Below are 116,702 nucleotides of genomic sequence, written 5' to 3' on the forward strand. Positions count from 1 at the left end.
GACGGGAACAACATTGCGCCATCGCCAAGTGGAAAATGGACATAAAATTTATTGCTGGAAAAGTGCACAAAATATTTAGAAATTATCGAAGCACAAATAAACACATATGCCATAAGTGTCGCTATAGACGAATTAATATTCTAACACGAAAACGCTGTTAGTTTCACACAGCGAAGGTAGTGAATACTTTTTTAAAAAACATTCAAGTTTTCGATTGGCAAACAACATCTCCCGATCTCAACATTATTAAAAATAGTTGGAGGAATCTTGTCAGTATACAAAAATAGCAGACAATTTGAAACCGTTGAATGATTTTGAGACAAGAGAAATCTTTGTGTTCAAGAGACATTGGAAAAATCGTCTCAGAAAAGTATTAAAAAATTATATAAATCCCACAACAAAATATTAATTACATAATTCGCAAATTTCTAAATATTTTAATTGTTTATGCTCGTGTGCTGCCATTTTGTGTGGCTAGATTTTGGCAAAAATATTATAACCGTGAAATCAGACTAAACCGGTGGTAAAAAAACCAATTTGATTTTATTAACAATATCTGAAACGGTGTGTTTCCACACACTCTCAATTTCTTTCTAGAAATTTCTTATTTAACCCTTTGCACTCGAAGCTGTTTTAACACCAAAACGAAACATTTCTTCCGACCTAGAATATTTCCCTTCTATATATATTTTTTCAAGTTATACGTACTAAAATGGCGCAACTTACTCGTAACAATACTGAAGTAAATATTTGTAAAAAATATTTCTAATAATGATACAGCAACTTTTAGTGGCGCCTTACGGTCTACATAGAGTGCTAAGGGTTAAAATAAAATCACGTAAATCTAAATCAGTGCTATTTTTTTTTGTCTCGGAGTGTGAATCATTTTGGACTGCGCGCAGCAACGCGTTTCCCTAGACTCTGGGGTCTAGAATTTAGAATTCCGAGGAATGGCGGGGGCGGCAACGCGACTCCTGAATCGTCCTGTAGGGAACGTTCCCCCGTGCGCTGCGTCAGCTGGTGTCTGCGCAGAAGACAACTATCGAGTAGTATAACGTGGACTCGTAAGCACGATCAGGCCGGCTTTTACGAGCGGCTCGATATAGCCACACGGCGTTGTGTTTCGCGTGAAACGAAACGAAACGAAACGAAACGAAACGGGACGAGGAAGGCCGCGGCGGCGCGACGATCCGAGACAGCACGCGTTGGTAAACGTTCTATTCTGCTGCGGCTTCGAATTCGGCCGCGAGCGGAATAATTGATAAATAACTGGAGAGGAAGACGGTGGGGTCTCGGTGTGCTCGGAGCTGCAAGGAAACAGATCGAACACAGAGAAGAAGAACGTTCCTCCGTGCCGGCAGACGACATGGGGCTCAAGGACTTCCGGATAATCTTTGACAATCCTTGGAACACCTACTACCCGGGACAGACGGTCAGCGGAAATATCGTCGTCGTTCTAGATAGCACGAAGAAGGTCCGCGGTACGTTGAATTGGAATCATTGTGGTTAAACTGTGCGCATAATGGAATGAATCGGCTAAACCGTGGACAAGTTATTTTCACCTATTCGTAATGCTCCGTGGCTGTGAGTGCGCACGCTGCTTGCTGATGTGCAACGTGACAGGTGGGCCTGGTTGGATTTTTCTTAATAATTCAGCTATTGTCCCATCGGGGATCCACCAATCGTGCTAATAATACATCGGAGACACGTCGAACACTGTCTTGTTCAGCGCAATTGTCAAAACGACACTTTGCTATGAAGTCGAAATTAAAGATTGGTAATTATGGATCTTCGTAACACCGATAATTAACCTGTCGATTACACAGGAAATTCCACGCTGCCATTGTAAGTGCAATTTTACAAAAGCCGAATTTATAATAAGTTATTTTCATTTTTGGAAGAAGGTAGTAAATATGGACCTTTTCATAGTGGTAATTAGTTAGTCGTATAATTGTGAAATTCCTAACAGTCGAATCAAATTTTTGTTCATTTTTGCAAGATGATTCATGTTGTAATGAATTATCAATTGATCAGTGTAACAAGAATTTTTGAATTATGTTAACAATACAAATATTGAAAATCACTATTTTTAGTGTATTTATCAAAATAAGAGTTAAAATTATTCTGAAATCACAATTGATCTTGTTTTTAAAAATGGTAACTATGGATCTTTCTATTATCAATTAATTAGGTACTGTGGATATTGAAGGTCGCCATTCCTCAGTTATGACAGCTGAATTTATAGTAAACTCAAATTATTTTCATTCTTACAGAAAAATAATTGCCATAAACATTTTTGTTCGGTGAGGAATTTTAAATTGTATTCGCATTGAAGGCTGCTATTTTTAGTACAATTGTAAACTTTATGTGAACTATTTTTGCAATGAAGTCAAGATTGTTTTCATCTTTAAAGGATGGTAATAAACTTTTTTAACTAACTATTAACTAACCAGTTCCACAGGCGTCTTAAAATCGTGTTCATAATAGAGAGTTATCATTCTTTAGTACTATTCTAAAATTTACAATAAAATAAATACAATAAATACCGTCGATTTTTGAGGTGAATTCTACTGATTGATTAAATAATAATTAATTTATAATTCCTACAGAAACTTATTAATCATATACAGGAGGTATACAGGAATTATATTAATTAGCATTTAATAGTGCAATTTTTAAACGCGATTGTAAAATTTAAAATAAAATCAAAATTATTTGAAGTTTTAGCAGGGGATGATAACTACGTATTTTTCTTCTTTTTTTTTAAATTTTTATTTGAATCTATGTATCGTGTAAACGTATTTCGTAACTTGTTAATTGACACTAGTAAATAAAGAATGTTAGTGGAAAATCTTATAACGAAATTAAGAAGGCAAGCACAGTGATTAATCACGTTTGTTTTTTCATTTGAAGATGGAATGCACGGATTGACGAGCGGCGGGATTTGTGAATGTTCTATTTTGAGTTTCGTTCTAATTTGTAAGTGACACATGATGCATATCTTGAAACTGTTGTCACCGCAATACCGCGGAGATTTTTTTTCCCGCAAGGTATAGTTTAATTATAGCACGACCATGCACGCCCGCATAGTGGAAATGGACAGTGATGATCAGCCGTGGAATATTTGTTTGTGTCACGCCACATTATTTTTACAATGCGTTGTCTATTTCTACATTGTTATTGTCTCTTTTGTTGTATCCGCCATTATACTTTTGTAATGGAATTCTGTCTATGCCAAAATGTTGTACTCGTATTGTGCTACAACTACTGTTTTTGAAAACATGTTTTTGTTTTCGTTGAATGATGCACAACTTTAGCAGCAATTTTGTTAAGTTTTGAAAAATATTTTGCACACGTTAAGCTATGATGTAATACTCATAGCAATTCTACTTTTTACGCTGTTGTTATTCGATTTTTTGCAAATACTTATCTACTATCACATTTGTTTGTTAAATAACATCATATTTCTAATAATCAAAAAATAATAATAAAATGATGTCGGGTTTGCAAATTACAAGGCTTTATATTTACAAGTTACTTGAAAATTTTTTGAAAATGGTGCATTAAGATTTGTCAATTTTGAAAGTGTGTTCTTATTTTTTGTCAATAATAAACTGTGCCATGTTATTGTATAACATTGAATATATCTGAATTATATCTAAAATACTGTTCCGCTAGGTTTGTATTATAAAATGCCCTATTTATTTTGATAATGTGTTTTTGTTTTCCTTTATAACATGTAACTTAAGTAATACTTCTGTCAAATGTTAAGAATATTTAAAGTAAACGTTATGCTATAAAACTGTGTAAAACCAAATCTTTATTAGTATGTACTATTTTTAATAATAAATATTTTCAGCAGCAATCTCGTTCACTTTTAAAAAATTGAACATGCAAACTATGCCATAAAATTTGTTCTAGAAAATGTTGTATTATGGTTGAGAACGCATTTTTGCTTTGCATGGAGCAACGAAATTTGTTGTTGCACATACTTCAACAATTATAGGTCAATTCCTTTCTTTTAAAATATTTTACTATTCCTACTATATGCTTTTTCTGTTAATATTGATATTATTAAATGCGAATTATGAACCGAACAAAACTGATGTTTACTTAATTTAATTGCACGCTTTGATTTACAGATATATTTGTATTCATCTTATATTGTTAGCGTTAATATTGTCAATGTAATGTGATCTCAACCCTCTTTCTGGTTTCCCAATGGAATGCTTCTAATATTTTTACTAATAATTCTAACACACGTACATCAGCTGCATTATTTGAGGCATCTACTTCACGTTGGTATGCAGCATGTAGTGCGTGCGATACTAACAATAAGAACGAAGTGTAAAACACTATAATTAGAAGTACTTAGGTTAAGTCTGAGAATATGTTCTCTGTATAACATTGAAGCAGAATTAAGTACATACATGTACGTAATTAATATTAATGAAAAACGTTCAAGGTATCACAATTGTATATTTAATTTGTAATTGTTATGATTTTGAAAGATAAGATTACTTATCCAGGAATTTAACGAGATCATAATATAGATAAAAATAAAAATAGTTATGAAATAAACATTTCATAACTATTATTATCACTATCATTATATTTGGAAAATATTGAATGTTTGAGTAAATTCTTAATGTTACAAAGTTTTTAAATATTACTTTTTAATCTTTTACTTTAGTAATATTTTAGTAAAACCGCTTTGTTGTGTCATATAGGATTGTTTCTACTAACTAGTAAGTTCTATCAAGATTTGTGTTGTGAATGAATATTATTGCTGCTAATAAAGAAGCAGTCTTGTCGTAAATGTATTAATTCTTCTTCGTAAATGAATTAATTAAAAGTTTCTGTTCACTAACTAATTATCTACGTCTAAAATTAATTGCTTCACGTTTAACGTTAGCAACACTTTCACTTTTATTTTCACACGATACTGTTCAGAATTGTTTGACCATGCGTCTGACGCCACAAAAATTGATTTTTGTTTATTAAAAGAATGTACACTGCCGGACAAAAGTGCAATGGTATCATGTGATGTATGTATTTCTCCTTGAATATAAATTGGTATATAATTAGAAACAATTATTGAAATTCTTAACATTTACTTTCCGAGATAGATACAAGTATTTACATAACTAATTTCATTTTTTTAAATCGCGTTTCATACACTTGGCACTTGATCGCATCAATTTACAATAACAACTTTATTCGTTTTTTAATAGCGATTTTATGGAATATGATTGCACATATTGTTGTTCTATTGCTGCCTAACAATAAGAATTTTATTATAATTAGCTGAAACTGCCAAAGGAATTACTAAAGTTAAATGAAATTGATCACTAAATTGTGTAAACAAGATCGGATTAAATAAATAAAATTCAATTGAATCAATGTGCAACTAGAAAGAGTATGACAATTTGTAGATACGAATCTATTAACTGTACTCAACATTCTTTGTAGTGTAAGTACTGCAGTAATTAATACTTCAAACCTGTGATGTTCATTTGTTGTATTGAATGTTCGTTCATACGATCATCTCAGAATGTTGCGTTACGTGTAACCTTTTGGTTGATTCAATCGTCCCATCCAATCTTTAAGATTCCCATTGTTTACAATCTCCTACCTTTATAATCGTCATCGCATCTAATTGTTCACATGTTGTATCAGTGATCGTCTTACTAACAATTCTTCCGACAATAAAACAATTACAGCAAGAAATTCGGATGTACCTTTATTTTCAACTCTACTATTATACTTTTAGTGTCTTTCCTCAATCAGACTACCCTTCGTATAACACTATTATAATTCTATATTATTTTTTGCTTATTGCCAGTCATATTCTCACTTTTAAAAGATGGCTGTACATTTGAGAGAACTACAAAAATGTTGCTAAACTACATAATAAAATATGCAGGCGTTTCTTAATACTTAACAGTATTTTTAAATTCTATAAATGTTTTAAGGACAAGCATAAAAATCTGCAGGCTAATTATATCATTAAAAATTGTATTCCATACTTGTGACTCAAAATTTTCTTTTCTGTATCATCAATTTTCTAACAATTAAACATTTATAGAATTTAAAAATACTGTTCCTATATCTTCAACTCATTAAAACTGTTCAGAAAAAAAAATCTAGCTCATGTACCTTGCAATTAATGCAGAGAACCTTCATTTTGCATGAAGCTCTACAGATAGGTTGGGGGACCCAATTACTGTGCCACTAAAAATGAGATATACAGTATATATATTAACTAATTTTAGTGAAAAGATTTAATATCTCTTTTTTAATATTCATTATGCTTTAAAAATAAGTATAATTAATATAAGCACAGTGATTGGTACCCCCCATAGTAATTGGGTCCCTTACCCTATAATGTTTCTACCATTTCTGCAGATGTATGATACTGAGGATCATTGTTCCTATAAAAATTTCGTCCGCTGTATACAAATTATGAAGGTCACTTTTGTTTCTCGAAAATAATGGAAATACAAAAAACTTAGTGATGACGTAGTATTCATTATGAAAAACAGTACCACCTTTTTCCTCTTTTACTGCCTCTGTGTTCGATGAATTTTTGAAGTTAAGTTTCCCAAAAATGAGATATGCATACTTAATGTGTATGATTTATACAAATATTTTATTTTTTAATTTTAATATTTTTTTTAATATCTCGTGTATGTAACCATTCATTCAGGTACACGTACTCAAGTGTACAACCATTTTGGAAAAAATCAGAACGTGACCAACAATAAGAAATATAACACAATCATAATGGTATTAAAGAAAGACATTGGACGAAAAAGATCCCTCGAGCTAAATGCTGTTGAAAATAAGTTGAATTTGATGTAAAAATAGGATTAATTCCTACTTTATACTTCGTAGATACTTTATGCTACGTACTTCATCGTCACGATCGCACTTCGTTCGTTTATTCTAGGTGTATTATTCGCCATTTAATGAACAATATTTTTACAGGCATCAGTGTGAAGGTAAAGGGTTTCGCGGACACCTGTTGGACAACGGACAAGCAGGAAATGGACGAAAGAGGACAGTACAGAGAGGGAACACAGACGGTAACAGCCCACGAGCAGTATTTTGAAACAAAGTATTATCTGGTCGGATCAGCGTCGGGTGAGATTCTTCTCAAATTTCCTTTCATATTTTAGGAATATCAAATATAAAAACATAACCACAATTATGTGGTTATAGTTCAACCAAATACAGGGTGATTCACTTAAGTGTCTCACCTAAATTACAAAACCTGTAATGGTATGCGAAAAAATGGTTGAAACGAAAGTTTGTTCCTGCATTAACCGATTTCAATGAAAAAATTTTTCAATATATGCAACTGATACGAATCTACAACAAGTTGTAAGCAACCTTTAATATTTTCCTCGGGATTCCGACTAATTACGCTTTTTTAAACATTACTTTTACGTTGTGACTATGTTTTTGTATTTTACCTTTCAAAAATAGAAAAAGGTAATGAAAATTATATTATAAGAGTAGGCAAATTATTTTCTCTTAACGATCGATATGTTCTTCGTTTAGGCAGTGAGATCGAGGTGCAAAGCGGAGAACACAAGTTCCCGTTTCAGTGCGTTTTACCGACAAACATACCGAGCAGCTTTGAATCCGATTTTGGATACGTTCGATACATCGCGAAAGCAACTTTGGATCGTCCATGGAAGTTCGACCAAGAAGTGAAGAGCCCTTTCACAGTGGTGCAACCGTTCGACCTTAATCAAGAACAGAGGGCTTCGGTACGTATCTTTCAGTCTATTTTGTTATAAAATATTGGGTATTAAAGTGTTTTTACTTGAAAGAGGTGATTCCTGAGATCACTTAAAATAACTTTTTCCTTTGCGAAAATGTCCTCCGCGGCTTCGTTATGGAGTTATTAACGAAAAACGCGGACCAATCAGAGCGCCGCTACACCGGACGAATTCCGGCTCGGTTGACGGTGTCACCAGATCCAGACTTGTCTCCCCACTCTAACTTCCCCTTCTACAGCGCTATTCCCCACCCCTCCGCCGCGTTCCGGTCACGTGACGCGTTTCTTCCCCTCGATTCGTGCTCCCTCCCCTCATCTGACGACACTGAGTTCGGCCAATGCCAGCGCTAATGTTCTGCGTCAACGTGGACTATTTTGTGACTGACTGTACCGACTGTAATGTAACATGACGTAACATACGTTTGTTGGCCGTTGCACGTTCGCTAAAAACGCAAAGATCAAAAGTTGAAATTGTAATAAGTTTTAGTTGGAGAATGTTTTTGTGGTCGACTGTATTTAATATGCTAATTTATATTTCGAAGTGACGATGAAAAGTTTACGACACAGGTTTCACTGACACTGTTTCGTCTGAAAGGAGTTCATCGTAATCAGGTTTGGCCGACGCCGATAGTAAGCGACAACAATATTGATCAACACTAACTTTGAAAGCCGTACAGTGCGGTGCGAAAGTATTCGTTTAGCGACTGTTCATTAGCGACTGAACATGCATCATTGTTTTAAAAAAGAAAAGCTAAAAGAATAATATAAATAATTTAAATAATATGAACAGATGGAACGGAAACGCAGTTCTGAACTTCTGGCCAAATAAACGCAGACACATCACGATCCGATCTATCGATCATTCTACCTTTCAACTCGACTCCGAGTCATTAGTTTGACGTCAGCGAAGGCTCGAGCCTTACAAAATGTATTGTTTCTATTACGTTTCAAAGAAGATAATGTACACTAAAAGTTACATATTTTTTTAAACATTACGATAATGAATTTTGGGGAAACAAAACTACTATGAATGCGTAAGTCTGCAGTCGTATTAGTATAACACTGAATTAATAAACGTATGATCAATCGTTATCTAAGCGAATGTGAATACTTTTGCGTAGCACTGTACACTGTACGTATGACTGTATACAGTACCGCTTATAATTATTTCAACGATCGAGATTTCACACTTTATTCCGCTTTTAGCAAGTAAATATAAATATTCCAGCTACTGTTAGCATAAATGACTCTACAGGGTAGTTCACATAAGGTGCGGATCAAAAAATTAAATAAATATACTTCCGCTTGTAAATATTAGAACTTCACTTCACAAAACCAAATATTAAAGCGTGCTCTTTTCTACACAGTTCTTTTAAAAAGCGTGACCTACATATATAAAGTTATACAGGGCGTTCCATAATATGTAGCCCTCACTTGAGAAAAGTTTATACCCACTTCCTAAAGGCCGAAAAATATTAAAAAATCAGTAATCTGAATTCAAAATGTCAATATTTTGTAAGTAGTTAAAATTTTTTATTTACTTTGGAAATTTTTTATTCATTGAAAATTTATCGTGTTCAGGAAAGGATTCAAGAAGAGATGAGCAAAACGTTCTGCTGTCTATGTTGCGCGAGTGCGCCCTTAACCGTTAATTATTCTTTACCGGTTAGGGGCTACGTACCGGGACAATCGATGCCGGTAAAGATCAATGTTGAAAACGCATCAGGAGTAACAGTGGACACCGTGAAACTCATTCTCTGTAAGGTATGCACCACAGTGCTTTTATAGTTATCTTTTCAAAAGAAGAGACCTGAAGTGCCCTCTATGCAACCGTGTAAATAATATTTAATTAGTAATATAAACTGTTTAAAATGATATTGCTATTTTGATTAATATACAATAGTGCAAAGATAGCCAATAAAAGCAATCAAAGTATATAGATTCACAAATTAGGTATTTCTAAGATAATCTTCATGGTATTTTCTAACCCTCCGTTAGAGCTCCGTTGGCTTAATAAGCGTCAACAATAATAATACAGTCTTGATCTAAGCCCAATCCTCGGGTCCGTGCTGTGACATAGATCGTGTAGGGCTACTATTTTCTTGTGACTGCGTCGACCGCGCCGAACGTAGAAAAGGACAACGCGTGCAAACACGGAAGTATAGTTCAAATTATATCACGTTTAGTGTCATTTAAATAAAAAAAAAAGTGCTACAAAATAAGTTGGTGAAGGCCTCATAAAAAAATAATGAAAAATACAGAAGTTTTGTAATTGGATTAGTAGCGATCGAGGTAGCTCGAGCTTCTTGGTCCCCCGCGAGGTATACCCCCCCCCCCAGTGGAGGGAATAGGCAAACTGACTAAGATCGTGTAGCTCCGTTCGGCTTAGATCAAGACTTTACTGTACTATTTTTGTTTACACTAGAGTCAAGCCGACTAGCGAAAGAAATAGACGTGGGTACATTCAGAAGTGGCTAATTTTGAAAGGGCTAATTTCGCATATTAGTGTACCTCAGGGCTCTTCGTTCGAAAAACAAACCATGACTACAGATATTTTGCGCAAAGTGTTTGACGATAACGACGAATCGTGAAGTCTAGATCGTAACTTTCCGTGCAACCACGCCGAGCACTGATACGAGAACGGAAGAGATCGTAGTAGCGGAAGTTGGCAAGGGCCCTGTCGAAGGAGGAGGAACAGCTGAATATGAACAGAATCTTGATATTCCACCGCTGCCGCCATCGAACCTCGCGAATTGCGGCATCATCGACTTGGAATACAATCTTAAGGTCGTTGCATGTGTGTCAGGATGGTTCGTATAACTATACTACTCATTTCTTCTTAGACCTTTTGATTTTTGTCAGAAATGCAGAAAATCTGCAGTCTAGTAATAACAAATTTCGATTGTGTTAACATATTCATGCTGTTCTCTATTTAACTATATTTTCTTATAAACGTGAATGAACACATCGTAATTCTCTTCAAAAATTGTCCACTTCGAACTACTAATAAAAGAATTAATGACTTTCAAACATTTAAAATCACTTGCGTTTTTGATTGTAATATTAAAAAATTCCACATGAACTTTCGTAACTGACTGTGATGGATTCATACAGAAATAATTAAAAACAAAGAAGTTTTGTCAGGCCCCAATATTTTAACATATATCGAGGCAATACTGTACTAGTTTTCTGGGCCAGCTAACATTATCAATATTCCATCGAAACAACCGATAACTCTACATATAATTGACACTATTTAAAACGGATCCTTCGGTTTCAGGTATCACAGGAATTTATCAAACAACTCTCTCGTGTTCGTGGGTACCATACCATTAGTGAACTATCAGACTCCTAGCGCACCGCTACCGGATCCAGCAAAACCAGAAATTGGCTGGGTAGCTCCAGAAGGACTTCCAACATCAAATTTATATCCAAACTTACGTAAGCATATAAACACAAGGTGTCAAGAAACATGTCTAATGATCATAAACATGAATGAAGTCGCAGCTTATAGTGTCAAATGCAGACAAAATTGACTTCGTTGGGGAAAGAACCTCAAAAATGTGCTCGTCCCAGCTCCTTTCTAGAAATTGACTGTACCAAGTTACAATCCTGGCAAGTTTCATTGACGAAAAATCAAAAAGAAGGAATTTCGATTTTTGAATTTAAAATGCTGAGCTGGCACGAACCCTTTGATGTTTGCCGAACGCCTAAACCTCAATCCCTTTCTTTTGCAATGGCTGTTCTTCCCTACGTTCGCCACACTACAAAGTACGCAGATACGACAGTTACGAAGAGAATACTGTAACCCGTCGCGACTAATTAGATATTTAACTAAGTTACTGTCATTTTTTTATAAGCTATTAACGATTAAAGCCGAGCAACAGTGGTTAGTGCATGTGGAATCACTTTTTCAATTTTTGGCATATACTGTTTAGCATTCAGTAGTACCTATATAATGCATATAATGTTTCGGATGTGTACAATGTATTAGAAATAATAATTATTAATAGTATATTAGGATTCATTTTTAATTTAATTGTTTAGCTCCGCCGATGTACGAGGAGTCGGCAAATGGCGCTAGGAGTCTCTGGGAACGTGGTGAATCCGAACACGTCTTCGGAATTTCGAATCGTTTCGCTCCGAGATATCCGGTCTACAATTTTGCACCAGTTCAATGAACAACGAAATGATTTGCAGAGCCTACCAGAAGAAAGATCGCATATTTCACAACGCGCTGTCTAGAATGCACATTCTCTAAGCTTTACAATGAAGTTATAAATTTGTGGTTGTCATGAGCATTTTGAAGCTGACTGTCCTAATTTTTGTAATTATTAGTACGAAGAATTTTGAAACATTGCGAATTTAAGTGAATTATAACAATTATGCAGGTAATTTACAGTATATTTAAAATACACTTCGAAGTACTTACAGTGAATCACGCATTTGTTCATAACGCCATGTTTTTATTTGTTTAAATTATGTATTTCTCAAATTTTACACCGAAATAAACGATAATACGTCGCAAAAGAATTTTACAAGAAAAAATGATTGATGTAAGAAAATAAGACAGGTGACACAATTTTTGCTTCACTTTAATTTGGAAAATATGTGAACTAATGTGTGAGACACAGTAACTTTTAAGCATACAGAAATATTAAAATATTTTATATTTACGTATATTTGAAAGTTAAATCTTTTGAAGTACATGTATTTAAATATATGTAAATTCGTGCAGAACGTATAGGTATGAAAACAAAACTTTGTTTAATTTACATTTTATTCAGTTTTCAGTTTCCTAAACTGCGGCTTGAAAGAGCTAATTTAGATTTAAAAAAAAAACAAATTTATTTTCGTACGAACTGATAATGTTTCAAGCAAATCTGTTATCTATAGTCGTGTTAAATTGCTCATGACGCGAGCGTGATATTACTACAAATATGATATTCAAAATTGCTAAGCTTCACAGAACGAATCCAGGGATTAGTAGACAAACGATGTGATGTGAATTTCGCGTGCCTCGAATGATGCAATTATCTTGTTATTTAAAAATACTCAGAATGGAAACGATCAAAGTTTACAATTTAGGGTTTTGTAATTTTACAACGACACGAAGTATATTTTTCTACGAGAGTACTCGTAGCTGATTATTAGATTCGAAGCAATATTAACTATACTGGCGTTGTTGAACGGCCGCTCTTATGAGAATTATGTTTGATCTACGTTTTTATACGTATATATAATTATACATTATTGTTTATGTATGTATACAATATTTGAAGAAAAAAAAATCAAACACGATTTTAAAATCCGCCTTTATATCTGTCATGTTGTGAATAAAATGTACGTTTTTGGTACGTCCGGTATTTTTCAATTTTCTCCCATGTCCGTAATGTATTATAATTACTAATTAATGTAGCAATAAACGTATAAAGAATTTTTTAAAAAGACTGCACACTCACTACTACAAAAGATACAGGCACACAGTCTCCTTTAAATAATTTTTTGATCGCGTTGCACAGGATACGCAGTTACCAATTAATTGATACTAAGCATGCAATTACCGAATTAGCGAAGTCTACAAGGTCACTTTCGATTCGAAATGGAAATTTGGCTCGATCCTATTAAAGTACAACCAGCTCGAAATCGTCTTCAGCATATCGTAATCATATTAAAGTAATTTTCATTCATGATCATTTGATACAAGATACTCGATTTTAGCTAATATTCCGGATTCATGAGATATGTTGTGTGTGCTGTGATCTAGTTTACCGGTTGATCGTTCTATTTGGGAGATACCTTATGAGACTTGGTGTCTATAGGAATCTGTAGTACCGTCACCTTAAAACGCCAGTGATTTTAGCGTCCTCTACGCTTTGAGAACGGTGAATTCGAGAACTAGATCCAGTGCGACGCGGGTTCGACTGGTCAAACTTCTACAGCGTTGTCAAGCTTAAAGTACGCAACGTTGTCAGATTATGAATTTTCAATACACCCGAAAATCATCGGAGAGCGCGATCACGAAGAGGATCTCTTCTGCCTGTTCGTCGTAAAGACAGGGTATTAGAAAGAAATCTCCTTACGTTAACTACCTTAGACTAGTTTACATTGAACTTTATCTCTTTCCATTTAACATTGTAAAATATTTTCCAAAAGTTATTAAAAACACTAGAATCATATCGTCAACTCGAACAATATTGACTCGAAAAATTATATTTAAAAAAAAATGATATAAAATAGAACCATAAGGTTTAAAAGAAGAAGTTCGATATTTATGTTTTAGTTATCACAGCCATTAGCTCGATGTGATCGTCGATTTAATAAAAAATATTCTAAATCGATAATCACACCGATTGTCCGGGTCTCACCACGTGGAGGTTGCTGCGATGGAGACCCACCCACCCACTTAATATTTCTTTATCGTCCCACCCGACGGAAAGATACAAAATTACAAAATAAAAAAAAAATCCGCATTTTTGTATATACTCTTCCGAATACACATTTGACAGTGCTCTAATTTCGACCACTGTACAAACGAATAACAAGAAGAGCTAATTGCAAGCCTACCCGTCCGAATTTTTACCTGCCTAGTATAAACACTAATTTTTTCCCCTACATGCATGTTTTATGATTGTGTTTTTTTCTTATGTAATCCTCATGTATTTTCTGCCTATCAAGTATTTTATATTTTGGCCATGTGAGCCTAAGTGCGTGTGTGTTAAGTGTGTAGGGGGTGGCTAGCTCAAATTTGCTGAAATGAAAATACAGTGAATTAAATAGAACATGCAACACATGCGATAGACGTCTCAACATGCAACACATGCGATAGACGTCACAACATGCAACACATGCGATAGACGTCTCAACATGCAACACATGCGATAGACGTCACAACATGCAACACATGCGATAGACGTCTCAACATGCAACACATGCGATAGTCGTCACAACATGCAACACATGCGATAGACTTCAAAACATGCAACACATACGACAGACTACACAACATGCAACACATATAACAGATTAAGCAACATGCAACACATACGACAAACGTCACAACATGCAACCATACATAGATCAAGCACGCAACTCTTCTATAGGGAATTCATCATGTACCGCCATTTTATTTGGATACCCATTTCACTGACATGGGATGAAATATCTGAAACAGACTAAATCTTGGGTTAACACACGAAAAAATAAAAAAGAACATACATATGCAACATGGTTGTCCACTCGATGTTACTTCAAACAAACGCGCGAGTGGACCGTTTTTGCGCAACGCTACTCTACCAAAATGTACATTGAACATCTTAAAACAACGCGAGCAGTGCATTATGTACCGTGACGCTAATTTATTTCTTTCAAAACGCAAAATTCCCGTGCACTTTCATTTTTATTTGCGCAACTCTAAATGGAACCGCGATGGCAGCCGTTTGAACTTATGGGGAGGGAACCAAGCCGAATCTTTCTTTCGCAACGCTAGTTAACAAATAATAAATAATAAATATGTCGAAACAAACGCGAGCAGTGCATTATTTGTCGAGACACTAATTTATTAAATTCGATATGGAAAACTCCCGTGCACTTTAATTTCTTTATACGTAACTCTAAAGAGGAAACAATGGCTGCGGGTGCTCAGGGGTGGTCGTGTCAGGGTGCAGTGCGGCATGTCATTTATCGCTACGCTAAATCAACCCGTGTGATACTCCCGCAACTCTAATGGAAACCGCGAATGCCTGCACCACACCGGGCAGCCGTTTCGACTGCGGGGACCCCACTTTCCAGTGGTTCGTTGCAGCTCGAGCATGGGCGCCTGAAATGTCGAAAGACTCGAACGCAAACGCGATCTTTTTGCTGCGCAACGCTAATTCAAGGAACAGAGAATCCAAAAGACTACTTTACATTTTCTGCAGAAAAACTATACGAAAACTTAAAATTCTTACAAAATATCTTAAATATTGCTCCAAGCAGCAATCAAAATCAAATGGAATGGAAATCGCGCTATTCAATTCGCAAAGCTACACTCTAAACAATCTATATCGCGAGTATCTCCGCAAAGCTAACTTTGATCCCTGTTCCAAATAGACTAATGCAATACGCGTGGTTTTTTTTTACGCAACGCTACTTCAAATCGCGGATGTGCCCATCTCGGCTGATCGTTGGGGCGGCGAGGCCTGCCCATGTGTACAACTACTTCTACAACTATTATTACTACAGACGAGTACAGTGACAAGGTAGTAACGAAATAATGACATGCAGTTGTTGCCCTCTTGAGTGACAGTTTGTCGGGCCTCTTCTTTTTCTTCGGCGGTCCGCCAAATAGCTGAAACCCTAAACGTGCTCGCAGGGAAAACGATCGACGACTTCCGAAACGAATCACAAGTCTCGAGAGAAGCCGATCGTTTCTCTGGTGCAATCGAGCAGGTGCGCAACGTTTCGAGGCCCTAATCCGCGCGCGTTTACGTTCGCGTCCGCGTCCGCGAAAAACTAAGCGGGCAAGAAGAATCGGGCTCGAAGCATCCATCAAACGTCATGCCTCGTTCGATTTAGATTCGAGGCGAAACTTCGAGCTCTTCCAGGAACTGACTACCGGGCGAATCGCGGCCTACCCGAAAGAGAAAGCGGTAGCCAGCCCCGGCCCCTACCTACTTAAAATTAACAGTCACACCAAGAAGGTAAGCTACCTAACCTGCCTAGCCCTATATTTAAAAAATGGCGAAAGACACAGGCTCTCCAACACATTCGTTACACGGTTCCCACACAGACGCCAGGGTGCAATAAGCCTAACACCTAGAGAGGTCGTCCCGGGACGCCTCCGACACCCTAACGTTGAAATCTCACACAAACACACTATAAGGTACGTACCAATTTTCCTGAAATCGACTGACAATGATAGTGATCTTTGCGAGATAAATCGAAAAATCGAAATAACACCTATTTTGGACATTGAATTAAGCTACGCGTAATTCTGAATATTGCAGATTTTGTTTCTGTGAATTGAGAAAGCTGGGCGCGTATACATTCCACGAAGATCCATGTAGCATGTCACAGATCGACAGGAATATGCGCTACTGAATCTAGATAGAAAAGAGCCGACGCAATTCCACTGCCTAACCACACACACGCACAAGTGGAAAATACGTCGTGCACGATACACTCACCATTGTCAGTCGCCACACATATGTATATTATTAAAACAATATTCCATGTGCCCGTTGCTCTCACCCTCCCGAGTAGCGCCTGAGCACGCGGGAAGATTCGAGCAACGAACAGGGAACCTTAATATCCTGAAAATCCTAACTAAAAGAATTCGTTAGATTGTGTACGGGCTAATGTTTATGCATTCTTGCAAAAAAAGACTCTACTTGAAATTCAAAATATAATCTCAAATTATGAATAAAATATTTAATTATTGAAAAAACTAATAGAAAATTTTAATTGTCAAACAAAGGGACTGAGAAAGATTTTAATTTATTTCATTTATTTATTTGCAATCTTTATTGAAATATTAAAAAACCCTCGAACGATCCTTTCAACAAAGCAAAGTTTCGAAACTATGGAAAGAGTACTCTACTATATGTAAAGTACTCGTGAAAGCAATGCAGGTTAAATTAATGTGCGTGTTTGCTTTGTTTCGAGGATCTATCCGTCGCGAATCGTTTTTTTGTACGTGGGATCTAGCGCTTCCGAGCAATTCAAACTAATTTAAAAACACGAACGATTATCTTTACGATAAAGAGTGACTCTAGTAATTATATACCAATTTACGGAAGATTTTTATCTTCTCGAAAATTGGTGATTTCATTACCGAAATTGTTTCATTAAAAAGAAAAAAACAACGCGACGTACAAAAAAACCCTACCTAGCTGGGAAACAGATTACTACCCGTGGGAACGCCTGGCGCTTTCCACGGTCACTGTACTCGTCAAATTCAACTACTGCTAATCAAATATAGTAATAAAAAAGACAGTTGTTTGTTCACTCACTACTTGTTGGGGAGATGAGAAAGCTGCGTTAGAGTCCTGGAAGAAGAAAAAACAAACAAGAAGATATTAAAAAATCAATTCGTACAACTCCATCGGTGTATAAAAAGAGTTTATTTAAATGATTTTCGAAATACAAATTGCAAATCGGTGGAAAGGAATCGTTGCCTCGAATTTTTATTTTGCATCTCTGTCATTTGAAAAATTTATTTAGCTTGTCTAGGCTGTACAATTTATCATTAATAATTTGAAAAGAAAATAATCGATGAGATAGTTTAATTAGAAAGATGTCTTGGTACTTACATTCTCTCCCCCTTGAAGGAAGCACTACACGTTGGTTCTGGATCTGATCTATAGATGCGTAGAATTACGCTAGTCTTACTACCCTTGTTTCCAATGTATTCAAAGCGGATCCATTATCAACAATTTATATTTAATTTAGTAGTGGCGAAACGAGACAGCTAGCGACTGGGTTTCCAACCCCATAGAATCCACCCCGGATTCAGACGCCATGACACCATCCACCTGCCTGGTCGTCGTAACGCCAGGACAGATGCGCCCCTTCGCTCAAAACGTTTGTTCAACTCGCGAGTATACACTCCACGAGCTGGCCGTTTTGAGTATAGACCGAAGCCTAGTAACGCTGGCTATACTGCCAGAGATGACGCCACGCGGCCATATGCTGTGAGGTCCCCTACTTGAAGAGTAGGTGGCGGACCTCCACTATCTCGATCGGACTTCTCTACTTATACGATAGAAAGATATTCCAATCTTTGAGATAATATTATATAACTTTGAAGATATTGGAACCAAGGTAGCTAACGTAAAAATGAAAGTGGTGAGTCCTCCACGATTTAAGGTAACCTTTAAAATATAAATTCGGGATATATAGAATAGAATTCAATTAGAAACATTACCACAAATATATACAATGCAATCAACAATGGATTCATACAATGGATTCATAAAAAAATATAAAAAAAGGTCGAAAATGTTATTTGAATTAAATAATCGAAAAGTTTCACAGTCAGCTTCAAATTTTCTCGATAATAAATTAATGAAGAGTTATTATTAGTTTTCCATGAATAATATGAAAAGAAAATATTCAATAAAAAAGTTTAACTGTTATTGATTATTGTAAACTTTGTTTAGTTAACAAAGTTATTTGAAAATAAACCATTCAATTTCCAATCAATAAACGATACAACAAAGTTGATACTTACGAATAGTATGTCCGGCGATCGAAATTATCCCATGATGCATTCACTGCGAACGTAATTCACCCCGTCGTAGTCTGGAAGAGTGGATCTTTCCATGACGATGAAATACGATAGCCTTACTACTCTTGTTTCCAATGCGACTACGTTACCAGCAACGGTAATGTATCCAAACCGGATACATTACCAACAATGCAATAAACGAAAAGAATTTATATATAATGAAGCAGAGGCGAAACGAGACAGCTAGCGACTGGGTTTCCAAGCCCACAGGATCCACCCCGGATCCAGACGCTATGACACCATCCACCTGCCTGGACGTCGTAACGCCAGGACAGATGCGCCCCTTCGCTCAACACGTTATTCCAACTCGCGAGTATACACTCCACGAGCTGGCCGTTTTGAGTATAGACCGAAGCCTAGTAACGCTGGCTATACTGCCAGAGATGATGCCACGCGGTCACGTGCTGCGAGGTCCTCTACGTGAAGAGTAGGTGGCGGACCCCCCCACTATCTCGATCGGACTTCTCTACTTAGACTTAAATATCAGAGTATTGAATCTTAAATATCGCGGTAATCTAGGTGCTGGCATCCTAACTTAGCTAGCTGTATTTCTCATTTACATCGCCGAAAAGAAAAAAACGCAAAAAAGTCGAAGAAAGTTAAATATGTGCGATGCGAGTATACATAGTAAGTCGGAAGCGAGTGGTACGGACATTTGTGAAACATTTATCACATGTTGGACTCTACAGAGATGCACATCAAACCGGTCTGCGAGCTCAAAAAAAGGGGTTTCCACAGAATCCAATGGCCGGGCACGAAGAGGTCGGAGACCTACGGCTTACAATCGTACTTCTGAGCCCATGTTCAGGATGCCATCGGGGGACACCATGAAACAATATCTACTACAATTACGATTGTACGCAATAGGATACGGGCTGCCAGGACCACCACCTTCCACCGGGCCTCGCCCACTTGTTCGGCGCCACAGTGAGCCAAAGGAAACACAAGAAACAACCTCCGAGCTACTTACAGGTGATTGCTGGGTACCAACCGAAGCCAGCAATCGAAATCGAATGCACCCGAGAAGCGGGTACATGTACATCTAGTGTTGAGTAACATTACCACCGATGTCATATCAACATTATCACAAACGTCGACCAAAGGATTTAAACGAATTCTAATTAACGCATGACATTGGCCTCCAAATGTAGAACCTCGACAGTTGTAGGCGCTTTGGGGTATGACCGGCGTGATAGCCGCGGTCTGGTTTGTGCAGGTCTATCAGGCCGGTTCATGCCTATGGAATATTTAGCTGACCCTCCAAAATGAGCATAAGCTAGCGACTAGTGGTTTTCCAGGCCACTCGGATTACTAGATCCGTACACTGCGGCAGCATCCACCCACCTGGTCGTACGGAACGCCAAGTTGAGTGCGCCCCTTCGCCCAGAACGGTGTCCCGCCCTGAGTATAGACCGAAGCCTAGTAACGCTGGCTATTCCAGAGATGCTGCCACAGCGGTCATGAACTGCGAGGTCTCTAAACCTCCACTTAGCTCATTTTGGGTCGTCCATTTTAGACAGTAGGTATGAAACAGCTATAGCAAAGTCGAGTAGCCAAGTCTTTTATGCGATAATTATCTACATTGAAGCGTGGTTTACAATGGATCCAGCTATACAACAGGTAGATGTAAGATGTACCAACCAATGCACCCTTTCCGATACAACAACGCATGCATCGGAAGCGTGACTGGTTAATCCATCTTGCATCTGTAACATTTGAGTGACTCTACTCTAATACTCCAATACGAGGGAATTATTCCCTCGAACAAGAAAAAATGACTCTACTGCTGGATCGTTTTATTCGAAGTTAGATGGAGGATCGCTCTCTAAGAGATCGTTACAATCTTGCCGGCTGATAGTACCATAATAATTACGGCGCGGACCTGTCGGTAAAGCCTCTGAGTGTCGCAAGGGCCTCAACATTAAAGGCCCACGTTGCCTGAGCACGGCCAGATGGGGTACGCCTTGTTGAGGCCCAAGACCTCGCCCAATTCTCTAACAGGTCGAGCTGTACCATCGCCAGCTCTCCGACATCCCGACAAAGGGATACACGCAAAAACTATCCGTCAAACGACTTATAACGATCTACGACTTTCATTAAATTCAATAACAGACTCGATAAACTGATGCAACTGCTATTGCATCCAAGCAATCAAAGGTCGATCCATCTCCCTTCGCTTAACCCTTTGTCTACGAAACACGTATATATACGCCCTCACAAGTATTTCAATATATACAAAAGGCGAAAATATACGCTCTATATCCGAGAATAACATGGTGTACCTATTGATGAATTACTCCGACATCGCGGCGAAGTCAAAGGGTTAATCTACCTAGCACCTACCTACCAGCTTGGCGCAAATATAAAACTATGAACTCGCGACGCGGGGTCTCGCTGGATTTCCCCATAAATCGAGCGGTACCAAAAATTCGAATGCATACCCGAGAAGCGGGTGGAAATAAACGAACATAGCCAAGCAATCAAATATGACACACAACTCTAAATGGACCCTAACGATATTTCAACAAAATATGTATGCAAGACGAATAAATGCGAAAAATCGAAAAAGGTGAAATACGCACCGAGCAGTTATACATAGTAATTCGGAAAAGAGCGGTACGGACATTTGCGAAACGATTATCACATGTTGGACTCTACAGAGATGCACATCAAACCGGTCTGCGCGCTCAAAAAAAGGGGTTTCCACAGAATCCAATGGCCGGGCACGAAGAGGTCGGAGACCTACGGCTTACAATCGTACTTCTGAGCCCATGTTCAGGATGCCATCGGGGGACACCATGAAACAATATCTACTACAATTACGATTGTACGCAATAGGATACGGGCTGCCAGGACCACCACCTTCCACCGGGCCTCGCCCACTTGTTCGGCGCCACAGTGAGCCAAAGGAAACACAAGAAACAACCTCCGAGCTACTTACAGGTGATTGCAGGGTACCAACCGAAGCCAGCAATCGAAATCGAATGCACCCGAGAAGCGGGTACACGTACATCTAGTGTTGAGTAACATTACCACCGATGTCATATCAACATTATCACAAACGTCGACCAAAGGATTTAAACGAATTCTAATTAACGCATGACATTGGCCTCCAAATGTAGAACCTCGACAGTTGTAGGCGCTTTGGGGTATGACCGGCGTGATAGCCGCGGTCTGGTTTGTGCAGGTCTATCAGGCCGGTTCATGCCTATGGAATATTTAGCTGACCCTCCAAAATGAGCATAAGCTAGCGACTAGTGGTTTTCCAGGCCACTCGGATTACTAGATCCGTACACTGCGGCAGCATCCACCCACCTGGTCGTACGGAACGCCAAGTTGAGTGCGCCCCTTCGCCCAGAACGGTGTCCCGCCCTGAGTATAGACCGAAGCCTAGTAACGCTGGCTATTCCAGAGATGCTGCCACAGCGGTCATGAACTGCGAGGTCTCTAAACCTCCACTTAGCTCATTTTGGGTCGTCCATTTTAGACAGTAGGTATGAAACAGCTATAGCAAAGTCGAGTAGCCAAGTCTTTTATGCGATAATTATCTACATTGAAGCGTGGTTTACAATGGATCCAGCTATACAACAGGTAGATGTAAGATGTACCAACCAATGCACCCTTTCCGATACAACAACGCATGCATCGGAAGCGTGACTGGTTAATCCATCTTGCATCTGTAACATTTGAGTGACTCTACTCTAATACTCCAACACGAGGGAATTATTCCCTCGAACAAGAAAAAATGACTCTACTGCTGGATCGTTTTATTCGGAGTGAGATGGAGGATCGCTCTCTAAGAGATCGTTACAATCTTGTCGGCTGATAGTACCATAATAATTACGGCGCGGACCTGCCGGTAAAGCCTCTGAGTGTCGCAAGGGCCTCAACATTAAAGGCCCACGTTGCCTGAGCACGGCCAGATGGGGTACGCCTTGTTGAGGCCCAAGACCTCGCCCAATTCTCTAACAGGTCGAGCTGTACCATCGCCAGCTCTCCGACATCCCGACAAAGGGATACACGCAAAAACTATCTGTCAAACGACTTATAACGATCTACGACCTTCATTAAATTCAATAACAGACTCGATAAACTGATGCAACTGCTATTGCATCCATGCAATCAAAGATCGATCCATCTCCCTTCGCTTAACCCTTTGTCTACGAAAGACGTATATATACGCCCTCACAAGTATTTCAATATATACAAAAGGCGAAAATATACGCTCTATATCCGAGAATAACATGGTGTTCCTATTGATGAATTACTCCGACATCGCGGCGAAGTCAAAGGGTTAATCTACCTAGCACCTACCTACCAGCTTGGCGCAAATATAAAACTATGAACTCGCGACGCGGGGTCTCGCTGGATTTCCCCATAAATCGAGCGGTACCAAAAATTCGAATGCATACCCGAGAAGCGGGTGGAAATAAACGAACAAAGCCAAGCAATCAAATATCACATACAATTCTAAATAGACTCTAACGATATTTCAACAAAATATGTATGCAACACGAATAATTGCGAAAAATCGGAAAAGATGAAATACGCACCAAGCAGTTACACATAGTAATTCGGAAAAGAGTGGTACGGACATTTGCGAAACGATTATCACATGTTGGACTCTACAGAGATGCACATCAAACCGGTCTGCGAGCTCAAAAAAAGGGGTTTCCACAGAATCCAATGGCCGGGCACGAAGAGGTCGGAGACCTACGGCTTACAATCGTACTTCTGAGCCCATGTTCAGGATGCCATCGGGGGACACCATGAAACAATATCTACTACAATTACGATTGTACGCAATAGGATACGGGCTGCCAGGACCACCACCTTCCACCGGGCCTCGCCCACTTGTTCGGCGCCACAGTGAGCCAAAGGAAACACAAGAAACAACCTCCGAGCTACTTACAGGTGATTGCTGGGTACCAACCGAAGCCAGCAATCGAAATCGAATGCACCCGAGAAGCGGGTACATGTACATCTAGTGTCGAGTAACATTACCAACGATGCAATAAATTCAATAAATTCATACTTGATGAAGTAGATACGCAACGAGATAGCTAGCGACTGGGTTTCCAAGCCCATAGAATCCACCCCGGATTCAGACGCTATGACACCATCCACCTGCCTGGACGTCGTAACGCCAGGACAGATGCGCCCCTTCGCTCAACACGTTATTCCAACTCGCGAGTATACACTCCACGAGCTGGCCGCCTCGAGTATAGACCGAAGCCTAGTAACGCTGGCTATATTGCCAGAGATGATGCCACGCGGTCACGTGCTGCGAGGTCCTCCACTCGAAGAGTGGGTACTGGACCTCCACTAATCTCGTCTTAGGCGTTCTCTACTTCAACTTGAATTTTCACAAACGTCGACCGAAGGATTTAAACGAATTTTTAATTAACGCATGACAATGGCCTCCAAATGTGGAACCTCGACAGTTGTAGGAGCTTTGGGGTATGACCGGCGTGATAGCCGCGGTCTGGTTTGTGCAGGTCTATCAGGCCGGTTCATGCCTATGGAATATTTAGCTGACCCTCCAAAATGAGCATAAGCTAGCGACTAGTGGTTTTCCAGGCCACTCGGATTACTAGATCCGTACACTGCGGCAGCATCCACCCACCTGGTCGTACGGAACGCCAAGTTGAGTGCGCCCCTTCGCCCAGAACGGTGTCCCGCCCTGAGTATAGACCGAAGCCTAGTAACGCTGGCTATTCCAGAGATGCTGCCACAGCGGTCATGAACTGCGAGGTCTCTAAACCTCCACTTAGCTCATTTTGGGTCGTCCATTTTAGACAGTAGGTATGAAACAGCTATAGCAAAGTCGAGTAGCCAAGTCTTTTATGCGATAATTATCTACATTGAAGCGTGGTTTACAATGGATCCAGCTATACAACAGGTAGATGTAAGATGTACCAACCAATGCACCCTGTTCGATACAACAACGCATGCATCGGAAGCGTGACTGGTTAATCCATCTTGCATCTGTAACATTTGAGTGACTCTACTCCAACACGAGGGAATTATTCCCTCGAACAAGAAAAAATGACTCTACTGCTGGATCGTTTTATTCGAAGTTAGATGGAGGATCGCTCTCTAAGAGATCGTTACAATCTTGCCGGCTGATAGTACCATAATAATTACGGCGCGGACCTGTCGGTAAAGCCTCTGAGTGTCGCAAGGGCCTCAACATTAAAGGCCCACGTTGCCTGAGCACGGCCAGATGGGGTACGCCTTGTTGAGGCCCAAGACCTCGCCCAATTCTCTAACAGGTCGAGCTGTACCATCGCCAGCTCTCCGACATCCCGACAAAGGGATACACGCAAAAACTATCCGTCAAACGACTTATAACGATCTACGACTTTCATTAAATTCAATAACAGACTCGATAAACTGATGCAACTGCTATTGCATCCATTGCAATTAAAGATCGATCCATCTCCCTTCGCTTAACCCTTTGTCTACGAAAGACGTATATATACGCCCTCACAAGTATTTCAATATATACAAAAGGCGAAAATATACGCTCTATATCCGAGAATAACATGGCGTTCCTATTGATGAATTACTCCAAGATCGCGCAGCAGTCAAAGGGTTAATCTACCTGGCACCTACCTACAAGCTTGGCGCAAATATAAAACTATGAACTCGCGACGCGGGGTCTCGCTGGATTTCCCCATAAATCGAGCGGTACCAAAAATTCGAATGCGTACCCGAGAAGCGGGTGGAAATAAACGAACAAAGCCAAGCAATCAAATATCACACACAATTCTAAATGGACCCTAACGATATTTCAACAAAATATGTATGCAAGACGAATAAATGCGAAAAATCGAAAAAGGTGAAATACGCACCGAGCAGTTACACATAGTAATTCGGAAAAGAGTGGTACGGACATTTGCGAAACGATTATCACATGTTGGACTCTACAGAGATGCACATCAAACCGGTCTGCGCGCTCAAAAAAAGGGGTTTCCACAGAATCCAATGGCCGGGCACGAAGAGGTCGGAGACCTACGGCTTACAATCGTACTTCTGAGCCCATGTTCAGGATGCCATCGGGGGACACCATGAGACAATATCTACTACAATTACGATTGTACGCAATAGGATACGGGCTGCCAGGACCACCACCTTCCACCGGGCCTCGCCCACTTGTTCGGCGCCACAGTGAGCCAAAGGAAACACAAGAAACAACCTCCGAGCTACTTACAGGTGATTGCTGGGTACCAACCGAAGCCAGCAATCGAAATCGAATGCACCCGAGAAGCGGGTACACGTACATCTAGTGTTGAGTAACATTACCACCGATGTCATATCAACATTATCACAAACGTCGACCAAAGGATTTAAACGAATTCTAATTAACGCATGACATTGGCCTCCAAATGTAGAACCTCGACAGTTGTAGGCGCTTTGGGGTATGACCGGCGTGATAGCCGCGGTCTGGTTTGTGCAGGTCTATCAGGCCGGTTCATGCCTATGGAATATTTAGCTGACCCTCCAAAATGAGCATAAGCTAGCGACTAGTGGTTTTCCAGGCCACTCGGATTACTAGATCCGTACACTGCGGCAGCATCCACCCACCTGGTCGTACGGAACGCCAAGTTGAGTGCGCCCCTTCGCTCAGAACGGTGTCCCGCCCTGAGTATAGACCCAAGTCTAGTAACGCTGGCTATTCCAGAGATGCTGCCACAGCGGTCATGAACTGCGAGGTCTCTAAACCTCCACTTAGCTCATTTTGGGTCGTCTATTTTAGACAGTAGGTATGAAACAGCTATAGCAAAGTCGAGTAGCCAAGTCTTTTATGCGATAATTATCTACATTGAAGCGTGGTTTACAATGGATCCAGCTATACAACAGGTAGATGTAAGATGTACCAACCAATGCACCCTGTTCGATACAACAACGCATGCATCGGAAGCGTGACTGGTTAATCCATCTTGCATCTGTAACATTTGAGTGACTCTACTCCAACACGAGGGAATTATTCCCTCGAACAAGAAAAAATGACTCTACTGCTGGATCGTTTTATTCGAAGTGAGATGGAGGATCGCTTTCTAAGAGATCGTTACAATCTTGCCGGCTGATAGTACCATAATAATTACGGCGCGGACCTGTCGGTAAAGCCTCTGAGTGTCGCAAGGGCCTCAACATTAAAGGCCCACGTTGCCTGAGCACGGCCAGATGGGGTACGCCTTGTTGAGGCCCAAGACCTCGCCCAATTCTCTAACAGGTCGAGCTGTACCATCGCCAGCTCTCCGACATCCCGACAAAGGGATACACGCAAAAACTATCTGTCAAACGACTTATAACGATCTACGACCTTCATTAAATTCAATAACAGACTCGATAAACTGATGCAACTGCTATTGCATCCATGCAATCAAAGATCGATCCATCTCCCTTCGCTTAACCCTTTGTCTACGAAAGACGTATATATACGCCCTCACAAGTATTTCAATATATACAAAAGGCGAAAATATACGCTCTATATCCGAGAATAACATGGTGTTCCTATTGATGAATTACTCCGACATCGCGGCGAAGTCAAAGGGTTAATCTACCTAGCACCTACCTACCAGCTTGGCGCAAATATAAAACTATGAACTCGCGACGCGGGGTCTCGCTGGATTTCCCCATAAATCGAGCGGTACCAAAAATTCGAATGCATACCCGAGAAGCGGGTGGAAATAAACGAACAAAGCCAAGCAATCAAATATCACACACAATTCTAAATGGACTCTAACGATATTTCAACAAAATATATATGCAAGACGAATAAATGCGAAAAATCGAAAAAGGTGAAATACGCACCGAGCAGTTATACATAGTAATTCGGAAAAGAGCGGTACGGACATTTGCGAAACGATTATCACATGTTGGACTCTACAGAGATGCACATCAAACCGGTCTGCGCGCTCAAAAAAAGGGGTTTCCACAGAATCCAATGGCCGGGCACGAAGAGGTCGGAGACCTACGGCTTACAATCGTACTTCTGAGCCCATGTTCAGGATGCCATCGGGGGACACCATGAAACAATATCTACTACAATTACGATTGTACGCAATAGGATACGGGCTGCCAGGACCACCACCTTCCACCGGGCCTCGCCCACTTGTTCGGCGCCACAGTGAGCCAAAGGAAACACGAGAAACAACCTCCGAGCTACTTACAGGTGATTGCTGGGTACCAACCGAAGCCAGCAATCGAAATCGAATGCACCCGAGAAGCGGGTACATGTACATCTAGTGTCGAGTAACATTACCAACGATGCAATAAATTCAATAAATTCATACTTGATGAAGTAGATACGCAACGAGATAGCTAGCGACTGGGTTTCCAAGCCCATAGAATCCACCCCGGATTCAGACGCTATGACACCATCCACCTGCCTGGACGTCGTGACGCCAGGACAGATGCGCCCCTTCGCTCAACACGTTATTCCAACTCGCGAGTATACACTCCACGAGCTGGCCGCCTCGAGTATAGACCGAAGCCTAGTAACGCTGGCTATATTGCCAGAGATGATGCCACGCGGTCACGTGCTGCGAGGTCCTCCACTCGAAGAGTGGGTACTGGACCTCCACTAATCTCGTCTTAGGCGTTCTCTACTTCAACTTGAATTTTCACAAACGTCGACCGAAGGATTTAAACGAATTTTTAATTAACGCATGACAATGGCCTCCAAATGTGGAACCTCGACAGTTGTAGGCGCTTTGGGGTATGACCGGCGTGATAGCCGCGGTCTGGTTTGTGCAGGTCTATCAGGCCGGTTCATGCCTATGGAATATTTAGCTGACCCTCCAAAATGAGCATAAGCTAGCGACTAGTGGTTTTCCAGGCCACTCGGATTACTAGATCCGTACACTGCGGCAGCGTCCACCCACCTGGTCGTACGGAACGCCAAGTTGAGTGCGTCCCTTCGCTCAGAACGGTGTCCCGCCCTGAGTATAGACCGAAGCCTAGTAACGCTGGCTATTCCAGAGATGCTGCCACAGCGGTCATGAACTGCGAGGTCTCTAAACCTCCACTTAGCTCATTTTGAGTCGTCTATTTTAGACAGTAGGTATGAAACAGCTATAGCAAAGTCGAGTAGCCAAGTCTTTTATGCGATAATTATCTACACTGAAGCGTGGTTTACAATGGATCCAGCTAGACAACAGGTAGATGTAAGATGTACCAACCAATGCACCCTGTCCGATACAACAACGCATGCATCGGAAGCGTGAATGGTTAATCCATCTTGCATCTGGAACATTTGAGTGGCTCTACTCTAATACTCCAATACGAGGGAATTATTCCCTCGAACAAGTAAAAATGACTCTACTGCTGGATCGTTTTATTCGAAGTGAGATGGAGGATCGCTTTCTAAGAGATCGTTACAATCTTGCCGGCTGATAGTAATATAATAATTACGGCGCGGACCTGCCGGTAAAGCCTCTGAGTGTCGCAAGGGCCTCAACATTAAAGGCCCACGTTGCCTGAGCACGGCCAGATGGGGTACGCCTTGTTGAGGCCCAAGACCTCGCCCAATTCTCTAACAGGTCGAGCTGTACCATCGCCAGCTCTCCGACATCCCGACAAAGGGATACACGCAAAAACTATCTGTCAAACGACTTGTAACGATCTATGACTTTCATTAAATTCAATACTAGACTCGATAAACTGATGCAACTGCTATTGCATCCATGGAATCAAACATCGTTCCAGCTCACTTCGTCGCACCTACCTACATGCTTGGCAAATATAATATTATGAATTCGCGACGCGGGGTCTCGCTGGATTTCCCCATAAATCGAGCGGTACCAAAAATTCGAATGCATACCCGAGAAGCGGGTGGAAATAATCGATCAAAGCCAAGCAATCAAATATCATTTACAATTCAAAGTAAACTGTAATGATATTTTTTCAAGATACCTACGAAATGTTCCTGAACCCTAATGATAAGCTGAACTCTAAACGTATTCTAATCTCTAAGAAATTATAACTTGGAAGGTATTGGAAACAAGAGTGGATATCGTAAAAATGGAAGTGTAGAGTAATATCGATGACTAACGTGTAGACTATCGATGTCTTTTCTTTATTTATCGAGGATGGAAGCCTCAGGCATCCAGGTGGAATGAAGAACTGTTGAACACAAAGTACAAATTCAATTGATCTCAATCAATTGACAGCAGGGTTTGAAAACAGTTATGATATTGGTTCCGATTCTGGAAATAGTTACGGAGATCCGAAATTATGTAACTGTTATGAGAATATCGGTTCTGGCTTACATCGGTTACGGTTTCTGTGCTAGAGAACCGATATATACATATGCCAGAACCGATTTTCTCATAACAATTACATCATTTTGTTTCTTCATAACTGTTTCAATCAGAATCGATATATAACAGTTTCAAACAGTTATTTTCAGAACCGTTTCAGTCCCTGATTGACATTTATTCATATAAATTCTACGAGTAATCAGGTGCAGTGCGGCATTTCATTTATCGCAACTTTAAAAGGCGGGATTTTCTAACGTTTGCATATTGGAAAACTTTCGCATTAAACCGATTCGAATCTGCGAATTCTGTCCTTATCGCGCGAGTAGGGGACTACTTCGCTGCCCCTACTATTATTACAGACTCGGACATTGCAAAATCAGTTTTGCATGGTGCAATGGACACTAGATTCCATCGACAAAACTACTGCACTATCAACGTAAAGATACCACGTCTTTTACCTTACGGGCCGACGAGGCGTTCGATACGCTGTATATACACATCGGGTATGTCTACTAACGCCATCGAACCACTACGTTGGGTGGGGGGGGGGGGGTTAAAGAAATACATGCTTTGTGGAACGCAGTGGTACGTTCCCTGCATTTAGCGCTCACACACCATAAAATGGCCATGGCACACGTCGTTACGTTCAGGTGAAGCTACAGTGATTCCGCCATCGTAAGTCACGCCAACACCATGGCTCCCACCGCATTAGATGCTAATACAATGGTCACCATGACATTGTAGTGCGTACCGCCACAGGTGACGTAACTTAATACGTCTTTTTTTGCGTACGGTATTTTCGTACGGCAACGGACATACTTGTTCCATTGCTGGAACGGCAAACGGGTCGTGTGTTAGGGCACACCGCGCGGAATTGAACGTAGTAACGTGAACCGTGATTTTGCACTAATTGCCACCTCAGAACGTATCAATACGTTTCTTCTCGACGCGTAGCGGTCCGGTGGACGCATGCTCCACATTTTGACGGTACCAAAAACTCTAAACTTGATATATAGAACTCGAGGAATATAACTCGAAAATTTAAATAACAAAATCTCCAGAATTCAATGTTCATATGCTTGTGCGCTACTGATTCTGCAATGTTAATCATTTACTTTTATATACGCGGACGCGACTATTATCATTAAATCTCATATTTTAAATGCTTTTTCCAATATGCGCATAGACGCGATTAATCCCGCCTTTAGACAACGCGTTGGTATTTTTCGCAACGCTAAGACAATCGCGACAACAAATATTCGCAACGCTAATTTTTCACACAGAGATAGTGTTTCTATTAATTGATTCGCGGCATGCAGTAAGAATGACAAAGTCTACTGGTGGAGAGGTCCGGTTCCACCACTATCTCACTTTGTCATTGTCAAAAACGGTAGCTAAACATACTCTGTTTTTTCGCTACGCTAATTCAACCCGTTGTGATTCTCTCGCAACTCTAATCGAAACCGCGAATGCCTGCACCACACCGGGCAGCCGTTTCGACTGCGGGGACACCACTTTCCAGTGGTTCGTTGCAGCTCGAGCATGGGCGCCTGAAATGTCGAAAAAGACTCGAACGCAAACGCGATCTTTTTGCTGCGCAACGCTAATTCAAGGAACAGAGAATCCAAAAGACTACTTTACATTTTCTGCAGCAAAACTATACGAAAACTTCAAATTCTTACAAAATATCTTAAATATTGCTTCAAGCAGTAATCAAAATGAAATGGAATGGAAATCGCGACTATTCAATTCGCAACGCTACACTCTAAACAATCTATATCGCGAGTATCTCCGCAACGCTAACTTTGATCTCTGTTCGAAATAGACTAATGCAACACGCGTGGTTTTTTTACGCAACGCTACTGCAATCGCGGATGTGCCCATCTCGGCTGATCGTTGGGGCGGCGAGGCCTGCCCATGTGTACAACTAACTACTTCTACAACTACTATTACTACAGACGAGTACAGTGACAAGGTAGTAAAAAAATGACATAACGTTGTTGCCCTCTTGAGTGACAGTTTGTCGGGCCTCTTCTTTTTCTTCGGCGGTCCGCCAAATAGCTGAAACCCTAAACGTGCTCGCAGGGAAAACGATCGACGACTTCCGAAACGAATCACAAGTCTCGAGAGAAGCCGATCGTTTCTCTGGTGCAATCGAGCAGGTGCGCAACGTTTCGAGGCCCTAATCCGCGCGCGTTCACGTTCGCGTCCGCGTCCGCGAAAAACTAAGCGAGCAAGAAGAATCGGGCTCGAAGCATCCATCAAACGTCATGCCTCGTTCGATTTAGATTCGAGGCGAAACTTCGAGCTCTTCCAGGAACTGACTACCGGGCGAATCGCGGCCTACCCGAAAGAGAAAGCGGTAGCCAGCCCCGGCCCCTACCTACTTAAAATTAACAGTCATACCAAGAAGATAAGCTACCTAACCTGCCTAGCCCTATATTTAAAAAATGGCAAAAGACACAGGCTCTCCAACACATTCGTTACACGGTTCCCACACAGACGCCAGGGTGCAATAAGCCTAACACCTAGAGAGGACGTCCCGGGACGCCTCCGACACCCTAACGTTGAAATCTCACACAAACACACTATAAGGTACGTACCAATTTTCCTGAAATCGACTGACAATGATAGTGATCTTTGCGAGATAAATCGAAAAATCGAAATAACACCTATTTTGGACATTGAATTAAGCTACGCGTAATTCTGAATATTGCAGATTTTGTTTCTGTGAATTGAGAAAGCTGGGCGCGTATACATTCCACGAAGATCCATGTAGCATGTCACAGATCGACAGGAATATGCGCTACTGAATCTAGATAGAAAAGAGCCGACGCAATTCCACTGCCTAACCACACACACGCACAAGTGGAAAATACGTCGTGCACGATACACTAACCATTGTCAGTCGCCACACATATGTATATTATTAAAACAATATTCCATGTGCCCGTTGCTCTCACCCTCCCGAGTAGCGCCTGGGCACGCGGGAAGATTCGAGCAACGAACAGGGAACCTTAATATCCTGAAAATCCTAACTAAAAGAATTCGTTAGATTGTGTACGGGCTAATGTTTATGCATTCTTGCAAAAAAAGACTCTACTTGAAATTCAAAATATAATCTCAAATTATGAATAAAATATTTAATTATTGAAAAAACTAATAGAAAATTTTAATTGTCAAACAAAGAGACTGAGGAAGATTTTAATTTACTTCATTTATTTATTTGCAATCTTTATTGAAATATTAAAATACCCTCGGACGATCCTTTCAACAAAGCAAAGTTTCGAAACAATGGAAAGAGTACTCTACTAAATGTAAGGTACTCGTGAAAGCAATTCAGGTTAAATTAATATGCGCATTTTGTTTTGTTTCGAGGATCTATCCGTCGCGAATCGTCTTTTTGTACGCAAGATGTAGTGTTTCCGAGGAATTCAAACTAATTTTAAAATACGTTTTTCATTTAATTTTGTATAAATTTTAAAAATAAATAATTATCTTGGAGATAAAAAGCGACTATATTTCATTTGAAATAAATTTGGAAAATAATTAATTGTCTTGATAATAGAAAGTGACTTTATATCATTTTAAATAAATTTAAAAAATAAATAATTATCTTGATGATAAAAAGCGACTCTAGTAATCGTATACCAAATTACGGAAGAAACGAAAAAAAAAGAAAAAAATAAAATAAAAAAAAATAAAAAATTTCAAAATCGAATCGAATTCTTTTTCGAATCTTTCATAAAATTTTTATCTTCCCGAAAATTGGTGATACCATTATCGAAATTGTTGTATTAAAAAAAAAAGACGCGACGTACAAAAAGACCCTACCTAGCTAGAAAACATATTACTACCCGCGAGAACGCCTGGCGTTTCCACGGTCACTGTACTCGTCAAAATCAACTACGAATCAAATATAGCAAGTAGAAGGATAATTGTTTGTTCACTTACTACTTGTTGAGGGGACGAGAAGCTGCGTTAGAGTCCTGAAATCAAAAGAAAAAACAAAAAGATATTAAAATCAATTCGTATAATTGCACCGGGTTATAAAAAGAGTCAATTTAAATTATTTTCGAAATAAAAATAGCAAAGGGTAGAAACGAATCCTTGCTTCGAATTGTTAACTTGTATCTTTATCATATGAAAAATTTATTCAATTTGTTTAGGCTTTACAATTTTTCATTACTAATTTGAAAAGAAAATATTCAATAAAATAGTTAATTGGAAAGGTATGTCTTGTTACTTACATTCTCTCCCCCTTGAAGAAAGCACTACACGATGGCTCTCGATCTTAGCTATCGATATCATCATTGGTCATTGAGGTAGGAATCCTCAAGCATTCAGGTAGAAATCCCCGAAAAATTCTATAACACAAAGAACAAATTCATTTAATTTGAATCGATTGATAGTCGAAGAATAAATCTCAATTCATAGAAAATAAACCATTCACGTTGAATATAAAATCAAAATTAATTTGAACCGAAATCAAAATGTCCATTAAAACGAACCGGAAACTAGAATAATGAATTCAATCAATACATGATACAATAAAATGGATACTTACGAAAAGTATATTCATCGTTCGAACTTGTCCCACGATGCATTCATTGCGATCGTATCCTATCATTTTGCATTTTGAAACGGTGCTCAATATACCTGAATAACTGATAAAACACATAATTAGAATACTGAATTAATTTTTCAAAATAATAAATAAAATAAACACAAATAATTTATTATTGGCGAAATAAAATATACTCTTACTCGGATTATGTGGCTAACGCCTGCAGGAAGGTTCTCCTTCACTATCTCGGCTCGATCTCGGCTATCGATATATCGCCTCTCGATCGATTACTTCTTTTCCCTCGGGCTCTGTAACAGAAAGAACAAATTCATTTAATTTTAATCGACCAACCGTCAAAAAATAAATCCGAATTAATTGAAAACAAATAGTTCAAATTGAATATAAAATCAAAATTAATTTGAACCGAAATCAAAATGTCCATTAAAACGAACCAGAAACTAGAATAATGAATTCAATCAAAACATGATACAATAAAGTGGATACTTACGAAAATTATATTCAGCGTTCGAACTTGTCCCACGATGCATTCACTGCGATCGTATTCCATCATTTTGCATTTTGAAACGGTGCTCAATATACCTGAATAACTGATAAAACACATAATTAGAATACTGAATTCATTTTCCAAAATAATAAATAAAATAAACACAAACAATTTATTATTGGCGAAATAAAATATACTCTTACTCGAATTATGTGGCTAACGCCTGCAGGAAGGTTCTCCTTCACGATCTCGACTCGATCTCGGCTATCGATATATCGCCTCTCGATCGATTACTTCTTTTCCCTCAGGCTCTGTAACAGAAAGAACAAATTCATTTAATTTGAATCGATTGATAGTCGAAGAATAAATCCGAATTAATAGGAAATAAATAATTCAAGTTGAATACAAAATCAAAATGAATATTAACTCAAATAAAATAAACTTGATTTCTATCGCTCTACACGAATTTAAATACGATTAATCGTCACGGACCCAATAAGTAAAGTATCGCAAGAAGGCAACACGATTCGAAAATAAATCGGAATCAATGAAAAATAAATTGAGCACAGTATTAATTTTAATAAAAATTAAGATAAACAATTTTGACTCCTATCGAATGATAAATCACGAAAACGACACGTACCACGTAAGGGTCCTTGTATTGCGTCAGATATTTTCTTCTGCGTCTGGCTGAGAACCGACGCGGTTGACAAGGACAGAGGGATGCTCGGAGACAACGAAAAATACGTGTTTACGCTTTGACTTTCAAGGTTATAATGAAGTGGCGCTCGGATTATCGGGGCCGCGAGGGTCGGAGTTAGGGTGGGGGTCAGTAGGCCCGAATATGTAGTGGATGCTCATACATAGAACTTCGGGTGACGATTGTCTCCGACGATCGGCGATTGCCTCCGAATTGGAATTCGCGCGTAGGGGAGGCCCGGTGATTGGCACGTAACACCGCCCGCTAAATACATATGCCATGAGATCGAGAATTCTGGTTCGTACCTGTTTCACTGCGTCGTACCAAAAATCTCCTTTGACACAATACATGACGTCACGCTCCGAGAATTGTCCCACTAACGTACCAGTTTTCAGTCGTAAATAATTTGATTAAACGATCATCTGAATATTCGTTGATTGGTTCAATAATCTGTATAATTTTTAAAATTTTTCATGCAAATATAAAATTGTTCAAGGTTTTAACATTTCTAATTCGTAGATTTTTTAATACACGCATTTATATCTGATTATGTATATAGTAGAGAGTAAAGTACGATGTATAGTTATGTGTATATATATGTGGTGTTTAGTTATAAAAATTTTGTTTCGTACATACATATAATTAACAAATGATAACATATTAAATGTTTACTTATGTTCACAAATGTAGTTTAAAGAACAAAAGTATAGTTATAAAAATTTTGTGTCGTGCATACATATTGTTAACAAATGTTAGCGTATTAACATAATTAATTAGAATTTTAATATGAACGCTACTATTTTCCGACACAAAAATATTACGAAAGGTGTAAGCAATCAGGGTACGATAATTGTTGCACTGTACACATGTATGTGTACGCTTATATTTCTATACATACCTGTTAAAAAATTACGCAGATTTGAATGCGTCGTCGAAACCCACAAATAAAGTTCGTTGGTGAACTTGGAACGTTTCAAACATGAACTGTAACAAGCATGAATTGTAACACGCAGACGAATTGTATCAAACATTTAATTTTTCTCGAACGTTTGGAAATGGTCGAAGTTACATTTCGGGATTAAATTCGAATTTCACAGTTATCAGTTCTTCATGATCTACGCATCTTCATGCATCTCTCCAAAAAATATTGGATCAGAATTTGGATTAATTAGTTATTTATGATTTTCTGAAACGTTGTTGATTTCTGTATATTTGCGCGAATAATTCTTACCGCGTATGCCATAAGGGACAGTGTAAATTCCGGCACGATTCATTTGCTCTTGCTAAACCTCCGTATAGCGCCAATTCGTGCAGCGGCAAAATTCCTAAACTGTTAGCCAAGTTTTACCGACGATTGATACACATTGCGAAAAAATTAAATATCTCGAAAACTAGAAATTCAAAACGAATGATTTGGTTCTTACAATATTTATAATAAATCAACGCATTCAACTCATACTGCAAAACCCCGTAATTGGGACTAATTATAATTTTTGAAAATACTTGAAGATTAGCTTACTGACGGGGACTATAGCAATTATCGGTAATGTAAATTCATATTTTATCAATAGTAATCAAATTAGTGTGGGATAGGCCTGCATCACCGACGAGATACTGTTGTCTTGCTGAATAGCACACACTGGCAGCACAGACGCGATATAGGAGTAGACAACATGATCTTAGAATCATATTTAAATTCTTTCTCTTCGAGTATTGTGTAAATGATAAAATATGATTACACATATAAATTCTTTGATAAAATTGAGTTTTGATCACGTACCATAAATTCAACAAAATTCTCATTGAAGCATCCGTGCAACAACGCCAGTATAATGTTTCTAATGAATCTAATACTCAGCTACGAGAAATCTTATAACAATATATGCTTCGTTTCGTTGTAAAATTACAAAACCAAAAATTGTTTAGATAAATAATATTTTACACTTTTTTATACTTAAACGATGCCATGTTTCACTTACATATTTTCCAGATAAAAATGACGACCAAAAATACTCACATTATTTTTTTTCTCGTGTCGGTTATATTTTGTTCTGAACTTCTTTTGCGACATATTTTTCTTAATGACAGCGGAGAATTCGAAAATTATATAATTCGAACAAATAAATGTAAAAACTTTCCTGGTACCTATACAAACAAAATACGTGAGTCGTTGTAAGTATATTTTAAATATAGTGTAAATAGCTACACGATTTTCATAACTCAATTAAATTCACAATCTTCAAAAATTCTTCGCAGCAATAATTACAAGAATTGTGAGACAACTTTGAAATGCTTACGACAACCATAAACAAAACTCTGTTTTAAATCTTTCCGAACGTCATTTCCAGGCAACGTTGTCTAAATTTGATCTACAATTATTCCAAGAAAGATAATGAAAAATGAAACGCATGACCTTTTGATCAGTCACGGCACCGACACCCAAGGTACACGTGCATTGATTCGCGTTGATCATGCAGTGTGGAAAGATTGCCACCGATGATTTCGCTTTATCGAGAAATGATTCGCCGGTCACGGTAGCGAAACTATCTCAGTTTCGCATCTTGACAGCAGGACTCGATTCGATCGTGTTATTCGGTCACTATTTTTATCATTTGCGATCTCATTATCGGTACAGATAGATCTATGTTATGGTTGCGCCTTATTTCCCAAAGAACACGTTTTTATCCAAGCCGAGGCGGTTGGTATTTTGTTAGGTCATCTTGTAAGTTGGTTCGTTTTTACACTACCTTCAAGTACAAAATAATAATATTTACCTTAACATTTACATGAAAGTTTACATTAACTTAAACATTGCTTAAAGATAATAAGTAGACTGCGGGGATCATTATGCAGTAGAACATTTTTTTCGTCGATTACAGGACACAGAAACCGTATAAAAATCTCCAACAATTTTGATAAATTAATCCATCCATCAATTTTTGTTATAAATGTATAAAATATGCAAGTCTGAACGACACAACTTATGGGATGACCTAATAGCACTGGAACCGCGAATAGGAACACGTTGTGCTATTTTTCGCCGCTCTGTTTAATAAGCCTGTCAACTTGTCGAATATCAGGGCGAAAATAAGGACACATTGTGGGAACAAAGGTGGCACGGTGCAATTATGTTTCCACGTGTGCGACCCTATACATATGCGCGTTATGCAAGCACCAGCCAGACAAATGGGAATTTAAATGTCAGCCGGGTTTGTCGTACACTCGGACAGACGTTACGTTTCGCGAAATGTTGCTCTTAATTAGAACGCTGTCTTTTTATAGCCGGACATTTCATCAGTTTAAGCATGTTGTTGTTGTACATTGCTGGGCATTCGAATTTTATCGACTAATTCCGCTAATACGAATAAAATTTGTCCAATTTCACCAGACTGCCAAGTTTTATGCAAAATAATATACATTCTAAAATGCTGAAAATGCTATACATTCAAACGTCTGTGAAAACTGTGGAAAATTTTCCCCGTGACCGAAGCCACCATGGATTTAAAGACTGAAGTTTCCCCTTTGCAACGGCACTTTAAAAATTGATGTACGATTTTTTTTAGTCGTTTCATCATGCTTTGAATAAGAGCTGCGTCGCCAACGCTACAGTAGTATAAGCTGCAGAGAACTCTGCACGGTCGAACTTGTTCCTCGTTTTTATTCCATAAAATAGTGAAAAGAAATCGTACGTCAATTTTTAAGGAGTCGTTGTACAGATGAAGCTTCAATCTTCAAATATACGGCAGTTTCATTTACGAGAGAGATTGTTGAAACTTTTTAGAGGCGTTTGAATTTTGTTAGAGGCCATTGAAAATGGGTCTTCAGTTTTCCACCTGCTGCATTATGTAAAAATATCTTAGAGGAGAATGAAGGCTTATGGTTGTGCCATTTGTTTCTACGAAATGATCACAGTTTAAATGTCGGAAATTTTTCGAGAATCGGAAATGCAGTTTCAAGAAAACTTTTTCTTGATCCACTCCATGCATATCATAGACCTACTTTTATATTTAAACAATTTTCATGGTTTAACTGGAAGATAGGTTTGTGCTGTTGGAATATTCATGATCTGAAGATGTACTTTCAGGTTTTGAGTTTGTAATGAGTTCAGCAGGCGCTGCATTAATCTACACAGAACAACTTTCTTGACGCCGCGACAGAGTTGAGCACCACTGCCGACATGACGTCTGCTCAAAGTTGGTAGTCCGGGAAAAGTTTCAATTTATTGTTTAGTTGCAGTTGTTCGCAATACTATACCGATCAAAAAAGTTATTATTAGATCGACACATTTATGGTAAAAATGAGAAACAATGGGACGTTTAAAATATCAAAAGAATATCAATATATTTCTGGCTTATTGAAATTATGAAAAAAGGAAAAGAAATGTCTGTTTTGCTTTCATTCGTTGTTATCGATGCAGAACATTTTTATTCCGCAGGAATACGTTATTTCCTCGTACTTCGAAATTCTACTGGCGTGATGCCATCTTTTTTGTACTTGGGCACAGTATGATGACATCGTGTATTGTTGCAGGCGCCAAATTGGTACTCCAAATTGATTTCAGGCGAGAGTTTAGTGGCATTCCAGGAAGGCTACTCTACTTTCAATGGATGACAAAGCAGCAATTTGCTGCAGCCGTAGTGAGTCACGAAATCGATCCGTTAACGTTCAATTTTCACCGTTAGCTAACACCTGACGTCGAATTTTTCAACAATATCCGCACAAAATAAAACAATCTATATAAAATACCGAGAAATTTGACTAGCGATCTGACTTGTGGACATTTCGAGCAACCGAATCATTAAAAAATCTGCTCGTCGGTGCGCTCGTAATTTTCTTCGATGCGTGTCATTGAAGACATGTACGAGCCAGCTTCGATTCCAAGATTAGCAAAGGCACAGTGAAATGGAGGCACTGGAATCAGCGGCGGATCTAGGCATGGGCTTAATGGGCTGCAGCGCGGGGCCCTGTTCAGTCGAAAGGCCCCCTTCGCGATCAAAAAGTTAAAAAAAGAAAAACAATTTGAATTAGAAACCTAAGAAAAATTAAATTCTGCAAAAACTTTTGCAGCTTGAGCTAATTTGGGTTAATCGGGTAGGCCCCCCAAAACAGTGTTAGCCCAGGGCCCCAAAATCAACGGTCCGCCGCTGAGTGGAACTTACTACCGACGCAGTCACTTAAGGTTGATCGATTATATAGAAGTATCACTGGGACGGTTTGTCGTCCTTGAGAGTATGAAATGAAATATTCGTAGACTATGATCTAACTTTTGTGCGGATGTTCAACTAGCAAGGGTAGTATGGATCGCGAGAAAGGTAGGCTGCGTTTGCTTGAGGAATTTCGTCATTAAGGCGTCATCAAAGTCAGTTGTTATAGCCTTTAGAAGAACCATTGCGTGTATCACACGTGTCTCTAATCATAACACGAACGAAATTGAACGACTATACTGCTACTCGCATTAGTATGCGACCGCAGCACTATCTCTGTGTATTTTTTGCTTTCCATACGAGGGGATCGTTCGAATATCGCGCTGCATATTTAACTAAAACCTGAACCGTTTATCGTAGTTTAATTATACAATTAATAATAATCTATATTTATTCAACCCCATGGCTCGAAATCAGTTTTACAGCATGTGGATCTAACTTAACCTAAGCATTCAACATTTTTCCTATTCCTAATTACTAGACTGCTGATCTTTATGCAAAATAAACATTTCATGGCCTGTTTTATAAAAATTAGGCCGAGGAACAAGTTCCATTCATCAGTTAGAAAATTCCTGATGGTAATCGTAGAATAGAGATTAATGTTTGTTATGAAAAGAAGAAAAAGTCACTTCGAACGTCCTCAGGAATCAGCCCTTTCAAGGAAGTACAAAATTTTTGGGACACCCCATATAAGCCACCAGTCAGTGAACAAGTGGGACAATGTCAGCCATGAACCGAGAAAACGACCGAAGGGCGACAACACTCGAATTATTCCGCGCGGAAATCATTGGGCGATTTGGCTAAATGACGACGCAAGTTTAGGACCTAGCCAAGAAATTCGGAAGTTCTGACAAACAATAGGAGGCAATTGCATCCCGGGTAGCTCGCAGTTTCTGATCGTAATAGAAGTGCAGAAATCGTGATCGAATTGAAAGAAAAGATTTATCAGGCTTTAGGAAAACCTTTGTTATCGCTGGTCTCCAGACTTGTGACCTCCCTGCAGCCCCCACTGCAATCCTCTTGACTATTACATGTTGAGCGTAGTCAAGGCAAAGGTAATTGCAAAGCATCGCGACACCAAAGATACCCTAAAGCAGGGAGCTCTAACGTGTGGCTCGCGAGTCACACGCGGCTCCTTCCCCGCTTAGGTACTTCCCCCACTCTTCATCGTTATGTGCGTAGAACTTCGTCCCCGTTCCCGTCCCGTTACTGCCACCTCACTAACTATACGTCTGTACATAGTTATTGAAAGAGGTTCGAGTAATGGTGGAACAAGTTGGAGCTCCCTCCGCTATAGAATTGGCGGGGAACTTCTTCCCCGCCGTCGCTGTGCGACCCCCGCCATTAATTTTCCGGTTCTCCCACTCTTCAGCACCACTCCTAGCTTTTTATCTCCAGAGCCGGGGAATTGTAGCCCGCGGGCTGAATGCTATTTTTTTCATGGGATACCAGTCGAATGGAGGGAAACGCTGGTAGGCACTGAGAATAGGGGAAAGGAACAGTGTGCGGCTAGTGTCGCCAGATTAAGACTTGTCTCCCACTCTACCCTTCCCCTTCCACGGCGCTTTTCCCCTGTGCTTCTGCTACCAGCCGGTCACGTGACGCGTTTCGTCTCTGTCGTGCACGTGTCACAATGTCACGTGACTAATCCGGAGAGAGAGGGTAACTGTATTCCCCTCGATTCGAGTCACTTCCCCTGATATGGCTCTGCCCTAAAGCCCACCATCGTGGTGATAAAATCTTTAAAATGATAAGGACCCGATGGATATTGGGGACAAAATTGAAAAAAATATGAAATGCAAATGAGATGATATTTGAGATTAAAATAAACTGAGATGCTCGAAGTTGACCTTCGTGTGACCTCTACGCATTTACCTACGAAAAGGATACTAACGACAACGCGCGTTCGAAACTATTCAACTTTGATTTGCATCATCGGCAGCTTCGTAGAAATTCGAGGAGATTGAAATGGTACACAAATCGAGCACACAATTAATTTCCTGTTTGTTCGATCGAAGAGCGTAATGTCGCTTGGCTCGAGCAGCTCTTTCCAGCCGTCCTAATTGCCTCGGAATTCCTTGTTCTCCGTTTCTTTTCAATTTCGTTAAATACCATTTCACTTGGGGCCGCGTTGTTTTCGAAAATATATAGCTGCTTCCGCGTTGGCACCTTCACGATCACATGGCAAAAGTTCTCGTGCCCTAGGCGACGTTATAGAACAAAAGTTTCCCTTCCAGAGTCAGCGAGGTCATGCAGGTGCCGGTGGGTGGGCTGCTGTCTGTGTTTTTGGTTCACGCGGTCGCCGATCGATAATTCGAAAGGTATCGGTACGTGCGAGCGATCTAAATAGTAACGGCAAGGCTCATGTTCGCTTTCGTTTAGAAACTGTTTACAAGAAGATTAATTGCATTAACCCTCTTGCTCGTAACCGAAGGATTTCACACTAGTTCATGACCGAGCACAGTTCTCTTCCGCTATAAGACGACGATGTTTTCTTCGTAATAAGAAAATCTCTATCCCCTCTTCTCTTTTCAAATTCTTTTGTTCGGTATGGTCTGCCGAACAACTTTATGGCACCCATAAACTCTTAGCCCACTCAAGAATTAGTGTTAAGCCGAACAGGCACACTCATCCGCAATACGTCGGAAGCGGTCCCGCGCCGTCGTCTTATATCGAATTAAAATTATACCCATCCACAGACGCAAATATAATACATCATACATTTCTTTAAAATTCATGAAAATAAAATTGAAGCATCTTTGATGAATTTGTCAACCGCAAAAATATATTAATGATAGCATAGTTAAACAACCTGCACATTAAAATGTAGATCAGGGCAAGTACATATATACAATTAAACACAAATTGTCTTAAATTCAAAAATGTATGAAGGAGGCGAAGGAAGTTGAAGTAGAAATCAATTTTACTTCAATCATAAAGTTGCTAATCCAGCTGCTAAGAGATTTTACTCCGCTGAGTTCTGGGGAAAACTGAAAGGTAATATTTATCGAGAAGACTTCATAATGCCGAAGAGTGTGAGAGAAATCACGGATCGCAAATAAACTTGTTAAAATTTCGTCGGTGCAGTGTATGCTATAGTATAATCTTGTAATAACTGTATTGCTATTTTAGGATATTATATCGAGCGAAATATTTTGCTATCTCTTTCAATTTTAGTATAATATTAGAACACAATATTGAAAAATATGAAATCATATACCACAAAATGTAAGAAATGACCTCAAGCTCTTCCAGTGTAAAAATGCTACAAATTGGAAATATTTTTTTTAGATAATTCCGCCACTCCGCGCAGACGAGTATTTTATTCAACTAAAAACTCAAATTTAAATTTAACAGGAGTTAATTTGAAAACCAAATTTAAATTTAACTGGAGTTAATTTGAAAACCAAATTTAAATTTAACAGAAATTAACTTTAAAACCGAATTTAAATTTAACAGACATCAACTTTAAAATCAAATTTAAATTTAACAAAAATTAAATTTCAAATAAACTCAAAAAACATGATTTTTTTATTAGTATTTCCCACTTCAAAATGTATGTTTTTGAAACACGAATACAATTAAATCCAATAGTTTATCATTTCTGAATAATTAAATAGGGACGTAAATATATTCTGATTTTTGTCAAATAATTTACTGAAATTGATGTTTAAATCCATTAAAACGTGTATGAATTCGTAAATTTTATCTTCCTGTGTTTCCTCAGCACTTTGTTTATTGTCTATGTCAACCTATTCAAGTAACATGACATGTTAGTTTGTTTGCTATCATAGTACGATACGAGGGATTGATACATATTGGTATTAATCCCCCAACTTACCAGATCGAGATAACACGAGCATAGTTTACTTTACGTTACCATGATCCACGCGTCTGCACCAAGGGCAAAATTTCTTTCTTTTATTCAGACTTATCGACTCATTTGATACTTCTTTATTGATAAGGGCGATGTAGTCGTAAAAAATTCATGTATAAATCGTCTAACAATGATTAAACAAGTTTCACTCGTACCTAATTTTCCATGGTTTGGTTTTGGAATAGCAGCACCGAAATAAATTGCGATTTTATTAAATAATTATTGAGATATCCAATAATACAGTATCAATACAAAAGTTTCTCCGCCTCTATCGCAAAATGAGAATAACAAACTTTTATTTGAAAAAATAGTTGATCTTTAAATAACCTGGAAACCGTGCAAGAAATAAAGAGTAAATAGCGTAATTGCCTTTTTTGTGGTTGAAAATGTCAAACTTTTTTATTTAACATTTTTCCCGAAAATACGTTGTTTTCGAGATATTTCGATTTAAGTTTTTACATGAAAAGTAGAATGGGCGGATTATGGGCGGACGCGTCAGCTCAGTCGTGTTCAATACCACGCGTACGCGACGGGCTTTCAAATTTGATTCTCCCAGATATCAAGCTTTAGACAAACGAATTTTATTGTACACTTTCAATTTATCTGTTCAGATAAATTTATTTGCTTTTTGGTAACCATTGAATAGAATACAGTGTATAAACATGCGAAACCTTTGTACACACAATAGATTTTGAATGGAAAATACAAAAGAAACATACAGGGTGTTCCAGTATCGATGGTACAGCCGTGGAGCGTAACTCTCCATATAACCCATATGACCCCTCGTATAATGTCTTCATGACAAAATATACAGTGAATTCGCGATATATGTCGCCGAGGTCTAGATGATAAATGTCACGCAATTGTCTCCACTACCGCGGGGTACACCCCGTGAAGGGCCAAGGAGCTCGAGAGAGAGAGAGAGAGAGAGAGAGAGAGAAAGTGTATTTGCCGCTGTGGCTTTGACTAATAAAATATAGGACGAATGGTCCTTTTCTACGTTCGGCGCAGATCAAAGAATTCTGGAGAATAAACGACATCAAGACCCGTGTTGCTGACACATATCGCGAATTAACTGTACTTGGTAACATGTGATTAAAAGTTGTAAATATAGTAATGACGATACGGTTAAAGAATTGTGAATCGGGTATAGAAAAACGAGTCGAGGAATCGACGCAATAATGTATTAACGAATAACGAGAAAAGAGTTAATGAATTATCGAACTAATCGGCGATTCGAAGAATTGAGGGTTCGACTAATTGACAAATTAGCTAATTGACGAATCGGCAAACAGCCGAATGAACGAATAATGTAAATAATATAGAAATCAAAATACATTCGAATGATTGGGGGGTGGGGGGTGACATTGGCATTTCAAAGAAAAGAGACAAAAGGAGAATGGAGAAAGCAGCAGGGGACCGAAAGGTTCCGACGACGTTAAAGCGTCGGGTCGCGTCGTTTGTTTACAAAAGGCTCGGTCTGGTAAGATTCCTGTTGTCGCAGTTGGCGCGCCTGCCTAATAGGCGAAGGTACTCGGGTGCGCGCGGTCGGCTGCGCGTCGTCCAGAGGCGCGCGTGTGTCCGCCTCCTGTCAGAGCTGTCCGTCCGTATCGCCGCAGGACGAGTTGTCTCCGTAGAAAAGCCGCTTATGGTGGTAGTGGTAGCTCGGCCAGTCTCTCGAGGGACCATTTTTGTTTTTCGTTGTTCGTTCGATGGTTTTCGCGCACAATCGATACTCGAACCGTGCGTAGCCCCGATTCGACACGGTGCACACGTGCACGCGAACGCATCGCTCGGGGTACACGTGTCTGTCGTCGTTGACAGGTGCATCGTCGCAGTGTTGTTTTCTTTCGTTTTATTTTTTCGTCCGGATTTCAAACGTCACCGTTCCTGCTAGTCGACTCTCCCCCCTCCCCACTCCTCGTTGAATCAACCCGTCGGTGACTACGCGCGAAACAACAATTTATTTGGTGAACGAGAAATAACGCTCCGTGTCCCGGTGACCGTGCGAGAATCGATGCGACCACGATATCCCGACTATCGTACACTGTGCCCGCTGACGTCCCTGCGTGATACGTCAACTGGATAACCGTTGCATCCACGGGATACCCTGTGCTCCTGGTTCACGGCACGTTGCACCTGCTCTTCTATCCCGACTGGTAAGTTACCCGCTTTTCTACTTTTCTTAGCTATTCGCGTTTTACACGGCACCAGGTCGCGTCGCGTAGACTCGTACCGTTTATTACACTGGTGTCCACGGCACTGTTTGACGGTAGGCCGCATTTACTCCATTATTCACATAATATATTTGAATAGAGATCGTTTTAATAATGAACTTGAAAAATGATGAAAATTGTCTGTTTAACGATCAGACTCGTGATAATAAATTCGAACAGAATTTACTGAACGTGTACGTAATTAATTTCCATTAATTCCGAATAAAATTCGATTTTGTTATAAATTTTGATATTTAGCCATTAGAGAGTACGATAGGCATGCAATAAATATAAATTTTATCCTCTTTCCGAAAGGTTTCAAACGACGAAGATTATTGTTGGAGGTAATATTAATCACAGGGCAAGGGGTTAGTAATGAAGTTGAAAAATTATGAAAATTGTTTGTTTGGTGGTATATAATTCGTCGCGTAGGCTCGGGCCGTTTTTTGCTCTAGTGTCCACGGTACAGTTTGACCGTAGACCTTGTTTATTTATTATTTAAATGGTGTATTTGGAAAGAGGTTGTTTTGATAATGAATTTGAAAAATTATGAAAAAAGTTTGTTTAATGGTATATTATTCGTCGCGTAGGTTCGGGCCGTTTTTTGCTCTACTGTCCACGGTACAGTTTGACCGTAGGCCTTGTTTATTTATTATTTAAATGGTGTATTTGGAAAGAGGTTGTTTTGATAATGAATTTGAAAAATTATGAAAAAAGTTTGTTTAATGGTATATTATTCGTCGCGTAGGTTCGGGCCGTTTTTTGCTCTACTGTCCACGGTACAGTTTGACCGTAGGCCTTGTTTATCTATTATTTAAATGGTGTATTTGGAAAGAGATTGTTTTGATAACGAATTTGAAGAATTATGAAAAAAGTTTGTTTAATGGTATATTATTCGTCGCGTAGGCTTGGGCCATTTATTGCTCTGGTGTACTGTTTATTGCTAGGCCTCAGTTTAGCCCTTATTCAATGAACATGTTTGCGGAAAGTTCTGTTTAATAATGAATTTGAAAACAGATCATTTTAATAATATATTACTTTACCTGGAGAAGTGTGTTTATGGTTCTGGAGCGTCCGTATGGTATTAGGTCGTTCCGTGGCTCGTGCTGTTTATTACTTTATTATCTAGAGTCGTAATCGGAACCAAGCGTGACTATTATTCAAGTAATATTTATTCAAGTACTTTTGTGTTTTTGTTTATTTTACTTGAGAAATGATTATCTAGTTAACGTAATATTTTATTTTGATAGACGTTGTCCGTAAATAATTGTGCACTAGTTTCATTGCGTATGGATCATTTCAATATTTACTTATCAAATGAAATAATTATTGTATTTTATTTTGTATTTGGTAGTCGAATCAATTTTTACTTAACTCTAAGTCACTTTTACTTTCGTAAAAATGGCAATCGGAACATTTGAATCTTGCGACAGCAGTCTGGGTCAATTTTGACCCAGAGTATCAGAATTGTCATTCAATCACTCAGTTTCTGGAGAATTAGTTAATTATATTCATGTTTCTGATTGGCGTCGTTACTTTCACGTATCATTGCTATCTAGGATTAAATAGTTTTTCAAATACTGATGAAATTTTATTTTTGAATATTGTCTAAATATCTTTCTTCTTTTTAATTTATGTTTTTCATTAATTAAAATATTATTAGTACTTCCATACGACGAGATTCTTTCTGTTTTTATTGTTGAGATGTTCTGAAGTGGATACCGGTCCGTTTTAATTTCTATCTATGCAAAATAATTTTGATCTAAAAAAAAAATTAAATTAAACGTACACATGAAGAGGTTGCTTTATGAATGCAGTTCGTGAACGCTTTCACCAATTATGTTATAATAATAGACCGCTCGTGCGAATGCCTAGGATTTCGCACATGATTGCAGAAAATTTTATTTACAATCTCGCAATCTCTAAGCCCTCAGCCCTCGAACTAAAAAGCTCCGAAACTCGGCTTTCCAACCACCAAAATACAGAACTTTTTAATTTGAGTGTTTATACCTCCCTGCTGAAACCCAAAAGTTTCAGAATTGAAATAGTTCTGCAATGTTTGCTTCTTAACGTTCAACACTCGTAGCTTTTTAGCTTGATCACTTTGGCTTTGGGCTCCGCGAGCTTTCGAACGAAATTTCCTAGGATTTAACTTTTTAACTCGCAAGGATCAGAGCACTTCAGTTTAAGCACTTACGTCTGGGGGATCAAACAATGGAAGACCTACAATTAGACATTAGTTTGAGCATATAAGTACTATGACTGAGATTACGAAAGCTCTGCAATTTAACTTGCTAATTTCCGAAACTCAGAGCTTTTTACTTTCACTGCAGACACAACTCGAGCTAAACAAATTTGCATCTTGATTTCAGAAATTCATAGCTTTATAGGTTGGGGTCATGAGCACTATAACTCAAACGAAGAAAGCTTTGAAATTCAGCATCTTAAATTTCGAAATTCAGAGCTTCTTAATTTTTATAATTACGGGTCATTATAATATTATAATGTTATAAAATCTGGTATTAATACTAGCAACTGTATAATACTGAGGTAGTAAAATAAATAGAACAGATGTATAACACATTAATATTAATATTTTGGAAGATGATTAGAAAACGTGTCAATCCGTAATTTCATTTGAACATATTATGTAGTATTAACTCTTAGTTAGTGTGGTGACATTTCGGTCACGTAACAAATATGACCCAGACGCGACAGCACTTTAATTAACGCTCAGGATTTGAAACAGAATTAGTATTTGCCCGTAACACGTGAGGCTGTCTTATGCCGACAAAGTATAGAAAAGCGAAATTTATGAAACGGCCTAACCATACAAAAATTCCACAATTGAAACTGTTGCGGGTCATCAAAGACCCACGACGGGTGAATATTGAAATTTTTATATAATTCGTAATATTAATACAAAACAAGCTCCAATAGAAAATGTTACATTCTAATATTTCCACGAATGTAATTGTAAAATATTCTAACTACAGGGTGGCCCAAAAGTGACTATATCACTTTAAAGTGGAGTAACTTTTTTATTTTTTAAAAATTCACATTTATTCTTTTAGAAAGAAATTCGAATTTTGAATGAGCTTCTCGGCCGCCTTGTATTATAGGCCCTGTGTGCAACATCTTCTGAAATTATTATTTAAAATAAAATTATCCCACTTCTTCTACATACAGCTCAGTCATTAGAAAGACTATTAATAGCTTTCCAGTGGGTAAAGTGTTAATATTAATACTACCGTCGTACGAACAATGGAAATTTGATTATCTCACGGTCATATGGACTCAAACACAAAATGAGCTACGAGATGTTTAAGTCATTTGCACAGCGGAGCATGAGAGACTACTACATAGCCTTTCTAAAAATAATGATACCAGCATTAAGGTGCTATTCCTGTATACGTCGCTATTGTCTCTAGGAAGATCTTGTTATCGAAAATCGACCAGACTGCTTGATCGTACAGAGAATAGTAAACGACTCGGTTCTTTCCATGCTTTCGAGTCTATTTTTCCCGTACAATGGAATACTTCGGGGAATCGTATTACATCAGTCTGCCAAATGGGTGTTTGTACAGGGTTCTAAATGTCTCGGAAAATAACGTCATCAATACTATCGAATTTTTAATTGCAACTCTTTATTTTATCTTAGAAATTTATTTTAAAATTCTAATAAACAGAAACTATTCCTACATATACAAATAACCCTCGAATAACACGTTTAAAATTTGTACCTACCCCCGGATAACATGGGGGGTAGGTGCTTTCATTACACAATTTTTAATACCTCCTCCTCAACAATTTTAAGAAGAATTTTCCGGAAAAACTTGAAGAATTCTAAGCATAGCACGGTTTTGAATAACACCGAGCCAATTAACCGTGTTATTCGAGGGATGCCTGGATCGCAAAAAACCACTCTTATAATTCTTAAAAGATGTTATACAATTCGACTATGTTAAAAAATATTAACGTAGATATCTCGAGATAAATGATTAAAACCGTACGGTTATAAGGCCGACTTGTTTTTTTATATTCTGAAAGAATCTGGAAAAAAGCATATCATTATATTTAAAAATAGTGCCGATGACCTTGAAATGTCGGAAAAGAATAATTTTGCAAGAATATAACATTGCTGTTGCATCTGTTAATTAAAGTAGTACAATTTCATCCTTGGGATTTTTTTCATGAAATCGTTAACACTTTATAAAAACAACACGAATATGTCTATCCAAATTTTTAGCCATTTGTTAGGAATCAATAATTTCAATAATCCTAAATTAAAAATATAAAAAAGTATAAATATATAAAAAATATAAAAAAGTAAATGGTTCACTATGAATCAATCAGCGCTTAACCTTAAAAAAATACTTTAACCTTGAACAAATGTTAAGAAACTGGTTTACTAGTTTTTTTTTTCTTCATAAAACCAATGAACATGCCAATACTTATGGACGGAGGTGTACTTACGTGTCTCCATATAATGAGTCCGATCAATATCAAGATTCTTAAACGATGGATTGCTTAACTACTTCCGTGGGGCGAAAGTAGTCCAGGCATAAATCCAATCGAACACTCGAGGATCGCAGGTACCAATAGAAAACTTGAGCAATTGACCGCCGAGACGGTGGTCGTACTACTTGAAAGCCTAATCTACTTTCAATATCCAGACCTCGTGATTATGATCACCCTTTTAGTAGAGAATGTTCGATCGAAATCGCCGTTACGATGTTGAGCGAATTATTTGGGCGTGCTCGAGAAATAAATAGTGGTATTGCATGCACTGGATATTTCACCTAACCTGAACATGTTATACAGGGTGATCCGTATCTTGTACAACCGAAAGGTTCTACATAAGGAATAAGTCGAAAATGTGGAATAAAATTTATTCCTATGAGGCATTGTTATCGGGGAAGTCGAGTTTGAAAATTCGACGAACACGCGTGCTATTTAATAGAATTCGTTTCATGCGTCTGGTCATGACCTACCGATTCTACTTACGAATACACGCGACTTTATGGATTTTCAAAGTCGTTTTTCTCGGAAACAATGTCTCATATGAAAAAATTTTATTGTACATTTTCAACTTATTTTTTTATGTAGAATCACTTCTGTTACCAATCATACTGTAGATCATAAATAAACTGTGGGTCTTCTTGCAGAATAAAAGATTTCTGTCTGTTGCAAGAAGTAGGAATCATTTAGAAATTTCTTTCGTTTTTTCGTAATTATAAAAAATCATTTGAGAATTAGTCATTTTTCCCATGGTCACAGAGATCTAAGAGTCATCAGAGGTCACAGAGTCATCGATATTTTCTAAAAATAAAATTAGCCAGGTAAGAATTTATTTAATATTACATCAATAATATAATCAACTAGACCATAGATTTTTCTCAGTTTTACATTGAATTCGATTGTTTCAATAATAATAATAACAACAGTGAAGTGAAATTGTATTTTGATTTAAAAGAAGTGAATGACATTCCTATTACGACAAGGGGATAATGATTTTAATAACAATATATCATAATTATTAACAATACAATTGTGCACTAAAATTTTTTACGCTTTTTCTGTTTTAAACTTCATCTGTTCATTTTTACAGCAAATGCATAAAATCCGTAGTTCAACAGCATGCAAAATCGTGTTCGTTCAAAACGCAGGTCCGTGCGATAAATATTAAACACACGTTAACAAACTAATGCATAGGAGTGCACGTCGAGAACCATGCGTGAAACCGTGTTGCACGAAGAGGTTAGTTTTTGTTTTTTTTTTTTTTCGTAGTTCCAGTTTAATAATTTTCACGCCTCCATATTTTCAGCTAAGCGAGGCTGAAAAATGCGAAATAAAATCGGTTCGTGGCGTTGGTCTCGTTTCGAAAAAAATAGAGGTTGAATTTCAGCCAACTACAAGCGCCGTTGAATGGAACTTGGCTAACGTGTCTGTTCATTATACACCGTTTCCATTCATCGTATGCGAACTCAATGCATTCTGGCGAAATTTTCAACGCCTGTTTTTTTTTTTCGTGAAAATAGAGGGCCGCACAGAAGATTTTATTCATTTATACGCTCTCGACTTTGTCTTCCTGCACACAACATCGCTCTTCGACTTCTGCCGCTGTACAGGGTGTTCCGATAATCTGGAAACAAAATGTTTCAAATAAAAATGAATCAGTTACGAATATAAATTACAATATTTAATTTATTACTATTACTCCCGCAATTTGTTTCGGTGAATTTATACTATTAAATCGATTATTTTGCATGCTGTAGACGTAATAAGTGATCTCAAAAATTTGTTTAATATTTTTTTTCTCTTGTTCTTTGTTCAAATTTATTTAATATTTTTTTCTGTTGTTCTTTCACTTTTTTCGAATTTACCTGAGACGACCCTGTAGTTTCGGTGGCTCGAGCCTGATCTCATCGAAAGTGACGGAGTAACACACTGTTGCGCGAGTTTTCGGTGGTTTACCCCGGCAGTCAATAACTGGCGGGGTTGACTAACCGACCGAGTTGCATTCCGTGAGCAATCGGGTCGTAGTTCGAAGCCTGAGTCACGGGTTACGCGAGCAGAAATAAAATTGTGGAATCTCATTATGCTAATAGAGCGCCGAAACAGTTGTGATCGGTGAATTAATATGCGTTGAGCTACGCGATAGGATCGGCACTTCCTTAGACCGAGCTACCCTCTGCACGCACCCCAACTATTGTGGAAAGTTTTCAGCCCCGCATTTATTGGAAGCTTTATACACGTTCGCCGAAATACACGTTCTCCTGCGAGACATGCAAGACATTACGAAAATGTACGGTCGGGAAACTGTTCGGAAAAACCCCATCGCGTGAATTGTATTTTCATGTAAATGTTTTATTTTGTTCCCCACTGCGGAAGTACAGTACTATCTTACGTACATTTACCAGTTTCCTCCTCCACTATTTTCTATTTTAGATTTCCGTTTTATTCTTCGATATCTTTTTTTTTTTAATTAAAAGTGTCCATGAATTTTTCAACGGAGGTCAGCGGCGTTTGCATTAATAATAGAGAGAGAGAGGGAAAAAAAGCTGACATGAAAAAGAGGAAACTGCAAACTGTACTTTTATTGTTACAGTGGTAATTCGCTTTGCGGCGACGCTAATGTATGCTCACTTTTCACGTGATAATTTTAATTCATCAAGAGCCTTTCTCCCTTAAGAGGTAACCTTTATAAGTCACGCTTAGTCGAAAGTTCAGCTCCGCTATGGGAGATAACAAAGGGTGGGGCAAAATTAACTACCCTATTGGAAGCAACTGTCTTTTTTCTTTTCTGTCGCGTTAACTCTCATTCTTTTTTCTTTTCATCTGTCCAGTGGAACAGCGCGAAATTAAGGGGGTATTCTGGGTTCCAGCTTGAAGAAAAATCGATTCCTTGTAACTGTATATTGCCCTCAACCTTGTTCCCTTTTGTTATGTACCATGTATTTTTCATATTACTTTTTCTAAGCTTAACCGCAGTAAAAAACTAATAATTTTTTCCTCCTCTAGTACGTTATTTAATCTGAATGTCATATCAATGTTTCCTACGGTCGAAAAGCTATGGAAAAATGTCACTAAATTTTTCAATTCAAACCACTGTGCGCCGGAACGAAAATAGAAACGCTCGTTTTTCCTTGTTTCGTGCGTTAGCGTCGTCCATACTTCTTCTTTACGGACCTCGATGGAGCATGGTGCAAGTGGGGGCGTTCATCTTCGTTTGAGCAGCTAACCGTTCCCCGCTGTTACATAGTATATTATTCCCTGAAGAGCAGGATGTCTGTGCGAATATTTTGATTCGTGTCAAGATCGGACTCTTTGAGCGTACTCAAATCATCTCGACTATTATACAGGGTGGATAACGTATGTTTGCAAGCGTAATACCCACACGAACCTAATCCCGACCAACCTTCGCGCCGCAACCTTCGTGGTAAAAACGCTGAAAATAGCGCATCTTTACACACGCAGAACTTTTGAACTACTGATCTCCTAGGTTTGAAACTAGGATTTTGGGCGTTTTCTCGCCAAAGTCTACAGGACTACATAAAGAAAAGTTAAAAATTTCTGGTTTCCTGAAGTAAAGTTTAGCCCATAGTTGGATTTCTGTCGTCATTCTCCGTAAAAAAAGTATTGAGTATTGATATTGTATTGAGTATTGAGATACAATGGTAAAGAAATCATTAGTTATCGAGATATTTTAATAATTTAATTATTGAAGGAGATGATTTTCTTCAACAAAAATAGTTTCTTAACATATATCGATAACTAATAACTTTGTTATCGTTGTACCAAACACTCTTTTACATGGAATGACGAGGATATCTATTTTAAAATATATGCGTTTCCATTTAAAGAAATAATGCAATTGTTGAATGCACATGTACCATTGAACGTCTAAAAAATATGGTCCCACGAATGTAGTACGCTAGTTTAAACCATTCTTATTCAACAATCCCAGGCCACGAGAATCAAAAGAAAAAAAAATAATTTTATTTGTGCAGAAAGGAAAACTGCTTCAGGAGAAAGTAATCGTGCTTCATATGTATGTCAAAATGAATTTTGTTCGCGTTCGTTCGTGAATTTATATTTATGTTAAGAGATCTCATTGAAGTTAATGTGGATCTCAGTTATGTTTACTTATTCCGAGGAGGTGCACGGAAGTTTACGCTTACAGTTCCCATGTTATCATAATTCTAGCATGAGAAATTCAAGATAGCACGCGTGTGTTATCTTTTTACCTAGGCAGCGTAGAGTCGTGTCTTGCTGCTCGTGCTATATCCGAAGATATGCTCGCCATGCATACTTTCGTATTAACAGTTGCTGTTAGAACATCTGTGATGTTCCCAAAGTTTCGCTTGTCCCCAAAGTTTCATCATTTTTTTAATTTCCGGTTTCGGGAACATGCCTTGTAGATCTGAATGGACATGGAAACGTGGATGCCATCTTTGAGAAATTCTTACGCTAATCTTTAATTTTGCTTTAACTCTTTGATTACACCGAAACAGAAGAACACGTACAAATGTTCTTTGTTTCAATTTTTCATTGGGAAACCTTATTTTCAAGATAAAACTGCGTTTTAACACTAAACCTACCACGGTCAAAATGACCGGTTCTCTATTTCAAAATTATTGAAATTATAAAAATGTAGTCATTGGAAATTGCTGAATTGACTTCTTTATTTAAGCACATATTATAATAAAACTCGTACAAAGTTTAAATAAATTCAATCTTCTCCCTTCTATGAGATGTTTCACTTTTATATGTTTTGTGCTTGGTAGGTTTAGTGTTAACCATGAGCTTATGCGTCAATCCACGGAATGCACAATGGCCATCTGGTGCATTCTTTATGTGATCCGAGAGAATTTCTCCACGATGAATTTCCAAATCGTTGGATTGGACGTAACGGACAGGTATCATGGTCGGCCCCGTTCATCCGACCTAACTCCACTCGATTTCTTTTTGCAGGGAAAAATGGGAGATTATGTTTATCCCGAGCAACCAACCACACCAGAGAACATGCGAGAGAATATAGTTACTGTGCGTCTATTTCGTCGGAAACGGCTGGAAAGGGTTTCGATCGATTCTAAATCTTGTGAAACATTTAAATACGTACATTTATCGAAAGTCGATTTATACTCAAATTTAATTAGTGAATTAATCAATTAATATTAACAAATACTTAATAAAATGATAAAAAGAAAGCACACATTCATTATATGTTCTTATAACTATATAATTGATAATATAAAATTTCTCAATTTTTTGAAATTATTTTTGCAGGTACTTCTTGTAAATCTATCCATTACTCCTAATGCAGCAGCTGTTCATAATAAATGTCAAAGTTTGTATTTAACGTTTCAACATGAACGTGGCAGCTTCATAGTTAGGAATATATGAGAGCACCGGGCTCGGTCGCAATGTGTTCACAGAATAATGGATGAAAGTGTTTATTTCAATATCGTGAAATAGAATTCGAACCACAGAGTGAAGAAATTAATATGCATATAAATAATGTTAACTCTAACCTATCCCCCATTTTCGCAACGTAGTTTGACCTATGGCGTCTCTAATTGACACAATGGTGAAGAAACCAATACACTGGAAAGGACAATTAAATTGTAAATTCTTTGTCTGAAGATGCAAAACTGAGATACGATGGAATAAGATTAAAATAAATGCATAATTTCTAAATAATAAAGCGATGTGAAGAGGCCAAATACATTCACAACGGCCGACTCAAGAACAATATAAAACCGAATGGGTACCCTCGTCCATAATACGTCGAAAGCCGTTCCCGAGCCATCGTCTTATATCGAAAGAAAAATTGTAATGAGTATTCAAAACGTAGAATTTCACTTTGAGCTTTTTATTCTGTTTTCAGAATACTGCATTCGATTGCAGAATTATCTGAGGCAAGTAAAATGGAATAACTACTAAAATAATAAAATTTCAATTCTCTTATGTTCGAAAAGCTATGATGTGAAAAGCTAAAATGTGGAAAATTGTAGGAGACAATGGTTTCACATTAAAATGGAAAAGCTGTGTTTTAATCAGCAAAAGTCAGTTTTCAGATTACTGTGCGACGTTGAGAAGTCGTTGATCATCGCGTAAAAGTAGAAGATACGTACGCGTTATATTGCAAAGTCCTTGGCACAATGGCTTTAGTGTTTGACGACTTCACGTGTCAAATTAACCTTGCGCGAATATTTAAGTTCTGTACGATTTCTATAGTGAACTGTATTTAAAGAAGTGTGTACTACTATACTACTATGTACTAGTTACTGCTTCGGTGAGCTGCTTCGATCTTCTTGGACAATGACAACGTTTCTTTTTTTCGTGCACAATCGCGACAATTTTTCTAAAACTTTAATTGTTTCTGTTGCAACTCTATATTTAATTGTTTACATTATTTCTATAATTATTAACATGTTCGATATTTCAATATTTACATTTCTCTGACGATTATGATTTTTTATTTTATGTAGAGAAAATCAAATTAATTTTAGGCAAACAATATTTATCGTCAAATTATAATGTTCAGAGGATTTATGGCTTTCTTCAAATTATAGCGACTACTCCAAACAAATTTGATCGTATTCTGTCAGCCCTAAGGCTGCAAATACTTATGCAATTTCTCACTTTTATAGTTAGCATTGTTCACACTAAAAGTGAGGAAAAATGACTTTTATCGACATTTTTTTATTCATTTCTTTTATAAAGACATTATTTTCAGTGATTATTCATTGAACAGTTATAACAAATTATTTTTTAAAATTATTTCTACGTTGCAATACGTTTATCTCTTTACGCCATATACCTAATCATTATGAACATGAACACGGAGTGTATTGACAACTAGCATAATTTCCGCTTGAACATTATTTATTACTATAAAACTTGAACTAGTATTATTAAGTCTGAAGTCAGATGATCATGCCAATTTGCGTGCGTGCGATGCCGTGGATTTCGTGTCATAAATGGGAATATAATTTCTCGTAGTGTCTCCGGGGAAGCAAGATTAGGGTGGATATATATCATCCTCGCCACTCGTATAAAATTACTTGTGAAATTCAACATATGTGGGTATAATTATCACGTTGAATATGCTGAGACAATTAATTTGTACTCTGTTTTTGCGAGCAAGTTTGTTGTTATCGTGTCTCTTGTCGCGTTATTCCGCAAGAAAATTGCGTTGATACTGTAATTGTTATGAATGAAAATAATTTTTATAATTTCTCCTCGTGCAGCTATACAAAGTGAACAACGTAATTTGGATGACCGTGGATATATCATTTGTTTATTTGGAAAAATGTTATGACAACACATTGCTTGGTTCGAAGAGAAAAATATTCAAAAGTTCACATACTAATTTATGGTCTTTTTTATTTCGCTATTTATTTGTAAACATTATTTCCATCGCATTCTGTACGTTTATTCCGCTTGACATGTTTTGCCAATTTACACAAATGAGAAATAGTTTTTTTCAAATGACCTTCTCGTGACCTTCAGTAAAAATCACCAATGGCCTTAAAAATTCGATAAATTCGTCGTTTTGAATGAAATAGAATTTCCGGTGACCATTAGTACGTGTCATTAAAGACAATTGATACAATCGAATTGATCAAATCATGTTGTTCACCTTGTATACGTAAAGGTCGCCGCAAAATGGGGTGCGCGTCGTTCGAAGAAGTAGGTTAGGTTAACAGGCCCGATAAGTTGAATAGATAAACATGACTAATTGAAAACTCGAGTGATCGTCAAGGCTACGAACATTGTCCGTTTGTTTAAAGTGATTCACGTGAATCTGTGATTAGAATATTGTCTTCGTAACAAAATCGTACGTTGTTTAGACAGTTGGCCGACTGGAACGGATTTGGATTCATTCGGTATAGTAATGAATAATGCGGACTGCGGTTGTTCATGCGTTCTAGAACAGGTTGGTCATTATGTCCCCGACAAATGTAACCGTTCGAGTGCCACGGAGCTTTTGCAAAACTCCGGTCAAACGTTGCCAAACGATACTATCGTGATTCATTGGTTTCGCAACGAAGCGCTTCTCTAATTAATTGCTCTGAATTAGCTGTAAAGCTTATGATGCCACAAATTTCGACTTAGTATAACTTGTTTAAATTGTAACAATAAAGGTTTAACAAAATCCAATCGTGGAAAAAGGGTCAATTTAAAGGGTCAATATTAATGATAAAATATAATTAAACGATGATTAATAAAATATTAAATTAATAAGTAAATCACTTAAAGAACATGGACATGTTTAGGAATTGTAATGTGAAGTTTCCAAAATTTTACAATGCATTTGAGCACGATTTAGTAATGTCATATACCAATATTTATTGAATATTATATTTAAGGGTGCTTCGGTTAAGTGGCATTAAACTGATTTGTTGATTTGGAAGCTGCAGGTACGTTGTAGTTGTTGCATTTACAAGGTTGGAATTATTCTGATAATATTGTTTTAATAAAAAATTCGGTCTTAAGCTAAATAGAATATATTTTAGAATATAATATAATATAACAGAATGTAATGAATAAGCCAAATAGAATATATTTTTTTGGCAAAACGACTGCCTTTTGCTGTCTAATAGATTCTACAAAATTTTTAGCTTTGAATCTCAAACACTTTAGCATTTATTTAAACACAGGAAGCTGCTGGAAACTTATACATCACATGGTATATTATAATGTGTACCTGTCATATAATATTGTTGAATTTTTGTACAACTTTTAATACACTGACATTGACATGGCAAATAATTTGAAATGTTTGATATTGAACATAATTCTGTCTTTGATACCGATTCCTCGGAAATTTCTTTTCAAACACTGCAAATTGCATTCATGCATATTTACAGCGTAGTAACGACTATAACGAGCTATTGCGAATTCATAATGACGTTACGTGAGTACCCTTCTCAAAGAAAGTCATTGTGCGTGTGGTTACCTAGTTACACTACTAGTTATTGGTGGCCACATAATTTTTTATAATGAGTTAAGCATTCTGCGTGACAATTGCGTTACGTAATTAATTTGATCGTTCAAATATCGCTCGATAAATAATAAACGATAAATAATTATTAACACAATTTACGGTTCAAAGTTTATGGACATTTTTTCAACAAAAAGTTTTAAACAAAATGTTTTCATGGAACTCCTGAGAGTAACATTTCTTTCGTATAACTTCGAGCAGAATGTTTTATAAACGTAAAAGGTGACTGTTTATTTCGATACCTAAGTTTTATTTGCACCTTATTGCTCACCTTTAGTGTTCAGAGTTGTTACACATTTTTCAAATTTTTGTCATGGGCCCAAAGAGAAAAGTTGTAAACTTTTACTTTTTTTTTCGTAATTCTAAACGCAATTTTTCCAAAATTTTCATTACACATCATCTACCAAACTAATTCTTCTAGCTTGGTAGAAAAGTTGAAATCGATTGGTCCATTCATAAAAAAGTTAATCCGGTTTAAAGTGTGCGCCATCAATTATGCGACTGACTGTAGATTAATTGTAAGTGATGGAGTGCATGAACGGTACTATTAGTCACTTAAGATTTGTTGAAAATTTTTAAAGTGGGTGAGAACGTTTATTCGCAAACAAACAGAAAGGGGGTGTACTTTGATTCGCTATATTTAGGAACTTATAGCTAATAGATTATATAGATCCTACGTGTCAATATAATTCGAAAAAAAGGAATAACGTTTTTTCGTTTGACGCCTCGTTTTCGAGAAATTCCGGCCTATGCCGAAGTCAATTCTGACCCACGCCGATATGTCACTACAGTTTTCCTCCGATATAAGACGATGACTGAGGACCGGCTTTCGTCGTATTTCGGATGAAGAAGAAGAAGGAGAGAGGATAGCGATTTTCTTATTTCGAAATGAAAAGCGTCGTCTTATATCGGAAAAAGTTATCCCCACCGCTGTGGGTCACGAATGACTCATGGCATACGGAGGGTTAGCATATGCAGGAAGTAGAATGGGTCGGTCATGATCAGACGCGTCGAACGATTCCTATCGAGTAGTACGCGTATTCGCTGCATTTTCAAACTCGATTTTCTCGGAAACGAAGCTTCGGATGACAAAATTTTATTCTATATTTTTTTCTTATCTCCTCATAAGGAATCGCCTCGTGCCCGCTTGTACATTTTATTCGGTCGCAGCCTGTACAAATCATGTTAAAGAGTGTCTCTTCGGCTATATCTGCACATTATTTGAAATTGTATCTCCTTTCTTTTCGCTCATTAAAATGTTCAAAAATCAGAATTTGCGGAAGTTACGACGAGTTTTGCGTACTAACATTTATCGGAGTTTACATAAAGTAGTTAATGAACATTTACTGTAAAATGCTAACGTTTAGTTTATATGGTCATTCAATAATGCATTTCGTAGGTAAATTGACGTGAAAAAATTATGTTTGTCGAAGAAAATTTAAATTAAAGGTAAGCACGATTATTTTTGTCTAAATAAATTTGATCTGTTAATTTGCAGATTTTTGCAGTGTTTTATAAAAGACAAATGCAAAGATGCACGGCAATGTTTTGTGCTTGATATTCCAAGACTCGATACACAGTAAACATACCAGTCTCGTACAAGAAAGTAGATCGAGCATCGCATAATCTCTAAACGTCTACGTGTAATCTCTGGAACAAGGCGCTGCATACAATCCCATGATCAAACGAGCTTATCTGTACTCGCAGTTCCGTCGTTATTATGTACACTAAGCGCCTTGTTCGAAAATGATTACATTGCATCCTATGTTTACATCAGTACATTAAGAAATTTTCGAAATAATAATTTTTTCATAATCTTCAGTGTCACAAAATTAATTTTTCGATTAAAATAGGTATTCTTACAATAGACTCCTTATAAAATTAAGAGAAAAGTCAACTGTATTTGACGAACAGTTTTTTAGATGAACATTCGCTAACACAGTCTGTTTAATTGAAAATAAGCAAATATGAACGAATATTCAAAGTATATGTTTTATCAACAATTTCGAAAGCAGTGGTCAGCATTATGATTTATATAAATTTTATTGTCACTAGCTAGTTTATTATATATTCACAAATAATTTCCTGTGTTGTACATTATTGTTCAAACAGTTGTATTTGTTGCGGGATAATTATTTACTGCAATATTATTCTATAGCTATCTATATTATTCTATATAATATTCAATAGCCATAATTAATGGTATCTGATTGTAAATTTTAGCAACATTCGTTGTAACATACCTAAGTGAATTTCACTAACATCAAACACGAGTGAGTGGCAAAACTGTACATTGACGCGAGCAGAAGGGAAAATAATTATACAAATTAGAACTCTAACTCATAAACATGCAAATCGTTTGCAATGTCACAGTAATATTTCGAATGATTTCTTTTCTAAATTTTTAGGGATGCAAAATCGCTTCGTTACTTTTGCCACGCCCTGTATATCGATTCAGACAACCTTAACTCAGAAGCCCACGAAATTACGGAATGGTTCAAGGCAAAGAATATTAAACATATCATTAATCAAACCCTCTCATACCAAAACGGAACAGTTGTGAATCGAAAAATCTGTAAATTATAAATATCGAAAATTATTCAACTTCAACCTGCTCGGGTAATTTGCCGATCGGATGCTAGTAGACGGAGCCATTTGTTGTCAATTTAATTAGCGGAAATCGGACTGTTTAACAAACCCGTCGTCCACACCAGAACAAATAGAAGCGCATAATCGATCCTCTCGAAGCCGTAATAATGCATCCTCTTATTTTCTCCTTTCACCCTGTATATCCAATGAAAGTGCATTATGAAATGGATTTATTTTTATCCTCTCACTTTGTTCGCCTTCTCCCTGCTCACATTGATACGGGCATCGCGTTAATATTCCCTGCACATTCATAAAAGGACGAGGCGAAATGAATGACAACGATGCGAGATCATCCCGTTCTAAGTATTACGCGATTAGCATGCGAATACAGCTTATAATTCGCTCATGCTCCACGACGTATATATGTATATCGTGCAATTAGTTTTCCGAGCAATTACTTGCTTATTGGAAGCCGGACGAAGCTCGTTCTGTCACGCAACCTCCTAAGTCGATAATCAATGGCATCCTGAATCTTAAACGTCAATTTTTGATGACTGATTTCCGAACGTCACGATTGATGACGCGAGAGAAACAAGACGCGAGAGAGACCCACACCGATATTTCATTAATACGGTTTTACTCCGATATAAAACGATGGGTCGGGACCGGCTTTCGCCGTATTTCGGATGAGGCTACTTACGCGACTTGACTTTGTTCTCGAGTGCCTAATTCATTTCCGCTACTATTGAAAGTAAGAAGAACTGACTAAATAGGATGCACATGGTTTCAATGCTTAAGTGATGCAATGGATGATGCTTAAATAGAAATAAAATAAAATATTCGAATTAAAATGTACGCTCAATTAACAGTGTTTGTGCCTTACAATTATAAGTACTGTTTTATAAAAGTTTGCTAATTGCATCGACCAAATTAATAAAATTCCATGAAAAAAGTTACTTTATCATATGTTCTCTTTGCACCAAATTATGGTCAGCATGTAAATTGTTTAAATACTGTTACGAATGCTAATAATTCTGAGAGAAGTGGGACTTTTTGAACATGATACGTCACTGATCCTGCTGACCTGATTTGCGGTACTGGCGGCATAGTATCGCCATAGTTACGGAAATTGTTTAATTGTTAATTATTTGAAATCGAAGCTGCTAGCGGACACGCGTCACTCTTGATTTTCATCGCATTTGTGGTATGTAGAATCGTCGGTTGATTTCTGCTTACCGCGTAGATCATTCTATAAAGGCTCTAAAGTTTCACGTATTTTTCATTCCATCGGCATTCTAATTTTTGTAATGTTTCAAATTACTCGTTTCTGTCTTAAACGCATAAAATCATACATGTTTGTGAAACAAATTTATGACCCAACATATCAGAAATACACGAGAGATATAAAAATAGGTATACAAAGCAAAAATTTATCTTTTTTTTTCTCAGAATAAAGTATTTCTTCAGATCTGCGTCAGGACACTAAACCTGCTAATTGCGTAACAAAATGCTCGAAATGATAAAGGTTAAGTATGAATTCGTATAAAACTCAGTTCCGTGCGCCTCGTGCAGTATGCAAGATCATAGTCGTCAGGGAAACGTAGCGTACGTGTTAAAGAGCTCTCGCAGTAGTTAGCTCGAGGCAACACGCTGGCGAGGGAACAACACTGACAACGCGAGAACAAAGACGTCTTCCGTTAGACGAACTTGTCAGTGTCAGTACGTCCCGCACGCAATGCCTAGTCTACACTTCATCTAATCGAGCGTCGGTGGTTTTTCGTGTAACTATGACTGGAGACGAGAGCCGGCTCAATAATTCGTGCAATTTCGTGTGTAGAGGCGTCGCTATGTCTTGACTTCTTGACTTATTTTATTTTTCAACAGCTACTTCAGTTTATTTCGTACGATTTCCTGGAGGAACGGACACTTTGTGTTTATTGCAAACGCACAAGTGGATCCAGTTGTTTCTCGAAAAATTTCCCATGTCTAACCTGTCATAGTTCCGCAAAAAATTGTCGTACGACCATGAATTACGACTCGTTTGAAAGCTGGAAGTCTCTAGTTTCATAACCCATCGCTCATTTCATTCTAAGATTTTTTTCATAACGTAGCGGGCGTACAAATTGGTGACGTGTATTTTCTCGTAAATATTGCACACACAAGTGTATGTGGAAAATTTGAAAAATTTTTTTCGTGACTGAAACCACCTTGGGTTTGAGGATAGAAGTTTCCTCCTCACAATGACACCTTAAAAATTGATGCACGACTTTTTTTAGTCGTTTTATCGAGCTTTGAACGAGAGGTGTGCCGCCAACTTTGTAGTAGCATAAGTTACACCATGAGGGAACTTGTTCCTCATTTTTGTTCCATGAAACAGTGAAAAAAGTTAACAATCTGAAACACAGAATAAAATATTTTATTTACAAACTATTAATACAAACCATTATTTTCAGGAAGAATATTCAAAATCAAAGAAATAAAATATTTCGAGATGAAAACCAAATATTTGTAATATTCTTGAAATAAAATACTATTTTGAAACACTATAGGATGTCCCAAAAAAATCTATACACAGTTTGCATCTTGATCTTGAATTATTTCCAATTAATTACACCCTGAAGAGAAAGAAAAATCAGAAACTTATGATCCGTTAAACAGTGTATATATTTTTTGGGGACACCCTGTATTTTAAAAACTTATCGCATTGAATTAAATATTTTATTTTCAAAGTTGTACGCATCCTTAAATAAAATAGGATTGATTTATTATTTGGTATTTAAAATATTATTTCATCCAGCTCTGACCAAATATCGCTTACTATAAGAAATCTCAATTATGATAATACATCAGGAGAACAATACGCGATACATCTCGGCAGGTGGCGTCTCTATTTTTGTCAACTTATGACGCTATCGATTTACCTCTATGTATAATGTCACAACATTTACCTTGTTAATGTGTCACTGACCATGAGGTACTTTTACCTGCGCGTTTGAAATTCTTTCGTACTTCCACGAAGAAATTCTCTTAAAACGATTTAATTCACGCAACGCGGGTACAGTTAATTAATGTAACGGTTACATACGCGCGAGCCAGATCAATATTTTTATTTTAGATTGTTTTTGCAGTGCACATTGCTCGGATTATATTAGTAACATATTTATAGACGGGACGATAATAAAGTTTCAGACTTGAAATCCTTTTGCGAAAGACATTCGTGGCCTAGAGACTGCATTTCGCGCTAGATGCATCTGGTAATTAGTCTCATTGTTAGAGCTGCGAGCTAATGACAAAGACGCTGCCGCACGTCTTCATTTTTTTCAATTTAGTTCTGATAGAAATTCTGACCCATAAAAATGTTCGGAGTTTGGACACAACAGGATTGTTTAAGTAATTTGTTGTTGGTAATCGAAGCGAAAAATAATCGTACAAAAATATTATAGTGAAACTATTGTCATATATACAGTGAAAATATTATTTTTATGTTTACAATTTATTTATATAGAGCCTTGGATTTTTATTTATAAAAAGTATATATCAACAAGGTAAACCCTTTGGTATTCGACCCTTCACCCACACCTCCCCATTCCTGATCACCTGTTTTGACTTAACAAAGTCGAAAGGGCTCAGAGCCCTTAAGGGCTTAGTTCTGTTTCTAAGTCTGTTTTCGTGTGTAATTTTTGAATTCGATTTCCAACAACCATATTTTTATTTTCTATTTCTATTTATAAGTTTTCAGGATGAAAATATAAAATTCTTTTATCGTGGGATGTTCTTGAGGTATTCTAGTAAAGCTTTTGATGCATTTTTTTTATTTTCCATACTTTTATAGGATCTCAGGCATTTGTACAATTCTTTTCTTCTCTTCTTTTCTCTCTCTATTTCAATAAACATATTTGTGTTTTTGAAAATTTCGATTTCTAGTGTTACGTATTAAAATACAAAATATTTTAAGATATCATTTTTTCTCCTGATTCCTGTACATTGAATTTTATTTATAATTAGAAGAGAGAGGGAAAATAGCTCAGCTAGAAAATATAAAATAAAATTTGAATTATGGATCAGGTTATATTCTGTCCTCTTCCGTTTTTCTAAAATTTTAAAGAGTTCTAAATTTTGATAGAAAATTTTCGAAAAATATCTAGACATTGTTGCGATTGATTGAATGAAAATTTCCTGAAACATATCCATCCATATTTGACGAAGAAACATTTTCTGACATTTGAAATCTGACGAATGGATATTTTTAAAATTTTGTTGCGGAATAATGTTGATGAATAACATTTTTCTGACAACTGTTGAGATTGAACAAATGAAATTTTGTTTAAAAGTGAAGGTTTGACCGATGGAAATTTTGGAAAGCTTGCCAAGGTTTGACGAATGGGAATTTAAATAAAAATCAATATTCCTCTGTGCCCGAGGCCTTCGTCGAAAATAAAACCACTCTGCTCACAAATGCAACCTTTGGAACGTCACACGGGTCAAAATTCCCCGGTTCTGCAATCGAAATGATAAATGGTCCGAATAGAAGTTTCCCCTTTAATATTAGAGATACTGACCGTACCATCGATCCAACGATTAGAGTTGGTCTTGTGTACTCTCAATTACTATCCCTCGAAGAGTTAAATAAAGCCTGGTTACGTGGCATGCGTTACGAGGTCATATTCACTGCCTTTTTACACTTAACACGTTACAGTGTTCAACATAGAATGTACAGAGAGTGGTCAAATTATTATGAACACTTCGAAACTGCAACGGATTTGGAGTTTGCTAACAAGTGGAATTAATAGTGTACACCATACTTCGTTTATTACAGAACATATTGTCATGTTTTCTATAGCATACGACCATGATTTCATAGTATTTGTGAGTGAAAAAACTGCTGCTGTAAAGAGGTAACTCCACTTCCGGGTGATTCCAGTGAACCAGTAAAAGATAATTAAAAATAATGTTTCAAGTGTGCTATAAATTTATGGTCAATTAACCCTTAGCATTCGAATGGTGTCTGTAAGACGCCGTAAATTTGTTTGTATTTAATAAGTTACTAAACATTTCAGTATTGTACGAGTAAATTGCATCATTTTTGTATGTACAACATGAAAAAAAATATATAGAAGGGAAATATTCTTGGTCGGAAGAAATGTTTCGTTTTGGAGTTAAAGTAGCTTCGAGTGCAAAGGGTTAATATTCGTGTTAATAAATGTCGAAAAAAATCAATTTAGAACACAATAATTAACAATTTTTTGTAGCAACGTTTCTAACGTTCGTAAGACGATGCTCAAATGTTGCCAAACTTTGGTTGGATCAGTGTAATATTATTATATGTAAATGTCTCGTTAATTAACCAACTATAATAATTGTTGGCCCAACATTGGATATTCGTTGGCAATTGTAAATTTTTTCGTCGTAGGCCCTACGTCCCAACTAACTCCCACCTGTTGGATACGGTTGGCCAACCATAAATGCTACCAGGATTAGATATGTTTCTAAAACGCATCTCCATATCTATTATCACGCCGCTTATTTTTCGGGGCCTCCATCGGAGGGGCAGATCAATAACCGACTCCGTGTGTATACGGGCACCGAGGCCGGGCTACGCACGGTCACGCATAACGCAATCCACTCAGTATGAAACGACACGCGATGTCTCGAAAACTTCGTCAGTTCGGCAAAAGGAATTTGCTCGCTGTTTCGAGCGTCGGACACCATGAGGTGTCGCAACAAAAATTTCGGGAGGAAGTCCCAACAATCTAGGGCTGGGCCAGTGTTACCAGATGAGGGGAGGGAGCACGAATTGAGGGGAAAATGTTACCCTTCCCCTCTGCCAGTACCGGAGTATGCACGACAGAGACGAAACGCGTCACGTGACCAGGCCGTGGCGGAAGCGTGGGGGAATAGCGTCGGAGAAGGGGAAGGTAGAGTGGGGAGACAAGTCTTAATCTGGCGACTCTGGGCTGGGCACGTTTGCCTCTACCGAAGCACAATTGTCCCCGTCATAGCGTTCGCTGGTCCCCACTATAGCGCTCACTAGTCCCCTTCCAATAGGCCCCGTTACCATGGAGACTGCTTCGACTGTCGTGAGTAGCTACGAAGGTGGGGCGACGAAGACACGTGACACCAACGAACGCGAGGAAGCTGCGCGCTGCATGAGAGAGATGTTGGTGGGGGAAGCAAGCGTTTGAGGGGCCCCAACCTCGCCTAGGTCTGATCTAAAGAAACCTCCAAGAACGCGGTGTATCACGGATACACTACGCTAGATTTGCTCTTTAGATCTAGTTTAGTCCTAGAATTCGCACAAATTTAGTTAGACACTCGACCCACGCGCCCTTTTGAAAGCCACAAAAATCATCAGAACTGAAAGAAGCAACAATTTGAGTACAAAACGCCGCCATTTAGACAGTTCTTTTCTTTGTATAAGTTCGAACAGAAATTTTTTTTAAAACGGAAGGTACCCGTTTATTTCGAGCCCTGCGAAGAAGGGAGAGAGCGTGTAAAGATCCTATCGTGGAGTGATATTCATGGTTGTTTAACGCCTTCGACGATTGAAAAAAGGAAGGGGAAAATAGTATCACGTGCAATGATAAGGTCACTGTCGGGCTATGAGACACGAATGGCTCGCATGGCTATACCGCGCGATCCGCTCTTATACAATTTCGCTGAACTAGACCCGGTGACCGAGACACGTTGCCTATCGATCTATTTCGCACGCAGGTAATGTGTGCGGGAAGCAAACACTTTGGTCTATGCGTCTACACGGTTAACCGGAGATATATCATCGGAAAAACTATGTCTATGTCTATAAGCTGGTCTGCTATGGGAGGGCTCAGTCGATTACTGTCACAGCGCTTAGATATACTGTGTCAGCTGAAGGATTCTTGGCATCGGTGCTGCACTGTTTACACAAAATATCCGGTTCATCAATTTATTTGGCACAGTGTGTCACTGTAACAAAAATCAATTTTTTTTATCTTACGAAACACATTTTACATTTAATAATTCTACGTATTTTACGTTTTTATATTTTTTGAAAACTTTAGGTAGGATAAAATTGAGATTAACCCCTTCCAATTTTCTTCACCGTTGCAATAATTACAGCAGTATTTGTCGTTAAGGATTACTTCAAAGAAAAAGACAATCGTGATTCGAGTACTATTGAGCAACTTGTTATAGGAGTAAATGTGATAAAGAAATCGTAAATAGGTCACTTTGATCCGGATGGTTGTCCAGTGTTAAATATTATTATAAATGCACGAACGATTCGCTCAAGTTTTGTCCGTCTTATGCACCCACGCATACGTAATAACATGCTCGAGGAAGTTTTAGTTGAGTTGTGACTCCCCTTTGGTCATTGAATCTATGCGAACGCATGCTAACGTTCAAGAGCTGTAGTTTAGTCAGTGGTTATCGTTCGATGATAATGGCGACAAAATGTTCATACAAAAGAAAGAAGCTTGTACTTTAACACTATAATTGAATACATTGAACAAAAGTTTCATTCAATTGTGTTGATCTCTCATACATAAGAAATTAACAATTGAGAATTTATTAAAAACTTTTCCAATTACAGAAATGTTTTCATTCGTAAACCAAAAAGTTAAGTGATATAATGTAATAACTGCTTTTAGAAATTATCATTTCAATAAAAAGTTTCCAAACTCATTTTAGATAAACAATAAAACCTATGAATACGTTTCTAAAAATCTGTTTACTTATAAGTTTGACAGACTAGTCCAATGATAAAACTTTTTTGCCTCTAGTGACTTTTTTATCTAATTTTTACTAACATATTCGTGACATTTTTCTGATTGAAATAAAATCGAACACAATTTGGATCCCATTAACTTGCGTTGAGATTTGAATTTCGCGCTTTGCGAATGCCGGGTAAAGTACGTCGCGATCGATACACGATCGATTCCCACTCCTTCCTGCGTTCCGTCGCTGCCAACCATTGTCGCCAGACAAGGGTAGGAAGCATGATTTGAGGGAAAAAAGTTAATCTCCCTCTGCCAATAGCGGAGTATGCTTGACAGAGACGAAACGCCTCACGTGACCGGACCGCGTGGTAAATGTTTTAAGGTTATTCAAATTTAGACTCCATTTCTACATAATTAGGATAAGGGACCTAATTGCTGGGGGGTACTGTGTCTATATTAATTATACTTATTTTTAAAGTATAATGAACCTTAAAAAAGAGATATATTGTTAACTGATTTTAATGAAACAAATTTAATATGCTTTAAAAATATGTATAATTAATGTAGGTACAGTAATTTGTACCCCCACAGTAATTGGGTCCCTTAGCCTACCTGTTTTGAATGACAGGGTGGATTAATTGTGATTTGAATATCTAAGCAGCGTTGACTGATAATCTCGCCCATCTTAATGTTAAAACTGAATGGAGGATCAATCCAGGTCAGTTGCTGAACTGTTGACATTCGACACTCCAATCCTGTATCAGTCCGTCTGCGATTATTCTTGATCAAGAGATCATATTTATATCATCTCTAGACCGGACATGTCTCCTCAAATTAGAACCTGAAATATCAGTGTTCCTTTTACTACGTCGAGTTATAAATAATTTCCGTTTCTGGGAATATCTGTAAACGATGCATTGATTATAATATTAACATACCCGAGCTGCATAATAAATGTTGATAAGTCAGTGCAAATAATCGTTGATATTCCATTAAGTACTGATGTTCCATTAAGATGTAATTGTTCATAACGTTAACGAAGAAAATCTTGAACAAACAAAATTTCAGCTTAAACTTGCTGAAATTTTGGCGAAATTATAAGCACATTACACAGCCAAACAAATATATTTCGTACGTACTTACAAAAGATTTTGTTATAGTCTCAATAATCATGAAGTCGAAAAATTTGGAATTCGAGATTTTGACGGATCCAGTAATTGTACTGTCAATGTATATTGTTATTGCAGCGCGATTGTCGTTGAAATTAAGACCATTTTTACCATTAGACCAATTTAGGTCACGTATTGATTACGAGTGGAAAAACGTGTTTCTTGTAGGCGGACACAGCTATAGCTTCGAAGCCACTGATTTCGATTATCATTAGCACCGGAAATAGGTCTAGAACAACTCGTGCATAAGTAACGGATCGCCAATTCAGGAAATTTCGTGTGTCATTACCTTCGAAATTTCATTTCCTCGGCGGCCATACTTGATAGAGTGAAAATGAATTAATGAAATTTCCTGTTACTATTAAACAGCGGGATCTTTATGCAAAATACAAATTTTTCATGTAAATTACAACAAATTGAAAATAGAAATTTATTTCCTCTCTTAATAGGTTTAATAGGTTAAAAGTAATATAACAGTATCTTTAAATTTTTCTAATAAGAGAGCCATTGAATAAAGTGAAAATCTTATCGGTGGACGTACATCATAAACTATTATACTATACATAGTTGACTCGTCTTCATCATTTTTCCTACACTAAAAAAATATAATCAGGCAAATAATAAAAGTTATCATAACATACTGTTACTTTATTGAATGTTAAAATGGAAAATATTTATGGTTATCTCCATGACTTAAGTTTGCATAATGAGAAAAAGAAATTTAACATTCTACCGTTTTCCATTATTATTGGCAGGGCACTTTCAAAAGGGCCTCAAGTTTCGTAGTCAAAGAGAAGACCATTATTTGACCAGGCGCAGCTGTTAATGGCTAATATCGATAATGGAGGCACGAACGTGCACTCAGAGAAATAAAATGGACGGAATGCATGAAATAGTGTGTCCAGAATATTGGAATTGTTCTCATGTTTTATTTGTAGTACGTGCAGACTGAAAATTTTCTGTATTAAAAACCGACCTTCTGCGAACAGTCACTGTTCGACGTTTTTAATCTAGTGCTAAATGAGATGTTCATTAATTAATAATGTCATTACCATTTAAGCCTTTCGATGTTTATGTCGAATATACTCGCTATGAAACAAGTAATGTAATTTTACCATATTTTAAAATAATGATGAACTAAGCATCAATAAACAAATCGTAACGATTAAGTTAATGAAGAAACTGTAATAATCAAGAAATAATTAATACTTTCTTAATTTTTCTTTTCCAAATATTTGATTGGTTCGTATAACAATATTTTTAATTCTGAATATTGATTACTGTTTTTGTTTACGAATTTGTCAAACTTTTGTAACAAAATAACAACCGAGAGAAAGTTGACATTTTATTATGATTTCCCACAACTTTACAATACACGTACTTTTGACTATGCATTACAGAATTGTTTTTACATGAATGCCATTTGAAAATAGCTTGATTACGTTTGACGAAATGATGAAACGAATGGTCACTTGGTCTTTATCATACTAGTTTGACACCCGCTGTAAAATCGATTGTAACTTTATTGATATTTATGAAATAATTCATGAACATATTTTTACGTTATAACATTATCGATTTATGCAAACAATTTGATTTTTGTAAACGGTTACAAAGTGTCCCCTTTCAAAATAATTGTAAAGTTTATAGTTCTCATCTAACAACTGACACTACTTGTTCATTTTGACATAGAAATTTCATCCCGTTGTAAATTTGACGACTTAAGTCTGTTAGTAGAGCGGCAAGAGGGCTTAAAACTGGTGTTATAGCACAATTTAGTCATCATCTATGTCACCCACCGCCGTATTACACTGCGATAGACTCCTATTAACAATTTAATCATATCGACAATTTCAGCAGACCTATAATCCAACGTCGTAAATTAAATCGCAATCGAAAGGAAAATCCCGGCGGTGATATTCGCAAGCACGAGTAACGATGAAGTTCTATTACATGATGTAATCATTTAGTTTATGTCATCTCCGGTATAGTTTCGGAAAGTGTTATCTGAAATTGTTTTTCAATTATATATTTTCTCTTTCAATTATAAACGTTTACAAAGGAAGGAAGAAGCAATCTCATCTAACAAAAACAAAAGTGTTAAAACACATTCAGCATTTGCAAATAAATAAAAAACAGGTTTTCAACAGGATTGAGATCCCGAAACATAATAAAAACTAGGTTAAGAGTGGTTAAATTCTGTGCTATTTAAAATTATAAATTGGCCAACAGAAAGATCCAGAAATCGAATCGAACAAAGGTTTCTCGAAGAGGCGATTAAATAAAAAATATCACTCTGCACCACCTTCGCTGAAATAATTATGGGACCTAGTAGAGGAACAATAGAGATCAGTAGCTTGAGAATATTGTAAGAATCTAGAAACAAGTTATTCAACATAATAATTTAATATTGATTTTATTTTTCTTTGCAGGACCAAGGAAGACGATACATTTTGGATTACTCCGTTGCAAGCTGTTCCACTCGTGGTTCTTGGTGACTTGGGCATGGTCTTAGGGACGACGGCGGGGCGATGACACTCTACCACCGTCCGTTGTCATCGCCAGGAGTCCCTCAGGACTCGCCCCGTCTCCCGCAACGAATATCGAGCCTGGTCCCGATCCTAGTCTTTAACAACAACCGTTATTACTGTTCTTCAACGAGAAAGTACACGAAAACGGACGCAGTCTGTGCGTCCGGGAGGAGGTATGAAAGATCGACCTCATCGGCCTTACCGAGATCACCACGGACAGGCGATGCCCCTCGAGGAGGTTCAAGGCTTGCTGCTTCCTCCTTCCAGAACAGGTCAGACATCTTTATTACCCACGGGCTAACTAGAAAATAGGTGGTCAGCACTAGTTCTACCGAGCACCGAACGTGGTACAGTAGTATTTTGTATCGTTGGGTCTGACGAGCGACAGTTATAGTAGAGATGCTACTTTGTATTGTGGCGAACGCAGAGAAGAATAGTCATTGCAACAGAAAGAGGGATTAAGGTTTAGGTGTTTGGCAAACATCAAAGGACTTGTCCCAGCTCAGCCTTTTAAATTCAAAAATCAACATTCCATTTTTTTGGGGGGGTTTTCGTCAATTAAAATTTTGCCGTCGTATTCGTCTTGTTTTTCTGATTAAAATGACACCAAACACGACATAATTACGATCATAATTACTTGTGTAACAAGCGATTCGGACGCGACATTTACGGTAGAGGTACACGAACTCTTAACTACGCTTGCTACAGAGGTAATCTATGATCGTACCTGTATTGTGTTTGGTGTCATTTTAATCAGAAAAACGAGTCGAATGCGATGGTAAAAGTTTGATCAACGTGAAACGTGACTATTTTTTTTTTACTGAATTTGATTCGTGTACATTCTCCCTACTGTCCAAATGTATCACGTCGTCACAGTTTATGCTAGCCGGACAGCTGCGTGGAAAGTCCAGTATCAAGCACATCTGATTTTAGTTGCAGCTACGAATCACCCTATTTAAACCGCACTCGGCAGTAGTTCTCTCGGGCGTGTGTCGTTTACAGTTGACCGTATCAGATTCGACCCACTGGTGCTAATTAACGCGCGGGCTGAAATTGATTTGAACCTGATCGAATACTATCCAATTTACCATACGTCTCGACGGGTCTCGGCCGAGTTCAGAACAATATGTACAATTGCCGTGCACGCCTAGTCAGGCTAAAATCAAACCCGGACGATTTCGGTCGCGTTTAATTGGTTTTGTCACCGGTGTTAACAGATCTTGAGGTGAAGTAAGTAGGTTCTGCGGAGGCGTCCACGTACAGGTCTCCTCAAAAGCGTTTCGTTATCTGATTAGGTTGCATTAATAAGAAAAGTTTCATTCAAGCAATAATTTTCAATAACGTTTACTTTAGTAATTATACTATCATAATAATTATCTAGGAGAGACCAGGGCAGATTGATACAATGCAACTATCTGGACATTGTGTATATATAACACAATGGCTACATATTTGAGCTGTGTTAGTTAATTGCTCCTTATGATGGAATTTACGGTTGTGTATGCAGACGTGAAAAGATGTTACTCAATGTTTGTCGTTCTTCTAGCAGCCAAGTAAATATATTACAATTATATTATGTTATATTATAAACTACTGTGATTTGGCGTTAAGTTAATTGAACAGCGTATAAACACAGCGTATGAATTTGCCCCGACTATTTTTCTGTATTTAATGAAAACTAGAAAATTCAAAGTTTAATTTGAAATTTAATTTGATAGAGATTACATAAATTTCAAATTAATGTTTATGCCCTATTTGTCAACTTTCATGCTTAATGAACCAGTAAAATTCAATAATTGTATGCCACCATTTTATTATAATAAATCTTTTATGAGCCATTGCACCCACGCGCACATATCACGGAAAGAGAATTGCATGAATATTTTATACTCGCATGTGATTGTAGACCTATTTTACACTTGGTTACACAAATTTATTTGAATCGTGAAAATCGTTTGCGCATGATAATTGAACTAAATGTTACTTCTTCACAATTCAAAGCTGAAATAATGTGTTTAATTTTCAAGTTGAAGAAATGCAAGTTTTATTTACCCCTTATCGTATCATTTACCCCTTCAAATGTTTTATTTAATTTTGAATATGTGTATCTGAGTGCTCACGAGCATAGTCGACAAAAGCAGAGCGAGAGCATTTACTATAAAGTTGAAACATATTATAATATAATGTCAAATTTTTCTAATTTCTATTTCAAAATTTATATTCTAAAGACTCGTGACTGTTCCTTACAGAATTTAATATTTATCTAACTTTAATATTTATTTAATACAATTTGTTTCTAGGGAAAAGAATGATATCATTGTCTTTTTACGGTTGTGCTTTCCCTACTAATTTGAACGTTGCATTTTGTTTATTAATGTTTAGTCCATTATTATTATAAAATATGTTGAGTGTATGTGAAACTGATCTTTCTTATTTATTTCTTATAACAGAATGATGTTAAGGAAAATTTTGAAACAGGAGTTTCACTGTACAGACTTCAGGAATATGCTTGTATTTTTCTTTTTCCTTTTAATTGCGAAAGGCTGTTGAGAATTTACATAGTTAATATAGTCTTAACCCGTCAGCTTCAATTTCGAATCAATATTACCTCATTTCGCGATCCAGTTTATCCGAGGTTATTGAAATTCTATTTCCAAGATGTAAAATTATAGTCATTTACAGAAATATAATTACTATAGAAATGATAGGCGCTCGAGGGGACCTGACCAAAGTGTTAATTAACCTCCGTTTTACCTAGCCTGCTTTCCTAATTATAAGTCGAAGCGGAATGCTTTCAAAAACCGTAAAACCTTCGTCTAAATTCATATCTTCCATGCTTCTCCGTTACTTATAAGTATTAAATAATGTACATTTAAATCTTACTACTAATATCTGCTTACTAATCAATATCATTGATCCCATTTACGTTGCCTATTATAAATATGGGCCAAATTACAAAATTGTACAAATTTTGTAAAAAAATTTTATTGGGTTTAGTCCTTCAATTATTTTGCTATGGAACTATGGAAAAGCATGGTAGTATAGAAAAAATTACATTCTCTCTATTGGAACCATTTTAATTGGCACGTTAACTGCCACGGTAAAACATTTTTGCCAGAAACTTAACTTAAACCGAATTTTATTAGAATTTTCATAATCTAAAAAGAAGATAATCTAGAAAGAAATTACATTATATTCATTTGTAACCAATGTTTAAGTATTAATTATCTTTTCTCTTTTGTGAGAAGTCGTAATTACTGCAACCGTTTTACTTGTAAAACGAAGTAAATGTCGAAAGTAAATCTCGAAAAGTGGCATGAATTTTGGTTTATAAATAATGAGTCAAATGGAGTTAGCGCACCTAATACTTTGATCTCATATGGGACGTTTCGTGGGGATGGTTTGGCAGTTGACTTATCAGGCAGTGAATTTTCATTGGAAATCAGCTTACCTCTCAGTTTCCGAGAGATTGAAAAACTCGCTTTTTATCGAGCGATTTTTCACTCTGCTAGACTCGGAGGGTATCCGGGAATTAGCGGGATCAGTGGCAACCAGTTTCAGAGGGCGTATTTTCGGCGTTGGTGGTTCTCATTGCAGTTTCTCTGTTTTATGGCAGGTAATCGAGGACCTCTGAATGTGACGATTGTACAGGTCGGGAAAGGAAACGGGGGCGGTGGAGATGGCGGAAGTGATTTACTGAGATTGGAACCGCCGACGGACCTGAGACCAACTCCGTCGCCCTTATCCGACACCAGTGCCACGCTGCAGTCCGACAACAATGACGCCTTTAGCGGAGGTGAGCCCATTCATCTGTATTGTTTCTTTTTCTAAGCCTAATGCGTTTGTCCTCGACAGGGATGTCGAGATAAATCCAGGAAAGTCATTGTGTCAAATAAAAATAAAATAAAAATTTTCTACCTGGAGGGAAACAGAAATCTGTTTCCTTTTTTAATGTGTTCAGTAGGTTGAAAATTACATAAAAATATTTTTACATTTGGCAATTATTCGGAATAGAGAATTCCCCGCCGATTTAAAAAACCTTAAAATATATTGTTGGGGGCATAATTTTAAATAACTTTTTCCTATACATGTCACCGCCGGACAACCTTCGTTTCTGAGATATTTGCAGAAAACTGTCCGTTTCCTAACCCAGCGGTTTCGATGACCTTGAAATATGTTATCAAGGTCATCATTCAAATATCTGCAAATATCTCGCAGACCAAGATAGTCCGGCGGTAACATGTACAGGGAAAAGTTGTTCAGAATGATGACATTAATAACATATTTCAAGGTCATTGAAATCGGTGAGTAATTCACTATTCTTATGACTCATTTTTATCATAAATGCATGAAATCCGCTGTCTATCTATGGGCGTACAATAATATGAAAGACAAATAATTAACTTTGTAAATTCCCTCTTTTTCACGTAAGAAACTAACACAGTGAAATTATTTCCGAAATTGCTTCTGTAGCCAGCTTAAAAATTTTATTTGTATAACTATCCGTGGTCAATTGATAACGCATTAAAGGATAATTGATAATCAAAGATGGCTCCGTGTTTGTAAGCAAAATATTTTCCATACATCCTCGCAAGGTAATTTATAAAAATAAACAAAAAGTATTCTGTTTGTTTCCATGACTGTAAATACAATTCGATACATTTCTGTACGAGAGAATCGTTTGCATTTGATTTTTTCGGTCAATCGTATATGTGTATCGAACGTTTAAATATTGACGACTAGGTATCGGCTTACGGTCCGTTCGTAATGGAAGGGTAACTGACGTCATATCCTGTCAACGGAAGCGTTTCAGGGGTTAGGCGTTGGTTACAGTTACGTTGATAGGTGACGGTAGCCACGAGATTTCAGTAAACTGGTACGTTCGAGATCGATTAGATCATAATTACACGTCGAAATATCACTATGCGTTACAAGTACACAGTTTATTTACCCATACAGAAGTTAACTCAATTCGTGCAGAGATTAACGAAAGTTCATATTTTTAAATTAAAATAAAATTAAGATATTTATTCATAGGTTTATTCAATAACACAATAAGTTGCCTCAGAAATGGCTAAAACTGATAGAACAGAATGAGAAATATGTTATTGAATGAATATCTGAATTTTATCTTCGAATTTTAACCCTCCTATGCCGGAGTCATTCGTGACCCCTCAATATGTACAATTTTATTCCGATATAAGGCGACGCTCTTTATTTTGAAATAAGAAAATCGCTACCCCCTCTTCTTCTTCTTCTTCATCCGAAATACGACGAAAGCCGGTCCCGAGCCATCGTCTTGTATCGAGAGAAAACTGTAGTGAGATACAGTGAATTCTCGATATTTGTCAACAACACTTGTCAGCGTCGTGTATCGTCCAGGAGACATACAAGAGCCGTGCTATGTTTACACTCCTCGGCGTCCGAGTCGCGGTAATAATTTCGCGACGTTTATCATCCAGGCCTTGGCGACATATATAGAGAAATCACTCTGGGTCAGAAACGACTCCAGCATAGGCCTAGAACTCGCGGGAGTCCGAGCGTTAATTTAAGAACGCTGCGACCTTCCGTTGCAAACCAATACAACTAGTAAATGAAAACTGAAAGAAGGTACATTCGAGCGTTCAGTAAATAATCGTCACACGAATATCGAGTTTTATTTTCCGGGAGCCGGTTCCCGGGAAAACAAAAGAAATTGCTCGTAAACTATCGGTCGAAATTCGGCGACCATTCGATACGAGGGTTCGCGAGTGCGAGTAATCACGGATTTGCTTCTCGGATATCGGATTTGGCCGCGCGCACGGCGAGCTTTAATTCTGCGGCAGATTGTTTTTTTTTTCACCAACGAACGTCCGTGCCCGGCCGGTATTTATTTACCAATAATTGGATTACTTACAATCGGTGGGACTGTGTTGAGGTCAGCGCGGCTTTCTCGCGGATAGGGTTGACAGTCACGCGTCGAAAGATGCCGAATAGAAACGGGCATGATTACCAGTCGAAATCGCGTTCGGCCTTCAAATGAATTTTCTTCCTCCATTTTCGTGTTGCTCCGAGTGAAATTGTTGTAATTTGTCTCTGGAAATTATCTTCCTCCATGTTCGTAGTCGATTACTTACGTTAATTATTATAGCGAAAGCTGGTCGTATACTTCGCTCGCAAAGTGTGTAACAAGATTGTGAATAGTGGTGAAGTGTTAGTGAAAATTAATATATTTGCATTGTTAAGAAATTATACAAATGATTTTATGCTCTGGGAATTTAGTTAGACAGTTTTTTACTGTACTCGCACTACAGTGGGTTCATTCGTACTATTGTTCATTCTTTTATAGCTAATTGTATATTTATATTTATTATTTTGTTGCTAGTTTCAGCAACTCTCATTTTCTAATGTGACTGGAGAAATCAGGAAATATGTTGTTATACCTTTAACAATATATGCTGTTATGGACAAACAGTATGCAGTCTCCCCTCGATAAATGTCACAAAAATCTAGCCTATAATTGTCCCAGAACTATCCCAGGTTATTCCCCTGGTTAGACCCGTATTTTGGACAATTATCGAGTAGACACTGTGCTAGGTATACTGTTGTCCAGCAAACCAAATTAGTGTATTACCAATTTTTATGTTATCAGTTCGTCGACAGTCACAGAACACATTAGAAGTACATAAAATAGCAACATATTGACCATAAATGTATTCAACAAGTTTTAACAGTAATATCTGCGCAGTTTCATTAATTGCAATATACATAAATAATAAGTGCAGAATCAAATTATTTTAATTCGTCAGGTACTTCCAGTGTTAAGTGTTTTCTGCAAGATGGACAACTTCGTTTCGTGAAATATTTGTTAAAGTGCCTGGTGACTATCAATTATTAAACGGAGTCGTTTAAAAACAGTAAACTGATAAAAACTCGTTGTTTATATTATGGTAAAATTGCTTTTTAAAAGTCGAGCTTACGAAAGTTGTGAAATTTTAGTTTTCCAAATTTGCTTGTGACTATGCAGTACGGGCAGCCAGGTAGAGGAATATTCATGATAGATTTTGGGAATGATGGGAACAACAATACTGCCAAGGAGAGGAGATACCTCAGAAATTCGAGTATTCGAAACAAAAATTTAAGGAAGATAAGTATTTAATCTAGTGACAAATTCAATCCTCAAAATACCTACGTGTTAATTCTCATCCACCGTCTATGTCAATTTGATATATTTTATTTTATACGGGGTGTTCCATTTTAAATTCCCAGAGCAAATATCTCGAAAATTATGAATATAAGAAACTGTTTTAGGTAAAAGTTTTACCTTTTCGCGGGAGACACATTGAACTGTTACTTATTCGAACTCGAGATGACCTTGAAAAGGCCTATGAAGGTTAATCATAAATTTTTAAAATGGACATAAACGAAATAGAGTATTAATTTAGGAAAATAATTAGGAAAATTGTCTTTTAGAATCGTCATACAACAAAAATGTTTTTACACCATTGACTTATGTCCAAATACATTGCAAAAAATTCTGTAGCTCTACATTACTCAGGCTCACTATAATAAATTTCTAAAAACAACCTTTTTGCATGATTTGATACAACAACAAAAGTTTATTGAAAGTATTTTTAGCTTCGCAATAGTTGAAAGTGACTCTCTGCAGCAAGTAAACATTTTGATTTGTCAACAGAAACGAGCACATAGCTCGGACATACAGCCTGCAATACTCGTAAAGTTCGAAATACGTGAGTTCGTAAAACAAACAGGTATATCTGCAAATCCCATAAAATAAAAGTCCTACAATAGCAAAGTGCAGAAATATGTGTTCGGTTTGGTCAGCGCGAAAAATCCCGTTTGATCCAAGGGAAAAGTCTATTTCGATCTGTCTCGGAAGATCAAAGTTCGTGATATATGTATACAGTGTACAGTTACATTTATTACCGTTTTATTTAGTTTGCGAGTTCAAGGTCAGTTTAAGGTCACCTCTTTCTAGGTCATTGACTCCGTTCTTTTACCTTCAGTTTTCGCTTAGTCGTGTCGGTATATACATATATCTGCAATTAGACTGCGGATTTTAGAAATGTATAACAAAAAAATGGTAGGTGCATTTAAAGCATTAGGGAGGTGAAAGAAATTTTGGTTTGCTTCTGGTGTCTTGTAATTGACGAAGAAAATTTTTATTTTGCATAGAGCTCCGTAATATAGTAACAAGTAGATTATAGTTTTTTATTAAATTATTTTATTTTATTATTTAATTCTTTTATTATATTTTTTTTACTATTTTTGTTTAGTACACTTTCTACCTGAATTGCAACAAGCTGGGGTGAAATAAATGTTTAATGTCTTGCTTAATATATTTAATAGGTTAAAAATAATATAATAGTGTATTTAAATTCTGATGATGTTTTTACTGCTTTAAAATACACGTATTCATTTTTGTCATAAATGCACAAAATTTGCAGTCTAGTAATAAGCAATAATTTCAACAGCTAGGGACAGTTTTCTGTATATGGCTATTTCATGTGATGCTAAATAATACTAATTAAATGGTTAGGAAGCTATTACACAAGAATGATGATTATACGATTTTCTATTACCGGCTCGTCCCTTTTCCAAATTTCCCTCGTGGTCCGCCAGCAACCCTCATTGACCATTCTCTGCGGACTTCTCACAGGTCCTCATGTCCATAACGATCCCTTCCGGGAACAGGGACGCTCCCTTAGACTTTTGCTCAAGTACTGGTAACTAGAGCACCGAATTCCAAGTGTTTCCTTGTACAACGTGCATGTTTTCCGTTTACAATTGCACGTTTCTCCTGGCTTCGCTGCACAGATTCGCTGCTCGATTCTCGAAATCGGGGTGAACACAATTGAGCTATCGTTTCTTGTCTTACAGAATTTGTTTACAATCCTTATACAATTACTGCGCCCGGAATTAATTAATGAATTATTTGATTTTAATTTAATCTGTTCGTATTGATTCTTAAACTTCTTCTTTTTATTAAAATATTTGTAACACTAGAAGGAGCACTAAATTTACATTACTTAATCGAATAAGTTTGTGCGTCTTTACAAACTCAATAATCGTAGATTAAAAATATTAGGACACGTCATTTTGACGGGTCTAGTAAATCTAGTGTTAAAAATGAACAAAAATGATCATTGAGCTATCATTTTGCCCCGGACTGTATGTCTGCTAGTCCAATTCCGTTCAGGCGTTGCGCTGTCAGTTGGGCCACGACCTTTGGTGTGAAACCGTTCAAGAGCAGTATAAACGACAGAGTGCTAATGCGAACGGGAAAAAGCAGAAACGCGGAGAAAGCAGTCTTAATGGGGAAAAAGAACGGGGAAAAAGCCGTTTTAATTTCCTTATTTTTCTCTCTCATTTTCCGCATCAGAAATGTCCATCTTTGCTCATGGTTCACCACCCATGATGAGGTTTTATAAAAATACAATTTGCGAATATCTAGAGTAGAAGTTTCAAGCTTTAAGATGAGCCCAGACAGAACATCCTCCGAGTTTGTCCCACGAAGTTACAACAGTTCAAATCCCATAGTTCGGATAATCGAGGTTTCATTGTATCGTGGATTGAACCAGTAAATATGATCCAAATTGTGTCGTGTTTGGGCTCATTTCAATCAGAAAAATGTCACGAATGCACCCGTGAAAATTTCATAAGAAAATAGTTAATGACAAATAAGTTTTATCGTTGGATTAGTAATTGGTACCTTTTGATCTTGAATGAAAATAATTAAAATTTAATATCAGAAGGGTGATTATTCTGGTATCCGGAAATTCCGTTATCCGAACACTTTTGTCTCTCAATTATTAGTTCGGATATGAGTCTGTAAATTGATATTTTTTAGAACAAGTTATTTATATTTTTTAAGATAATTATCTTGGATCCATTAGCCTTCCTGCTGTTACCGATATAACGTTTCATTCGTTCAATCTGGTCACCAGAAATTGAGTAATTAAATGACGATGTTAATGCTCTGGGTCAAAATGGACCCAGGCTCCGCCGACGAAGGGATATCTCGGTCTCGATGTTTTCACATATGCCGAGACATTTCTACATTGTTATTGTCTTAATACTGAGCCAAGGTTCACGTACCTTCAGGTGTCGATCCAAGATTGCTGTTGGGTACCGGCGGCGATCGTAACACGTGGGAGGGCCGTTATCACGTGAAGGAGCATCGGCGTGCTGGAAAAGCGACTTTCCAGGGTCAAGTTTACAACTTCCTGGAGCGTCCCACCGGCTGGAAGTGCTTCCTCTACCACTTCTCTGTGTAAGTACCTTCAAACATTTTTCTTACGAGACGTGTCCCATGTCTATCATGTGCCCTAACGTTACCCGTTTCAGAAATATTTTATAGACTGTAAAGAGATGATTAAAAATTTATATGGAACCCTAGCCAATTGAAATGACGCTATTAGATACCTACCCTCTCGCCCACGAGTGTGCGGACGCAGCAAATTCGTATAAATTTTGTATTCACCTTATCTACAATATTTATCTGCAATAACGTGTACACAAAGACTTGGCTTAAGTCCAGTCGACATAATACTTTCGATATAATAATCTAAAGAATTTCTTTCTTGCTGTATTGATTTCAATAAGCTTGAACTAGTATTCTTAACCCTTTGCCCTACAACGACGTGTGACACTCGTGGTCAGGTAATCGGCCCAAAAATGAGTACAGTGAATTCTCGATATATGTCAACAACACTGTTATGTTTTCACTTTTCGGTGTAGAGCTTTCTGGCCCCTCACGGGGTATACCCCGCGGTAATGGGGATAATTCCGCGACATTTATCATCCAGATCTTGGCGACATATATGTATTGAGAAATCACTGTATCGCGAGCCTGGGCGCGTGGTGCACCGGTAGGTCTCAAATTGCACTATTTCGTCGGTGACTCTTACAAAATATGAGTTTGAGTATGATGAAATTAAAAAAGAATTTTTTAAAATAGAACAAAATGTTTAAAAAGAATTTTCGAATTTTCAATAAAAATATTATTCTTCCCGTGCCCTTTGCGACAACAAAAAGAATATTGCTGGATAACCTTCGCGGGACAGCTCGTCCCGTTTCCTATTTGTGGACTGTACTTCCGTAGTTTGTCAGGCAACCATGCGCGCTCGCTTTAAAAGTGTATTACCACCGGATCGATGGAGTCTACAATAAAAGTTACTTTACACGTTCCGTCGCGTCGTTCGTTCGTTCTCAATGAGAAATCATTTCTTTGTCTGTCTGTGTCGCCCGGGTCGAGAAGTTTCCAGCGGGCAATCTTCCTTGATCGAACGACGCGATCGAGCGTTCAGCCATCGTGAATCCGGCCCGATGAAACGTAAATCACTGGCGACCGACGAATCGAGCTCGCCATTCAACGCAAAGATTCCTTTTTATCGATTAGCGTTCGAGTATTTATAACACGGGGACTCGTGGATTCGCGAACAGTGACCAGAACGATGGAAATACAGTGAATTCTCGATATATGTCAGCAACACGGGTCTTGCCAGCGTCATATATCGTCCAGGAGACATACCCGTGTTACGTTTAATTCCTCAGCGTCCGAGGCCTCTCGAGCTTCTTGGCCCCTCACAGGGTATACCCCACGGTAGTGGGGATAATTCCACGACATTTATCATCCAGGCCTTGGCGACATATATAGAGAAATCACTGCAGTTCCTTGACAATTTTTAAAAATTTTGTAATGTTTGAATTACACAAAGCGAACGATATGTTTTAGACAGATTATATCTATCTATTCTTTCCTATAATCTTCTATTAATTTAATTTTTAGCCATACTTGGTATCAGAGTTTTTTAATCAATTCAGTTTAGTCCGTTTAAAATAAATTTTTGTAATAATTGCGCTTAATCTAACGGTAAAAATTACAGTATTTCACAAATTTTATCATCTCTATTTTGGGGCGGTAATCGATTTGGCAAATGATTTTAAAATTGTTGAAATTGTTTAGACACCCTGGTTGTCCAGAGGGGTTAAACATGTCAGATTGTTCAGCCAACTTGCATAAGTAGCTTCGTTTGGATGCTGTCTTGTGAACGATATATCAAACGCTGGTTAACGAGGTGTGTTGGCTCTGCTCCTTCTGTTGTCTTTGAAGAGCGCTGGCGCATCAATCTTTATTGTCAGTTAATAAATATCGGGAAGACGGTGTTTCTAAGAGATTGATCGCGGAAACAAAGCATTCGGAACGCGATTGGCATCTTTTATCGAGTTTATTCGCGTGAACGAACACCTGTTTTTATGCGCTCATTGGCAGCCACTTTAACAGTTTTTAGGAGATAAGAGATAAATACTACAACTAACAACGAATGAACATAATCGTTCAAAGAATTTATATATGGGATAATTTTTAACTCTTGGATTTCTAACTTTGAACAGGCGTTCTTATGCATTTTTGTGAACTGAATTCAAGTCTGTAATTTTTTCTTATTTCATAAAACTACGGGCATTTACCAGTGTGGATAAAGTCTTTATAAAATGTAGATATTATTTATTTATAGATGTACCAATACATATTTATTAATAAACGCAGGACCAAAAGGTACATCAATTTATTTCACTTCCTAAAATGTGTATTATTCTCTTGGAATAATTTGTAAAAAGTCTCTATTATACTTTATTTTACTATAAGTATCAGATTATTGAAGTATTAAAATTATGTAAAGTATTACATTGGTCGAGATTGATGACATTTAAAGTAAAATAAAGGGTGTAGGTGAATAGAAACAATTTGTTTAGAAATTTTGATGTTATTCGTAATTTAGATGGTATTTTGTAATTTTCTAAATAATTTGTGTACCTCAAAAGTACAAAAAAATTTTTGTTTTGTTTGTCAATTCATATATTATTTGTTTCCGTTACTTTTTACGTTCATTTGCTATTCTTCATTTTCATTTGTATTTCACTATTTTTAGCGTCGAAAAGAATTATTTAAATTGCCAAATTCAGTAGCAAAATTTTACAAAATTTCGGAATGGTGTTGTATAGAAATGCTGAATCGATTACTATATTATTCTGCGTAAAGATCTATTGCCGTTTGGACGAAGTTTCAGTCGCTACGTATAGATGGCGTTTAATATACCGACATGCTCTACTTTGGCTGATCAATATTCGGGCTATATCACTTACCAAGTGTGCATACAGAAATCTGTAATTCAATTCTTCGTTCACTATCGCTTTATTGGCGCGACGTTTATGAAGTGTATTCAAATTTATATTATGAATAATATCGTTTTTTGTTTTCGAAAATTTTCCGTAACTTTTTGAAGATTTTTACAACAATTTCGGTTAGCTGCTCGCTAATAACGAAAAAGAATTCTTGAAAATTGTATGAACTTTTTGTCGTAATTTCACGCAGTTACTAAAACTAACGAATTGGTTAATTCGTTTTTATATTATACATTTTAAAAATTAAAATAAATATTTCACGGTTTGTTTTTAATAATAAAAAATGCGTCACAGATCTAATAAGCTTTGAATATTTAAGTTAAAAAAGCAAAGGTTTTGGACGTTCTATAAACATTATATATTTTCGTAATAACTAAAAAATATCGTCATCTTTCAGAGCACATCCAATGTTTAAATAACAATTTAAATTGACATCCATAGAACGTGTAAAACAACGTATAATAATTAATAATCATAATTGATAAGTATAATAATAATTTAAGTAATAAATAAGTTAAGTAATAGCCTATAAATTGTTTAAGTATTTGGAATATACTAGATGTGCGTAGACTTTTCCAGTTGATTCTTACAGACGCGTAAATCGGAACGTAAAAATGTAAACGACCTCCGTCAAATGCAACCTTTTCCATATACAATACTTTATTGAAACAAGAAGAAGTTATGTCGAGTAACAGTTCTCATTGATTTGCCTTATACACTGACATCAGTATTACAAATATAGCGGCAAAAACCGCAACTCCGAGTTTCAATTTCGACCAGTATTTTTTCGAACGTGTGTTAAATGTTGCGGTGACTTGCTGCTCTTTCATAAAAAAACCACCGGTGCCCTTTTTTCCTTTGTGCGTTATTACGTCTGCGGAGAGATTAATGGCCGTCAAGATCCTGAAAAGGTAAAAGGTATCGTATTTGTACACTCCGCATCAAAACCAATGACAACGCACGTCGCCAAAAATCGTAAGGAAGGAGGTGATTCTAAAACAATAAGTAAAAAATGTAGAATAAAATTTTTAAATCAGTTTTTGTTTTTGAGAAAATTGACTTTGAAAGTGCACCCATTTGTAAGTAGAATCGGAAGATCATGAATTTTTTGTAGAATCACCTCCTCCACGGTTATACCTAATACTGGGACACCCTGTAGACATACGGAATGAAACATCGTTTGTCCGGACAATGGTTGATTTTCGACCTATGGTTTCTTTGACACTTTTGTTCCTCGTGTCGCAAGTATTAAACGATGCAATAAAAAATAATTTGTCCTTGAAAATTGTACTCAAGGTCAATTCTCCGGTCAACGTTTTTAACAAATCTCTACCGATCCATACGTGTATACTGCATCTACCATTGCTACGGAAAATATTTCGTAACACCCTGCAGAGATAATTTGCAAAACGCGAAGAGTCCACGTGTGACCCACCATTTTGCCACAGAGTGTATCCCTAAGTTCGTCCCACGAACCTGTTCGTCACGCTCAGAAAATATGGATCCTCCTACCCTTTTATTTCGGTAAACTACAGTCATAAATTAAGAACCATTGGTACATTACCTCTTCAGGGGGATAGATTATGTTCATCGAGAAATATATGAGGGTCAGTGTCCCAGGTGATCTTCAGCCTCCGCGAATGATGCCACTAAACAACATCTGTAGGGAGCGCCGAACGGAAGTAAATCTGATATTACGAGGCAGAAACGGCATACGTGATACCTGACACCGATAACGTTCGCATATTTTTCACTTGCGAAATTGCCTCCCTTCTTGCACAAACTGACTGCTCGTGCCAGGAGTCAGCCGTAAAATGTTATCGAAAACGAACAACATGGCGAATAAATTTTACTGACTCGTCATACGTCATTTTTATATGTTTTTCATGTATCGTATTGAACAAATAAGTTACTTATTACATTCGTATCTTTGGAAAAAATTAATTTATAATTGAAAATATATTTTCAAAATTTTTCTTCGAATAAATAGTGTGTTCTGTTATTACTTTTTTATTTTTGTAAATTTCTTTTTAATTCGCTCTAAATTAATGTTTCCCTCCACCAATTAGAAGTTTCTGGTATTGTGGTAAAAATTGAATTTTTTGGTCGTTCACATTCTTCATTTTTAACATTGCCATCTCCATTTTGTAGTTTCTTTTTTCCATCGTCGAATAGTGGATTGATTGAATACCACATTTCGACCAAACATCACATAGCACTCATAAAACTGATACACATCAGCCGCATTTGCGTTGAAAAAATTGACTTAAAAATAAAAGATCAGCTTTGTACCTAAACATGATATATATCATGATAAATAGAATAAAAATAAAAATGATGATTTAATGATATATATTAGACTTGAAGATTGTAATAATAATTATTGTTCAAAACGCTTCATGATAATTCATAATAAAATCTGATCTCGCATCAGGATAAATCAGGGAATATAAGAAACTAAAGCAGGTTTTCCCAACTCACTCTCTGATTTCCCATCAGCTTTGTCTGCGTGTCTACTTTCCTAGTGACTCCCCGATTTCGCGTCGTCCATTTCGGGTTCGCCCGTATACTCACTGACAAATGGACCACCATTTCTCCTACAAACATACCTTGCTGGCCACACGCGCTGCTCGCAACAACTCACACTCCCAATACAATTACAGAGTGTCACAAAAGTTGTACAGTAATGTCTCGAAACAGATGTGCACGATATTTGTGAAAAATGCATCACTACTGCCACGGGATATATCCCTTGAGAAGCCAGGAAGCTCGATCGCCGAGAAGAGTAGCATGATACCGGATTAGGTATACCGGCGAGACGATACTAATTCAATGACAAAACTCTTTTGTTTTGAACTATTTCATTATGAATCTTTCACGAACAATTTGTGACATTTTTAAAAAATAATTTACTTGTAATTTTGTTGAGATTAGCATATAAAAGATCATGACTTTTTTGTAAACTTTGCGGTTACACTATGAAAATAAAACTGATTAGAGTATTATGAACGAACAACGGTTAGTTTAAAAAATTATTTGCCTGTAATCTTGTCGAGATTATCATATAAAAGACAAAGATAATGTAAATACGTAAATTCTGTTTATAATTTTTTCTTATCTGATTGACGATAATTTGAACAAAAAAATTATATTATTGAAATTATCGAATACTGTGCATTAATAAAAACGAATTGTTAACTTATGAGTAATACGGAAGACATTGGGAGTCAACATCTCGCAAATTCGCTTGTGACTGAAATACAAGAGAAACAATGTGAAGTTAAATGGTTTAGCGACAAAAGTTTAAGTTCGTACTTTCCGGTGAATTGAGTTTTCTGCCTTTTAAGATGTGCTCGTGGTTGTAATTAAAAATACTGCTATGACGTCCTTCCCGTGAAACGCTAAAAACTGTCTGCCACTTACAGCAATTTGTAATTCGGTTTAAAGTTGCCGTGCCAGAACGCGCAGTTCAATAACCACTTCAGAAGTTTTTTTGCTAAGTTGAGCGATTATTATGCGGAAACTATGATAAACCAAAAAAAAATCAACTTTTGAAAAACTTCGCATGCACAAAGAACAGACGACACATCAAACTGAAAACAACCCTTAATCTCTCAATTTACCGTGTCGATCGCAAGTAAATACGGTGTGTGTATTTCTTCGGATTTTCCGGATAATAAATATAAAATAACAAAAAAAAAAAAATTAAGGATATTGCTTTCGACAGTATCTCATTACTGAATCAGTATAAAATTGGTATCTCTAAAACTTCTATGAGAAATATATATTTTGTTAGAATTTCCATTTTTTTATCTTATTTGCCCAATTCGAAAAATCCCAGAAAAATGCACGTTAAAAATCATAATAAGACACAACTACCACAATAATATAAACGCAGTGATCTGCTAACTTCCACATAAAATCAGCAATTTAAAATTTCTAAAATTTTTCAAAAATCGCTTTTGAAGTCAAAAATTCGGAAAAAATCCACAGTCCTGTGTGCAATGAAGTAGAATGTATATAAATTTTTTCGTAATTTTTTGTTGAGCAGAACAGAAGAAATAGAACATAATTCATTAAACGGTGCTCACCCTATAACTACCCTTGCGGTAGAGGTACCGACTCGAAACTTACCATAGGGGGTGTTCCTTAGGGTCCTTATCGAATCGTCTGAAGAAAGATCAATTTTGTTCACGGGCATATGTGACACCCTCATCCGGCTATACCGATTTCTATTACGCCATTGTTGCAGCAAATGAGCGATTTGTCGATGCAGGTCGCAGAAATAATACCCTGCGAGTTGCTTTTAACGATCGATTTTAATGAATGATAAGAAATGAGCGGTCGGCCTAAGGACATCTCGGAACAGTTATAATGAATATAGTTTGAGCTCCATCTGCAACAACTCGCCGCGCTATCTTGATAAAAATCATGCGATTTGAAACTTTACAACGTCTATTTTTGGACTCTATATAGAGACCGTAGTATTGCGATGACCCTGTTTTAAATGAGTTCCGGTTCGAACATAAAACGACGCTCCATGGCGTAGCGGTATATTTTTCTGCGGCAGGTTCCCTTCTCGGTAGCGTGAAACCCTAGTTATCATCGACTGTAACATTCCTCACGCGAACAACTCCTTCCCGGATACCCTACAGGGTGTCCAAAAACACCGTGGATCCAAAAAGTATAGGAACACCAAATTTCCGGATTCTGGAAAAATTGTCGTTATTTATCCTGTGGTATAAGGTAGTTGCATGCGGAACGTCCGATTTGAGAACGCAAATGTTATGTTGCGATTTTATCAAGAAATGCCATTACAGTGGAGAAATTTAGTATACAACATTTTAAGGTACAAACCTGATCTTTAATTTTGGAAAGGTGATCCCCGTTTATTTTTTATTAAAAAATGTAATACTATATTGATCGTGGTCTAGCCACAATAAATATTACTATCCTATTAAGCTCATTCAGTAGAATATTGTTCAAATCACGCACAAATATAAAAAAAGAAAAAGTTATTAGTGGTCCGTAAAAGTGAGGGCTTTGAAGTTTAAAATGAGTTCAAATTTATTATTGTACTATTTTTTTTAATGAAGTTATGATAGCTAAAATATTGAAAATTGAAAATTTAATGTTCAAATTTTTTGTTGTAATCCGTTTAAAAAGAACTGTGCAAAGTTCTCATGGTAAAACAGGCAATGAATCTCGCAGAATGGTAAGTGATTTATCGATTTATGATTGTGCAAAAAAAAATGCAGATTTCGGAAACACCCTTTACGTAGGAAGTTGTATACATCGTGCAGGCGTCGCATGATCCGATTCGAGTAATTTAAATAATTTAGCACGCCACCGATCGCCTCACGAATATCCGCGAGCCGATGGACGTGCTAAATTACTTAATTGTACGCCCTCCCTCCCCCCCCTCCCGTGTGCTTTTTCGTAGAATCATCCTGGAAAAATGATCGATAACAGGAGGAAGTGACGCGCGAGTCTCTCGCCGAAATTCCCGGGCTAATTTCGATGGACACAAGGTGTGAGGTATAGTAACTTTCTGGAACGGTTTTCAAGGTCATGCGTGGCACGGTTATCGCAAGATTTCTTCTCTTGATCAGATCGGACAAGCTGCAAACCTCGACAATGCTTGCCATTTTGAAATTTTATGCGACGTTTCGTGTCACGCTCTGCGCACATTTCATGCGGGAGATTTTAATTGGAATCGAAGTATGATCTAAATTATGCAAAAAAAAAAGAACAACAGCTGCCATTTGGCTGCATTTCACTGTGAACTTTTTTTTCTCTTCAAGAACAATTTCTTTGTTACTCATAAATCGTTTCCGTTTTTGGAAACAAATTATTAGACAACGGATCTTATGCATTTATGGCAAAAATGAGGTGTGAAACAGTAAATCCTTTAAAAGAATTTAAAAATACTGTTGTATTATTTTTAAGCTGTTAAACATATTAAGAAAGAAAATCAATTTCTATTTCACTCCAGTTTTGTTCTAATTCACGTAGAATACTTTTATTTCGCATACCGATGCAGTTATCATTCAAATAACCGATCATGATCAAGCTTCTTACTCGATAAGTGATGATAAAAAGTTTATGTTCATGATGAAATTGAGTAGGTGGAACTTAAGATAGTAGGAAAATTGAAGGAATTTAAGAATGTCGATATCATTAATATTCAATATTAAATTGAAATTTATTTTTCACTTGTATGTATGTAATTACGCTATAAATATTAGAGATCCGGAAAGCCTCCTATAGGGATTGCCTAATTTCCAAAAACAAATGACTAAGAAAATTTCTTTGCCTACCATTAGATCTGCTCTCACAAATCAACTATTTGTTCTATCATGAAAAAAAAAACTAGCGGGATATTTAGGATGCTCAGGTTAGGTGAAAACACCCTGTATTTTTCCGCGGTGTGGAGGAGTTATGATTTGTTAACGCTGAATCGTGCGAGCCTAAATAAATAGCCTGGTGTATCGGGTGGAAATGGATGGATCGGGGATAACAGGATGGCAGGGATAACGAGTGAGCTAACGATCTATGTATATTGATTTTACTCACTCTCTCTAACGTCGGCACACGAATATCAACTGTGCGTTTGCGTTTTCTGCCCTTCGCTCGGCGATTCATTTTTCCCCCCTGCAGATCTATTGTTCCACGTCCTGGCGCTACAGTCATCTTCTTTTCAAGGTGCTCGCTGGAAAAGAACGTAATGGTCGTCGCGAACTGCGGAGAGACACGCCGGATGCGTAGCGAAACTTTTACGAACCATTTTTTCTTATCGGACAACGCGCATTTGTTCAACTACGCGTGAAATGTTTTGGCGTCGTTTGCACATCGACAATGGCTCTTATCAGTACACCCTTTACAATAGAGTAACTTGTTCTACATTTTAAAAGTGACCCACCGAATTTATGTGATAACTCAAGTTACATTATATTATTAAGTATATTATTTGCAGCAGAACTTCTATTATTGTAACACCCGTTACGCGAGAACACTGTTATTCAACTGCTCCACCATCGTAGCATTTCATAATCCTTACAACGCATTTCCAGCTGCGTGTACCTAATGTAAAGTAGAATTACTTGTTACTTGGTGCAGACAGTGAGATCGCTGGAGAATAGAACTTTCTGAAATTCACTTTGCGCAAAAGAAACATTGCATGATGCTTTCTGCTACCGTAAAAACAAAAAATGGAATTTTTAAGTACGCAGGGCGGCCCACGCAATTCTCTCAGTTTACGACTCGGTTAGCAGTCCAGTTACAGGAGACTGTCAAAGGAGAACGATATAATGAACTCTGTTACATTGCAAAATTTGATATTATTCCTGATTATCGTGTAACAATAGTTAATTAAACAAATAATTCGAATCGTCTGGTATACTTTTGTCTCTTTGTGCATCTAACTAAAAAACAAATAATTAAAATTATTCATCAGAAACTGAGTGGTCAGCTGGTGCTTTGAATGTTGGGTCAAAATAAACCCGAGCACCGCCGTCGTAGAGGGCTTAAATAATACAACACTAGATCCAGATGAATTTTCATATTCATATTTTTATATATTTTTTTATTTTTCATATACATAAACTTATTTATTCTTGTGTCATTTCAGTGCTCGATTTAAGTGTTTTTAATCATGACCAAAGAACATTTCAAACCACCTGTTGTTTGTTGTTTTCGAAATGTAGTCACGTGTCATTTTCGTACGTCGTAATAATAGTCCGTTGTTGACGGTGAACAGATTAATTAGTTTGTCGGCAGTGAATGGAAAAGCGAGCGAAAGCGTTTGAACGATTCGGTTCTCATTGTTATAACACGAACCCCGACAATGCGTCTGTTATTCGCGAGCCGATGAAAAACCACGCTAAACCGGAAATCATGATCGATCAACGCGTTCCATTCCTGCGATTGCCCCGCTGCAAAGCGAGATTTCAATATCGTCCGAGAAGAATTCGCTTTGAGCTCACGTGCGATATTGAGAAGGCGTACAGTGCTACTATCGCGTTGATCTCTCCGCGTGTTCAAAAATAATAGATACGTATTTTTGTAAACTCGATTGTGAAGTGTAAAGCTACGCTAAAAAGTTTGAACCTTAAGCCTTGTAACTCGGGGTCGGTTTAAAGACAGAAAAAAATATTTACATGCATACAAGATCTTGAAAAAATACGTGTCTACTATTTTCGGCTGCTCTACAAGCTTGGAAAGTTTTATCTGGAGTCTGGTAGTTCGCAAACATTGTCAGTGAAAAAGAGCTTCAGTTTCAGTTGTTTTTCTAGATTCGGCCATTTTATTTTATTAGCACGACCAATTTTATTAGATATTTTATAAGAGTTTAAATTTCAAGCAAAAATAGTAAAAAAATGTTTTTCAATCTGGAAAGAATTTTCCTATCTGGATAGCTGTGATCTATAGATCACCGGATTTCAGTGTCCATTCCAATCTATGTACATTTACAAATATGACAAATTAATTACTTACTGTAGAAACTATTTATTTAAATACTTATGATTAAACTGTGGATGTTTATGCAATTTCCAATTGTCATAGACAAATTTTAAGAAAGTGGAATGAAATAAAACCCTATCTTTAATGGGAACAGCCTTGGTGGATCCAAAACAAATAAAAATCGTACTAAATTCTTTCGGATTTTACATTATAGCATTTCTTACAAATTTCCATAAGCCATAAATGCATAAAGATCCGCAGTCTACTTGTGATATTTTAAAATTGCCAAATGCGTTAAGGGTGGAAAAAGTTTTAATCATCTGAGCCCCAAGTCATACGGAAGGGGTTAAACAACGAATTGTTGTTCCTGTAAATTTTATGAAATGTGACACGCGTCCATCCGGTAGACACCGGTTGATTTGAATAGACGTCGTCCAGAGCTATTACTCGGTCCCCGTGCATGTTCATTAACGTTTTGATTCGATGGATCCTCGGACGTTTACTCGCGCACGTGTCATTGCGGGAAACGAGGGCCGTGTGCACCGAGAAAACAATTGTGACAGAAAGCGGGGAACACGCGAGACTCGCTAACCCGCAAAACAGCGAGACACCCCATTCCATAAAAGCCATCAGTCCATCAGGCATCAATAATGCAGAAGGGTCGCGGCGTGGCCTTGCCGGCGAGATATCGACCCGCGTGCGAATATCGATTCTTCCCCGTCCGGCGGAGAGGCACTGTAAAGACAGACCCCTGCTACAAAGTAACTACCGCTGTTGCGTTCACCTTGCGGCTAGCCACTTTTCCTTTTACCTTGTAACCTTTTTCCCCAGTCTCCCGGTTCCTTCGTGGCCGAGTCCCTGACGACAGGGGGGAGCTCGCCGATGTCCCATCAGTTACCAAATTTTTGGCTGCTCGTGGGGTGATATCTCAAAAAAGTACGTAGGGGAGACTCGGAAGAATTGATACATGGAGTGGTTTGATATATGTCTATATTTCCTAGATATATTTTGCTACAACATATATTTTTATATTTTTATATTTTTATATCTTTGATTTGTTTTATATTTTGATATCTTTGATTTACTTTATATTTTGATATCTTTAATTTATTTTATATTTTGATATCTTTAATTTATTTTATATTTTTATATCTTTGATTTATTTTATATTTTTATATGTTCAACTTACTTTATATTTTGATATCTTTAATTTATTTTATATTTTTATATCTTTGATTTATTTTATATTTTTATATGTTCAACTTACTTTATATTTTGATATCATTGATTTATTTTATATTTTTATATGTTCAACTTACCTTATATTTTGATATCTTTGATTTATTTTATATTTTTATGTTTGATTTAATGTATATTTTGATTTATTTTATATCTTTATATCTTTGATTTAATTTATATTTTGATAACTTTGATTTATTTTATATTTTTGTATATTTGACTTATTTTATATTTTTATATTTTGATATATTTTTTACAGATCAACAATAAGATTAACAATAATATAAACGTTCTAAGAATTTATGGTCAGTTAATATTCGTGTTAATAATTTTTATAGTGGATATGAAAGTTACTCCTCCTTTACTGGTACAATTCTCGCAATTTAAGTATTGGAGCGACTTTTGTGCCAAAGTAGACAGAATAGTACTCAAAAATATTTAAAAGAGAGTATACTTTAATCATTACTATAAAGAGTAATGTATTTACAAATATATAATAATATTTTACACTACCATGGTGCAACAATTAAGGGAGGAGCTATCTTTGTGCAGTTTTACCATCTGATTATAATAATTTTACTGGCCACTGTACATTATCGTAAAGCAGATTGGTAAAAGCAGTCACAGTGAATAAATTCCCTAATATTCTCAGTCTTCTTTTCTTAAAAAAAAATTCTTAGTTTTCGAGAGCCTCGCCTGAGGTTGCCGATGGCACAAAAAAATGCTTGAACTATTAAGGGTCAAAACCGACATTGAACAAGTTGACATTGCAAAATTATTTAAAATATACAAGTCCAGAGATTCGAATTGCACCAGTAAGATTAATTGATTGATTGTAAGTTACTTTTGCCTGAACGCTTGGTGAATTTATTGAACTTCCCTATCTTGCTACACGTTTCGTCGTGAAGTTAATTTTCGTAGGCGTGGAAGCATTTATCTTGCCATTCCACTTTGCATCCCGCGGCAGCACAAATAAGCGGCAAACAATTCTCTCGCGGCAGATGGAACTCCGGGGAACCGGAACGATAGGTAGCAGAAGGAGAAAAGTATCGACGTTCGTGCTTAGTCGGTGTCTGGAATAAAAAGGAGCAATTTAACACGGACCGCAGACTATCCCGTGAATATCGATGTTCCTGGTACTCATTCGGAAAAGCCTGTGGCTAGGAACGGATTCACTTTGTATCGTATAGAATGCCAGTTTCAATGACTGACCCCCCCCCCCCCCCCCTCCATTGTGTATCTTTCTCTTGGCTTTCGCTTCACACGTCCTTTATTTGCATTTCCCGTTCGCTGCGACAAGTAAATTGATTATTACATACTGCTGCCGCGTTCCGGGGGAACTACAAAGAATTCAACGGTCGTTACCAGATGCAGTTCTTTCGGTTCACGTGTTATTCACCATTCTGCAGAATTTCCACGTGCAACAAAGAAAGTCCTACGCTGGCTATAAATTTATACATATTCTAAAACTCAACATTCTGAACAACTTTTCCCTGCACGTGTAACCGCCGCTCGGTCTTGGTTTCTGAGATATTCACGAAAAACTGCAGCTACTACAGTACTCCGTAACTGTCGCGAAGGTCTCTACCGTAACCGTCAACATTTCATCTGGTACCCCCTATTTTGGCCCATGGATTACACATACGAGTAAAGCAATTAATAAGGGAAGAATGTTTATTTTTCAAATACTCTGTAAACTTTTCTGTAATATTTACAATTTAACAAAAAAATCATTCTACGCCTTCTAGTCCAAGAGATATCTCAAAGACATGGTTCTTACTCTCAACTGTGAGGACTTTTTCACCCCCTGGATAGGCGTATTAAAAACAATAAAAAGTATACATATGAAATATTTTTTAATATACTATATTTTCTGAATTATTCTTTCAAAGTACAGTAATCTTAACAATATGCACGGCGCTGTGGTTCTGCACCGCAGTGTATAAGACCGGGGTTATTTTTGGTAGCATATTTCGGAAGGGTGAAATTGTAGTTTGTATTAATACTTGAGTGACTTCGTGTCGCGGTGTTATCGGATTCAGACGCTAGCCGCAGGGCACAGTTCCTTCAGTGATGATGTGCCTCGGTCACTCTGGATGTCTCTGATGTACTTTCCTTGTTGGACGGACGTATCGAGATACGGCGTGTGAATAAGAGCGACGAAAACTTCGCGTACCACCGTTATTACCAACAAAGTTGGCCGCTGATATCTTTATCAAATAACATTCAGTTGGAACAGCGCGATAGTAGAACTTCTCCTTTCGGAAGTAACTGGGAAACGCGAGAGCGCACAAACTAGCCATATTCGATTGTGAATAATAATTACAAAATTTTCTCTTGTCTGTGTTCCATTAAAATGTTTTTATCGTACGCGCGAAAATCGAAATTTTAATTCTTAGAAAATTCACTTAGCCTACAAATCAAATAAAATTCGTTAAATGTCCCTGAAATGATAGTAGACATATTGCTGGTGATAATAATATTACAAAATATTATTCTAATAATATAATAATAATAATAATCACACTTTTCAAGGAAGTACAACCTTTTTGGGACACCCTGTATATAAACCCGTAACGGCTTCAGTGTGATGACTACTAAAAGAAAGCAATACATTTACAAAAAAACAATTCATACTATACACAGTTTTTTCATAATAATTATTTATATATAATAATATCGTGTTATAAAGCATAGCTGGCTAATAATTTGGCCTCTTTTATCATAGACTTACAGATTTTAGACCTAAACTGGTTTCAATCTATAAATGCAAATTATTCACACACTAATATTCTCTTGAATCGCAAGGTCAAATATTACGCATTATAGCACCAAAAACTGAAGATGAACTCCATGCTATTTTTTAAACATTTATTATATTTAGTTTTAAACATTTTGTCGTACAAGTAGTTTATGAGTAAATTTAGGTGATACGGATGAAGGATTTGTCCTGTAATTTCAATGTTGAGTAAAGCGAGGCATGAGCATGTTCGTCGAGAAATACATAAAGCAGTTAGTTCTGTAGTTACGGCAGACACGGTGTACGTTTATTGTTAAATTCTCTCGATTCGAGTTGCTCTCATTGTCAGAAGAATTTCTGTCCGCTTTGCTTTCATGCCACTCTGACTCCCGAGAGTTAATGTTAACTCGAACGTGCCTAGCGAATTATTAATCGTGTGGTGTTAGCAAACCCGCTGCTCATAGCATGTGCGCAGGTAAACCTGCGTATTCGAGTAAACTGTGTCTCCCTGTACCGGCGCCATTGCAATTCCAATTGCATTGTGCTTCGCAGAATCAGTGAAAGATTTCATATCGCTTTGTACCTGGTCGAAATAAATCTACACAATTTACAATTTACACAAATCTACAAATTTCAGTTAGTTTCGGCCTTTCCCACGTGAATTATGCTATAACATTGCTTCTTGTTGGCGGCGCACATAATGAAAAACTTAATTTAAAACAGAAACGATTGAGTTTTGACGCATGGTAACTTTCGCAATCGACAAGTTGTTGACCTTTTGACCTTGAAATACAAGGTCACCTTGCACCGCGTAATTATTCATGGCGCTGCACGGTAGTGTGTCGTCAGTAAAACATACGCGGAGCACAAGCTTCCCGAGGACGCGGGTTTCGTTAAAAAAAATCCGGCGCGAAAACGCGAAATGTGAAGGTTCATGCGAAATTTATTTGAGCCATGCCTCATCCAAGTGTCGCGTTTGATTTCAAAGCGTGCCGCCGCGACCCACTCTTATCTTTTTCCTTTCTCCCCACTTAATGAACCCTTTTCTTCGGTTTCCTTCTCGGAAAGCTTCGAAAGCGTCGAATCAAAGACTCGTTTGCAGATGCGTCGGTAATGTCTTGTGCACATTATTACACACACAGAGACTCCCATTAATGTTCGGACACACTTAAAAAGAGGATGAATTTTTTAATACTGAACCGTGCGACTGCGAGTTTTTTGAGAATTTAGAACAATTGGTTTGCTACAGCGCTTGAAACATAATTTTTGAAAAAGCTGAAATTGGTAGGAACTGCAGAGAAAATACTAAAAGTTGTATTTTATTACTATAACCTTCGCGTGACCTTGAGTAAAAAAATCATAAACACTAGGTAATTGATGGAAATAGTGAAAGAACTCTGACAGAAGGATTAATTAATGAAATTTCTACTGAATTACCGCTTTTGATTTCATAAAAATATTATTGAAAATGTAGATGGAGCATATACTGTGCATACGGTTTTCGTTGGGATTCTCAAATACCTCGGAAAATATAAATAATACGAATATATTTATGGACGTAAAGGGGAACATATCACAGTCTCATTTAAATGTCCTGCAAACGTATACGCCTGGTTTCTCTACATTTTTAATAAAATATTCATTAAACTAAAATTGATAGGTTAGCAGCAGTCTTGAAAACATACGGGGCTATAGTTAATTTTATGAAACTTTTTTAAATAGAAACAATGCTTTATCGACATTTTCCATCCGATGGATCGCCCTCTCCCCTTCCCTATTCTCTTACCTTAATCGTTCTAGGATTAGTAGACTGCGAACGTTTATGCAAATTAAAGCGTCTATAGGTAGATTTAAAGAAAATCGATTGATATATCGTGTGTACCATAAGTGCACCAACCCATCAACAAATTCTAATACTTAGATAGTTTAAGAAAAAGTTATGATAATGATTCATTTTGGTATGATTACGATATGTAATTATAATTAACATATAATTAAAACTTATATATTAAGTTTTCCCAAAAGTTTCTTTAGCAATGTGTATGTTTAGTATTGTTAAATAAATGAAAACGAAACAAACTTTTGGGGCAACCTAATAATTATGTATTATAGACATTATAATTATATATTATCTATTATTTATGTAATTTAGACTTATACGATAAAAAACTAAAAAAAAAAATAAATAACTTTAAAATGTATACATAGAACATGTCTCATAGTTTATGTAAAAACGAAAAAAATCAATATTGAAATGTTTTTTATTAATGTATTAACACAAATCTTGAATATTTCTACAATGTTACCAGCAATGTGATTGCTTAGTGTTTCATTGGTGAATATCAATTATGTCGCTTAGAAAGATTAACAAGAAATGTGCCACGAGGAAAAGAGTTTTCTGACCGAGAAAAGGCAATGTCTTTCTTGTAGAAGATAGTAGTTGTGGCTACATTGCGAACAAAATTGGACGCTTCAAGAGAGCAATTGCGGTCTACGTTGCTAAAAGACGTAATCACGGTGGAAAGAAGCATTCGGCTCGACCGACGAAGCTGTCTTTTCGAGATGAACGGAAGCTGCTTCGCCCTGTACACTTCTCTAATTCTACTAAATCCGTCATTGAAACTGAAAAAATTGAAACTTAAAAATTGTTCAACAATTTATGTTCAAATACTAAAACTACTACTTTTATAATCACTGCATATTCGAAGAGTAGAAGTGACGCCAGATTCAAGATTGAAACACATAGAGAAGGAAGGAAGATTTTTCTTTACTAAAGCAAACATGAACAGAGATTAGGGAAATGTAGATGCAATGTTGGTGGCGGGTCGATCATTCGGGCGTGCCTCTCGGCAGGTGGAAAAGGTGGTACAGTTTTCATTTCAAACAACATGCACGGTATTCTGTTTACAGACACTTTAGCAAATCATTTGAAAGCATCTTAGGCAAATTAAAATGATGAAAAGGGTGTAGCTAAATGTGGGGGGACAAATCGGCTGCTAGCTAGTTTAATCGAACATGGACCGTTCGATAGCTGAGAAAAAAATATTTTCTACCAAGTGTCAACCGCATAGCTGTTCTGTAGGGGTAGTTCTAGGGAAAAATCTAAAAACCAGTTTTTAATAACAATTAAAACATCTGAAAAAATTTCACACATTCTAGGCACCCAACTATGTTATTAGGTATTTTTTCGGAATTTTCAGTTGAAAATTCTAGATCTGAAAAATAAAAAAAGAACTCGAAAAAATGTAGGTTTGATATTGAAGTTGAAATGTGACATCTTTTATATTTATATTAATTTTTTTCGACACCCACATGCAACTAGACCTTCTCGTTTGTATGCTGTTATTAGCAATAATAAATTGCGGATATTTTGGCTTCTATAGACCACAGTAAAAATAAAATCATTTTTGTTAACGGCATGCAGTGTTTTCATCTTTTCAACTCCAATTTTCACGTCATATTAGATAGCAAACTAATTTGCATTTGGTAAGAAGACAAAAGCATTCATTGTCTTGTCAATATTTTTCTAAAATGTCATTGACTTGTCTGTAATATTTATCTAATATACACACAGAGTTATCTTTCATTTTTAATCCTGAAATGGTATACTGTTTTCTCTGTTTATCTCATTAAAAATTTACTGATATACAACCGCGTAGGGGACGATTCTACATGAGAAAATAATTCGAAAATATCGAATGAATTTTTTTCATTTGACGCCTTATATTCGAGAAAATCGAGTTTGAAAATCGGCGAACACGCGGGCAATGGAATAGGAATTGTCTGACCTGTCTGATCACAATCTACTGATTCTACTTCTCACGAATGCTAGGCAGCGAACTTGTTGGATCTTCAAAGTCGAATTTCTCGAAAACAAAGCCTCAAACGAAAAAAATTTATTACTTATTATCAACTTATTTTCTCAAGTAAAATCACCCCCTCCACGGTTGTACCACCAATACTGAGACACCCTGAAGGGTGCAAAATCCAAACGTTCAAAAAAAGCTAAAGAACCATTTGTAATTATCTGGCAATGGATTAGCGAAAAGCAGTATACAGAAAAATTGTCTGACGTCATGGGAGACCCCGGGATTGCCGGGTTAATATAAAAATATAAATAATTCTCTCAACGATCGTATCCGCGGTTTTGATTGAATATTTTCTGCGAAGAGTAGTAGACTCATCTTGTACCATATTATGATCGCTAACGAGCTCGTCGTTAATGCGGCTTGTATCAATAAACAATAAAAAAATGACCGCAGAAACGACGCAAAGGAAGATGGGAAAAGCGTACGACGTTTTCCGGTCACGCTTCGATGACGATCCTAATTGAACCGCTGCGCCGTGAAGGATGCATTGCATGCCAACTTTCGCGTTCTCAATTTTATAATCTGGTGCTCATTTCAATTTCCCTAAGCCCCGGAGTGCGCGGGATAAACAAATCAGGCTCAATCGCGCTTCTTGTCTGTGTGTCGACATAAAGAAGGAGCATAGATTGCACTGATGAAGTCGTTTCCACATAATTAATCATCGTTAGATTTAAGTTTACGATGCTATCGATCAAAATTTTCTGCAATATTATTTGAAATTTTCCGTATTCAGACAAGCGATTATTTTGGATCGAATTACTTAAAATTATCGTCTGACAATAGATAATACTAGTGTGTACACAAAATTAGTAGAAACGATATTTGTCAACTATGAAATCAACAATCGGTATTTACAATCTTCTGCAGCTGACTCTGCATATATTTGTATCATTATAATTTATTGCAAAAGTGTAATAAATCTTTCGGGCGTCGATTGTCATTGAAATCTTTGAAAGTATATCTTGCAGTAATGCAAAATATACTGTGTGATTGTGTGAACAGTATTCGTGCACAACGTTCCATATGAAAATTAAAGGAGCACTCAATCTAACAATATTTAGGTTGAAAACGCATTTAAGTTCATAATCCACGATTCAGTCGTGCATGAGAGAGAATTCTATCAGGAAAAGCAGTTTCGCGTCGTGATTTCCAGCTTTCACTATGAAATAAATACGAACTCGTTGTCGTGGTGGCTGGAAAACTAATTTAGGTAATGGGGTGCCGGGTTGCCTCGCGTTAGATCACAGAGTTGTCAAGGGTTTCATTACGGAACTAATGTATTAAGATTTTTCTGTTAACGAAGGGTACGGACGGGGAAACTGCCGTAAGAATTATAGCATCTACACTGGGTCAAAAAAGTATTTGAACACTAGCTCGAAAGATTGTCCATATTAGAACTATGATAATTTCGTTTAAAAAACACAGTACAATAATAAATTTGGACTCGTTTGAAAGCTCGAAGCCTCCACTTTCGCAGACCATCATTCATTTTCATCTAGGAAAATTATACAAATTAAATCGCTTGTGAAAGTAGAAAAAATTCTATTCTAATATTACAGATTTGAAGATTGAACCTTCCCCTATAGGGGAAAATTTAATGAAAATTCATTGTGCAAGAATGCAAAAGGAAAATATGCAAATAAGACAAACCTGAAACTATTCAGCTACTAAGATTAATTAAAAACGTTAAACATTGAATGGGGAATGAGAATCTCATAAGAATAATAAACATTGTCCAGACCGTTATTATATTTTAGAGACAATTATACTACCAATCGAAGCAGCGCAAAATATTTAACTTTTTAAATCAGTTCCAATTTTTTCAAAGCTTCAGTCTATCGGATTTTCTCGAAAAAGTCAATTTTTTTAGGATTGCGAAACAATTTCGAAAACTTCCCACGGACAAAAGCTAATTCCATTACCGGAGACGATTCAAAATAAAATGACGTCTTTTTATATTTTCGAGGTGAACTCCTGCTTTCTTTGGTTATAAAAGGAATTTGAAACTCGATCGTTCTGACGAGAAGAGAGAGAGAGAGAGAGAGAGAGAGAGAGAGAGAGAGCTAGGTCCTCTGAAATAGAATGTGCAGAAGCGCCCATTAGCGGCCTGTTTGTATACTCCACCGCCGTGAAGAGTACTCTTTCGAAGCTACTTCATCTTCTGGTAAGGAGCTGACCTCGCCGAGCACGAGCTCCCATTGTCTCTGGAGTGAAGTACATCTTTGCTGGTCGGGAAGAAAAGAAGTTAATTCTATATGAACGTGTCTCTTTCGCGTTGTCACCACTGTCGGTCGCCGTCGGATTTCTTCCTTTCCCTTGTAAACACTTCAAAGCGAGCGACACGAAGGTACACGGACACACAGTGGGTCCAAAAAGTATTCAGACACTACATTTCCGATTCGCGAAAAAAGGACCAATATTTACGTATTTAAATCCATTTTTTGTCGATTTCTGATTAAAATGACTGACGACTGACATTTTTCTGATTAAAATGACACTAAACACGATATAATTTGAACTGTATTCAGTGGTTTACTACATGAAAATAGTAGCCCTACACGATCTATGTCACAACACGGACCCGAGGATTGGGCTTACATCAAGACTTTACTGTAAATTGTATTGCAGTGTAAGAAGTGTTATGCGTTGCAGCAATAGAGAATAGCAACTCGATAATGTTTTCTGAAGTATCATGCAGTTAACTATGACACGTGGCATTTTAGTCACCTTGAACAAATTAGCGCCGAAACGTTAAGGGCTGCACGTGGTGAGCTTAACGGGCGAATGAAATTTAATGTAACGTGTCAACCCCTAGTTTCAAGTACTCGTGCAGATTTGATGTTTCCTTGATAGGGAAGTGAAATCAGTCTCCATTAATAAGTCAGCCCTTATTTCACCCTTATACACGAACGTGAAACGCTATTATTTCAATTATGCGACAACTATGACACTGCTGCTACTCTACGGCCACGCCTTCATCGTCGAACTTCAATTCTCCTTGACTTCTCTTATAATCTCACACAAATACCGTGTTTCCTTTTACTTTAATTGATCTTCTATACTTCACATTGTTTTTTATTTTACTGTCATGTTTGCTTTGATTAAGTATACTTATGTATGATGTACTTGTTAATGACGATTAAAACATAATTATTCCACTATACTATAATTTAAAACAAAGATCGAGTTATGAGAAATTATATGTGTTATAATTTTATTCAGAACTGTGCATAAAATATTTCCAAAATTGTTACTATAGAGTAGATACAATATGTCACCATTTTGATTTTTTGTGTTTGATTCGAAAACTTTGCTACTTAATATTCTTTCCAAAAGAAATATTGAAACACATGTACACATGTTGTAAAATCAAAAAAATATTTCAACTAGTGTTCATTTTAACACGCATTCGCGACCGCTGACGTAAATTCACGTCATTCTAAATTCTATTCCTGATTGCCGCTGACGTGAATTCACGTCCTGCAATTTGTGTTTCTGAATGCGGCAGCATTAGGCGCATTAATGGGATTGGATTTAAATTTAAGTTATTAATTAATCCTTGCTTTAGCGATACAAGTTTGCGGCAATCAGCTTCAGAATTTTATTATTTTCGCCGGTACTCGGTATTAGAAACGGAAAAAATTTGCCGGTCGCGAATGTGTTGATACAAAAGAACAGAATAATTTCAAAATTTAACAATGCAACATTTGGGAAATGCTCTCGGAAAATATTTTTATTCCCCCTTTTTACCCAGCACTGTCAGAGGAGTGCTGTAAAACCGGACGTTGAGTAACAACGTAATGTTTCGGTGAAAGCGTGTGAACGACGGCTAATTTCACCGTGTAACCCAGTAACAGCCACGTGTAAAGCATCGAAAACCATCGTTGACACAAGGCGGGTGCAAGATTGAAAGCCGTGTACGGGGTGGTCGTGGTAAATCTCATTCGACAAAGAAACTCATTGTCAGTTCAAATTCCGCGAAAATGTCGATGCAAACGTTGTTTACATGCGCGAAGGCGTTTCGGAGAATTCAAGGTCACCTTGATTTTCGATAAACGGAAAGACCTCTGAAAATATCTTCGCGAAGGAAAAATTAACCTCGAATCACCTCGGAAATCACACCCCTTTCGAAGAATGACAACGTTTTTGGAAGACACCCTGTGCAAGTTGTCGACAAGTCCGAACGGGGGTTGCGTGAAAACGAACGAAAAAAAATCACGTGTCCTGTAAACCGCACGCAAGGGTAGCCAACATTACGGTTGGGAAACGCGAAACACTCGATACTCACGCGAGCCGATCCTTTTGCGCGTGTAATCCAATTTCCTCGTTTAGCCCAACATGGAAATTACGGAATTCCTCGGCGCAAATAACTACCCCCCGAAGTCGGTCAAACCGGCCGGAATATTTTTTCCGAACGTCTCTCCTTTCATTTTAAACGTGCAATTTAAACGGCTATTTTTAGAGCGTGTATGCAAATGTTTCGAGCATTTTTACCGCGATATCCTCGTTTACCGTGCATTTACCGTTCACCGATACGTTGACTTTTGTGCAAAATAAAAGTAATCCCTATTTATTGTAAGATACCGGGAGTTACATGAACATTTATTTGCTTTTTCAATTTTATTTTTAAAAATTTTTGTTTTTATTTGCTTTTTTTTTTAATTGAAAATCAATGCGATATTATTTCTCAATTTCGTCTACTTATATTTATTATCAACGCACAAAATTGAAGTCTATGATCGAATCACTAACGCAGTCTATTTATTAATACGTGTAATTATAAGAGATACGAAAAATATTGCATATTTATGTGAAAGTAAAGATACCACATGGATTTCTGGTTACACGATGGAAAACGTTTAAAACGTGCTGTGTTGAAATTGAAATGTTAAAGGCAATGTGTTTTAGTCACCCATTTCGAGATCGTATTCATATCTTTTTAAATATTTTAGGATTTTGTTGTGAATCTTTATGCAAAATCAAAATTTTTTACCGCAATTGCAACAAACAGGAGTTGAATAGAAATGTATTTCCATTTTCAATAGTTTTAATATGCTGGGAATAATGTAGGTACAGAATGTGAGATAAATTACCCCAGAAATTTAAAAGACAACCATAATTTAACTAAAAAGGGGTCGCAAAAGTTTTTGGTGTTCTAAACCAATTCCTTAATTTCAAGAGTGTCGGTATAGTTCAAATTTTACTAGTCGCCGGTCAGTTTTAATAGTGAACCGGTGTGTGCTAATTGTCTGCTACAGAACAAGGATGGACAAAAATTGATTCCTCGGTTACATGAATCTTGCACGGAAACGGAAGTAACACAGGCCGGCAAGAAAATCAAATCCGAGAAGTCCTCGTGATTTATTCGACAATGTGCTTGTGTTCGTGTGTGTGTGTGTGTGTGTGCGTGCGTGGCAGTCGATATACCTTTATAAATGATTCCACATATCCTTTGGTAAAACATTGAGAAAAAGGGGAAACCGGTGCCTTATCTCGCAAGAGGATCTGCAATTTCGCGAGGGGGAAATGCTAGCCAGTGCTCCGCACTAGTGGGTATTTTCCTTTGAAAATCTTCGTCCAGGCGAAACCTCAATCCCGCGGAATTCTCGCGTGCATTTGTCTGTCACTATTCGCGCCAATTCAATAGAAACTCTGTTGTCTTTCTAGTTAGTTTTCCAGTTTCCGCGTTTCAACCACGGAAAGTTACTATACAATCTCGTCCCGTAAGTTTTATATACCGCTGAATAGAATATTGGTTCCGTTATTTTTTCTGTAAATTCATTTACGGAAAATAGTGGAAGAATTGTCCATGTCCAATCATCTACAGTGAATTCTCGATATATGTCAAGAACACGGGTCTTGCCAGTGTCATATACAGTGAATTTACAATATATGTCAACAACACGGGTCTTGCCAGCGTCATATACAATGACTTCTCGATATATGTCAAGAACACTGGTCTTGCCAGCGTCATATATCGTCCAGGAGAAGAGATATACCCCACTCCTCGGTGTCCGAGGCATCTCGAGCTTTGTGGTCCTTCACGGAGTATACGCCGCAGTAGTGGGGATAATTCCGCGACATTTATCATCCAGGCCTTGGCGACATATACAAAGAAATCACTGTATTACAGTTTTAGACTTGAGGGTATTCGACGTGACATTGTTCTTGAGTGGGCCGAGAATTTATGGGCCCTATAATGTTGTCTGGAAGATCATAAAGGAAAAAATATTATTATTTCGAAACAACCATCGTCGTCTTATATCAAAAGAAAACTGTATATTGAAAATTACGGACAATCTCAATAAATCTAGTGTCGCCATTTTTATAAGGTAACATAATAATGCTAATGATGCTAATAACGCTTGGTAGGTTCAGTGTAATCTGGCTATTTGGCACATGTCATTGTTCTCCAGAGTTTCCGCGCCGAACATCTCCGAATTGGAGCTTTGGAATCGTAGCTCGCAATGTTTTCCGAATGAATCGAGTTTATTTATGTCTATGGGAACACATGGGCCAGTAAACTCGAGAAAGATGGGGAAGCCGACTCGCCCAAGATGAAAATCGTAGGGACCAGACAACTGTTGGAAGATTTCAGGAGTCGACCCGGCTCTACAAGATTTGAAACGGCAAGGTGAAATTGGCCCGGACGCCTGTGCACAAAAACCGTCGAAGAACATGTGCGCTTCTTCTGCCCCGTTCTTTCTTTCCACCCGATTCTGATCCTGATTCCGATCCACGCTCTCCTCGATCACTTCCTCGAGCTTTCTTCCTTTTCCTCTTCTTCCTTTTCCGCCTAGGTCACTCGCTCCACTCTATAGCGGACAAATATCGACCCGGCCGACTCTATAAATAGACACGCAGGTCGTCGGCGGTATTTAACATTTCACAACGAACTACTTACTTACTTGTGCGGTCTGCGTGCACCGATGCACCGGACCATCGAGAGTTTAGGGGGCCAACTCACGTAACACGTTCCATATAATCCAATTTTTAGGAATCTTTTTTCGGGAGAAACCGTGCAACGTAATGGAGACCAATGTGCTTGATAATTGCCGGCTAAAGTTTTGAAAACCGGTCAAATCCGATTCACCTGAAATTTGGAAAACCGGTTCGTTTTGCATGAAAAACGTGTTTCTCAAAAGGATTTTTGCCGGCTCGAAAAAATTTATTTGTCATACTGAATTTTGGTTAGGGCCCCATCCCTCTCCCACCATAAAACACGTGTTCCGTCAATTTTAAAGTGCAGAATTTGCTATAGTGAGTGCCCAATAAGGTAGGGAATGATATTAGTATGATAAACAAATTTTTGGAGCCGCCAAAAATCCTTTTGAGAAACATGTTTCTAATGCAAAATGAATCTATTCAAGTTTCATTGGATTTGACCGGTTTGCGAAACTACAGTGATTTCTTTATATATGTCGCCAAGGCCTGGATGATAAACGTCGCGGAATTATCCCCACTACCGCGAGGTATACCTCGTGAGGGCACACGAAGCTCAGACGCCGAGGGGTGTAAACATAACACGGCTCGAGTATGTCTCCTGGACGATATATGACGCTGGCAAGACCCGTGTTCTTGACATATATCGAGAATTCACTGTTTCAAGCTTTTGGTATATCTACTACACGCCGTTCTATTCGTTTTGAGAATAATTTATTTATCCAACCCTCACTGGCTAATTTTGACTCAACTTTTCTGAAGTCTTTTATTCACGATAGATTTGTTTAAAAAATTAAGCATTTCGTAAGCATTTTGCAGACGACTGTGTGGCCTGTTGAACATCCACCATTATAATAAGCTAATTTCCAGCAAACGCAGCATGGACCACATGTTGCTCGCGTGTCCATATTGTAGAAGGAACAATTCAGGAGCAACTAACACCGCCGCCATAAATACAGCGGCCAGCGGACAACGGAGTTAACGTGCAGCAAATTCGCCCTCCCCACATGCAATTTTACTTTGGTTAACTAGTACATCTGGTTACGTTACTGCTGCCGGGTAAATTGGTTAAGACCCGAGGGGATAATCCCTTGGCCGCTGTAATAACCAGCTTTGTTAACCGCTTCTGTTAAAGTGTGACGTAAACGACAGTCGCGACTGGTAAATATGGAGATTTATAACAATGACGGCCAGTTCACGTTTTAAACCTGTAACCAATCACGCTTTTCAAACGACTTTCCCAGTGCCAGAATCGGCCCGCACGACGCACACTGGGCCAGAGTAAAAAGCCGAACGAAATTCGCGTCTCTGTTAATTAAACATTATTAATTGGCTGCGGATTTGCGTGCAAAATACAGAAGAGAATTATTTTTTCATTGAATAATTTTAACAAATTGAAAATTAATATTTTCAAATTCTTTAAATCTTTTTACTGTTTCGAGTTGCATGTACTAATTTTTGTCATAATGCATGAAATCTGCAGTCTAAATATTAATTACAAACAGTACGATTTTAGAAGTTTTTAGGGTCGTTGAAATAGCTAGAATGGGACGCTGGATTTATAAAACTACCCTTACAGGAGGTGTTTCAATCTAAAAAATTGCTGGTTAATTTCGAATGTGATTATTACAATTGTCTTATAATTGATTATTAAAATTGTTGATTGCGAGTTTGACATGCTTCGACGAATTTTAAATAAATAGATTCAAAATTGCAAACAGAAAAACGTAATTTGAACAAAAATTCCATATGTAGTATGAAAAAATGTCTGGCACTAATTTTGCATTAAACAGCGTGTAAACTTGTTGCTGTGTATACTATTTACACATTGTAAACTTGCTTTATGTGTCGGTATTTACACAAACGTTGATAGAATCAGAATAATTCATCAACGGGTACTACAAATGACACTTGCTACTAATAATAATGAATCATGGCAAGCACATCATAATATTTGTATTATGTGATTCAGTGATTCTAGTTCGTACTCCAATACGGTTTGCAAACTAGCTGCTGCAAATAGAATGTTATTATAGCTTTACGAAGCACATAAATCTTTCCGCGACAGCGACGCGATGTTTACAGAAGTTTGTACTTTTAATCGATTCGATTGTGCATCGGACTTGAAATAAACCTTTGAAAGAAACTTCTGCTCGAGTGGCTATTCAAGGAAATTTTTTGCCTTATTTATTATCTGAATTTTTGTAATACTTTCCGACACCATTTAGTATTTCTTCCATATTTCCGACTGAAACACGCCGCACACGAATTTCATAAATAAAAAATTTATATTTCTCATTTCCATCAATGACGGAAATTAAAATGACCTAATTTCTTGATATTATTTAAGACTCATTCTGTTTCTCATTTCCATTGATGAAGGAAATCAAATTGTCCTAATTTTTTGATAATGTTCAATACTCGTACAATATTTTGAATGGAGGGCACGCAGACTTTTATGAATTTTATAAACATATGAAATAATTAACATTCAATGCACTTCCATTTTATTTCGCATTCTCATTAGTGAAGAAAATGAAATTATATTTCAGTTTGTGGTTCCTGGAAATTGTTTGCAAATGTGCGAACATGTAAATTCTGTATTAATGCCTTTTATATCTAAAAATGTTCGTTGCTTTCTCTGATACTTAATCACATATTATTCGATCTTCCCAAAAAAGTAAAAATATAATTGCACAGCTTCGGATTAAAAATCAAAACTTTTTGATTTTTTAGTCAATGTATAATGTTTCATAATTCCTAAAATGAATTCCTACAGATATTCAATTCACTTCAAGTTGTATATATATCACCTCGATAAAAATAGAGAAAAAAGATTAAATTTCGCAAAGGAGTATATTAGTAAATATCATAACTTTTGAAAAAATTTGAATTCGACTATGAAGCTCGGTGGGAATATTGTGTTTCGGCATTTGGAGTAGTAAATTTATAGATAGAATTATGGACACATGGGTTAACATAGTACTAAAAAACAAAAATCGAAAGATAGTGCATACAAAGTATACTACGTCAATTACTGTGTTATTGTGTAATTATACGTTATCATACCTTGTACGATTTTTAATACGATGTCAATTTCGGTCACATTTTTCTTTCTGTTACATTTTTATAATAAAAAATCATTTCTTTAGTTCCCGTAGGAGTTATGAAAATATATTATGGGTAATTAAATTTTTGACAAAATTCGTATCCTTTTACCGAACATAGTTAAAATATGCGTCGATGCACACCGTTCGATTTTCACCATGAGTGACTGTATATGGAGACATTACTGTACCCTCTTGATCCACTGTGCGTCTCTTTGTTAGCCTCGATAATACAGGTTCGACTGCATTTTTCATTTAACTGTACAAGAACTTTTGTGTCCGATTATGCGGTGAAAGGATTGCTTCCCTGTTCACGATCTATTTTCGTTGCTGCTATTCGAAATGGGAAATGTCCAACCACTGCCACATACATCGCACATAATTGTGGCAAGGGCGGTCGATCGATTTATCCTTCGGCAAACAGCGCGTCGTGTTTTTCATTTAACGTTTGCTTGCCGCGGGCCGGCTGTCCCGCGCGGTTCTGAATATTTAATAATTTTCAATTAACCCGTTCCGTAAGTTAATAAAACTTTTCTCATCTGCATTCGGGAGCATAAAAGGCGGTGGAAGTCACCGAGGAACCGGCTCCTCGTCGTGAATAAACCGCGTTTAACCCCTTCCGTGCAAGTTATACAGGGTGAACCGGTTAGTGTAACTATCACTATTCTGTTCCTCATTTCGAAGGGCGTCCTAACTAACTCGAACCGCTTGTGAATATCTCGCTTATTATTGGTAGTGGATACAAAATGCCAGAGAAATACGACCCCGTTGAAATTAGGCTCTAATAAAGCGTAAATCCGCCATTATTTGTCGGCAAAATTATGGGAAAGTTGTAAAAAGGTTAGGTCAAGTAAAAGACACGGAGCGAAAAATTAAAAATCGTTAACTTCCACTATATTAATATTTTAGGTGTCTGACCTACCCAAAATTTGTCCACTTTTAAATATTCTCATTGTTGTCAAAGAGTTGTTGTGGTTGGTTTTCAAAACTGCAAGATCATCGCTGTTTCTTTAAACAACTCTGTGTTTTTATTATCTCCATACAGTGGTTAAGGCTAAAACGAATTCAACGACCTAAATATCATAACATTCCTATGACCTTCATGTGACATTCAGCAAAATAAATGAAAATACAGTAGATCTCTGTGTAACGCTATCAAAAAACTGTTTAGAAAAATTGTACATATGTGTTTCATATTGCAGTAAATGTACAGCAACTGTACCAATAATTGTTATATATATTTACTACCATACAAAATGTCATACCACAATCATAATAATTTAATACCGCATTTAGTTCTTCGAAGACAACCGAGTATTGGGTACAACTGTGAAGGGGTAATTTTATATGAGAAAATAAATAAAAAATTATAGTTTCTTGCACTCTAATATCAGCTGTTTCAAGAAATATTTTCAACACAATTTTAACGCAAAGTACAAATAAATCATTATATTTTTTAGAGTATCGATTTAAAAATATTCTATTCTATGCTCTTGATTATCAAAATCGAAATATTTTATCGTATGTTTTACATTATCGGAATAAAAATATTTCCTTTGCGGAAACTGTACCGTTCATTTACGATAGTATGTATCGAATTAAAAATATTCTATTCTATGCTCTTGATTATCAAAATCGAAATATTTTATCGCATGTTTTACATTATCGGAATAAAAATATTTCCTTTGCGGAAACTGCACATTTAAGATAGTATTTTAGTGGAATTGTGTAGCAACGATTATTTAAAGTAGCCATTGAAATATTTTTTCTCCAAAATTTCGCCGAGCTCTGGAATTGCTTTCGTGACATGGTCAATTGTTTTCCGGGTTTTTGATTAGGAAGTCGATCGATTTGGCACCCGAATAGTTGGTTCCGTGGTTCACCCGTTATAACTGGGGTGTCCTCGATCCTCCGACTCCTCGTGGCCCGATACCTCTCCCACTGACTTATCTTTCCTGAAACAAGCGGCCGGGGTTGGTTGAACGCTTGCAGAAGAGGTCGCTGAAGCCGCGTGGGTGGATGTTAACGCGAAGAAAACTCAGCTGAGATGCACCGAACCGAGCGATACGAAACGGCGAAACTTTCGCAACCATGAAGAGTGAGGGGAGACAGAGAGAGAGAGCTCTTTCGTAAACGGAAGACTGGGAACAGTTCGACGATGATCCACCGGAGACGAGGGGATGAATGAAAACTCTACCGGCGAACTTTCCGTCTTCCGGAGCTATTTAAAGACGTCGGGCCTGTTTGAATCTCAATAAAAC

The 116,702-nt window shown here is 37.3% G+C and overlaps 2 protein-coding genes across 9 annotated transcripts; both read left to right on the forward strand.

The window, feature by feature from the left end:
• The first annotated feature begins 1,034 nt into the window (after nt 1-1,034).
• On the forward strand, nt 1,035-13,146 carry LOC143359334 (arrestin domain-containing protein 17). 6 transcript variants are annotated; one of them, XM_076797223.1, is made up of 9 exons: nt 1,035-1,845; nt 2,274-2,417; nt 2,914-2,979; nt 6,991-7,146; nt 7,567-7,778; nt 9,371-9,553; nt 10,388-10,599; nt 11,070-11,230; nt 11,837-13,146. In XM_076797223.1, the coding sequence occupies exons 2-9, from the start codon at nt 2,384-2,386 to the stop codon at nt 11,968-11,970; spliced, it is 1,158 nt and encodes a 385-aa protein (XP_076653338.1). In that variant the 5' UTR covers nt 1,035-1,845; nt 2,274-2,383; the 3' UTR covers nt 11,971-13,146. The 6 variants fall into 6 exon arrangements, with proteins under 6 accessions (XP_076653338.1, XP_076653339.1, XP_076653341.1 ...); XM_076797224.1 differs by having other exon boundaries at nt 1,035-1,777; XM_076797225.1 differs by having other exon boundaries at nt 1,370-1,481.
• A 33,516-nt stretch (nt 13,147-46,662) lies between these two features.
• On the forward strand, nt 46,663-112,631 carry LOC143359186 (uncharacterized). Of its 3 annotated transcripts, none has more exons than XM_076796942.1 (5): nt 46,663-47,340; nt 74,798-75,168; nt 78,513-78,692; nt 85,001-85,169; nt 112,214-112,631. In XM_076796942.1, exons 2-5 carry the CDS (start codon nt 75,072-75,074, stop codon nt 112,314-112,316), a joined length of 549 nt encoding a protein of 182 aa, XP_076653057.1. In that variant the 5' UTR covers nt 46,663-47,340; nt 74,798-75,071; the 3' UTR covers nt 112,317-112,631. The 3 variants fall into 3 exon arrangements, with proteins under 3 accessions (XP_076653057.1, XP_076653058.1, XP_076653060.1); XM_076796943.1 differs by lacking the exon at nt 112,214-112,631 and adding an exon at nt 106,359-106,734 and having other exon boundaries at nt 46,667-47,340; XM_076796945.1 differs by lacking the exon at nt 112,214-112,631 and having other exon boundaries at nt 46,668-47,340; nt 85,001-85,173.
• The last annotated feature ends 4,071 nt before the right edge of the window (nt 112,632-116,702 follow it).

Source organism: Halictus rubicundus, chromosome 11 (assembly GCF_050948215.1).
Source record: "Halictus rubicundus isolate RS-2024b chromosome 11, iyHalRubi1_principal, whole genome shotgun sequence".
NCBI lineage: Eukaryota > Metazoa > Arthropoda > Insecta > Hymenoptera > Halictidae > Halictus > Halictus rubicundus.

Bases quoted from the DNA above. Each gene is read 5' to 3' on its own strand.
- LOC143359334 (XM_076797222.1), top strand. From the start codon at position 1,367: ATGGGGCTCAAGGACTTCCGGATAATCTTTGACAATCCTTGGAACACC. The intron at 1,482-6,990 runs GTACGTTGAATT...ATATTTTTACAG, and splicing joins TAGCACGAAGAAGGTCCGCG to GCATCAGTGTGAAGGTAAAG. The intron at 11,231-11,836 runs GTAAGCATATAA...TTAATTGTTTAG, and splicing joins AAATTTATATCCAAACTTAC to CTCCGCCGATGTACGAGGAG.
- LOC143359186 (XM_076796942.1), top strand. From the start codon at position 75,072: ATGAAAGATCGACCTCATCGGCCTTACCGAGATCACCACGGACAGGCG. The intron at 75,169-78,512 runs GTCAGACATCTT...GTTTTATGGCAG, and splicing joins GCTTCCTCCTTCCAGAACAG to GTAATCGAGGACCTCTGAAT. The intron at 78,693-85,000 runs GTGAGCCCATTC...ACGTACCTTCAG, and splicing joins CAATGACGCCTTTAGCGGAG to GTGTCGATCCAAGATTGCTG.